This window comes from Petromyzon marinus, chromosome 42, assembly GCF_048934315.1.
Source record: "Petromyzon marinus isolate PM22_M1 ecotype Great Lakes invasive population chromosome 42, UKy_Petmar_22M1.pri1.0, whole genome shotgun sequence".
Taxonomy (NCBI): Eukaryota; Metazoa; Chordata; class Hyperoartia; order Petromyzontiformes; family Petromyzontidae; genus Petromyzon; species Petromyzon marinus.
Window position 1 is genome coordinate 7079057 of NC_133708.1, and position 144179 is coordinate 7223235.

At 51.4% G+C, this 144179-nt stretch overlaps 1 protein-coding gene and 1 long non-coding RNA gene across 4 annotated transcripts; one reads left to right on the forward strand and one right to left on the reverse strand.

The window, feature by feature from the left end:
• The first annotated feature begins 5370 nt into the window (after window positions 1-5370).
• LOC116951258 (uncharacterized) lies at window positions 5371-20658 on the forward strand. Of its 2 annotated transcripts, XR_004404160.2 has the most exons (4): window positions 5371-5458; window positions 8745-8889; window positions 19435-19592; window positions 20219-20658. It is a non-coding gene; the product is annotated as an uncharacterized LOC116951258 (long non-coding RNA). The 2 variants fall into 2 exon arrangements; XR_004404159.2 differs by lacking the exons at window positions 5371-5458; window positions 8745-8889 and adding an exon at window positions 17923-18127.
• A 3887-nt stretch (window positions 20659-24545) lies between these two features.
• On the reverse strand, window positions 24546-104215 carry LOC116951245 (GATA-binding factor 2-like). 2 transcript variants are annotated; one of them, XM_032969741.2, is made up of 6 exons: window positions 103844-104215; window positions 61646-61972; window positions 55061-55705; window positions 39282-39427; window positions 37878-38003; window positions 24546-36647 (listed from the first exon to the last, which is right to left on the reverse strand). In XM_032969741.2, exons 2-6 carry the CDS (start codon window positions 61935-61937, stop codon window positions 36342-36344), a joined length of 1515 nt encoding a protein of 504 aa, XP_032825632.1. In that variant the 5' UTR covers window positions 61938-61972; window positions 103844-104215; the 3' UTR covers window positions 24546-36341. The 2 variants fall into 2 exon arrangements, with proteins under 2 accessions (XP_032825632.1, XP_075929598.1); XM_076073483.1 differs by lacking the exons at window positions 24546-36647; window positions 37878-38003; window positions 39282-39427 and adding an exon at window positions 47517-49987.
• Window positions 104216-144179: the final 39964 nt, after the last annotated feature.

Consider the following 144179-nt stretch of genomic DNA (forward strand, 5'->3'; position numbering starts at 1 on the left):
CTCCTCGCCGTCGTCATCACGAGATTGCCAAGGAAACTACGGTGCTCCATGGACCGCTTCAGCAACAGCAACAACTCGCTGCGCTCACCTCCTACACGACTGGGGAATGAAAGACAACTCGCAGCGGAGCGACTGCCGCCACCCGAAGCAGACAATGGACCACATCGCGAACAACCGCATGCCACGCTCGCTCTCCGGCGGGACTGAGCAGCATCAGTCGCCCCGCTCCTGAAGCGATCGCGTGGCTCACAGACTCCCACTTGGACGTGTGGTTTGCTCAGACATGCCCATACGTTAGAGCAGTGGTTCTTAACCTGGGTTCGATCGAACCCCAGGGGTTCGGTGAGTCGATCTCAGGGGTTCGGCAGAGCCCCCGCCACGGAGGTCCGGACACACTTGAATTATTGTGTAAATTTGTGATGACACACACGGCCCGCTTGGCCATCACTGGCTGCAGATGATCATGCTACACTGCTTGGCCAATCAGCGCTGCGGGGAATTTAGTGCGTACACAGTAGTCAACGTGTGACTGTTGTTGTCGTACGTCGTGTGATTTCTTTAATATTTTATCCATACTAACTATGTCGGGCAAAAGAAGAAAGTGGTCGGACGAATATGTACAACATGGATTCTCATGTATCACGGAACGTGATGGGATTGAGCGTCCTATCTGCATGATTTGCAACGCCAAGTTGAGCAACTCTAGTCTTGCACCGGCAAAACTAAAGGAACACTTCTTGAAGCTGCATGGAGACGGGGAATACAAGAACACAACACTTGTTGAATTCAGGGTGAAGAGAGCCAGATTCGATGAAAGGGCCACTCTGCCTGCTCTTGGATTTGTACCTGTTAACAAACCGATCCTGACAGCATCGTACGAAGTTGCTTACCTGATCGCAAAGCAGGGCAAGCCACACACCATTGGTGAAACACTTGTGAAACCAGCTGCATTAAAGATGGCGAATCTGATACTCGGAGCAGCGGCCGAAGGTAAATTATCCCAAATTCCCCTTTCAAATGACACCGTCAGTGACAGAATAGAAGACATGAGTAAAGACATCTTGGCTCAAGTAGTCGCGGATCTGATTTCAAGCCCGGCAAAATTCAGCCTTCAACTCGACGAAACCACAGACGTTTCTGATCTAAGCCAGCTTGCTGTTTTTGTACGCTATGTGAAAGACGACATGATAAAAGAAGAGTTTTTATTTTGTAAGCCTCTTACAACAACAACGAAGGCAGCCGATGTGAAGAAGCTTGTGGATGACTTCTTCAGAGACAACAATATTTCATGGGATATGGTTTCTGCAGTTTGTACGGACGGAGCTCCAGTCATGCTGAGAAGAAAGTCTGGTTTTGGTGCGCTAGTAAAGGCCGATGCACCACACATCATTGTGACGCATTGTATTCTGCACAGGCATGCGTTGGCAACAAAAACCTTACCTCCAAAAATGGCAGAAGTATTAAAAACTGTGGTGGAATGTGTGAACTATGTGCGGAAAAGTGCTCTGAGGCACCGCATCTTCAGTGAGCTGTGTAAAGAAATGGGCTCTGAATTTGAGGTACTTCTGCTCCATTCTAATATTCGGTGGTTATCCCGGGGACAGGTGCTGAATCGTGTTTTTGCCATGCGTGTGGAATTAGCCCTGTTTTTGCAAGAGCACCAACACTGCCATGCAGATTGCTTCAAAAATCCTGAGTTCATTCTCATTTTAGCGTACATGGCTGATATATTCGCAGCTCTCAATCATCTCAATCAGCAGATGCAGGGTGGTGGAGTCAATATCATGGAAGCGGAAGAACACCTGAAGGCTTTTCAAAAAAAGCTACCGTTATGGAAACGACGAACAGAGAACAATAACTTCGCAAACTTCCCGCTTCTGGACGATTGTGCAAGTAAGATCGAAGATGTGTCTGGAATCGGAGATATTTCTGTATCCACGGAACTGAAGCAAACAATTGCCACGCACTTAGATGAGCTTGCAAAGTCTCTCGACGGATATTTCCCTACAAGAGAGTCATATCCAGCATGGGTGAGACAGCCGTTCACGTTTGCTGTTGAAACAGCAGATGTCAATGATGAATTCCTCGACGAAATCATTGAAATTCAGCAGAGCCAGGTTCAACAGCAACTCTTCAGAACAACAACGCTCTCAACGTTTTGGTGTCGACAAATGAATAAGTATCCAGTTATTGCTAAGAAAGCCCTGGATTTTTTTATACCATTTGTTACAACATATCTTTGTGAGCAATCCTTTTCGAGGATGCTGGACATAAAAACGAAGAAAAGGAACAGACTTTGCTGTGAAAATGACATGAGAGTGGCACTTGCCAAGGTGAAGCCACGCATATCTGAACTGATCTCTCAAAGGCAACAGCAGAAGTCACATTGATTTCCAGATATGTAATTTGTTGTGAGTTTATGCATTGTGTTGGTTTTATTCTTTGAACAAGGTAATGTTCATGCACGGCTCATTTTGTGTACCAGTAAAAAACATATCTATGTCTTGAATTTGAAAAAATAACATTTTATTTTTCACTAAAGAGGGGTTCGGTGAATGCGCATATGAAACTGGTGGGGTTCGGTACCTCCAACAAGGTTAAGAACCACTGCGTTAGAGAGAGATCGCGAAGTCGCGCAGACTGCGCCACTGCTCCAACTCCCACCCCCGCCACCTCTTGCCCGCTGGTCTGGAACTCCCCCCCCTCTCCCCCCTCCCCCTCTCCCCCCTCTCCCCCCTCTCCCCCTCCCCCCTCCTCCCCCCTCCCCCCCTCTCCCCCCCTCTCCCCCTCCCCAGATATCCGCGCTGTCGAGTCCCGGCGCCTGTTCAAGTCTCGACTCAGAGGCTTCATCTTCGCCACTGTCTATCACTTGGCTTTCCCCTTGTCTTCAGATGTGATCACCATGAGATGCCGTACAGATCAACGTTGTAGTGATTATACCGTAGGATCGCGTAGAAACACACAGACTCGCATGGAGACACATATATTCATATATAAACTCAGCACATTATGCAGAGACCCACAGACTCACAGAGACACCAAAAGGTTAATATAGAAACTCGTGGAATTATATAAATTATATAGATACTCATTGACTCATGGAGAGAGACTAACACGGAAAGCCATATAATTACATAGATACTTATTGATGATTGAACATAGAGACCCATATTACCGCATATGTGCGTGAGTGTGGTGGTGCGCGCTATGTTGGAGGTGTACCCACGCGTGCACGTGCGATATGCAGGCGGTCGAGTTCTGAATGTTGCTGCTGGTTCAACGGCCTTGCCGAAGACCCATACCAGGGGTGCCAAGATCGGCCTCTGTGGAGGAGGCAGAAAGTTGGCACGGTGGTGAGCACAGTTGGTTCATGTGGCAGTCATAGCCGGCTTTCACCACTCGCAACTCCCCTGCCGTGGCAAGGCTGTAAAGTGAACCATCTAAGAGTCGAGACATGGTTTATTATTGATTTACACGCACGTATAAATGTATTGACATTAACACGCGTACAACGAAACGGGAAGCAACAAGGTGTAATTACGCGGTGAGAATCACCACCATCGTCACCCAACCGCGACGCACCAACGACTCAAGCTTGGGACCCCCCTCCCCCCTTCCCCCTTGATCGATGATCATTTCTGCCACGAAACGTTTAACAGACGAGTCCTGGGTGACAGTCAGTTGTGTTTCGTCTGCAGGGGCGGTGGCGCAGTGGCTCGCTCACTCGGCTGCGTCGCAAGTTGACTGCCCACGTGGATTCATTCGTGCGGCGGTCTGCATTCGACCGCAACTCAAAGACGCTGTCCACGAACTTCGGAAGAGTTTTGTTTGTTGAAAAATATATATATATAGAGAGAGGGAGCTAGTCAGGCATAGACACTAGCACATGCGTGGAGGGGTGTAGAGTGAGATGAGAGGGGAGAGGTTGGAGAGTGCGTGGAGGGGAGTAGAGTGAGATGAGAGGTTAGAGAGTGCGTGGAGGGGAGTAGAGAGAGATGAGAGGGGAGTAGAGAGAGATGAGAGGTTAGAGAGAGTGTGGAGGGGAGTAAAGTGAGATGAGAGGGGAGTGAGATGAGAGGGGAAAGGTAGGATAGTGCGTGGAGGGGAGTAGAGAGAGAGATGAGAGGGGAGAGAGACGTGACACGCGAACAGTGTCGGGCCGAAAGCAAACCCCCCATTTGACCTTTTGGTGACCCCTAACGGTAATCTATGCAGGTCGCCACGGTCCCTGGAGCCAATTCTACTTCCGCGACTGCGGTGGTGGTGGTGGCGGTGGTGGCGGTGGCCCTCGTGATTCATGGGCGCGCGCTCCTCGCTCTGTTGTTGTTCTAAGCCGGAGCCCATCCCTGGCCGTGCCATTTCCTCCAACATCGAAATTGTTTGCCCAACTGAGGAAATTGGGCATTTAGCTTCCCGAGCAAACAACACGAAAAATATTTAAATAAGGGGGGGGGGGGGTGGGGGCTGGCCGCGGTGTCACCGGTTGGGCAACGCGCGGGGGGCGGGGGGGGGGGTCTACAGTGAGAGCTCTCACTGAAGATGCCAACGATGCGGGGGGTGCCGGTGGGGAAGGGCGGGGGGGGTCTGGGGGGGAGGGTACGGGGGGGGGCGTGGGGGGGGCAGTGGGGGAGGGGGGTACCGGTGGGGGGGGGTCTGGGGGGGAGGGTATGGGGGGGGGCGTGGGGGGGGTGGCAGTAGGGGAGGGGGGGGGGCGAGGGGACCGTTACACAATCATGATCTGTAGTCATACTGTAGTTATACTGTAGTTATACTGAAGGAATCCGATGAGCTATGAAGCTCTCCCCCCCACCCACAGAAAGCGAAGTGGTCACCTCCACACACCGTCTCTGTCCTCCGACTCGATTGTTAAAATCACAAAAATGTAAGTGCGAATGCAATTTTACAACACAATCGCATGTTGTTATTACTACGTTTTTGTTTATTTAAAATCTGTAATTGTGGGATGCTTTGATGATGTTGTCTGCCGACCGAGTCACCCTCGAAAAGAGCCTCTCAGCTCAACGGGCTCTCAGAATCAGAAAACGTAGACTGCAGGAAGAATCCGATGAGCCGTGAAGCTCTTTCGCACAGACGTCCAGTGTGGGTGGCCACGGGGTTCAAAACGTTAAAACAACAAACACAAGCAAAACAACAACAACAACAACGCGACAGGAGTGACACGTATCGGACAGGCAAACAAATCACTCAAACAAATACGCTAAGTACAAATAGTTCTACGCTAATTTTTTGTTGACTCTTACCAGGTGGAAAGCTCACCGACCTCGCTCGCTGACCCGCGGCAGCGGCCTCGACTCCGACTCCCACGGGTCTCTCGGTCCACCTCTAACAGAAGGTGGCCGGACGAACTTTGAAGAAGAGAGGAAGACGATGGTGGTGGTGGTCGTGGTGGTCGTGGGCGCCCCGTCACGCGACAGCTTGCCCATCGTGCTGCTCATTCGTAAGCGCCACCGTGCAGAGATGGTTAACTACCTCGCCTGGTACGCACCAGGTCGACATTTACCGACGCCGGTATATTTGGAGTGTGCGTGTCTCTCGAGTTTTCAGAGTAGGTGTGGCCCTGTGAGCCACGCGGCTCTTGAGTCGGGTGCAGCAGCAACAAACTAAATGTGAACAGAGAAACATCTTAAAGCGTCGACGTGCAACAGAAACATCCTGGGATGAACCAGCAAATCTTCCAGACTCTCCCCCCCCCCCACTCCTCCACCACGGTATTACAGCGCTGTGTGCAATAATCCCAGTGCGATGCAAGTCAAACAATAGCAACCATAAGACAATTTAGATTAAAGTTATCAGGCCGACTCCGCACTTCCGCAAGGAACATGGCTTAGCCATATGTTTTCGAAATCACCAAAAAGAAAGCTATAAAATTCAATGTAACAACAGTAATCATAGGAAGAGTACTGTTGTAACAACGGTAATATCATGAAGCGTTGCCAAGCTGCCAGTACAAACACAACTCATTGCTCTCTTCACGTGCAAATAAAAGTCTGTTTGAGTCCATCAAACCTCTTTATTAACTTTTCCACACCAATATCACACAGCGGCATCCGTCTAGGCAAGGGAGCGCAGGAGCGGGTTTCAATCCTTCTGAGACTCATCAGCAAGAGTCACGGTGGCTATGAGATGTTAACTCCCTCGCCTGGTATACAGGACGTCGTGGTTTCGATCCCGACCCTGACGCCTGCTGCTGCTGTATATTTGGAGTTTGCGGTGTCTCTCTCTCTCATCATCATCATCACGGTGGTTAGGAGATGTTAACTACTTCGCCTGGTCTACAGGAGGTCGTGGGTTCGATCCCGACCCTGACGCCTGCTGCTGCTGTATATTTGGAGTTTGCGGTGTCTCTCACTCTCCCCGTGGTCGCGTGGATTTTTCTCCGGGATCCTCCGGGTTTTCCCTCCCCATTTAGAATCAACATCACGCGTTTTAAAATATTTTGGCTGACATACATTTCCACGTGATGATGATGATGATGAGCCACTTCGTCATGGCCAGGTCGCTTCTGAAATATATCTACAACACTTCAAACGCGTGATGTTGATTCTAAATGCGCAGGGAAAACCCGGAGGACCCGGAGAAAAATCCACGCGACCACGTGGGGTCAGAAACAGAGCCACATCGCAAACTTCAAATATACAGCAGGCGTTAGGGTCGGGATCGAACCCACGACTTATTGCATACCGGGCGAGGTTGTTAACATCTCATAGCCACCGTGACGCCCTCTGCGAGAAGAGTAGCAGCAGCAGCAGCAATAATTGTTCCAGAAAACTTTGGAACGGAAAGGAAAAAAAATCAACTCTTTTGATGCCTCACACTCCCCCCCCCTGCTCCTGAGTGTGTTTCCTTACATTGGGGTGAACGGGTCGGGGAGGATGTTTCATTACAGCAGCAGCAGCAGTCTGTGCGGCCTGTAGATCCTGTCCCACGGAAACATCACTCACGGGCGGCTGCACACTGCGATTAAAAATAACGCGAGCGATCAAAACCGGATTAAACCAATGAGCTGACGTTGTTTATACGGAGGGTCCGTATCGCCCGCTCGGTGCGTAAGACAGGAAGCTGATGGGGGTCTCGACGAGGATGGGCCGGTCCCCGCGCCTTCGATTAGGACGGTTGGCTACGTACGGTGTGAAAGAAGTTCAACGCGCATGCAATCAGATCAGATGTTAACTACATCGCCAGGATTACAGGAGGATCGTGGGTTCGATCCCAATCCTGACGCCCGTTGTATATTTCGAGTTTGCGTGTCTCTCTCCCCGTGGTCGCTTCTGAATAATAGCGCCATAGCTCAGCGGAGCCTTACCTTGGTAAAATGAAAGAAAATAACATCGTAAAAAACAATCAGCTCGTGATCATCCGATCCAAGGACTCAAGGCCACAATTGGCTGATCTTCGACTCAAGGCTGTCGCACTATTTGTCAATCCACTGCTGGATGAATGACATAAGTCTCACACCATCTCTGTGCTGGTCATGATGGTTGACTTGCGATGCTTCACCACGCTCATCAGTGCGGGTTCGACATCAGTCCAGAGGTCGCCGGTTCAACCTCCCGTCGCTGGCAGTCGAAACGAGGGTGCAAGTTCCCTCGCTCACCTGCACCCCCTGTCCACCCAGCGGTATCAATGGGCACGCTGTGGTCTAATCGATCAGCAGGGTCGCTTGTGTTGGCAGGGGTAAAGCGCGGATCGTCTGACCTCTACCGAGACAAACCAGGCCTGCGTGGAAGAGTAGTCCGGCTACCCACGAGAGGGCTCCTCTATAGAACTAGCTCTCGTGGCATGCACTTCCTTCGGCAGTGGTGTGAGAAAGCAGTTGCAGGGCTGCGCCTTTACCCCGCCTGTCGGGACGCCAGCGCGCCTCAAGGCGTCGGTGCACCTTCTGCGATTTGAGTTCACTCCTTACGTGACGTGGGTGACCCCCTGTCGCTTGTTCTAGCCGAGGTCGGCTGCTCGACGCGGTGCAATGAGAGAGGCGCTCCGTTATTTGCCCTCCCAAAGAAGCTCATCCCACCCGCAGCCAGGACAAAAAGACTAAAGCATCCTTTATATTGTCGTGAGCACTCTCTTCACCAACACGCGGAGACAAGTGAAGGTTCCAGCCCTTTGAATCGACCTTCTCCATCACACACGGCTCTCTGTGTGTATGTATGTTTGTGTGTGTATATATGTTTGTGGGGATTGATAGTGTAGCGTTTAGCGCGCTAGTTACGCTAGTTCTGCTAGTTCCGCTAGTTACACTAGTTCTGCTAGTTACACTAGTTATGCTAGTTCCGCTGGTTATGCTAGTTCCGCTAGTTATGCTAGTTCTGCTTGTTATGCTAGTTCCGCTAGTTACACTAGTTACGCTAGTTATGCTAATTCCGCTGGTTATGCTAGTTATGCTAGTTACACTAGTTACGCTAGTTCCGCTAGTTCCGCTGGTTATGCTAGTTCCTCTAGTTCTGATAGTTACGTTAGTTATGCTAGTTCTGCTGGTTATGCTAGCTTCGCTGTTTATGCTAGTTACACTAGTTACGCTAGTTATGCTAGTTCCACTGTTTATGCTAGTTCCGCTAGTTCCGCTAGTTATGCTAGTTACGATACCGACTCCCTTGGCTTCCCATCCCTCGCCTGCAGCAGCGGGTTAGGAGCTGCACCTTTAATTATTTTTTCCTATTACCAAACCCCCCCCCCCCAAAAAAAAAAATTCTCTCTAACAAAAAAAACACCCCCACCCCTCCCAGCGAAAACAAAGCAGAGAGGAGGGAAGCGAGCGGACGAGAAACACAGAAGACGACACGGAGGGAGAGAGATGGAGGAGATGGAGGAGATGCAGCAACAGATGGGGCCAAATTGCGAGAACCTTGGCTCGAGTTGCTCCTTCCCACGGTTCGTAGTTTGCTGATGCTCAGTGCCGCCGTGACCATAGACGCCTCGGTGTGGATTATACATGTGTGTGTGTGTGTATGTGTGTGTATGTGTGTGTGTGTGTATTATACATGTGTGTGTATGTGTGTATTATACATGTGTGTGTGTATGTGTGTATGTGCGTGTGTATGTGTGTGTGTGTATGTGTGTGTGTATGTGTGTATGTGTGTGTATGTGTGTATGTGTGTGTGAGTGTGTATGTGTGTATGTGTGTGTGTGTGCATTATACATGTGTGTGTATGTATGTGTGTGTATTATACATGTGTGTATGTGTGTGTGTATGTGTGTGTGTATGTGTGTATGTGTGTGTGTATGTGTATGTATGTGTGTGTGGGGAGCGGTGGTGTGACGGTTAGCGCGCTGCGCTATGAACCTGGCGACCCGGGTTCGATTCCCGCTCACGGCCAACACCAGTGACGATTATCTGAACCGGTCCCGGGCCTCCCCTAGGTCGACTCAGCCTCAAATGAGTACCTGGTGCGGTGTGTAAACATTGCCTCTAGGGAGACAAAGGCGGTCGGGCGTGGTGCTGGCCACCCACCCCCTCGTGTACCGTTCCGGCCTTCATAGGTGCTCGCTAACAGCACTTGCCCCTACAGCTTGTTAAGGCTATATGGGGGATCTTTGTTTGATCTTTGTTGCTTTGTATGTATGTGTATGTGTGTGTATATGTGTGTGTGTATATGTGTGTGTGTATGTGTGTGTGTGTATAATACGTGTGTGTGTATGTGTGTGTGTACACCCAGGACCCCATTCCAACCTAAAGTGGCCTGGTTTCAGTTATCTGATGAAAGTTGCAAGCGAGAATTTCATCATCGCTTGCGGCTGGGATTGGCATCGTCCCCAACTCCTCCTGATGTCGAGGGTAAATGGGCGAGGTTTAGGACTGTGACTCATGCAGCTGCAATGGCTGCTTTGGGTACGCGGTCCAGACCTCCCCAGAGACCCTGGCTGACAGAGGAGGTGTTCAGGATGGTTGAGAAAAAGCGACAGGCCCACGGCCATCGGCTACAGAATCCCACGTCAGAGAATGAGGAGACTTACCGCAGCCTTCGCTCGGAGGTTCGGAGAGCCGTGAGGCGCTGCAAGGATGGGTGGTGGTCGCGGGTTGCTGAGGAGATGGAGTCTGCCTCAGTGGCCCGTGATCACAGATCTCTATTTAACTCCATCAAAAAAGTAACCTGCAGGGCCACACCTATTACCATCATTAGGGGAAAAAACGGTGATCCAATCTCCGACCCCCAGGAACAGGTTTGCAGATTTGCTGAGCATTTCTGTGAGGTCCTGGGTGAGGGAAAATCCCTCAGCCAGGAAAACATCGTGGCACAAAGTGAGGATGACCCTGCTGAGGCTGCGGTGCCTCAAATATTGGAATAAGTCACCCCCTGTGAGTGGCTGGCTGAGGTGCCATCTGTTGAGGAAGTACTGAAGGCGATCTGGAGTCTGAGACCAGGAAAGGCAGCGGGCAGAGATGATCTCCCAAGCGAAATGCTGAGGGAGAGTGGCGTTTGTGCACAGACTGCCCTATATGACATCATAACAACAGTCTGGACCACTGGACGGGTTCCGCAGGATTGGAAGGATGCCCTGGTGGTCCCCCTTTTTAAGAAGGGGGACCGCACAGACTGTAACAACTACAGGGGCCTCTAACTCCTCAGTGTGCCGGGAAAGGTCCTGGCAAGGATTATTCAGCATCGCCTTGCCAGGCACGCTGAGGAGAGGCTTGCGGAGCCCCAATGCGGTTTCAGGATAGGGTGGTCCTGCACAGATGCCATATTTTCTGTCCGTCTGCTACAGCAGAGGTGTAGGGAATTCCAACAAGACCTACATCTCTGCTTTATTGACCTGGTCAAGGCCTATGATACCATCAGTAGGCCTGGGCTCTGGGTCGTTCTTCGTGCTTTTGGAGTACCTGACCCTCTGCTCACGATCATTAAGGACCTTCATGATGGTGAGCGGGCCTGGGTAAAACTACGTGGCCGGGAGTCAGAGCCATTCCCTGTACACCTTGGGGTGCGACAGGGTTGTCCTCTGGCTCCCACATTATTTAACATCTATTTTGACCACGTAGTTCGTGAAGCCTTCAATAGCTGTACCGGGGGAATCTCCATATGGTACAGATATAATGGGAGGCTGATCGATGCCCGGGTGCGGTCAAGGGATGGCTCCCTATTGCTCAACCACGTTATGTATGCTGATGATTTGGTAATAGCTGCTCAGTCAGAGGAGGAGTTGGAGACGCTGCTGCTGAGACTGGAGCGTGCCACTAAGAGGTGGGGCCTTACCATCAGCCCCACCAAAACTAAGCACCTACCTGGGTATTTTGTACCATCGGACACTCCACCCCCACAACTCCCGATCGGTGATGGGGCAATTGTGGAGAGAGTGGAGAGTTTCCCATACCTGGGCAGTGTGCTTATGACTGGCTCCAGTTCAACAGCAGAGGTCTCACTCCGAATCAGTCGAGCGGCAATATCTTTTCATCGGTTGCGTAACGCTGTGTGGAAGCTACCTGGTCTGTCGCTCCGCACTAAGCTTCAGGTCTTCTCTGCCACGGTCATTCCCTCCCTTCTCTACGCTTGCGAAACGTGGACCCCCCTAATGGAACATCTTCGCCGGTTAGAAACATTTAGGCTGGCCTGCCTACGATCCATCCTGGGTTTAACCAGACTGGATTGTGTGAGGAGCTCACAAATCCTTGAAAGATCTGGGCAAGGTCCCATCGGTGAGCTCCTCCGGCGGGCAAGGCTGCGATGGCTGGGTCATGTAGCCCGCATGCCCAGCCACCGCATGCCGAAACAGCTTTTGTTCGGCCGGATTGAGGGGGCAAAGCGGGCGCGGCACGGGCTAGAGAAGAGATGGAGTGATGTGGTACAGGAGGACGTGGAGCTGAGTGGACTTGCCGATGACTGGTACCAGCGGTGTCAAGATCGGCCTCTGTGGAGGAGGCTCGTGAAGGATGCTACTGGGCAGTTGGAGGTAGTCGCCCTCCAACAACAACGGAGGGCGGAGGAGCGACGCTCACAACAACAAGCGGAGCGCCGGGTGGCTAAAGCACAGCAGGTTGGCACAGTAGGGGGCACAGGTGGTGCATCAGCCAGTCATCTCAGTCAGTCGACCCGTGGCACCTGGGTCTGCCCCGTGACCTCCTGCCAGCGGGCGTTCGACACTTCACGTGGCCTCACGGTGCACATAGCCTGGCACAAGCGTCGTGGTGACGTCACCGCCACTTAGTGGCGAATGGCGGTTGTTGTTGTTGTGTATGTGTGTATGTGTGTGTATGTGTGTGTGTATGTGTGTGTATGTGTGTGTGTATGTGTGTGTGTGTATGTGTGTGTGTATATGTGTATGTATGTGTATGTGTGGGTCGTCCCTTGGGGGGCATTCATCAGCGTCTAGGACCCCCGCCCCCCTCGCTAGCGCAGGCGGTGGCCGGGCCAGGTGTCTCATTGTGTCCTCCCAACAGCGAATTCATAAAACGTGCTCGCTGTAAAAACCACACACAACACACACAACACAACCGATTGACGACCAACCAAACCACACGAAGCCACTCACACACTTTCAACTTTTGATTCAGCATTCTCAGCACGTCGTAGTCCACGAGTTTGTCTTCGTTAACGCGGCCCCCCTTGTTGAATTTAGTTTAAAACCGAGTAGCCCCCCCGCCTGACCCAACGTGGTTCTGAGAAATCACCGCGTGAATAATGAACGTCAATATTTTAACCAATTGTCCACTTTGCGAGAGGTATATCCTAACAAGCTGCTAAGTAACCGCAAGCGAATTAAAACAAAATTCAGCGGTCGATCTGCACGCGAGACGTCATCATTCCACTGGCTCCTCTCGTAAACCCGCATTGTGCACCATCAGGGAGTTTACAAAGTGCTTTCATATCGGTCCAGGCTATACCACACGGATTGAAATTATTTTACATTGGCGGATTCACACGTGATTATTCACCAACGACTCATGTATGATGTAAATTTAAACGCGTACAAATAGCCTCATTTTACCCCCTGGGAGATTGTCACGTACCCCAGGGAGTCCTCCTACCCCCGGTTGAGACACCCTGGTGTATAATACTTCAATCACGAGACGCCACGGTGGCTAGGAGATGTTCACTACCTCGCCTGGTATGCGGGAGGTCGTGGGTTCATCCCAACTCTGACGCCTGCTGCTGCTGCTGTATATTTGGAGTTTGCGTGTCTCTCTCTCTCTCTCTTCCCGTGGTCGCGTGGATTTTTCTCCGGGTCCTCCGGTTTTTTCCCCCCTCCACATTTAGAATGAACATCACCATGACGCGTTTTGGAACATTTGGCCGCTATAAATGTCCAGCAAGATAAGCCACACTTCGTTGAGCTATCATTTGTGATCGGGTCGCTTCTGAAATAGAGCTACGTAACGGAGTGGTTCCTTCATTGATAAAAAAAAACAATATAAAAAATATAGTGGAATAGTTTGATTAATGATCGACGCGATGGGGCTGCCTCTCCCTCGCTCTGTCGGCCAAGGCAACCAGCTCCCTGTTGTTTGCGTCTCGCTACTCGGGCTGTCTCTCCTCTCTCCTCTCTCTCTCGTCTCTCTTTTTTTTACGATCAGAGGAAACAAGAAGATGCTCGGTGTAGTCGGCACTTTGTGCTTCGTTCATCATTTCGTTTTTTTCAATGCTTTGCTTTATGTGCCCCCTACCCCCCCCTTTCTCTATCTCCTAATCTCCCCTCTCGCTCTCTCTCTCTCTTATCCGCGGTCCTCTTTCTTGCTATGTGGGCAATAAACCCGCAACGCGCCGAGCGCGCGTGCGGGGAGCGGTGGCGCAGTGGTTAGCACCGATGCGTTGTGTGTACGCTGAACTTCTTTCGCACCGTATGTCGCCAACCGCTCTAATCGGAGGGGCGTGGCAAAGACAGCAAGCTAAACAAAAAGCAGTTTTAAAGAAATTAGTTCGTCAATCTAGAATCTAGATGATGATTTCAAAGCGCATAGCTCCAGTGGCTTCTTAATATATCGGAAGGAAGAGCGTTCCAGACGGCCGCAGAAGCGCATCCGAAAGTGACCACCTTTGTCCGATGGCTAGGCATACCCTGTAACTCTCATTGCAGTAGTGCCTTACATTGTTCAATTTTGAATAATCTAATGCCAGCCAATAGCAGTGTGTTCCAGAAACTATCGAGTGAAAAAAATGTATACTTTGTAAACGAGCCAGAGGATCTGTCCGCTCACAGAGTACCGCCCTTCACAGGTGCTCGCTAACAGCACTTGACCCAGCAGTCTGTTAAGGCTACACGGGTGGTCTTTGTCTTTGTTGTTGCTGCTGCTGCTGCGTGTGAATGGCAGTCGTGTACGAGTCTGGCTTGTGACTCCCTCCCTGCCTCGTTAGCCGCTCGACCCCGTGTGAGTGATGAGCCCCGATCCCAATCGAGTTCTGCCGCTTTCCTTGTCCGCTAAAACTGACACAAATTCGAGAGGGGCTTTTTCACGCATCGCTAGCACAAGTGTGTGAGTGTGTGTGAGAGTGAGTGTGTGTGTGTGTGAGAGTGAGTGTGTGTGAGTGTGTGTGAGTGAGTGAGTGTGTGAGTGTGTGTGTGAGAGTGTGAGTGTGTGTGTGAGAGTGAGTGTGTGTGTACGAGTGTGTGTGAGTGAGTGTGTGAGTGAGTGTGTGAGTGAGTGAGTGTGTGAGTGAGTGTGTGTGAGTGTGTGTGTGAGAGTGTGTGTGAGTGTGTGTGTGAGTGTGTGTGAGTGAGTGTGTGAGTGTGTGTGTGAGTGAGTGTGTGTATGAGTGAGTGTGTGTGAGTGTGTGAATGAGTGTGTGAGTGAATGAGTGTGTGAGTGAGTGAGTGTGTGAGTGAGTGTGTGAGTGAGTGTGTGTGTGAGTGTGTGAGTGAGTGTGTGTGAGTGTGGGGAGCGATAGTGTAGCGGTTAGCGCGCTCCGCTATGAACCTGGCGACCCGGGTTCGATTCCCGCTCACGGCCAACACCAGTGACGATTATCTGAACCGGTCCCGGGCCTCCCCTAGGTCGACTCAGCCTCAAATGAGTACCCTGGTGCGGTGGATAAAAACATTGCCACTGGGGAGACAAAGGCGGTCGGGCGTGGTGCTGGCCACCCACCCCCTCGTGCACCGTTCCGGCCTTCTTAGGTGCTCGCTAACAGCACTTGCCCCTACAGTCTGTTAAGGCTATACGGGGGATCTTTGTCTTTTTTGTGAGTGTGCGTGAGTGGGTGAGTGTGTGTTAAAGAGTGTGTGAGTATGTGATTGAGTATGTGTGTCAAAGAGTGTGTGAGTGAGTAATTGATGGAGTGTGTGAGTGAGTGTGTGAGTGAGTGATTGAGTGTGTGAGTGATTGAGTGTGTGGATGTGTTAACGATGACTGGTACCAGCGGTGTCGAGATCGGCCTCTCTGGAGGAGGCACGTGAAGGATGCTACTGGGCAGCTGGAGGCAGTCGCCCTCCAACAACAACGGAGGGCGGAGGAGCGACGCTCACAACAACGAGCGGAGCGCCGGGTGGCTAAAGCACAGCAGGTTGGCACAGGAGGGGATGCAGCTGATGCATCGGCCAGTCATCTTAGTCAGTCGACCCAAGGCACCTGGGTCTGTCCCGTGACCTCCTGCCAGCGAACCTTCGACACTTCACGTGGCCTCAAAGTGCACCTAGCCTGGCACAAGCGCCGTGGTGGCGTCACCGCCACTTAGTGTCGAAAGATTCCCGCTCATGGCCAACACCAGTGACGATTGTCCTGGGCCTCCTCCTCTTGGTCGACTCAGCCTCAAATGAGTACCCTGGTGCGGTGTTTAAACATCGCCACTGGGGGAGACAAAGGCGGCCGGGCGTGGCGCTGGCCACCCACCCCCTCGTGCGCCGTGCCAGTCTGCTTAGGTGCTGCTACTCGCTAGCAGCACTTCTCACAACAGTCTGTCAGGGCCTCTCCGGGGCGTTTCTGTTTCTATGAACGGAATAAAATAACAAGATCCCTTTTATATCTATGCAGGGGCGGAGCCGGGATTTCAGGCCGAGGTGACATTCAACAAATTTTAATTTCAAGAATGATTTAGAGAGAGTCAGGTTATTGAACTAGACGCCATCGGTTGGCGGACACACTCTGACAATGCAGTTGCACGGAGTTCGCGAGACCGAGTGTCGTACACTTACACGCAGAATGTCACCCCTGTCACCACCCCTCTGGCTCCGCCCCTGTATCTATAGGATATTTTTGCCAGTATCACAGTATGAAAAACTAATAGGTTGTACCATATTTTGCCAATGAAACATGTGTTAAGATCTTCAAACACCAAGTCGATACATTGTTTGCAAGGAATCAAATCTGCATTAACCACACAGCGAAAAGGCGCTCTCTGGTGTAGGCCAATAACTTTCAGTCTGTGTGGCTTCCTGCCGCTCTCTCTGTCTGTCCATGGGCCCTGTCCGTGTGTCTGTCTCTGTGTCTGTGTGTCTGTGTCTGTCTCTGTGTCTGTCTGTCTGTCTCTGTGTCTGTCTGTCTCTGTGTCTGTCTGTCTCTGAGTCTGTCTGTCTCTGTGTCTGTCCATGGGTCCTGTCTCTCTGTGTGTCTGTCTCTGTGTATGTCTGTCTCTGAGTCTGTCTGTCTCTGTGTCTGTCTGTTTCTGTGTCTGTCCATGGGTCCTGCCTGTGTGTCTGTCTGTGTGTTTGTCTGTCTGTCTCTGAGTCTGTCTGTCTCTGTGTCTGTCCATGGGTCCTGTCTGTCTGTGTGTCTGTCCATGGGTCCTGCCTGTCTGTGTGTCTGTCTCTGTGTCTGTGTCTGTCCATGGGTTCTGTCTCTGTGTCTGTCCATGAGTCCTGCCTGTGTGTCTGTCTGTGTGTCTGTCCATGGGTCCTGTCTGTTTGTGTGTCTGTTTGTCTGTGTGTCTGTCTGTCTCTGTGTGTCTCTGTGTCTGTGTGTCTGTGTCTGTCTCTGTGTCTGTGTGTCTCTGTGTCTCTCTGTCTCTGTGTCTGTCTGTCTCTGTGTCTCTCTCTGTGTCTGTGTGTTTCTGTGTCTGTCTGTCTGTGTGTGTGTCTGTCTGTCTCTCTGTCTGTCTGTCCATGGGTCCTGCCTGTGTGTCTGTCTGTCTCTGTGTGTGTCTGTCTGTCTGTCTCTGTGTCTGTCTGTCCATGGGTCCTGTCTGTGTGTCTGTCTGCCTCTGTGTGTGTGTGTCTGTCTGTCTGTCTCTGTGTCTCTCTCTGTGTCTGTGTGTTTCTGTGTCTGTCTGTCTGTGTGTGTGTCTGTCTGTCTCTCTGTCTGTCTGTCCATGGGCCCTGCCTGTGTGTCTGTCTGTCTCTGTGTGTGTCTGTCTGTCTGTCTCTGTGTCTGTCTGTCCGTGGGTCCTGTCTGTGTGTCTGTCTGTGTCTGTCTGTCCATGGGTCCTGTCTGTGTGTCTGTCTGCCTCTGTGTGTGTCTGTCTGTCTGTCTGTGTCTGTGTCTGTCTGTCCATGGGTCCTGTCTGTGTGTCTGTCTCTGTGTGTGTCTGTCCGCCCGTCCGGCTGTCTACGCTGTGGCTCATCGTCGGCGATGAGCCACAGCCGACTGAGCCGTTGAGCGAGGAGTAGCGCGGCTCTGCGTGAGTCGCCCGCGACTCATCGGAAAGCGGAATCCGCTTTGTCCGGAGGACGCGCAGAGGACGCGAAGCAGAGGGGGGAGGGAGACGCCCCCCCCCGCCATCCCCCCCCACCCCTATCCCACTCCCCCCCAGTGACCGATCCCCGTCGGCGTCTGCGCCGCTGACATCAAGAATGGAGAACGTTCGAGGACGAGCGCACGATTGGAAGGCGTTGCATGAGCCATGCGTATGCACGGTTTTTCTTGATTGTTTGTAGTTTTCTCCAAGTTTAAAAAAAAGTATTTTCTCCCTCCCCCCCCGTCCCTCCCCCTCTTCCCTCCCTCCCTCCCTCGTCTTCCTACCTCCTCCACCTCCTCCTACCTCATCCCCAATCCACCTCCCCCCCTCCTCCTCCTCCTCCTCCTCTTCCTCCGCACTTCTCTTCCCTCCCTGCGCCCCGAGTCGGCGGCGTCCTCCGCTCGCTCCTTGTGGTGTGCCGCGGCCTCGTAAAGCTGCCAGGGTGGCAGGGGCGCTTCACGGACACCGTCCCCAAGTGGACCCTTAAACTCCGCTGTCAACGGGGACCTCTCCGCTCTCCTCCCTCTCCTCTCTCTCTCTCTGTCTCTCTTCTCCTTCGCCTTTCAGAGGTTTGTTTTTGTTCTTTTGGGCACGAAACGGCGCTGAAGCCACCGCGCGCATCTCATTGCGGACAATAACAGCACGCACGCACGCGCACACACACTCACACACACACGCACGCGCTCACACACGCACGAACTCACGCACGCACTCACTCGCGTACTGACACACGTACTCACACGCACTCACACACGCACTCACACACGCACGCGCTCACACACGCGCACGCACTCACACACACACGCACTCACGCGCACGCACGCACACACACTCACGCACTCACACACGCGCACGCACTCACACACTCGCACACGCACTCTCACACACACGCACGCACTCACACACACACGCACTCACGCGCACGCACGCACGCACGCACACACGCACTCACACACGCGCACGCACTCACACACTCGCACACGCACTCTCACACACACGCACGCACTCACACACGCACGCACTCATACACGCACTCACGCGCACGCACTCACGCACACACACTCACGCACACACACTCACGCACACGCATTCACACACACGCACGTACACACACGCACTCACTCACACGCACTCACGCGAACTCTCACGCACGCACTGACGCACGCACCCACGCACCCACGCACGCACTCACACGCACGCACTCACGCACTCACTCTCACGCACGCACTGGTCGTGAGCGGGAATCGAACTCGTCGCAGCCGAGTCCGTCGTGCACGGCGCTAGGCACTGCAACGAGCTGGTGCGGTGTGTAGTAAACATCACCACTGGGGAGACAAAGGCGTCCGGGCGTAGTGCTGGCCACCCACCTCCTCGTATGTGTGTCTGTGTGTTACTCGCTAACATCACTTGCCCCAACAGCCTGTTAAGGCTATACTGGGGATCTTTGTCTTTGGAGGTCTCATAATGAAATTAAAGAGTTAAATGCCAGTTGAGCATTTTCCATTCGTTATTTGAACAATGGGTGCGGAGCGTGCGGTGTGCGGGTATGGGTGCCACTGAAGTGTGGTGGTGGTGGTGGTGACCCCCTGTCAACACGCCACTGCTGTAGCCAGGAGTGGAGAGGGGAGGGGGGTCTCGGACAGTCCCAGCTCGGGCTGGGGGGGGGGGGCGCGGTTGGGTTATTCATCTCTCGGGCAAACAGGAAATAAGTTTCCCGAAACCCTTTTTTATGGCCCTTAAAAATTGTAAACAGAATGTACGCGCGCGTGCTTCCACTTGGCGTGCGTATTTATAATGACGGATTAACGCGGGCTACTTTTCATCCATTAATGTTTTTTTTTGAAATTTCAATTTCTTCTTCCTCTGTCTTCAATAGGCAAGGTTTGGCCACGTACGGTGCGAAAGAAGTTCAACACGCGAGTCCATCGACGTGCGACGCGAGACGGTGGGGAGGGGCAGAGGAGCAGCCTCGCCTGCGGCTCCAGAGCCTCGTGCGGCTCTTTGAGTGGCTCCCGACACAACAATAATTGCAAAGTGAACAAACCCCACCACCACCACCCCACCAACATCCTAATTATGTTCGATAAACGGCGAACGTCTTCAAAATCCAACAACAGCGATTTGTAATGCGGCATTGCAAAGTCGCGTCTGCGTGTGCTGCTGTCCTTAGAACTTGTGACGACTTACAATGTGGTAAAACCTATTCCTATATCTTGTTTCTGGCAAAAGGAGGTCTCATAATGTAAATGCTCACCCCGAGCCCTCAATACTCTGATAGTGTGCTGTTTTTGAGTTGTACGCCTTTTGGCGTCTTCTGGTCCAACACCAATGGAGACTAGGCTCTAAGAAAAGCTGTCTCGGGTGTGGACCAATCAAATTCAAGGACAGTGCTTATTATTATTATCAGAGTTGTCTTTTTTTGTTTGCATTTTGACTGCTTGTGTTGTGGTTATTGCAAACATGATGCCTTGAATAAAGGTGTCAGTTTTTGTGCCAGTTAAAAGGGTAAAACCTATTCCTATGACTTACAATGTGGTTTCACGTTATTAATTAAATGTCGTCTTGTATTCACATCCATTGCGTCTCACGACATATTGAGTTGCTTTACCGAGTTCGAAGCAAACCGCTCTTGCGTGTTATTTTGGTTTGTCCTACCCCAGGTCTAGAAGAAGTTACTTGTGGCCGACTCACGTCTTGGAAGACGACGTGGGAGTACTCACACTTTACACCACCACCACCACCAAAGACAAAGATCACCCGTATAGCCTTTAACAGAATGTCGGGGCAAGCGCTGCTAGCGAGTAGCACCTATGAATGTCCGGCACCGAATGTCGACCCATCCCCACCCACCCCACCCCCCCCAAAAAAAAAAAGCAGCGGGTGAGGGTGGAGGAATAGAAACTTAGCAAGTGCCAAAGTGTACGAGTCGGTGGCGATGTTTAGGAAACGGGTGGAACGGCGTTGTGTATTCGCGCAGGATTCTGTGGCGACAAGGCACGGGATGCTCGAACGGCGTTCGCCCTCGGGGTCTTCCGCTCACATTTTACTGGCGCTCGGCGTTGGCCGGGCAAACATTTATGAATAAAAAAAAAAATGAGAATCATCATCAACGTTTGCCCCCGTCGGTTATTGCGCGAACTTGAAGCCGGACTCGGCTACGTACGGCGCGAAAGAAGTTCAACATAGGCGACATGATTTAAAGCTTTCGTGACTGCAAGGATCCATACTCTTTGGTTCTATTGGGTAAAGTCACGTAGGTAAAAAATAAAATAACAAAAATTACGACGTTTCGGCCACAACACAAGCGGCCTTCATCAGGTGAAGGGACGAGACTGTCGCTGTCCTCCAATAGAACCAAAGAGTGTAGGCCACATGCACACACACACACAGATTCTTCAATGCGTCCGCCTACAGGGGAGGGTTGCCGTGGGTGCAAGGGTCAAGCGCCAGTGGGTCGGTAACCTTTCAAGGAAGAGGAAGAAGACGAGGAAGAAGAGGAGGAAGAGGAGGAGGAGGAAGAAGAAGGAGGAGACATTATTTTGTTTGTTTTTGACTTTGACCGACAGAGTCGGAGAGCCGCGTCACACGCCGCAGAGGCATTTGAGCACAGACACAGCGGGTACACAACAGAGCGACAACAACAACAACAACAACCTGACTCAGACACAACGGCGGCTATCTAGTTTCCCTCCCCCCCCACCCCTAAGTTGAATCTTCAACAACACAGTTTGTGACCGTACTCTTTGGTTCTTTCGGTAAAGTCACGTGGTAGGTGTAAAATACAATACATTAAATCACGACGTTTCGGGCGCAACACAAGCGTCCGTCATCAGGTGGGACAACCACAGCAAGAAACTATTATTTTCTACCCACGTGACTTTACCGAAAGAACCATAGTTTATGGATCCCTGCAGTCACGAAAACTTCAAATCTAGAGAGTTTGCGACTGTTGTTCATTTTGTAGTCACCGAGATATTCTACAGTGACCCCATTCTCTGCCATATTTAACCAATTATCTGAATCTGAAATGACGTCTTTGATGATCTACGTTAACAATAAAAAAAAGACAACAAAAAGCCGCGGACTGCCGAACTCTGGGCATGTGGCACTACCAGGGCCGGGTTCAGGTTGCCGGGGGCCCAAAGACGAATAGAAGCGAAGGACTTAACGATGCATTATTACACATTGCTAAATTACTAATGAAGTTATCAAACATTTGCTTGTGATCTATCATTATTTGTTCTTACCTACGCGACAATTACCGAAATGACCAAAGAGTATGGATTACTGCAGTCGCGAAAGCTTCACATCAAGATCGAAACATGTATTTATCATTTCGCCGCACGCAAATCGCCCGCTTCACTCATCTCTTCGATCGAACGAAACAAACAAAAAACCTTCCCCCATCTTTAGCTGCTACGGAAAATATAAAAAAGTCCATGAATGATGTCGCCGTAAACCAAACACAACAGCACAATCACAAACACAACATAATTGCACGTACAATGATAATTCAAATAATTCGACAAATAATTGCCAACACAACAACAGCAGCAGCAGCAGCAGCCAGCAACGTTCGGGATGGCCGTGCTCCTGTTGCTCAGCGATTCCTTCACCAGCATAGTTGGCGCGGCACGGGGCAATTGCAGGGGCTGCGCCCTTCGCCGCTGTCGACCCTCCCGGCTGTGGTCTGGTGCGCGAATCGAGAGCCCCTTGACCCCCCTGCGAAAAGAAGCAAATCTCGGGTGAGGCTCGCGCGTGCGCTTGAAGCTCAGCGCCTGAAGTGCGCTCACGGCTGCCCAACGCAGCAAGACGATTTTTTTTTTCCTGGAGCGGCCCTGGGCCTCCTACCTGCCTCGAATGAGTACCTGATGCGATCTGCAAACAAAATTGGCACGAGGGAGACAAAGGCGAGCGGGCGTGCGGTCGTGCGTGCGTGCGTGCTGTTGGCCATCCACCACTCCCCCTCGTGTGCCGTGCCGGCCTGCGTCGGCTCTCGCTAGCAGCACTTGCCCCAACAGTCTGTATTGAGGCTATACCGGGGGGGGGGGCACCTTTTGCCTTTGTGTACATTCCGTGTGGTTTGTGTATTGTGGTATACAAATAATTTCGAAAAAATGAGTTTTAAATGAGTCGGTTAGTTCCTCACATTATGCAAATGCGCTGTGTTTATGCAGCGAAGGATGTTTAGCGCTGAAATTATTAAAGATGATTGCCGTGTTTACGCGACGGCTGTGTCGCGTGCCCCCCCCCCCCCAATCCCCCCCCCCCCCCCCCAACTGAGATGATTGCCCGGAATGAGGAGCCATCGTCCGCTGACCATGCAGGGAACTCACGCACGACATAAAGGTAGTGCCGCCGCCACCCCGTGTAGCCTCGACGGACTCTTAGGGGCAAGTGCTGTCTGCGAGCTGCACCTACGAGGGCCTCCACGGCTCGCGAAGCTGGCTGGGTGGCCAGCACCGCACCCAGGTACTAATTTGAGGCTGAGTCGACCCAGGGGAGGCCCAGGAACTATTTTGAACAACGGCTCCCAGGATGACGTTGACCCAACGTTGGCCGTGTCCTTGGAAGATGATTATCAACATTATCGTCAGCCATGATCTATCCACTGCTGTATGAATTACATTGTAACCACGGCCGTCGCCCGTTCTGACGGTCTTCAGATGTAACGATCAGCGCGGATTCTGCAACTCGTGCTGCTGTCGTGAATTCGTCTCCGCTGTGGACGCGTGGGTGGTTTGGTGAGTGGGTGGGTGGTATGGTGAGTGGGTGGATGCTTTGGTGAGTGGGTGGGTGCTTTGGTGAGTGGGTGGGTGCTTTGGTGAGTGGGTGGGTGGGTGAGTGGGTGGTTGGGTGAGTGGGTGGTTGGGTGAGTGGGTGGGCGGGCGGCGTGCCCGTGCCCGTCAGCTGAGAGGATTCTCGAGTCGCCACGAGGCGCGAGTTTCAGCCCCCGAGGCGCGCGGGGTCACGCGGGGTCACGCGGGGTCACGCGCAGGTAAAGGCGGCCTCCCTCCCATGTGCCGTGCGGGACGGGCCCGGCACCGTCTGCCTGTCTGTCGTTCTGTTCGTCTGTTCATCGGGCTATCTGTCTGTCCGTCCATCACGCCCATCGCTCTGTCTGTCCGTACACCCACTACGTTTGTCGATCGGTGTGGAGCTAACATAATTTCTGCTGCTAGGCTGGCTTGGCGTAGAGATGAACGGCGTAAGGCACTACCACTGGAGTACAGGGAACGCCTATCGTGAGGACAAAGCAAGGCGCAGTGCCAACATTATTCCCGGAACATCGGCGTTCCCGGAACAGCAGCGTTCCCGAACATCGGCGTTCCTGACTATTGCTGCCGAGGTTAAGCCTCGTGATTCGGGCCCCAAAGAGCAAACAGGAACAACGACGCAAAGACAAAGATGCCCCGTGTAGCCTGACACAGACTGTTGGGGCAAATGCTGTCAGCAAGCGCCAACGAAGGCTGACACGGCGCACGAGGTTGCGGGTGGCGAACACCACGCCCTTGCCGGACCGCCTTTGTCTCCCCAGTGGCGATGCTTACTACACATCGCACCAGGTACTCATTTGAGGCTGAGTCGACGTAGAGGAGGCCCAGAAACGGTTCAGATAATCGTCGTTGGTGTAGGCCGTGAGCGGGACACGAACTCGGGTCGCCGCTAACAGAACTGCACTCACAACGACAAAGATCCCCCGTGTAGCCTTCACGCACTTTGAGGGCAAGTGCTGTCAGCGAGCAGCTATGAAGGCCGGCACGCCACGCGAGGGGGTGGGTGGCCGGCACCACGTTTCTTTCGTCGCGCTTTGTGTGTCAAGGTTGTCCTCCTTCCCACCGCACCTCCCGATTAGCCACGGTTGGCTTATAACGTTCGGTGTCGAAAGAAGTTCAACATGCGTACGTGCCCGACCGCCTTTGTCTTCCCAGTGGCGATGCGCGCACACACACACACACAAACACGCAGACAAGCCAGAGTCGGGTGGATGGTCCGTAAATCCCTTTATTTAAGCAGGTTGCATCTGCGGTAGCAAGAATATCGATTTGCATGGGAGGGTGAGGGGTCGATTTGAATACTTCACAAATATATATTATAAACGAGAAAACTGACGACAATAACTTACCCACTACACAATTACGAGGGCACATTTAAACACGAACCGAACACTGCTCCGTCTACACGGTCCCCGCTTTGCGGATCGCACCAAGCGGTCCCAGAGTCATTGATGGAGGTGGGGGGGGGATCCCGGCACGAACGCTGCCTCTCGCCATCGCTCGCCAACCCTCCCTTCTTAGCGTGACCACCACCACCACCAACAACAACAAAACAAAACAGAATCACCACTGAACCTGCCGCCACCCGCACCTCATCGGATCGCAGACGTTCCAGCCAGTTCGCTACTCGAATGGGTGACAGCCACCACCAAAGACAAAGATCCCACCCCCAACTTGTAGCCTTCACGGGCTGTTGGGACAAGTGCTGTTAGCGAGCGCCTATGAAGGCCCGCACGGCACGCGACACACCGCGCCCGACCGCCTTTGTCTCCCCGGAGGCGATGATGCCGACTACACACCGCACCAGGTGCTCATTTGAGGCCGAGTTGACCTCGGGGAGGCCCAGGACCGGTTCAAGCGATCGTCACCGGTGTTGGCCGTGAGCGGGAATCGAACTCGGGTGGCCCGGGTTCGCTGGATTCGCAGCGCAGCGCTGCCCGCCACGCGGTGTGGCGGTGTTCTCTGTCTCCGTGGTGCTGCGGTGAGCCCCGTTCGCTCGCAACAGAACTGGCAAAGAAAATGAAAAAAAAAACTCCCCCCTCCCCCCCACCATCCCATCCCATCCCAATGTAGCGGAACTCTCTTGGACAAAAAATACCCCCACAGCGTCTCGAGATTCAGCGATCGATGGCTTTTTTTATGGGTAAATAATTCGCGTTGTTGTTGTTGTTGTCGCTTTTGCGTACTCGACACACCCGGCGCAACACGAACAGAATGGGACGTTCCATTCTGAAACTGATAGTGATCTCCCCCACCGGGCCCAGCTCAACAGAAATGGCACAATCCATGGATGGGTGTGGGGGTCTATGGCAGGGTTTCCAAAAATTACAGTCCTCGCGACCCACATTGCACGCGCCCGATGATTGTTAAACACGTGCCACGTGACGTGCTAAGCAAGTGACGCTGTCCGCGTTAATCGAGCCGATTAAAATTAAGATTCACACATCAGTGTGCGTGTCCGTGTATTCCGCGTGTGTGTACGCGTGCTACACACGTGCAGCACGCGTCCTTACGTGACGCAGACACCGTCAATTGCTTAACGTGTCACGTGGGACGTGTTTAATAATCATCGGGCGCGCGCAGCGCAGATCGAGTGAGTTTGCATTTGAATGGGGAGTCATTTTGGCCAACACGTGCCGGTGGGTGGCGGAGTGCGAGTCCTGGAGCTTGGGAACTCCCCCCTCCCCCCACGGACAGAGGTCAAATGTTTAACACGCAGGAGGCTTTCGCGACCAAAAAGCATTCATAGTAAAGGTTTTTGGGTTAGATCGCGTTATTTATAAACGTGTCGTAACCCTCCACGACCCGGGCGCATTGCCCGATGATGCTGGTTGTAATTAACCAGCGAAACGTCGTACTACTCAAACTGTAAATGTTGTGGATTCACCCTTCAACACACCGGTGGGCTAAAGTAGTGAACTATTTTGTCTTTTGTCAACGTGACACTTTTTTTTGCCGATTGGCCGTGTCGGGCGGTGGAGGATTACGACACATTTATAAATAACGCGATATAACCCAAAAACCTTTATTATCTTATGAAGAGGTCAATTGCATAAAATCACCTGCAGTGACGATTGTCCCCATTCGTTCGCGATGCCAATTGGCGTGAACTCAGCGGGGAGGGGGGGGACACAGGCGACGTTTGTCCCCATTAAAGACGGGGTGGGGAGCGAAATCCTGACCGCGAGCTGTCGGCGCTGCGGGTGATGCTGCTCACCGAAGCCCGCGAGCTCGAACCCGCCGACCGCTCTCCGTCCGACGCTGTGCCACATCCGAGGGGTTTTGCTGCACGTCGGCGTGAATCAAGAGCATCGGAGACTGGTCCACAGGCCGCGGAGGCCGCCGGCCCCATCCATCTCGGCGGGCCGTACAAAGCCAAAAAAACCGCGTGCGCGATCGAGCAGCGGCGCTGCGCTGCGCTTTCTCCACTGACGCCTTAAACCGAGATCGGACTCGGCGGCGAAATGATGATGGGAAAAAAAAAGAACGCCATCGAGTACGCCGAAGCGAAGGGAAAGGCGCAGCCCTGCAATGTCTTGCTCGCACCACTGCTGGTAAAATAAATAATATTTAATTTTATTTGACCGATATAAGGCCCCACCGAAGCTGCGTAGTTCTTTTTTAAGGAAGCGACCTGGCTATCACACGTGATAGCTGCTCAACTAAGTGACTTATCATCATCATCATCACCACGTGGAAATGTCTAGCAGCCAGATACTGATGTTGAAGTCTAATAATAAAGGTTTTTGGGTTAGATCGCGTTATTTATAAATTTGTCGGGATCGTAACCTACGACCTCCTGCGTACCGGGCGTGGTAGTTAACATCTCCTAGCCACCGTGATGATGTTGATGAGAGAGAGAGACACCACAAACTCCAAATATACAGCAGCAGCAGGCGTCAGGGGAAGGGCCTTCATCAGAGAGAGATATCGAGAGAGAAAGGCCCGCTCCAGGGTTTCCTCCAACACGTTCGACACAACCCAAAAGATTTTGGCTGCGAACATCTTAAACATGCGGGGTAACTGCCGAACTTTAGCTGGCCCCTCACCGCGGGGGCGCAGCGTTACAAGGTTGGCATTGTTCATATTATTATTATTGTATTTGGCCTCTTCTTCCCCGCTGGTCAGACGTCTTGGAAAGAAGAGTTGGGGAGTGCACACACTTCACCACACCGCACGCGACCTGCCATTCGACTGGACTGAGGTGGGACGCGTTTCTGCTGCTGGGCGAACAGCTGGTTTGGCGGAGGGTTTTCCGGCAGCTGTGGCCTTAAGCGAAGCAATTGCAGGGCTGCGCCTTTAGCTTCACGTTACGATGATGCACTTACATTTGAATGATTTGGCATCCGCTTTAATGTTTTTTTTGTCCACGGAATTGTGTTTGTATGAAAGCGATACAATTAAAAAATAATGTTGTTGTTTGACCCCAAGGTAGATTTGGTTTGTTGGTGGTGGATAGAGACAGAGAGAGAGACCCAGCGCCATCATCCGAACAAGATAACTCTAGAAAGTTCCCACCAAAGTGTCCAACTTATCTCTCATGTGCACACAAAATATATGTCCTTTTACGCTAAACATATTAACTTGAAAAATAAAAAACACCCAATCAAACGTAAAAAAACACAGAACGCCTGCAACTTAAACAAAAGCATCGCGAAACGTGACCCATTAAAAACTACGCGTAGCAAGGGCGACACATTCAACAGGCAATACGCCAGAGTTGTACAAAAAAAACAACACGCGAGATAAGATTAATCTCTTGAAACCAAACGTACAACATCGTCGCGTTTGGCTTCAAAAACCCTTCATTTATTTTCTATGTAACTAAGAGCAACTCGTCTCTGTGCGTGTCACATATTCATGGCTATTTTGGTCCTTAAAATGACTGCTCTGCATCCATCGCTTTAAAACGTACGGTGCGAAAGAAGTTCAACATCGTACATACAAACAAACCCTGCGGTGGGGGAGGGGGCGCCACACCCGAGCAATCAGTTGCGCGCAACTATTGAATTGCAAGCCGAGTTGCGAGCGGTTGCGCAACCCGATCATCTCGGCAGCGATCCGAGACTCAGCGAATCGGATTGATGCGCAACCGCCCGCAACCAAGGACGTGGACAAAGCAGTTGCAGGCGATTTAAGTTGCGGGCGATTTAAGTTGCGGGCGATCTCGAGAGCCTGTTCGGTTGCTCGTCGTTTGGCCCCCGAAGTTTCAACTGAAATGACGTACAACTTATTAGTTCGAGCGAACTAGCAACACAGCTTTTGGTTTAACACACCACGTCATGTACATATATGTGCGTGTCTACCGTATTCTCCTTATGATAAGATGCACCCCCTCCCCAACCCTACCCCCTAACTCCTTCATCCTCATCCCTCTGTTGAAAGCAAAAGTTTCGGCAGCGCGTCTTGTAATCAAGTGTGTGTGTGTCATGTAATAAAGTGTGTGTGTGTCTTGTCATCAAGTGTGTGTGTGTCATGTAATCTAGTGTGTGTGTGTCTTGTTATCAAGTGTGTGTGTGTGTCTTGTTATCAAGTGTGTGTGTGTGTGTCATGTAATCATGTGTGTGTGTGTCTTGTCATCAAGTGTGTGTGTGTGTCATGTAATCTAGTGTGTGTGTGTCTTGTTATCAAGTGTGTGTGTGTCTTGTTATCAAGTGTGTGTGTGTCTTGTTATCAAGTGTGTGTGTGTTGTAATCTGGGATATACGGTACACGCACGCACGACACACGTGCGCGTGTGTATATACATACAGGGTGGGGGATATGTATAGTTATGTACTGTATATATATACACATACACCGCATAGCATATCATCATATACCGTATATATACAGGGTGCTTCAACAATGTTTGTTAAACACTTATATGGGACTATCGTTTTCAATGGAAAAAGATCGGATACTACACTGTGACATGATACCAAATGTAATGGTAATAGCTTCAAAAAGTCAAAGAGTCTCCCACTTGTGCGCCATCGTTGTCAACGCGTGCCCTATAATCTTCTCCAGGTGATCTCCAGAGCCTGGAGGCAGCAGCACATTGATACTGTGTAGGAACCTCCTGGTTACTACACCAGCCCACAGGGGATTATTGTGTCCGTCCGTCCGTCGTGCATCCACAAATGGGAGGGGTGGGGCTGGGTGGAGAGGGGAGGGTGGGGAGGGGCTGGGTGGGGAGGGTGGGGAGGGGCTGGGTGGGGAGGGGAGGGTGGGGAGGGGCTGGGTGGGGAGGGTGGGGAGGGGCTGGGTGGGGTGTGGGAGGGGTGGGGCTGGGTGGGAAGGGGCTGGTCACCCCGTGGTGCCCTTATAAAACTCAACGTTTAACCTACTCACGTCCGGCTTGTGCCCGCCCTCACAGTCGGGCATATTTGCGGAATACACCACGTGGTGCCGCCGTTGATCCTGGCCATTGACCGAGCAACCCAACGTTCCTACCAGCTCCCTCCGCAGGAATGTGTTTGTGGTATAGTTGCAAATTCTCCCAAGTGTTCACATTTTTCTGAAGCACCCTGTATGTGCAGAATCAATTCGCGCCTTTGCGTGCATTTTCATTTACAATATCAGGTGTACAATTGGAGGCCGTAAAATCAGTGATGACATACTCAACCTTCAAGGAAACGTCGCCAGCAGCAGCTGATGTGTTATCGCCTCCCTATATCTTAATTACATTCATGCAAGTCGCCACATTTACATACTCGACAATTGGGTTTTTATTAGATTTATTCTTCTTGTATAAATGCCCCTGTGTTCCATCTACCCAACTCACCCACTACTCGCTGTCGTTGCAGATAGACAACTCCCGTACCGAACTTTACAAAAAACTTTCAAGGAGAACGACCGTGGATTCTAACCTGGGATTTCATTCCAGCCGGAAAGTACATTTGTCCGCCCAGGGCTAAGCTCCTGAAAATATTTCCACGCCACCCATTGGCTGGGCTGCCGGGGAGAAGGGGAATATTCGCGTGTGGGCGATGGGCAGCCAACCCCACCCTTCCCCTCCCCTACCCCACGGTTAATACTTAATGAGAAATTAATGCTGGATGCTCCCCTGTTTTTGTGTCAAACACATGTAATCAACAACAAATATCAACACATTCGTCAATAATTTATCACTGTGTGGTCCTAACAGGAAAAAAAGGTTGTAATATATAATATATGCGACGTTTCGGACGATGAGCCTTCTTTATAGGACGAACTACATGCATTGCATGTGCTATGAAAAAGGACCATTGCTCGATACGTCACACACATTTTTTTCTCTTTCAAGGCCACATACACACAGAGTCTTTTTAATATTATCGGCGAACCTGTCGATTCGTATTGCTGTTGTTACCTGTGCTTGTTCCACCACTGCCAACCCAGCAGCGTCAGCAGCAGTAGCAATCACCGACATAATTCATAGAATACGCGTCACGTGCGCGTCTGCAAGAGCTCGCCATCGATTTTTGCTTATTTTACAAAAGGCGAACGGAGAGCCGCAGCGATGTTTCCGATTGTTCCAGACGGATCCTCTTTGTAAATACGTCTCTAGAAAGACAAAGACCCCCCCCCCCCCCCACCCAACCACACCGTATAGCCTCCAAAGCCTGTTGGGACAAGTGCTGTTAGCGAGCACCCAGGTATATAAACACACGCGCACACGCGCGCACACGTGGGGCAATTGTTGCAACCATCACCCAGCCTTCACGCGACAGCTTCATCGCAGTCACCGCCTTCTCCGGATTATAAGACACGTTTGTATTCACCGGAGTGTAAGGCGCACCCGTATTTTAAAGCAAAACAAGTCTTATACAATTATAATCTTGGACGTGTGCGCGTGTGTATCTGCCAGTCATCTCAGACAGTCAAGCCATGGCACCTGCAGGGTCTGTCCCGTGACCTCCCGCCAGCGAGCCTTCGACACTTCACGTGGCCCTCAAAGTCTACCCGGCCTGTGTGTACGCGTGTTGGGGTGCTGTGGTGTTAGCGGTTAGCGCGCCGCGTTGCGAACCCGGCGACCCGAGTTCCATTCCGGCTCACGGCCACCAATACCAGTGACGGTTATCTGAACCGGTCCTAGGCCTCCCCCCCCCCTAGGTCGACTCGGCCTCAAATGAGTACCTGGGTGCGATGCGTAAACATCGGAGATAAAAGGAGGGGGGGGGGGGTCCGGCGTGGTGCTGGCCACCCCGCCCCTTCGTCCACCGTGCCGGCTTTCACAGGTGCTCGCGAACAGCACTCGCCCAAAAAAGGTCTGTCCAGGTTACACGGGGGATCTTTGCCCTTGTGTGTGTGTGATGCGTGATAACTCTACCGGCACCGAGGCACACGTTTTTTTTTGTGTGTGGGGGGGTGGGGAGGGGGGTGAGTCTTACTTTCGGGAGCGTCTTGTGATCGGGAGAATACGGTAACAACGTAGGCAGGCGCTCTGCCGAGTCGATACAAGGGTAGTCGGGGGAGACACGAGACTTGGTATGGGTGCCGAAACGAATAGAAACATCCCCTGCAACTCTCAAACGAACCGTGACACACACACACACGCACGCATACACGCGCGCGCGCACATTACAAGCTTAAAGTACATTGCCGTATTTTCCTAAAATCTTCGAAGTCGTCATCAGTCTCTGAATTTAATGTCGCAGCGACACTCCCGTCGCACTGGCACGCCAACGTGACCCACCGCGGCCCCACGCCTGAGCAATACATTTGACGCGCAACCGGTTGCGTGCAACCCGGTTTCGCGTGCAACTGAATCTCTCTGAAGGAGCGGACGTCTTTTGCGAGCAGTCGCGAGCGGTTGCCGCGACCGGGTTTCTCGAAGCGACGCGTTCTGCACCACGCTGCGATTGGGCATCGTGGGGCGCCACGGTGGCTCGGAGATGTGAACAACCTCGCCCGGTATGCAGGAGTGCGTGGGTTCGATCCCGACCCTGTCGCGGTGTCTCTCTCTCTCTCTTCCTGCATGTGGTCACGTGGATTTTCTTTCTGCGGGTCCTCCGGGATTTCCCTCCACATTTAAAATCAACAGCCACTGCTATACATGTCCATACTTAGCGGAGCACTCCGCTTTGGCGCTCACCCACCACGCTTCAATTGGCACCGCCGTTAAACACTCATTCTTGGACTCGACTCTAAGCCACGTATGTAGAAATACCATAATAATTATATTAAAATAAATCAATCACGACGTTTTTCTTAGGTTTGTTGAATTCTCGTCTCTCATCTTCTTGTTGTATTTACCTCCGTGCAGTTTAACGCTCTCTATGTGTTGCGTTGATGTCACCCTATGTGCTATTTGTTTTTTTTACACCCGATGAAGATCGCTTGTGTTGCGGTCGAAACGTCGTGATTTATTTTATTTTAATGTGATTTTATGGTATTTCTACATACGTGACTTTACCGAAAAAACCAATGAGTAATTTATGCAGTCACGAAAGCTTTAATTCTTTATTGACTCTAAAAACAACCCCTCTATAATTGTCAGTCTCCCCTCCTTCGTTCTATCATCATCGTCGCCAGATGATCAAATGGGTCACCCACGAATCAGTGTCGACCAGCCGCAGTGGAAGGAGCGCCTCGAGCTGGGTCAGCACCCGGGGAGCCATCGGTGATCAAACAACTCATCGCGAGAAACTCGGGTTGCCCGCGACTGCTTTGCCCACATCCGAGCGAGCGGTTGCGGCGGCAACAGGCCGAGTTCGACTATTAACTAAACTGCAAACTAAACTAGTTTGTATCTGAGCAGCTAAGACCCCCGAAGCTATGTAGCTCTTTTTACAGAAGCGACCCCGGCTATCACAAATGATGGCTCAACGAAGTGGGCTCATCGTCATCACGTGGAAGTTCAATGCAGACAAATACTCTAAAAGCACGTTGTTGATTCTCAAGGTGGAGGGAGGGGGGGGGGGACACCGGAGGACCCGGAGAAAAATCGACGCGACCATCGGGAGAGAGAGACACCACAAACTGCAAATATGCAGGGGTCAGAGTCGGGATCGAACACACGACCTCCTGCATACCAGGCGAGGTAGTTAACATCTCGCAACAGTGGCGCCGTGCCATCTCTCGCCCTCGCTGGGGCTTTAGAAATGTCTCCGCGTAAGTGGCCCGCTGACTGGAGTGTACAGAACTATACCGGAGGCAGATTTACTTTTTTTGTTGAGTTGGTGTCATTCAAATATATATTTTTCCCCCCCTCTCTTGACAGTAAGGCATTGTATCATCGTGACATTTTAAATGTACATTATATAACCAGAGTCACTGCCTGAGGGCTTGCAGTCATCAGAGTAAAATAAATAAAATAAAAGCTTGATGGGTTATTTAATTATATATATATATGCCGTATTCAGCTACATAAACTCCAGTGGGAGAAATCGAGCTTTTGACGAGCACGTGTGTGCGTTTGTGTTAACATGTGTTTCGATTCCCGCTCACGGCCAACACCGGTGCCGATTATCTGAACCGGTCATGGGCCTCCCCCTAGGTCGACTCAGCCTTAAATGAGTACCTGGTGCGGTGTGTAAACATCGCCACTAGGGAGACAAAGGCGGCCGGGCGTGGTGTTGGTCATCCACCCCTTCGTGTGCCGTGCCGGCCTTAATAGGTGCTCCCTAAACAGCACTTGCCCCAACAGTCTGTTCAGGCTATACGGGGGATATTTGTCTCTGTTAAAATGTGTGGGGAGCATTCGTGGAATGGTCAGAGCAGATCGATTCCTGCCCATGGCCAACATTGGTAATGAATATCTGAAGCAGTCCTGGGCACCCCCTAGGTCGACTCAGCCTCAAATGAGTACCTGGTCCAGTGTGTAAACATCGCCACTGGGGAGACAAAGGCGGGCAGACGTGGTGCAGTGCCGGCCTTAATAGGTGTTTGCTAACAGCATTTGCCCTAACAGCGTGTTCTGCCTATATCGGGGATCTTTCTCTTTGTATTCAAATATTGTTTTACTTATAAATATTGACCTATTTAAGAGGTCTACATCGTGTGACCGTGAGAGGTGACGGAGGATTGGGGAGGCCTTCATCCAGGAGTGGATTGACCATGACTGACAATGATGATGACCACGATGACGGTGACTGACAATGTCCCCAAAATTTAGTGCACGGCTTAAGTCGGTGTCCAGCACAGCCTCGTGAAATGTGCTCGTCCACTCACGCACGGTGACCCCCTGTGTAGCTAAACACGCCAAAGTCTCGTTTCCTGACACTTGACCTGAGTGCCTCTTGGGTGAATTTCAAAAAAGGCGTTATCTGCTCTTGCTCTCCTCTACCCATCTCTTTATCTTCTCTACCTGTCTTCCTATTGCTCTACTCGCTGTACCTATCTCTCATCCAATCCATCTTCTCTCTCCCACTTTGTCACAGCTCACTATATCCATCTCTCTATTTCTTTCTGTAGCCGTCTTACCCGTGCGTCACGTAAGATATTTTTTGTTTCCTGGCACTGGTTGCCCATATTGGCATCGTGTGCCATCTCGTCTTTGGTTGCCAGTCGAGCGGTCTCTACAAGTTTTTACAAAACGTTCGCCCTCATCCCGTGTCACGGGCACCCCATCGCAGCGTGGCCATACTTCACAGCGAGCTTCATCTCGAGCAGACTTCACGTCAAACCGTTTCAGGATGAACGCGGGTCGCATTTCAGTGGCCGTTCTTGTCCCTTGTAAACGTAAAAAAAAAACTAAAACGAATAACCCACCATTGGGAGGTAGATATAAAATTTAAATATTTCATTTGATAATTTTTAAGTGACAAAAGCCACGCCAGGATGCGACCCCTTGTTCGTGCGAACCTTGTAATGAATAGTCGTGTGACGAGTTTAATTTTTAAGCAAGTGTTATTGGAACAATAAAAAAAATACTAAGCAATGCGCTGGAGAAAAAAAAAAAACAGCCCAAAATTTTCCGCAGACAATAATTCTGAAACCGTCTCCACATATAATAGTGGCATGGCGATTTCAACCAAAACCCGGAGTGAACAACTGGCAAGGTTGGGGTGTGGGAGAGCGCTGGTGATGACATGAAGACCCACGGGCAGGTTGTGACACAGATTTACGGAGCAAACATACGTGAAAAAAACACCCCCCGAAAATGCCGAAGCAAAATGACAGTGACTTGAATGCGCAAATCACAGCAGCGTGGGCAGCCATTGGACACAAGAGCGGCACGACCCGGCTGCGTCGCCACGTTTAATGCCTTCCACGTCAGCTCCAAACTCTCCACCATTGATTGAACAAACTCACTCTTGTCTCTAAGACGCCAGCAACAGGCGAGCTTAGAGTGGCTCCTTCCAGGTCTTTATCTCACGAGAAGTCAGTGTCCACAGTCTGTTAGCTACAGTCCATTTAGACTTCACGAGCCTCTAACTTCGTGTCGACTTCATGAGACTCTGGCACATTAAGATTTCAGGAATCTTCAGTCCGTTTCAACGTATTGAGTCTCCTCTCCATTTAGACTTCACGAGACTTTGGTCCATTGAGATTTCACTAGACTCCAAATCCTAGGTTTCAATCTGGCAGATGGCAGCTGTGTGTGTATGGTATGGTCCACACCTTAAGTTTTTGACCGATAGCCCGAGAACACTTTGCAAATGATTGTGGTCATCCTCAAGCTGTGTTGGAGACAACTTGACAAGCCAGATGTCCTGTGGTCCGGTCACTTGGAGACTGAGATTGTCAATCTTTACAAAAACGATGCCACAAAGTGGGGATGTACATTCTTACACCATTATTTCATCACCCCCCTCCATCCCCTCCCCTCCCTACCTCCCCCTGCTGCATTACCGTGGTCATTCGCAACCAGCCTTCTTCTGTAATCAATTAAATCTTTAGAAACTTGAGCTTACAATTTTACCCTACCACTCCGAAAAGGGGGGCGGGGGTCAAAATAATAAAATAAAAATGTAAAAAGGGCGCATTAGCGAATCCTAAAAAAAACGATGACAACGACAGCAAAAAAATAAAAAAAATAAAACGGCTGTTACCCGAACGAGCCCCCAACGAAAGCGAAGCGGTTGCCCTCGCCCGGTGCCTTAGCACATGGCGGGCACCATGCTGGAATGGTGGGCCGAGCCGAAGGACAGGCTCGCGGGCGGGTGCATGGAGGAGTGCGACGGGATCACGTGGGCAGGATAAGGGCTGAGCGGGTGGTGCCCCAGAGTGCTGAGCGGTCCGATGAGTGCCGGCGCGCCGTAGTGGCCCTGCTTGTCGTGGAAGCTCTTGGCGTAGTCGTTCTCCAGTCCATCGCACACCACCTTGCGGTTCTTCTTGGACTTGCCCGTCATCTTGCGGTTGCGGGTCTGGATGCCCTCCTTCTTCATGGTTAACGGGCGGTTTATCTGTGGTGGTGGTGGTCGTGGTGGTGGCAGGGTAGTGGGGGAGAAGAAGAGAAATAAATTATAGAGGTCGTGAGCACCTGGAAATATGGTATACAGGAGGTTGTGGGTTCGATCCCGACCTTGACGCCTGTTGTCTATTTTGAGTTTGCATCTTCTCGTAGTTGCGTGGATTTCTTGAGGTCCTCCGGTTTTTCCTTCCACATATATAATCAATGTGCATTTAAAGTATTTGGCTGCAATACATTTCTCCATGATAAGGCACTTTGTTGAGCTATCATTTGTAACCAGGTAGCTTCTGAAAAAGTGCTATTTTGCTCAGTAGGCTTTACCTGGTAAAATAAAAATAGTTATAACTGAGGTCGATGCAGCACCTTCACGATCACGTGGGGGCAGGGATGCAACCACTGTGGGTGTTGTGGAGGCCCAAACACACCCAATATAAACTAAACTCAAAATTTTCTTTATTTTACCAGGTAAGGCTCACTGAGTTTCACAGCTTTTTTTCAGAAGCGACCTGGCCACAAATGATAGCTCAATGAAGTGGCTTGTCATGTGAAAATGTACAGTGGCCAAATACCCTCAACGCACGTTTCTAAATGTGTAGGGAAAAACCAGAGGACCCAGAGATAAATCCCCACGACCACGGGGAGAGAGACATACAAACTCCAGATATACAGGCGTCGCAGTTGGGATCGTACCCACAACGTCCTGTAATACTAGGTGAGGTAGTTAACATCTCACCACTGTGGCACCCTTGTTTAGATTAGGCCGTGCCCTGTTTTAGGCCATGTCGTTTATTAGGCTTTTCTCTGTATAGGCCGTGCCCTGTGTAGGCCTTGCCCTGTGTGGGCCGTGCCTTACATTAGGCCATACCCTATGTAGGCCATGCCTTGTATTAGGCTGTACCCTGTATTAGGCTGTGTCCTGTTTAGGCTGTGCCTTGTAGTAGGCTGTATCTTGTATAAGGCCTTGTGTTAGGCCGTGCCCTATGTAGGCCATGCCTTGTATCAGGCCATGCCTTGTATAAGGCCATGCCCAGTGTAGGCCGTGCCCTGTAATAGGCTGTATCTTGTATAAGGCCATGCCCTATGTAGGCTGTGCCCGTTATTAGGCCATGCCTCGTATAAGGCCTTGCCCTGTGTAGGCCGTGCCCTGTATTAGGCCATGCCCTGTGCTGTGCCATGGCGAATGCGGGGGGGGGCCCATGCCACGTCTGGGCGTGCAACGCACGTTGTGGAGTTTGTAGTAGAGGCCGCAGGCGTTGCACACGGGGTCCCCGCTCGCGTTGCGCCTCCACAGCGTCGTGATCGTTGTCTGGCAGTTGGCGCAGGAGGTCCCCGCCCGCCGCGCTGCGGACTTCATGCAGAAGTCAGGGAGGAAGCGGCAGGTAGACGATTAATTACTCAACTATTGTTTTATTTTACTGGATGAGGCCCACTTAGCCATGTAGCGCTTTTGTAGAAGCGACCTGGCCACAAACGATAGCTCAAAATGGATTATGTTGACGTTTGTAGCAGTAGCCAAATACTCTAAACGCATGTTTCTAAATGTTGAGGGGAAAACTGGAGGATCCGGAGAAAAATCTACGTGACCACGGAGAGAGACACGCCAACTCCAAATATACAGCAGGCTTCAGGGTAAGCAATAGAACCCACGACCTCCTAGCGTACCAGGCGAGGGAGATACCATCTCGTCACACCATGTCCCGCTCAGTGCTGAAGAATGCTCTCCGACTAATGGCGAAAGAGTTTAGGTTTTGGCTTCGTCTGTTTGCCCATAATGGAGGGGGGCACAACAACAACCACCGCAGAGATAAACGCAATAGAGATGAATCACTTGTTTTTCTGTTTACACGCAGGCAGAGGTGTGTGAAGGAAGAGGCGGACTGTATGCTCGTTCATTTTGTTACTTGTCTTCCTCCATAACGACGCTAATGACGTACAAGAGTCGGTCAAAATACCCTCCAGAGGGGCTCGCTGGAGCTCACTTCGAGTGGAAGCCCCTTCCGCTAGCAAGGGCGTGAGCCGAGCACTTGCAGGGTCGCACCCTCGCCAGCCTCCACCTCCCACCCCTATCCCTGGCCAATCACTCTTCAGTGCTTGTGTGTGTGTGTGCGTCATTGCACAATACGAACATTTCGCGGAATTTGCTAAACCCACGCTTTCCCATTACATTTCGTGGTAATGCACAGTGACTTACTGGTGTGATGTACGTATGTGTGTATTTTGAACCTCTTCCGCACCGTAGGGAGCCAACCGTGCAGTGTGGCAGTGCGGTGTGGCTTGGATGATGCGGTGTGTGATGGTGTGGCGTGGACGCATTTAAGCACGGTCGTGGTGTGGTGCGGGCCGGGTAGCATAGGTGTCGTGAGTCGCTGGCGTTGCACAGCGCGGTGTGGCAGTGTGGCATCGGGTGGCACACTCTGGTGTTGTGTAGTGTGGGTGCACTGTTGTGCGGTTGAGGCAGGTGGCATCGGTGAGTCGCTGGTTGCGCGAAAGAGCGGCGTGGCACGGGTAGGCACGGTGCGGCGTGGCACGGGTAGGCACGGTGCGGCGTGGCACGGGTAGGCACGGTGCGGCGTGGCAGTGTTGCGCGGGTGCAGCGCCGGGGGAGCGTGTGGGTGCTTGGCGCTACCAGGCGGCGCTTGGGCTTGATGAGGGGCCGGTTCTGGCCGTTCATCTTGTGGTAGAGGCCACACGCGTTGCACAGGTAGTGGCCCGTGCCGTCCCTGCGCCAGAGCGGCGTCGAGGTCGCGCCGCAGTTGACGCATTCGCGGCCCTCTGATGGTGCATCCGTGGGTGCCCGCACAGACGCGCACACACGCACACACACACACACGCGCACACAGACGCACACACACGCGCACAGACGCGCACACGCACACGCACGCGCACACAGACGCACACACACACGCGCACACAGACGCACACACACACACACGCGCACAGACGCACACACGCACAGACGCACGCACACACACACACACGCGCACAGACGCACACACACACGCAGAAATATAATGACACACATTGACACGCACACACCATGACAAAGACGCAGGCACACACAGGCACACACACACACACATAAACACACATACACCACATAGAAATATAATAATACACATTGACACACTCGCACCATAAGAAAGGCACACACACACAAAGACACAGGCACACACCGGCACACAAATATAGGTACACAGAAGGCACAGGCACACACACACACAGTGCACAGACAAACATGGGCACATATAGATGCACCCACACACAGACAAAGACACACACACACAGGCACAAAAGCGAACAACAAAGATGATTTTTGGAATGACCACGTGCACAACACAAACATCCACGTCACAAAGATTCTACGGGACACGGGGGGCGGGGGGCGGGGGCGGGGGGACTCCAGGCCATGAGAATAAAAAATCTTTCACGTGGCTCGATCTGGGCCAATCAAGAAGCGTGCGCTACGATCACTGGGAATCAACGCGCGGAGCAATAGGGGAGTGTACGGACGATGAGCGTCCTCACGAATGCCTAACCGCTCCTTTCGAGTTATAGGGAGTGGACTTGTTTGACCATACTTCACCATGCCGGTCGGTGCGGGTTGATGTCGGGGAGGGAGGGAGCCCCACGTTCAAATATCACTCGCCACTGATATCCTCCGGATTATAAGACGCGACGGAGTGTGTGATCCTTCCCAACCGCGTACCCAGTGTCAGTAAAGTTATACGATTCTGACCACGCACACTCACACTTGCCGGACTATAAGACGCACCCTCCCCCATCCCCCGCAACGTTTGCTTTAAAATACAAGGGGGGAGGGGGTGGGGGGGGCTGGAGGGGGAGTATGTCTAATACTCTGGGGTTCATGGTAGCCTTTGATCAGGGATCGAACTGAGGTTGCTGGGTTCATAGGTCGGCTTCCTAAACCACTGTGTGTGCCACTATTCGGTCGAGTAAGCGAGCGAGTTAAAATTCCGGTTTGGAGGGGCGATTGACTCGGCCAATCATCCCTCCCTTTAGGGGGGGGGGTCGATAAAAGAAGCACCACTTCGTGGTGGAAGTCACAACAGCGTTTGTTCGACGGGGATAAAACTTGGCCCCGCCATATGGATGTGGAATGGCTACCACTGGCTCAGCAGGCCTGGGAACGGGAGATGAGCACCAACGCCCCCTGGAAGCTGCCAATTTTGAGCCAGGAAATCTTACACGGCTACCCTCAGTGCGTTTCCGTGCAATTGAAGGATTACATTCGCAAACGCTTCACTCGGCTCACCCACTCACCCACCAACCCCAACCACCAACCCCTCGCCAAACACAAACCAAATGCTGCCACGTCTGTGACTTTCGACTATTTGGGGGCCCAGTCAAAATTGAATTACCACGAACCTCAAACTGCACTGAACGGAAAAAAAAGAAGCAGAGGAGGAAATCTCTCAGACTCGTGTACACGCATATTTATATATATTTCAAAGCTGGTAAAATTGTTAACAGATAAGGGTTTACCCCGCGATGCATTAGAGCGATTGGCTGAGAAGGAACCCTTTCACGGACCCTGCCACCTGTAGCCGTTTAGGGCAGCACAAAGGGGCATGCTGTGCGGAGCTGTAACACAATAGGGCGGCGCGCTAATATTGACAGGTGAGACGCGGTCGTCGAGCCGAAGGTTCTATTTTTTTTTTGTTGCACAAAAGGAACACGCGAAAAAAAGTTAAATGGGAATGCGAGGCCAAATGTCTGCGGATCGCCTACGGGGCGGGGGGGGGGGGATGTTGGAGAGGCGGTGGGTGGTGTAAGGATGCAGGGAGTAGGGGGAAGGGAGGGAGGGGGAGGGTTCCGAGGAAGGATTGGCAGGTTAAGCGTCAAGAGTTCATGCGAGCGTTGCGTACGAGATGCGGCCTGAGATGTGTCTCATCATTATTCCCCCATATTGTAGACGTAGACCCGCGAGTGGCGTCTCGCTAACCGTTAGGGTGGCAAACTGCTGGCAGTGATTTTCTCAAAGCGTGCAAATGTCTCGATCGCAGCAGTGTGCGATAGCAAGTTCTCTGTGGTAGCTGCGCTGTAATGAACAATGTCTGTAGGGGAGGGCACCGCAGTGGATATGAGAGGTAATATCGCTTCGGAAATATAAATGACGTCATTTTGAAATATATGTTAAAACTTTTAAACTATGAACTATTTTTTTATTCTACCAGGTAAGGCCCACTGAGCTGAACAGCTCTTATTCAGAAGCAACCTGGCCACAAATGATGACGAAGTGGCTTATCATGTGGAAATGTACAGCAGCCAAATACCCTAAAGGCGTGTTTCTAAATGTGGAGGGAAAATCCGGAGGACCCGGAAAAAAATCCACGTGACCATGGCGAGAGAGAGAGACGTCAGCTCCTAATATACAGCAGGTGTCAAGGGTGGGGATCGAACTCACGACCTCTTGTATACCACCACCGTGGCACCCCAGTATCTACTGACGACTTGGTGAGATTTCCATGAGTTAGCAGAGTGCATTATTATTACAACTATGCATTATTTCAACTATAGAGTGCTTCGCAAACGAAGCGAAAGCTTAGGGTCCCAAGGAGCTCAACGGACCAATGTGTTTTTTTATATATATAAAGAATATGGGTGAATAAAATATCATATAGAAATCAAATGTGAATGGACATCAGCGAGTTAATTAATATCCCTATCGAGTGTGCATCGCACGGCAGTGATCAGTCTCTGCCTGGTCACTCTTCTATCGCTAGAAGAGTATCAGAAATGACCACTCACCCACCCACTCACCTACTCACTCAACTACACACTCACTCACTCATTCACTCACTCACTAATTCATTTACTCACCCACCCACTCACTCACCCACTCACCCATTCTCCCACTCACCAACCCACTTACCCACCCACCCATCCACTCACCCACCCACTCACTCCCTCATTCACGCACCCACCAACTCACCCACTCACCCACCCACTCACCCACCCACTCACCCACCCACTCACTCCCTCATTCACGCACCCACCAACTCACCCACCCACCCATCCACTCACCCACCAACTCACCCACCCACTCACCTACTCACCCACCCACTCACCTACTCACCCACCCACTCCCTCACCCACTCACCTACCCACTCACCCACCCACCTACCCACTCACCCACCCACCCATTCACCCACCCACCCACTCACCCACCCACCCACTCACCCACTCACTCACTCACTCACCCACTCACCCACTCACCCACCAACTCACCCACCCACCCACTCACCCAATCACCCACCCACCCACAACACTTTACTGCTTCTTTCCTCGCCCTTCTACAACTTTGAGAATTTCCTCTTCCCATCATCGTCCGTCCTCCCCACACTGTTATAATAAAACAATAAATGACCTCGCTCATTTCAAGAGACGCTTAAACTCTCGTCTGGGAGTCAAAGTCGTTTCCCGGCACTCAAATCAGCAGCGTCGGAGCACATCTCCTGCAGAGATCAGTGGTGGAAATTCCACATTCCCATGACGGGGGCCAGTCCCGTTGAAGCCTCTACGGTGGGGTCCCGTTTTGCTGAGCACAGGCCCAGAGAACCCAAACAACGCCAAGCGTTCAGCAACAAGCAGCACTGGTCCCACCAGTCTGTCGAAGGCCACGCGTGGGTTCACGGTGCCTTGTTTCTGTCGTCTGCCGTCAAACGGCTGCTGGACGTCTTGACGCTGATCGCATTGTCGCTCTTTACGAGCTCATAATGTTATTGGGTTTATTTTTATGACGTGAAAAGCAGGGCTGGCACCCCCCCCGCCCCCACCACACCGCCTGATCCTCCGACCTCGGTCAGTAAGCGGCGTCGCATCTGGGTTTGTGCAGAACTCTCAAAAACACGCCCGGACTGCCAATCAACGGCACACATCGATAGGCAAAGGCGCAGGCCTTGAAAGTGGCTGCACGGGTCCGTGTGTCTCTCTCTATCTCCGTGCTTAGAGCAGGGGTCGGCAAGCCTACGGCTTCCGAGCCGCATGCGGGCCTCTTCAAGGGCTGACGGCTATTCACCACGCGGTGCTCGTTACACCAGTTTAAAGGCGAGTGCTGCCATGGGTCTTGCACTATGGGACTTGCAGCACGCCAGAGGCTCGCCGGAGATCTCACCTCCCGGCGCGGCAGTTGAAGCAATGGAGAACACCACCCCACCCCACTCCACTCCGCCACACCCCGCCCCACCCCACCCCACCCCACTCCACCCCACCCCACTCCACCCCGCCACACCCCGCCCCACCCCACCCCACTCCACCCCACCCCACTCCACCCCACCCCACTCCACCCCACCCCACTCCACCCCACCCCACCCCACTCCACCCTACCCCACCCCACACCACCCCGCTCCACACCATCCCACACCACCCTACCCCACCCCACCCCACCCCGCCCCACACCACCCTACCCCACCCCACCCCACCCCGCCCCACACCACCCTACCCCACCCTACCCCACCCCACCCCACCCCACCACACCCCGCCCCACCCAGTCCCACCCCACCACGCCCCGCCTCCCCGGTCCTGGCCACCACAGTTCGTCGATTTGAGGGTGGGGTGAAGTGAGGGTACCGCCACCTCTTCCAAGATGGAAGGTTGTAACTTCAAATTTAGGGTTGGGGTTACGGGAGGGTGGGGGTTGGTTTAACTCATCATCTCTCCCTGGTAATTACAGACGAGGACCACTCTACGGGACTACTAACTGTGGTTCTACGATGGATAGACTCGGTCCCTGGCATAGCAATGTGACATTTCCACCACTGGCTCAGCAGGGCTGTAAAGAGAGATAGAGAGATGAACACCATTGCCTCAATCGAGCGGGAACTTACTCTCGACTTTAATAACCCAAAAAACTTGTCCAATGCAGTGCGCTAACCACTGCGCCACCACTCTCCGCCAATGGGCGCCGCGGTGGCCTGGCTAACAGGAGGTTCATGACTTTGATCCCGACCCTGACGCCTGCTGCTGTATATTTGGAGTGTGCGTGTCTCTCTCTCATCATCATGGTGGCTAGGAAATGTTAACTCCCTCGCCTGGTTAACAGGACGTTCATGGCTTTGATCCCGACCCTGACGCCTGCTGCTGTATATTTGGAGTGTGCGTGTCTCTCTCTCTCATCATCATGGTGGCTAGGAGATGTTAACTCCCTCGCCTGGTTAACAGGACGTCCATGGCTTTGATCCCGACCCTGACGCCTGCTGCTATATATTTGGAGTGTGCGTGTCTCTCTCTCTCTCCCCGTGATATTTCTCCGGGTCCTCCGGTTTTCCCCTCCACATTTAGAATCAACGGCACGCGTTTAGAGTCATTTGGCTGCTATAAATGTCCGCGTGATGACGATGATAAGCCGCACTTGGTTGGGCTCAGTGGGGCGTGAACTGGGTCAAGTAAAAACACGTTTTTAAATCGCCTCTCTCGATCCCTTTGGATTCCAGCAATTGGGTTGTAGCCGTAGCCAAACGCGCCCTTCCAGGTGTGTGCGTGTGTCGAAGGGACCGTCCATAAATGACGTCACGCGATTTTGGACGTTTTTTGACCCCTCCCCCCCCTCGTCACACGGCGTCACAAAAAGTCAGACCCCCACCCCCTCAAATGACGTCACAAAGCTCTGCCCCCCCCCCCAAACCATATTTGCATTTTGAAAATAAAACATGCTTCAAATCGCTTTAAACTATTGTCATTGTATCTTTCGGTAAAGTCACGTAGAATGCGAATAAAATAATAACATAACACAATATAATTCTCACGACGTTTCGGCCACAACACAAGTGGCCTCGAATCGAAATATTGTCATTGTAGTGCGTATTTAATGTGGCGCTGCACTCTGATGTTGTAGGAGTGTCGCTACAACAATTAGTGTTGTTATAACAATTCTATATTTATTTAAAGTTGCGCATCTTGATGTGACGTCACATTTATCACCCCCCCCTCCTCCTCCCTCGTCACACATCGTCACAAAAATCTGACTCCCACCCACTCCCCCTAGGTGCGTGACGTCATTTATGGACGGCCGCCAATGAGTAACCTGGTGCGGGTTCTCAGCGCAGCGCGCTAACCGCTCCACCACCGCTCACCACCCCCTCCCCCCGCCCACACAACAACAACATTATCCGCCGTCCACCACGAAGTGGCGGTCACCTCTCCAAAGCGCTTGTGCCACGCTAGGTGCACTTTGAGGCCATCGCGCGAAGTTGTCGAGGGAGAGACTGCTTCGAACACGAGACGAGCGGAGTGGATGAAGGGGGGTCGACGCAGGGAGAGGTGATGCGGGCGACAAAGACGAAGATAGCGGGCACGTTTCAGATGAGGTCGCGTTCATGAACACATCAATTAAAATATTTTTTTTTATTAAAGTAAATTAACGTGTATTGCCGGGTGGGGGGGATGGGGGGGGATTGGGGGGGGGATTTGGGGGGGGGGACGTCAGGGGCCGCACTAAAGGCCACCAGGACGCACCAGTGGCCCCCTTGCGATGAATTCCGCTCTGCCCTGGGCCCTCCTCGCCCTCACCTCGACCCCCCACCCCACCCCCCCCCCCTAAACTCTTGACCACCTGCCCCCTCCCCCCCTTGTGGGAATGGCGAGGTTCATTGAAAGTTCATTGCAGGTAAAGTGTGGTCAGGCTCGCAGATACACGTCGGTACACAGCGGCACGTGCACGCCGTGTACAGACAAAGCTCCCCCGTGTAGCCTATAGGGGCGCGGTCAAGTGCTGTTAGTGAGCGTGACAGCATCTTAAAGACTGGGGCGGCAGACGCATAGAGGTGAAGGGGTGGACACAGACAGACATACACACAGACAAACATACAGACAGACAAACACACATACAGACAGACATACAGACAGAGAGACACACATACAGACAGACATACATACAGACAGACATACAGACAGACAAACACACATACAGACAGATATACAGACATACAGACCGACATACATAGACACACATATAGTCAGACAAACAGACAGACATACAGACAGACAAACATACATACATACAGATATACATATAAACAGACAGACATACACACATACATACATACAGACAAACATACAGACCGTCATACATACAGACATACAGACAGAGATACACACATACATACAGACACGCAGATACACACATTTAGACACGTACGTGCACACACAATGATCGCCCCGCATAGCACACATGCACGTACACATGCACGTACACATGCACGTACACATGCACGTACACATGCACGTACACATGCACGTACACATGCACGTACACATGCACGTACACATGCACGTACACATGCACGTACACATGCACGTACACATGCACGTACACATGCACGTACACATGCACGTACACATGCACGTACACATGCACGTACACATGCACGTACACATGCACGTACACATGCACGTACACATGCACGTACACATGCACGTACACATGCACGTACACATGCACGTACACATGCACGTACACATGCACGTACACATGCACGTACACATGCACGTACACATGCACGTACACATGCACGTACACATGCACGTACACATGCACGTACACATGCACGTACACATGCACGTACACATGCACGTACACATGCACGTACACATGCACGTACACATGCACGTACACATGCACGTACACATGCACGTACACATGCACGTACACATGCACGTACACATGCACGTACACATGCACGTACACATGCACGTACACATGCACGTACACATGCACGTACACATGCACGTACACATGCACGTACACATGCACGTACACATGCACGTACACATGCACGTACACATGCACGTACACATGCACGTACACATGCACGTACACATGCACGTACACATACACGTACGCACATAAAGACACAGACACACACCGCACACGCACACATAGCATAAAGACCCCCGTGTAGCCTTAACAGACTGTTGGGGCAAGTGCTGTTTGCGAGCACCTATGAAGGCCGGCACGGCACACGAGGGGGTGGGTGGCCAGCACAATTCCAGAGCGTCGTTATCTCCCCAGTGGCGATATTTACACACCGCACCAGGTACACATTTCAGGCTGAGTCAACCCAGGGGAGGCCCGGGACCGGTTCAGATTATCGTCATTGGTGTTGGCCGTGAGCGGGAATCGAACCCGGTTCGCCGGGTTCGTAGCGCCGCACGCTGACCGCTACACTACCGCTCCCCACACACACACACAGACACACACATACACAGACATACATACAGACAGACACACACACATACAGACAGACACACACACATACAGACAGACAAACGTACAGACATACATACATACATACAGACATACAGACAGACATACATACAGACAGACAAACATACAGACAGACAGACATACACACAGACAGACAGACACACACACACATGCAGACAGACATACAGACACACACACATACAGACAGACACACACACATACAGACACACACATACACAGACATACATACAGACAGACACACACACATACAGACAGACAAACATACAGACAGACATACAGACAGACACACACATGCAGACAGACATACAGACACACACACATACAGACAGACACACACACATACAGACACACACATACACAGACATACATACAGACAGACACACACACATACAGACAGACACACACACATACAGACAGACAAACGTACAGACAGACATACATACATACAGACATACAGACAGACATACATACAGACAGACAAACATACAGACAGACAGACATACACACAGACAGACACACACACATGCAGACAGACATACAGACACACACACATACAGACAGACACACACACATACAGACACACACGTACACAGACATACATACAGACAGACACACACACATACAGACAGACAAACATACAGACAGACAGACATACAGACAGACACACACACATGCAGACAGACATACAGACACACACACATACAGACAGACACACACACATACAGACACACACATACACAGACATACATACAGACAGACACACACACATACAGACAGACAAACATACAGACATACATACATACATACAGAAATACAGACATACATACATACAGACATACATACATACAGACATACAGACAGACAGACACACACACAGACAGACACACACACATACAGACAGACAAACAAACAGACAGACATACATACATACATACAGACATACAGACAGACAAACATACAGACAGACAGACATACAGACGTACATAAATACAGCCATACATACATACAGACATGCAGACAGACAAACATATAGACATACATACAGACATACATACAGACAGACATACAGACAAACATACATTCATACAGACATACAGACAGACATACATACATACAAACATACATACAGACAAACATACATACAGACCGTCATACATACAGACAAACATACATACAGACATACATACAGACCGTCATACATACAGACAAACGTACATACATACAGACAGTCAGACAGACATACAGACAGATATACATACAGACACGTATGTGCACACACAAAGATCCCCCGCATAGCACACATGCACGTACACATGCACGTACACATGCACATACACATGCACGTACACATGCACGTACACATGCACATACACATGCACGTACACATGCACATACACATGCACGTACACATGCACGTACACATGCACCTACAAATGCACGTACGCACATAAAGACACAGGCACACACCACACACGCACACATAGCATCAAAACCCCCCGTGTAGCCTTAACAGACTGTTGGGGCAAGTGCTGTTAGCGAGCACCTATGAAGGCCGGCACGGCACACGAGGGGGTGGGTGGCCAGCACAATTCCAGAGCGTCATTATCTCCCCAGTGGCGATGTTTACACACCGCACCAGGTACTCATTTCAGGCTGAGTCGACCTAGGGGAGGCCCAGGACCGGTTCAGATTATCGTCATTGGTGTTGGCCGTGAGCAGGAATCGAACCCGGTTCGCTGACCGCTACGCTACCGCTTCCCCGCACACACACGGACACACACACAAAGATAAAGATCCCCGGTATAGCCTTAACAGACTGTTGGGGCAAGTGCTGTTAGCGAGCACACACACACACGTACACACGTGCACACACACTCGTGCGCGTGCGCGCACACACACACACACACGTACACACGTGCACACACACTCGTGCGCACACACACACACACGTACACACGTGCACACACACACACAAAGAAATGTCTCGTTAGTGCTATTAGCCGTGCCTCCGTATGGTGCTGGGCGCCACGTGGAGTAGAACTCTTGGCTGGTCATGCCTTCGCTCATCTCAGAGGGGATGCCTTCACCTGCTTTGCAAAAGCTGGCCGTCAGGATATGCAGTGATGATAATGACGATTAATGATAATGATGATGATAATAAGACAACAACGCCCTTACTGCTTCTGCCCTCTTCATGCAGTGTCTGCTGCACGCGACCGCATCTCGCTTGAGACGATGCACACAAACAGTGGGGGATTGGGGGGGGGGGGCTTTGCACAGGGAGGCAGCCAAAGTGTTTCTCCGTGTGAGTCTACTTGGTCGACATGTGAGTCGACAGGTGTCCGCATGGGTCTTTCGGGCTATTTGTGAGTCTATGGGTCCACATGCGAGTCTAGAAGTGTCTATGCGGGTCTGTGGTTCGACATGTAAGTCTATGCGTCGACACGTGAGTCTGGAAGGTGTCTATGCCGATCTATAGGTCTCAGCGTGAGTCTTTGGGTCGCCATGTGGTGCTACAGGTGTCTATGCGGGTCTATGGGTTTCCGTGTTAACCTACTGGTCCGATCGGTCTCAGTGTGAGCCCATGGATCTTTTGGTGACTCCGTGTGTCTCTACGTGACGAGTTGGGCTCAGTGTTGCTTCGTGCAGCGGCTAAATGCGGACACATCTCAAGACGATGGGCAGAAACAGTGGCAATGTTAATTGACATGAAGACAGAGCGAGAGAGAGAGAGGGAGAGAGCGAGCGAGCGAGCGAGGCAGTCATACATAGGCAGGGAAGCAGAGGAAGGTCTTGAGCCTGGACCTGAACAGAGGCAGGGAAGTCGACAGCACGACGAACAGCACGAGGGAGGTGGGGGGGGGGGCGGAGTTCCGGGCTATGGAGAGGGCATCAGAGGAGAAGCTAAAAACAAAAATATGTTTTGAATAAAATTTTACCAGGTAAGACCCCCACTGAGCTATATATCTCTCTTGACCAGAAGCGACCTGGCTACCACAAATGATACCGCAACGAAGTGGCTTGTCATCACGTGTACATTTATCGCAGCCACGTACTGTAAACGTGCGTCGATTCTAAACGTGGAGAGAGAGACACACACACACCACAAACTCCAAATATACAGCAGCAGCAGGCGTCAGGGTCGGGATGGAACCCACGACCTCCTGCACACCAGGCGAGGTAGTTAACATTTCCTAGCCACCGTGATGATGTTGATGAGAGAGAGAGACACCACAAACTCCAAATATACAGCAGCAGCAGGCGTCAGGGTCGGGATGGAACCCACGATCTCCTGCATACCAGGCGAGGTAGTTAACATCTCCTAACCACCGTGATGATGACGATGATGAGAGAGATCGAACCCACGACCGCCTGCACACCAGGCGAGGGAGTTAACATCTCCTAGCCACTGTGATGATGTTGATGAGAGAGAGAGAGACATGCAAACTCCAAATATACAACAGCAGCAGGCGTCAGGGTAGGGATGGAACCCACGACCTCCTGCATACCTGGCGAGGGAGTTAACATCTCCTAGCCACTGTGGTGATGTTGATAAGAGAGAGAGACATGCAAACTCCAAATATACAGCAGCAGCAGGCGTCAGGGTCGGGATGGAACCCACGACCTCCTGCACACCAGGCGAGGTAGTTAACATCTCCTAGCCACTGTGATGATGTTGATGAGAGAGAGAGACACCGCAAACTCCAAATATACAGCAACAGCAGCAGGCGTCAGGGTCGGGATGGAACCCACGATCTCCTGCATACCAGGCGAGGTAGTTAACATCTCCTAACCACCGTGATGATGACGATGATGAGAGAGATCGAACCCACGACCGCCTGCACACTAGGCGAGGGAGTTAACATCTCCTATCCACTGTGATGATGTTGATGAGAGAGAGAGAGATATGCAAACTCCAAATATACAGCAGCAGCAGGCGTCAGGGTCGGGATGGAACCCACGACCTCCTGCATACCAGCCGAGGTAGTTAACATCTCATAGCCACCGTGATGATGATGAGAGAGAAAGAGACACCGCAAACTCCAAATATACAGCAGCAGCAGGCGTCAGGGTCGGGATGGAACCCACGACCTCCTGCACACCAGGCGAGGTAGTTAACATCTCCTAGCCACTGTGATGATGTTGATGAGAGAGAGAGACACCGCAAACTCCAAATATACAGCAGCAGCAGGCGTCAGGGTCGGGATGGAACCCACGACCTCCTGCACACCACGCGAGGTAGTTAACATCTCATAGCCACCGTGATGATGTTGATGAGAGAGAGAGAGAGAGACACCGCAAACTCCAAATATACAGCAGCAGCAGGCGTCAGGGTCGGGATGGAACCCACGACCTCCTGCATACCAGGCGAGGGAGTTAACATCTCCTAGCCACCGTGGCGGAGGCACCAACCAGATGGGAAGTCACAACGCTGCAAACAAACACTGCTCCCGCCCTTTCAATTAACAATTCGAATCGTGGATGTCGACTACGACTGCGTGTGGAACAAGGAGGTCCCCGCATCTGCTCAGACAGGGTTCTTTTGCCTGCAAGACGAGCAGGTCCACCAGCATTAATTCGAGGCAAGCCTGACTCCGTTAACACTCTGCGTGTCGAAACTGGTCCAGACTTTTGCTCGTCTTGAAACACTGGCGGATGGGGTTGGGTATGAAATGTATTTCATATATATATTTTTGAATGCCCAGAGGTGGATGGATACGTGGAGAGAGGAAACATCGCCCCTGTTCGTCGATTTACGCTCTCCCGCGCGGTGAAGAGGTTCCCGTCCACGGTTTGATCGAACCGCTTGGGGGGAGCATTCAGACAAACGACGACGAGGAGGGCGAGGTGGATTGTGGCGGGATAAGCCATCCCCGTGTGGATTGTCCAGGGTCAGGGCCAAGCGGAGTCTCAGCGAGCGAGAATTCCTCTCTCGTTAAAAAAAAAACAACAACCACAAGAAGCATCATTCGGCGATCGCCGCTGCTGCCGCTGCTGATGATGCTGCACGAGCAATCGTGCCCTCTCCGCTCGGTCGCAAACTTCAGCTGCTGCTGCTGCTGCTCCGATGGCTCTCCAAGCCCGCGTGCTCGCTAGGAGGGTTGCCACATCCCTCCTTCCCCAGATTGACCCGCGAGTTTCCGCCGGAATTTGCCATCGATCCTCTCCCGGTGACTATTTAAAGCAATCCCGGGGGATTTTAATAATGGAGGATATTTAAAAGAAACGAATTTAGTCATGATAATACTCAGAGTAAAAAAAAAACCAAACATCTCCCGGAAAAGATGTTCAGTCAGAGTTTGGCAACAACGCACGCTTAGGCACATGGCTGGTTTGTAAGCGGTCACAGCCAAGTAGTGCGTTGGGGAAAGCTCAAGAGACTGTGACGTGGCAGGCCCAACCTGCAGACCCACACTGGAGCTATGCCGCGGTTAAATCGATGGGCAGATGCGGGTTGCGATTTAGCCTCAGACGATCCCACGGTGGTGACCCGTGCGTGCGCGTGACACGTGCGTGCGCGTGTGTGTGCGCGTGACACGTGCGTGTGCGTGCTGTGACACTGCGAAAACAAGCCCGCGTGTTGGTGGTACGGGACGTGCATTCGTGAGGAACCGCGTCGCACGGAGTCACCCCACGACCAAAATCAAAACGGCAGAAAGCTAAGCAAGCGCTGAGACTGGGAAGTCACGTGGAGCTGTGGCCACTGATACACAAGCAGGTTTCCACAATAGGGCAGTGTGTGGGTTTGACCCCATGTTAGATATGCAGAGGGTTCGTGCAGGGGACATGCTTGATGGATTCACCAACCCGCACTGACCAGCATGGTAAAGTATGGGTCAAATAACCCCCTGCTCCTACGACCGATATGGGACTGGGAGGTCCTTCATCCAGCAGCGGATTGACAAAAGAGTTTTGCATGTACAATGTGGGAAGTGAACAGAGGTCGTTCTGTTTAACACGGAGGCTTTTGCGACCAATATCATCCATAATTAGAGGTTTTCTGGGTTAGTTCGCATAAATGTGCAGGATCTTATCCAAAAAAACCTCTTTCATGAGTGGTCGTTCTGTTGACTCACCCCCTAGCCATAGGAATGTGGAACTTCCAACCACTGGTTCAGGCCTGGAGTAGGATTTTGAGCACTGCCCCCTCCGCCCCATCGCAGCACCCCTCCCCCTCCACTGTCTCATTTCCATAAACAAATGTTGACCTATACACTTCGAGACACCGTATTCTCCAGACTCTTGATTATCCAAGGAGCACGGTAATTGTGTCCGCCTCGTGTGGAACACAGTGCAAACAGTTGTGATGCAGCTCTGCTGTAGCACGCAGGGCCATTGACACACCGCCAGCAGGCGATGGCACGGTGTGCCGCGGTGGTGCATTCTGGGACGAGTGTGAAGCGGTGGCAGCACTTCCGCTTTTGCCACCACAGAAGCCGAGCCATGGCCACCTTGCGTCGTGCGTCAATGGACGCGTCGGGATAGGCTAAACGTATGTTGAACTTCTTTCGCACCGTACATTGCCAACCGTGCTAATCGGACGCGTGTAAGGCGACGACGTGGCGACGCTACGTCGTCCACAGTGCTCGCTTGACTTGCGTCACAGGGCAATGGTAGCCCCCTGCCCCCCGGCCCCCTGGTCCTGCTTTGCCCCAAGCCAAAATTATTTTGGACAACGTATTGAGCTTTTCGTTCTGGATCGGCTCGGCGAACTAGACAGTGGGGAATGGGAGGCGTGGTCACGTGACACCACGGCCAGAGGCTCTGGCCGCTAGACCAACGAGGCGATTACATCGCGGTAGCCGTAGCTGAACCAAAACTATTTAAATAATTTTTCATGTTACCAGGTAAGGCTCCACTGAGCTGCAGCAAAACTTTTTGTTCAGAAGAGACAACGGCCATCACAAATCGAAGCGCAACGTAGTGGCGCATCATCACGTGGACATTTATAGCGGCCAAACACTCTAAACGCGTGGTGTTGATTTTAAACGTTGAGGGAAACGGAGGACCTGGATAAAAATCCACGCAAACACCACGGGGAGAGAGAAAATTCAAACTTCAAATATACAGGCATCATCAGAGTCAGGATCGAACCCACGACCTCCTGTATACATGGCAAGTTAGTCAACATCTCGCAAACCGTGGCGCGCCCTGTGTACCTGTGGCCGTGCGGGCCTTGTTCTTGTGCTTGGGCGTGAAGCTGGAGTTGGAGCTGCCAAGGAGGCCGGCGTGCGAGTAGAGAGCCGGGCCGTAATCCTGCCCGCCAGCACCCAGGTACGGCGGGTACATGGGGATGGGGTGGTGCGTCGTGGTGGCTGGCACGCCACCGCCTCCACCGCCTCCACCGCCGCTCTGCTCCCCTCCCCGCGACGGGCTGCAGTTCTCCATCTTCATTCCCTGCTGCTCGGCAGCCGTCATGAGGCCAAAGTGGACGCCCTTCTGGCCGCCACCGCCGCTACCGGCGCCACCGCCGCCGCCGCCGCCGCCGTCCTTCTCCTGCCCCGGCGCCGCTTCCGGCGTTCCGGGGTCCTTGGGCGGCGTGGGCGGGAAGCCGAAGAGGTGGTGGTGGGCCGCGGGGCTTGCCGCGTGGTACGGCGCGCTGACCGGTCCGCCGGGATGGTGGTGGTGGTGCTGGTGGTGGTGGGCCTGGTGGGCCGCGTGGGCCGCGTGGGCCGCTTGGGCCGCGTGGTGGAGGGCCCACGCCGGCGGGCCGTGAGAGGCGTGGCCGCCCAGAGCCTTGCCGCTCTCGAGCCAGGGCAGCGCCGGGTGGCTAGCGAGAAGGTGCGGACGGCACACCTGGGCACCTGCAGGAAGGGTGGGGCGGGGCAGTGGTGAGAATTTCCGCCGGTAAAGGTCCCCACAACATTGGTGTTCCTTACCCCCCCCTAACCCCCCCCCCACCCCGTACTTTACACACTGATGTCAATCCCCGTGCACCTACTTTACTGGAAGAAACTGCGCCGTATCAGAATTGGAATATTTATTTATACTGCAGGAGGAATCCGATTAGGTACTAAGCTGTTTTTCGCAGATGTCCGATAGGGGCACGGGGTCAAAACATTACAACAACAAACAATAAAAAAACCACAATAGCAGTGCAAAGTATAGGAAAGTTAAACAAATCACTTTAAAATATATACAAATAAAACTAACCTACTTTTTTTTATCTAACCAGGTAATGCGCGAGATATGATGGGAGGCTGGAGATGAGAAGACATGGTCCGAGATATGGCGATGTGTGATTGGTGGCTGGGAATGAGGTGAAAGAGATGAGGGGAGGAGGAGGAAATGGGAGAGGGGACCGTGCGGATAAGGGGGACGTCGGAGGGGGAAGGACGAGAGGAGAGGGCTGTGGATGAAGGAGGGAGCTGTGGATGGAGGAGGGAGCTGTGGATGGAGGGACCTGTGAATGAAGGAGGGAGCTGTGGATGGAGGGACCTGTGAATGAAGGAGGGAGCTGTGGATGGAGGGACCTGTGAATGAAGGAGGGAGCTGTGGATGGAGGGAGCTGTGAATGAAGGAGGGAGCTGTGGATGGAGGGACCTGTGAATGAAGGAGGGGGCTGTGGATGGAGGGAGCTGTGGATGGAGGGACCTGTGAATGAAGGAGGGGGCTGTGGATGGAGGGAGCTGTGAATGAAGGAGGGAGCTGTGGATGGAGGGACCTGTGAATGAAGGAGGGAGCTGTGGATGGAGGGAGCTGTGAATGAAGGAGGGAGCTGTGGATGGAGGGACCTGTGAATGAAGGAGGGGGCTGTGGATGGAGGGAGCTGTGGATGGAGGGACCTGTGAAGGAAGGAGGGGGCTGTGGATGGAGGGAGCTGTGAATGAAGGAGCAAACTGTGAATGAAGGAGGGAGCTGTGAATGAAGGAGGGAGCTGTGAATGAAGGAGGGAGTTGTGGATGGAGGGAGCTGTGGATGGAGGGAGCTGTGGATGAAGGGGGAAAGCTGTGGACAAAGGAGGGAGCTGTGGATGAAGGAGAGAGCTGTGGATGAAGGAGCAGTATGGGTAGTGCTCGGGGGTAGTAATGGGTAGTGATACGGCTAGTGCCAGGGGTAGTGACAGTGATAGGGGTAAGGGTAGGCCTGGTCATAGCTGGGGGGGCAGGGCAGAGAGTAGCAGCAGGATGGACTAGCCCAAGGGTCGACAACCTGCGGTTCCGAAGCTGCATGCGGTGGCTCTTTAAGGACTGTTGCTTCGTGACTATATTCATTAAGGACCACCGTCTTCGTATTCACCACAGCGCATTGCGACCACTTTGCCCGAATTCGAAAAAAAAATGCCTCTTCTTGTTACTTTCCGCACATATGTGTCGGGTACACAGTGGGGGCGGAGGGTGGACGTGTGGGCGGGGGGAGGTGTGGATGGTGACATCACCACATGACGTCACTTGCCCACCCGCTCGCCCACTCAAAATTTTTTATTTTACCAGGTAAGGCGCCACTGAGCTGTATAGCTGTTTTTCAGAAATGACCTGGCCACAAATGATAGCTCAACGAAGTGGCTTATCACCCAATACAGCCAATTAGCAAGGGTTGGCATGGAAACAGAACGTGCCAATTCGTTACGAGTAGAGTGTGTTGGAGAGCCAAGCCACAACATTTACAATCCCTCTACACGTTTAAATTTTTTTCTAAATGTGCAGGGAAAAAGCGGAGGACCCAGAGAAAAACATCCATGCTACCATGAGGAGAGAGACAAACTCCAAATGTACAGTTGAACACGTAGGCTTTTGCGACAAATATCCATAATACAGGTTTTCTGGGGTTAGATTGCATACATATATGTGTCGTTAAACCCACCACCACCCGACACAGCCAATTAGTAAGGTTTGTCATGTAAACAGAACGTGCCAATTCGTTACTAGTAAATATATACAGGCGTCAGGGTCGGGATCGAGCGCATGACCTCCTGTATACCAGGCGAGGTAGTTAACATTTCACCACCATGGCGCCCCCCTCCTCCCCCACGACACGACATGCCGGCCAGCCAGAAACTTTTATCCTAACATAGTACGATGACAATTTAGCCAGGAAAACTAGTCGTTTTCTTTCAGGAGGATCCAGCTGGCTGCTACTTTGGGATGTTTTAGCCGATATCAGTTACAATGTTGTTGTTGTTGTTTGTTTTTAGCTCGAGGAGGACACCGGAGAACACAGAGACAACGCAGGCAGAGCAGGTGCAGAACCAAACAAACTCCGCACTGCAAGGCGACCGAGAGTAAAAAAACAATTATCAGATTTTGTTACTGGCAACTGAGGATTCCAATGGTGTAAATGCTTAACCCCGAGCTCTCATACTCTGATGGTGCATTGTCTTTGAGTTGTGCGCCTTTTGGCGTCTTCTGGTCCAACACCAACGTGAGACGAGGCTCTCAAGAAAGCTGTCTCGGGTGTGGACCAATCAATTTCAAGGACAGTGCCACATACATTATCAGAGTTGTTGTTTTTTTGTTTGCGTTCCGACCGCAGGTATTGTGGTCAATGTAAACATGACTCCTTGTAAAAAAGGTGTCAGTTTTGTTGCCAGATAAAAGGGTAAAAATACCAATGATCATATTTTGTTACTGGCAAATGAGGTTTCCAATGGTGTAGATGCCAACTACCTCGTCTGGCGAGATGTTAACTACCTCGTCTGGAGAAATGTTAACTACCTCGCCGGGGTTCAATCTCCTTACTGATGCTTGCAAATTTGGAGTTCGGACATCTCTCTCCCTGTTTGGTGCATGGGTGCCGTGTCCTACAGGTTTTCCCTCGACATTTAGAATCAAAGTGCGTTTAGGATATTTGGCTACTGCTATACATTTCCACGTGATGATATTGATGATGAGCCACTTCATACATTTCGATTTAAAGCTTTCGTGACTGCAGGGATTCATCCTCTGGTAAAGTCACGTAGAATGGAAATAAAATAATGAAATAAAATAATGAAATTCTCACGACGTTTCGGCCACAACACAAGTGCCCTTCTTCAGGTGAAGAAGCAGGTCTATCCTATCAAGAAGACAGAACTTGAATGAAACGCTGTCAAACAAGGACCGCGTCTTTTGAAACTGTGTGGGCGGAGTTGAATTAGCATGTTACCAGCCCCACCTCCGGAGCAGGGGAGGGAGGGGGGCTAATTCAACTCCGCCCGACAAAGTTTCAAAAGGCGCGGTCCTTGCTTGACAGCGTTTCATTCAAGTTCTGTCTTCTTGATAGACCTGCTTCTTCACCTGAAGAAGGCCACTTGTGTTGTGGCCGAAACGTCGTGAGAATTTTAGTATTTTATTTCATTATTTTATTATTTCCCTTCTACGTGACTTTACCGAAAGAACCAAGAAGACACTTCATACATGTTCGTGGTTATTTCGGTAAAGTCACGTAGAAGGGAAATGATAAAATAATAAAAATAAAAACAATAAAATTCTCACGACGTTTCGATTGCAACACAAGCAATCATCATCAGGTGATGATGCTGTGGTTTTCACACCTGATGATGATTGCTTGTGTTGCAATCGAAACATCTTGAGAATTGTATTTTTTATTTTTATCATTTCATTATTTCCCTTCTACGTGGTGACTTTACCGGAAGAACCAAGAATATGAATCCCTGCAGTCACGAAAGCTTTAAAACAAGGAAAAAAAAATGATCCACTTCGTTGACTTAGAATTAGTGAGATTCAGGTCGCTTCTGAAAAAGTCACATAGCAGCTCACAGTGGGGCCTTACCTGGTGGAATAAAAAAAATAGTTTAAATTAATTAGTCCTTGCCTACCTCCACCTTCTCACTCTTCGCTTGCCCCTGTTCCATTCACAGCTTGGGGCGCTCGCTGTTCGTCTTCGCCGGGAGTTCGGACTCCGCGTGTGCCCGTGGCTCTGCGCCATTCAGCTCCGGTTCTCAGACTTTGTCGGCTACTGTAGTGCCCCCCCCCCCCCCCCACTTTGTTGAATTTTGTCTCAAACCGAGTAGCTCCCTTGCCTGACCCAACGTGGTTCTGAGTAATCACCGTGTGAACAATGAACGTCAATATCCTAACCAATCGCCCGCTTCGTGAGTTATCCTAACCAGCTGCTAAGTAACCGCAAGCGAATTAAAACAAAATTCAGCGGACGCTCTGCACGCGAGACGTCATCAGCCCCCCGGCTCCTCTCGTAAACCCGCATTGTGCACCATCAGGGAGTTTGCAAAGTGCTTTCATATCGTTCCAGGCTACCATATGGATTTCAATTATATCGTACATTATTTTACATCGGCGGATTCACACGTTTAGAACCACGACTGCACGGTGCTGCTTCCGTTGCAGCTCAGTCATCGACAGACGAACTCGCGCATCCGTCAACGACGGCGCGTGCATTTTCTTTTCACCGTTAACTTTAGTCACAGCAATGGCCCTGCCATAAAGTAGTGCCATTGCCCGAAACGTCACCCAAATGTACACACACGCGTTTCGTCCTCTAAAGTGGGTTGGGTAATAATCTTGACTTAAGGCTTTCGTTACTGCAGGAATTCATATTCTTTGGGTCTCTCGGTAAAGTCACGTAGATAGGTTCCAAGAAAAACAAAAAACGTCTATGAACCTATCTACGTGACTGTACCGAAAGACCCAAAGAAGATGAGGGTGGGGTAGTTATTGTTGTTGGGGGTGGTGGTGGTGGTGGGGGGGGTGCAGTCGAACTTGCGGAACGCGTCGATTATTTTTGTCCCACGCGACACAAGAGCTCGCGCGGGATGATCCGACGCGCAGCCGCGCGGGACGTCCGCAGACGCAGACGCAGACGCCGAGCACGCTCTCGGCGTCTGAGCACATTTCACGCCGACGATCTCTCCCGGAGCCTCATCCCTCCCTGAAACGCCCGGGGCTGCGTGACTGTCAGCCGGCGTGAATGCCACCCCAAGCTCCGTCCGTGCGCGCATTATTGAACAGCGCGCACGCACGCTCCCTCCGATACGAGAGGCGGCGAGAGAGAGAGAGAGAGAGACGGGGATGGGATCATGATCCAGGAGGTGACGGTGTCACGTGGGAAGAACATACAGAGAAGGTATCACGACTATTCATTTCTATTTTACCAGGTTAAGGCCCCACTGAGCAATTTAGCTCTTTTTGAGAAGCGACCTGGCTATCACTAATTATTGCTCAACGAAGTGGCGGTTTGTCATCAAGTATACATTTATAGCAGCCAAATGCCCTGAGCGGTTGTTGCCGATTCTAACTGTGGATAGAAAAAACCGGAGGACCACGGAGAAAAATCCACGCGACCACGGGGAGAGAGAGAGAGAGACACCGCCACTTCCAAATATAAAGCAGGCGTCAGGGTCGGATTCGAACCCACGGCCTCCTGCATACCAGGCGAGGTAGTTAACATCTCCTAGCCACCGTGATGATGATGAGAGAGAGAGACACCGCCACCTCCAAATATAAAGCAGGCGTCAGGGTCGGATTCGAACCGACGGCCTCCTGTATACCAGGCGAGGTAGTTAACATCTCCTAGCCACCGTGATGATGATGAGAGAGAGAGAGACACCGCCACCTCCAAATATAGAGCAGGCGTCAGGGTTGGGATCGAACCCACGACCTCCTGTATACCAGGCGAGGTAGTTAACATCTCCTAGCCACCGTGATGATGATGAGAGAGAGAGAGAGAGACACCGCCACCTCCAAATATAGAGCAGGCGTCAGGGTCGGGATCGAACCCACGACCTCCTGCATACCAGGCGAGGTAGTTAACATCTCATAGCCACAGTGGCTCGCCCACAAGCGTACCGTGGGCCTGCCGGTAGCCGTGGAGGCGAGCGCCGGGCGCTGCGGCGTAGTAGGGCCCGTGCACGGGGGCCCCCGGACCGTCCAGGTGGTTGAGGAAGGCGTCCAGCTCGTCGGCCGGCATGAGCTGCCCGGCCGCCCCGGACTCGGCCCCGTAGCCGCCGTGGCCTAGGTTGGACTCCACGCCGTGGTGGCCGTGGTGGTGGTGGTGGTGGTGCTGCCCCGGGGCGAGCGACGCAGAGGGCCCGTGGGGGTGTCCGAGCCACCGGCCGCCCTGCTCGACGCTCCCTTCCATCGCTACGGCGGTGGAGGAGGGCTATGCCAGCGCTTCTGCAAGGAGGAGGGTGGAGGTGGTGGAGGTGACGGGGACGATGGTGATTTTGGCGATGGTGGTTGTGGTGTCAGCACGTGTCCATGGTGGTGGTGGTGTTGATAGCGGTGGTGGTGGTGTTGATAGCGGTGGTCGTATTGATGGTAGTGTGGTGGTGGTGGTGGTGGTAGTCGTGGTGGCATCGGGGAAGATAGGGAATGAGGGAATGGGAAGTGAGAGAGAGAACAACACAGAAATAAGAATATAACACTTTAATTATTCCACGATCACTTTGTCAATCCACTGCTGGGTGAAGGTCTCCCCACGACGCATCAGTCATGTGGGCTGTTTGACCATACTTCACCCTGCCGGTTAAGTGCGGGTCCGTGAAGAAGCTGAATAGAGGGGTGCTCAGGGGTTGCCCGATATCACTCGCCACTGATGTTAGCCGTGGCCGAAAATCGAACTGAAGCTGGGCAGGTTGACAGCATACTCCCTGGGAGTATAGGGTTTCTATCCGCGTGAGTTTACGGGTCGCTATGTGAGTATATGGGTCTCTATGTGGGAGTCTATGGGTCTCTATGTGTGAGTATATGAGTCTCTATGTAAGTCGATGGGTCTCTATGTGTGAGTATATGGGCATCTTTGTAACTATATGGGTATCTATGTAAGTATATGGGTCTCTATGTGTGTGTATGAGTCTCTTTGCGTGAGTCTATGCGTCTCTATGTTTGAGTATACGAGTCTCTATGAAAGTCTATGGGTGTCTTTGTGCGAGTCGATGGGCCTCTTTGCGTGAGTCTATGGGTCTCTATGTTTGAGTATACGAGTCTCTATGAAAGTCTATGGGTCTCTTTGTGCGAGTCGATGGGCCTCTATGCGTGAGTCTATGGGTCTCTATGTTTGAGTATACGAGTCTCTATGAAAGTCTATGGGTCTCTTTGTGCGAGTCGATGGGCCTCTTTGCGCGAGTCTATGGGTCTCTATGTTTGAGTATACGAGTCTCTATGAAAGTCTATGGGTGTCTTTGTGCGAGTCGATGGGCCTTTTTGCGTGAGTCTATGGGTCTCTATGTTTGAGTATACGAGTCTCTATGCAAGTCTATGGGTCTCTTTGTGCGAGTCGATGGGCCTCTATGCGTGAGTCTATGGGTCTCCGTGGTGTCAGCACGGTTGGCATTGAGCCACCCTTTGCCCGGGGTGTCCTCTCGACCCTGGGCCCCCTGCATCTTGTGGTGGGCAACCGGCGCAGTTGCACCGCCTGCGCACTCCGTGGCGGGGCCGCGCCACCGGGTGGGCTTCTTTCATTTGGAACGCGTCGCATTTTTGTACCCTTGCCAGAAGTTCTCCAGAGACTGCGGGGATTTTGTGAGTGTGGGCGGGGAGGAGGAGCGGTGGCGATGTGGTTAGGGCACTGCGCTACGAACCAGACGACCCAGGTTTGACCCCAGCTCACGACGCGGCACCACACTGGTGCGGAATATCTGAACCGGTCCGACGTCTCGCACGCATTTAACGAGTTACCAGGGTGCGGTGTGTAAGCAACAGCAGTGGGGAGATAAAGACGGCCGGGTGTGGTGTTTAACACACCACACCCACGTGTGCCGTGCCGGCCTTCATAGGTGCTACTCGAGAACAGCACTTGCCCCAGCAGTCTGTTAGAGGCTATACGGGGGATCTTTGTTTTGTCCCTGTCTCTGGCAGATTAATAACCATGATTCCTTCCAGTTCCCTTTATTAAAAATAAACGTTTCATCGACCATAATTGCTGTCAAACGTTCTGCCCGTCGCGCAGTCAGTGTCACACACACGCGCGTACAAAAGACAAAGATCCCCCGTATAGCCTGAACAGATTGTTGGGGAAAGTGCTGTTAGCGAACACCTGTGTAGGCCGGAACGGCACACGAGGGGGTGGGTGGCCAGCACCACGCCCGGCCGCCTTTGTCTCCCGCATCAGGTACTCATTTCAGGCTGAGTCGACCTAGGGGAGGCCCACGACCGTTTCAGATAATCGTCACTGGGTGTTGCCCGTGAGCGGGAATCGAACTTGGGAGGCCGGGCTCGTAGCGCAGCGCGCTAACCACTACACTACCGCTCCACGCTAACCACTACACTACCGCTCAACGCAAACACGTACACACACACACGTGCGTACACACACAGGCGTACACACACACGAGTACACACACATACACACGCGTACACACACACATGCTCGAGTGTACGTGTGTGTATGCAGTAGCGGTTAGCGCTACGAACCCGCCAATACGAGCTCAATCCCTGGCCACGGCCAACACCGGTGACGATTATCTGAACTAGTCCTGGGCCTTCCCTTGGTCGACTCAGCCTCAATTGAGTTGCGGGGTTGACAAAAGCGGCCGGGTGTGGTGCTGGCCACCCACCCGCTCGTGTGCCGTTCCGTCCTTCATAGGTGCTCGCTAACAGCACTTGCCCTAAAAGCCAGTCCAAGGCTATACGGTGGTTCTTTGTCTTATACGATAATAAAGTATATACCGGAGATCCCCGTTTTACGACACAATAAATCCATGGAACTCCCGTCGTATAACGAGCCCGTTTTCCCATAGTACAAACAGGAGAAACGCCACTTGACGATGTTGTTGCGTTTTTTTTTCTCTTTCCATAGGTCGTGTTTAACAGGGGTGGGGGGGGGGGTTCGGCAAGAGAAAAACAACGCGAAAAAAACCCCCTTGAGAAGAGCAAAAGCGCCGAAGCCACATCGGAAACCTTCAGAGTCGTGTCGGAAGCTGCGACGTAAATCGAGTTTTGACGGCATGAATAGAACCAGTGACATTTAAACGTCGTGAATCATGTACACGCTGTAAAATATACAATAACCTGGATCCGTCCTACTGTACGTGTATATGTATATTTATATGTGTATACGTCCCTTTCTATGTGTGTGTCTGTGTGTATGTACGTGTATATATCTCTTTCTATATGTATGTATGTGTATATGTCGTTTTGTGTGTGTCTCTGTGTGTATGTCTTTCTCTACGTGTGTGTGTGTCTCTAGTCGGGCAAAACAACCCCCTACTTCCTCGTGGTGCCGGACGGGCAACGCTGTTGTGGGCATTGCTGTGGGGGGAGGACCAATTCCGATTGGCCTTTCCCCTCATGGCATTTGTGACCACCCCAGCGGCCAAAAGGGGGCTAAGGATGGGTGTGAGGGACTGGTCACCCCTCCACCTTCAATTAATTACCGCTAAACCATGACGGAAAATTTTAATTAATAAGCTTGTGCCGGAGGCCCCGGGGGACAGACGTCTATGACGTCTCCTGACCAAACCCCATTTGGCAGAGCCAGGAGACTGAATCCTTACCCTCGGGGCTACTCCAGAAACAACAAAAAGCCTCTACGGATGGCCACGTGGAATGTTCGAATGCTCACTGTGGAGGAGAGGCTGCCACTCCTCTGTCGGGAGCTGGACCGGTACCGCCTGGATCTCTGTGGCATTCAGGAGGTCCGGCCGACTGGCTCTGGCTCCTGCCACCATGAGGGGTGGACAGTCCTCTTCTCGGAGCAGGAGACTCCCAAACAACAGGGAGTGGTTCTTCTTCTGAACAAAAGAATGAAGGGGGAGTGGGAGCATGGCAGTGAGGTGTTGGAAGCTGTAAGCCCCAGGCTACTTTGGGTTCGCAGATTTGCTGAGCATTTCTGTGAGGTCCTGGGGGAGGGGACATCCCTCAGCCTGAATAACAACATGGGACAAAGTGAGGATGACCCTGCCGAGGCTGCGGTGCCTCAAATATTGGAAGAAGTCACCCCCTGTGAGTGCCTGGCTAAGGTGCCATCTGTTGAGGAAGTACTGAAGGCGATCCAGAGTCTGAGAAAACGAAAGGCACCGGGCAGAGATGATCTCCCAAGCGAAATGCTGAGGGAGGGTGGCGTTTGTGCACAGACTGCCCTACATGACATCATAACAAGAGTCTGGACCACTAGATGGGTTCTGCAGGACTGGACGGATGCCCTGGTGGCCTCCCTATTTAAGAAGGGGGACGGCACAGACTGTAACAACTGCGGGGCATCTCACTCCTCAGTGTGCCGAGAAAGGTCCTGGCAAGGATTATTCAACATCGCCTTGCTAGGCACGCTGAGGAAAGGCTTGCAGAGCCCCAATGTGGTTTCAGGAAAGGGCAGTCCTGCACAGATGCCATATTTTCTGTCCGTCTGCTACAGCAAAGGTGTAGGGAATTCCAACAAGACCTACATCTCTGCTTTATTGACCTGATCAAGGCCTATGATACCATCAGTAGGCCTGGGCTCTGGGTAGTTCTTTGTGCTTTCCGAGTTCCTGACCCTCTGGTCACAATCATTAAGGACCTTCATGATGGTGAGCGGGCCCCGGTAAAACTACGTGGCCGGGAGTCAGAGCCATTCCCTGTACACCTTGGGGTGCGACAGGGATGTCCTCTGGCTCCCACATTATTTAACATCTATTCCGACCACGTTGTTTGTGAAACCTTCAATAGCTGTACCGGAGGAATTTATAACTGGTACAGATACAATGGGAGGCTGATCGATGCCTGGGTGTGGTCAAGGGATAGCTCCCTATTGCTCAACTATGTTATGTATGCCGATGATCTGGTAATTGCTGGTCACTCAGAGGAGGAGTTGGAGGTGCTGCTGCTGAACCTGGAGTTTGCCACTAAGAGGTGGGGCCTTATCATCAGCCCCACCAAAACTAAGCACCTGCCTGAGTATTTTGTACCATCGGACACTCCACCCCCACAACTCCCAATTGGTGATAGGGCAGTTGTGGAGAGTGGAGAGTTTCCCGTACCTGGGCAGTGTGCTCATGACCGGCTCCGGTTTAACAGCAGAGGTCTTACTCCGAATCAGTTGAGCGGCATTATCTTTTCATCAGTTGCGTAATGCTGTGTGGAAGCTACCTGGTCTGTCGCTCCGCATGAAGCTTCAGGTCTTCTCTCCCTTCTCTACGCTTGCGAAACGTGGACCCCACTATTGGAAGATCTTCCTCGGTTAGAAACATTTAGGCTGACCTGCCTACTATCCATCCTGAGTTTAACCAGGCTGGATTGTGTGAGGAGCTCACAAATCCTTGAAAGATCTGGACAAAGTCCCATCAATGAGCTCCTCCGGCAGGAAAGGCTGCGTTGGCTGGACCATGTAGCCCGCATGCCGAGCCACCGCATGCCTCAACAGCTTTTATTCGGCTGGATCGAGGGGGCTCAATGGGCATGGCACAGGCTAGAGAAGAGATGGAGTGATGTGGTACAGGAGGATGTGGAGCTGAGTGGACTTGCCAATGACTGGTACCAGCGGTGTCAAGATCGGCCTCTGTGGAGGAGGCTCATGAAGGACGCTACTGGGCAGTTGGAGGTAGTCACACTCCAACAACAACGGAGGGCGGAGGAGTGACGCTTACAACAATGAGCGACGCTTACAACAATGAGTGGAGCGCCAGGTGGCTAAAGCACAGCAAGTTGGCACATTAGGGGTGCACAGGTGGTGCATCAGCCAGTCATCTCAGTCAGTCTCCCTGTGGCATCTGGGTCTGCCCTGTGACCTCCTGCCAGCGGGCGTTCGACTCTTCACGTGGCTTCAAGGTGCACATAACCTGGCACAAGCGCCGTGGTGATGTTACCGCCACTTAGTGGCGAATGGTGGTTGTTGTTTTTATTGTGTGTCTCTGTGTGTTACCGGGTATGTCTAGCCATAGACTCGCGCACTGCATCGCGTGCGTTCGGATGCGCTTCGGCGGCCCGTCTGGAACGCTCTTCTTTTCGATATTAGGAAGCCAATGGAGCTACGCACTTCTAAATCATCTAGATTGGAAACTTTTATTTAGACACTGCTTTTTTGTGTTTAGCTTGTTGTCCTTCCCCCGCACCTCCTATTAGTACGGTTGGCTACACACACACACACGAACAGTACACGTGTGTGTGTGTGTGTATATGTAGTGGAGTAACGGGCGTGGGGTTTTGCAAACAGTGTGCATGCACGTGTGAGCCGCGGGCAGTGACGTCACGTCAGGGGCAAATAGGTGCAGTGAGAGAGCAATCCAGAGAGAGAGAGACGAACAATTAGAATGCATAGCGGTGATTGGCTGGCTGCAAATGCAGACACGGTGTAGGCGCCTCGGAGTCTGCAAGTCGAGGCGATAGCGGGAGAAGTCACGTGCGAGAGGCGACGGGAGGGCGTCAGCTTAATTAGGGCTTTTAATGAGGAGCAGGATGAATACGGCAACGTGCGAGGCAGGGAGTTTAGTTGGTTGGAGTGAAGAGAAGAGTGAACACAAGAGGAGTCCAAGGCCCCGCTCGCCACCCCGCGTCCTCTCCAGCGGTGATGGCTGATCCCCCACTTGAGGCAAGGGCGAGGTTGGAGAGGCGAGGGTAGACAGCCTAGCAGTAGAGAAGCTAGCGGTAGAAAAGCTAGCGGAATCCTAAGTGTGAGTGCGCGCAAGGCTAGCAGTGGAGGAGCTAGCAGAGCATATAGTGAGAGGCTAGCAGAGTATAGTAATAGGCTAGCAGTGGAGAGGCTAGCAGAGTGTATATAGTAAGAGGCTAGCAGAGTGAGAAAGAGAGAGAGAGCGGAGTGAGCCGAGTGTGGCAGACAGGCTAGCAGAGTGAGAGAGAGTCGGCTAGCAGTGCTAAGAGAGAGTAGGCTAGCAGTGGAGAGGCTAAGAGAGAGAGCAGGCTAGCAGTGGACAGGCTAAGAGAGAGAGCAGGCTAGCAGTGGACAGGCTAAGAGAGTGAAAGAGAGAACAGGCTAGCAGTGGAGAGGCTAGGAGAGTGAGTGAGAGAACAGGCTAGCAGTGGACAGGCTAAGAGAGTGAGTGAGAGAGAGGGAGCAGGCTAGCAGTGGAGAGACTAGGAGAGTGAGTGAGAGAGAGAGCAGGCTAGCAGTGGAGAGGCTAGGAGAGTGAGAGAGAGAACAGGCTAGCAGCGGAGAGGCTAGGAGGGTGAGAGAGCAGGCTAGCAGTGGAGAGGCTAGGAGAGTGAGAGAACAGGCTAGCAGTGGAAAGGCTAGGAGTGTGAGGGAGAGCGGGCTAGCAGTGGAGAGGCTAGGAGAGTGAGGGAGAGAACAGGCTAGCAGTGGAGAGGCTAGGAGAGTGAGAGAGAGAGAACAGGCTAGCAGTAGAGAGGCTAGGAGTGAGAGCGAGACAGGCTAGCAGTAGAGAGACTAGGAGAGTGAGAGAGAACAGGCTAGCAGTGGAGAGGCTAGGAGAGTGAGAGAGAGAACAGGCTAGCAGTAGAGAGGCTAGGAGAGTGAGAGTGAGAACAGGCTAGCAGTGGAGAGGCTAGGAGAGTGAGAGAGAGAGAGAACACGCTAGCAGTAGAGAGGCTAGGAGAGTGAGAGAGAGAACAGGCTAGCAGTGGAGAGGCTAGGAGAGTGAGTGAGAGACAGGCTAGCAGTGGAGAGGCTAGGAGAGTGAGAGAGTAGGCTAGCAGTGGAGAGGTTAGGAGTGTGAGGGAGAGAACAGGCTAGCAGTGGAGAGGCTAGGAGAGTGAGAACAGGCTAGCAGTGGAGAGGCTAGGAGAGTGAGAGATCAGGCTAGCAGTGGAGAGGCTAGGGGAGTGAGAGAACAGGCTAGCAGTGGAGAGGCTAGGAGAGTGAGAGAGTAGGCTAGCAGTGGAGAGGCTAGGGGAGTGAGAGCACAGGCTAGCAGTGGAGAGGCTAGGAGAGTGAGAGAGAGTTGCGATGGAGTCACGTGACGTTGAACGCGAGGAGTTCTGTTCGAATAAAAGTGACACAGGAGAAAAATAAAGTTGTTCGCGTGAAATAACACCACGTGGTGTTACACCGCGTGGTGTTACACCACGACACAGATATTAGTGGGGAGCAGTAGTGTAGTGGTTAGCGCGCTGCGCTACGAACCTGGCGACCCGGATTCGATTACCGCTCACGGCCATCACCGGTGACGATTATCTGAACCGGTCCTGGGCCTCCCCTAGGTCGGCTCAGCCTCAAATGAGTACCTGGTGCGGTGTGTAAACATCGTCACTTGGGAGACAAAGGCGGTCGGGCCTGGTGTTGGCCACTCGCCCCCTCGTGTGCCGTGCCGGCCTTTATAGGTGCTCGCTAACAGCACTTGCCCCTACAGTCTGTTAAGGCGATATGGGGGATCTTTGTCTTTGTTTGTCTCTGTGTGTATGTCTTTATGCGTGTGTCTATGTGTGTATGTGTGTGTGTCTCTGTGTGTATGTCTTTATGTGTGTATGTGTGTGTATGTATGTGTGTGTATGCGTGTGTCTCTGTGTGCATTTCTGTGTTTCTCGGTTTATTTAGACACGCGTCTGAGGCTGGATTTTTGATACTTGTTGATTCGTATGTAAGCAGTGTTTATTTTGTGTTTGTTCTGTTTGTAGTAAGCGCTGGCATGGCTTTTGTGTCAATAATCTGTCGCTTTTGCCACTTATTCATTTGCGCATTCTCGCCCCGCAATGGCCTGGGACTGCCACCACCGCCGCCGCCGATCTTGGGCTGTGGGGTCTCTGAGTCTCTTTCTAACTCTATGGATCTCTTTCCAACCCCATGGGTCTCCATGCAACTCTATAGATCTTTATGTCATTCTCTGGGTCTCGTTGTAACGCTGTGGATCTATGTCACTTGACGAGACTATATGCAGCCATTTGGGTATCTACGATGAATATCTGCATCAATCTATGAGTATATGTACCTCTATGGGTCTCTATGTTACTCGATGGATCTCTGCGTCATCCTACGAGTCTCCATGTAACTCTATGGGTCGCTATGTAACTCTATGGATCTCTATGTAACTTTATGGATCTCTATGTAACTCTATGGATCTCTATGTAACTCTATGGGTCTCTATGTAACTCTATGGATCTCTGCGTCATCCTACGAGTCTCCATGTAACTCTATGGATGTCTATGTAACTCAGTGTAGTTGCTGTAACTGCTGTCCTAGCAGAGCTGCTTAGCTCGATGGGACTTTCCAGCTTAAATAAAGAGGCAATCTGTTTCTGTGTGTGTGTCTGGGTGTTTCTAATCTGCGTGATTCCTGGCGATGTTTACACACCATTCAGGCTGGCCTGCCTACGATCCATCCTGGGTTTAACCAGGCTGGATTGTGTGATGAGCTCACAAATCCTTGAAAGATCTGGACAAAGTCCCATCCGTGAGATCCTCCGGCAGGCAAGGCTGCATTGGCTGGGTCATGTAGCCTGCATACCCAGCCACCGCATGCCGAAACAGCTTTTGGTTTTCCCACCTGATGTCCCACCTGATGACGATTGCTCGTGTTGCGATCGAAACGCCGTGATCTATTATTATGTTTCTACCCACGTGACTTTAGCGAAATAACCAAAGAGTATGGATTCCTGCAGTCACGAAAGCTTCAAATCAAGATTAAACAGCTTTTGTTCGGCCGGATCGAGGGGGCTAAACGGGCGTGGGACCGGCTGGAGAGGAGATGGAGTGATGTGGTACAGGAGGACGTGGAGCTGAGTGGACTTGCCGATGGCTGGTACCAGCGGTGTCAAGATCGGCCTCTGTGGAGGAGGCTCGTGAATGACGCTGCTCACCAGGCAGCAACAACGGAGGGCGGAGGAGCGACGCTCACAGCAACGAGTGAAGCTCCGGGCAGCTAAAACGCAGCAAAAGTTGGCACGGTAGAGGGGGCACAGGTGGTGCATCGGCCACTCATCTCATCTCAGTCAGTCGACGACCCGTGGCACCTGCTGGGTCTGTCCCGTGACCTCCTGCCAGCGAGCGTTCGACACTTCACGTGGCCTCAAAGTGCACCTAGCCCGGCACAAGCGTCGTGGTTACGTCTCCGCCACTTAGTGACGATTGGCGGTGTGTCTGAGTGTGTTTGTATCTTTGTGTCTGTCTCGCGGTAAGTGGAGCGGTTAGCGCGCTGTGTGCTACGAACCCGGCAACCCGAGTTCGATTCCCGCTCGCGGCCAACGCCAGTGACCCCCCCCCCCTCCCACCACATACAAATATAAAGATCCCCCGAGAGGCTTCGTGGCAAGTGCTGTTGGCGAGAACACGCATCCAAAGTTCCCCCGTATATCCTTTAACAGAATGTTAGGGCAAGTGCTGTTAGCGAGCATCGATGAAGGCCGGCACGGCACACAAATTGGTGGGCGGACAACACCCACGCCCGACCGCCTTTGTCTCCCCCGTCGCGATGTTTACACACCGCACCAGGTACTCATTTGAGGCTGAGTCTACCTAGGGGGGTGGGGGGGAGGCCCAGAACCGCTTCAAGTTGTCGTCACTGGCGTGGGTGGCCGTGAGCGGGCACTCCAACTCGGGTCAGCCGGGTTCGTAGCGCACAGCGCGTTAACCCACTGCACCACCGCTCCCCAAACGCACGCGCACGCACACGCAGACTCAAGATTCGGTGCGATTCAGCAGCAGCAGCAGCGGCGGCTGTTCCCCTGTTGGGCCTTCGCGCTTGATCCACGTTGGGAATGCATAAAAACATAGGCGGCATAAACATGCCTCCGGCAAAGGGCATATCCTTGTTATTTTTCCCACCCACCCCCACCCCGCCCGCCCGCCCCTCTCTCCCTCCTCATCGCGAACCATGCGTGCTAAAATGTGCAGGGGTTCTAAACAGACATCGATCAAGTTCCAGGGTCAGTGAATGTAACGCGAGAGAGTTCCGTGTTTGCCACGTCGCAGGCAGGGCCCGTCCCTCGACGAGGGCGGCGTCTTCCCACCTCCTCCAGATTAGCGCGGTTGGCTAACGTACGGTGCGAAGGAAGTTCAACGTGCAGAGCGATACGTAGAGACGCACGGAGACAAATTAAAGACGCGGGTCACAGCAGTGCGCGACTGCGGACGAGCAATCCAAATTATGGACCGTCTAGTAACGCCCATAGAGATACATAGAGATACATAGAGATGCATAGAGATGCATAGAGATACATAGCGATACATAGCGATGCATAGAGAGGCATAGCGATACATAGAGATACATAGCGATACATAGAGACATAGAAATACATAGCGATACATAGAGACATAGAAATGCATAGCGATACATAGAGACGCACAGAGATACATTGCGATACAGAGAGGCATAGAAATACATAGCGATACATAGAGACATAGAAATACATAGCGATACATAGAGACGCACAGAGATACATTGCGATACAGAGAGACATAGAAATACATAGCGATACACAGAGACGCGGTTCGAGGTGCTGGGTGGGTGGGTGGTGGGTGGGTCGTGGGTAGGTGGTGGATGGTGGGTGGTGGGTGGGTGGATGGTGGGTGGGTGGATGTTGGGTGGTTGGATGGTGGGTGGGTGGTGGGTGGATGATGGGTGGGTGGTGGGTGGGTGGTGAGTGGCTGATGGATGGCGGTGGGTGGGTGGTGAGTGGGTGGTGGATGGTGGGTGGGTAGTGGGTGGGTGGTGGATGGTGGGTGGGTAGTGGGTGGGTGGTGGGTGGAGAAGCGTTGCGCATTGTTGCACTCCCCGCATCGGGAGTTCGAGCCGGCGAGCTGTGGGCCGCGAGTCGGGTGCGCGATCTATTGGGCCACTTGCGGCAGCAGTCGTTGTAAATGAAATGAAGTAAATAAGATTAATCATTTAACCATCATCATCGTCGTCGTCTTCGTGATTGTTTGCCTTCTAACTCGGAATTGCCACTCACTGGGGGGTGGAGCCGAGGCGCCTGTGGTGAGCGCTTCGCGATACGAACCCGGCGGCATGGCAGTTCAACTCCCGGCCACGGCTGGCGAAGTAAATAACTCGGACGGCCTCCTGCACACCCACCTTGACCAGCGTGGTGAAGTATGGTCAAACACCCCGACCGCACCCCCCAGCAGCATAGTTGGAGACTCTCTCCCAGCGGTGGATTGACAAAGGGCTCAAAGTAAAGTGTTTTTAAGTATTTGCTCTCTCTCCTCCGTTGAACCACTGCGATCACAGCCGCAACACGGGTTGGACTCTCTCATCACGCAATGTGTATGTATGCATATGTAAACTTACCCGTGCACTCGACTTCAATCCCGCCGGTCGTGACACTTTAAAGCTTAAAAAAAAAAGTCTCGAGATAGATAGACCAGGAGGGCTGGCAAAATAACAACAACAACAACAAACAAAAAGAACCAAATTATTTTATTATGTTTAAATCGAATTCGGTAAAAAAAAAATAACCCTCCCTCCTCAATATTTCAATGGACGGCAACAGTGCGGTGGGCCCTTAATGGAGTTCGTCATCACACAGCAGTCCTCTCGAAGAGCCGAGACGCGGCTCCCAAGTCGACACACTTGGACGACGAGCGAACGTCTCGCGCGCGCGACCCCCTACCTCGCTTACTGCGAAGCGCGTCACGGTGGTACCAAACACACACATGCGCACGCACACACGCACGCGCACACACACACACATATATAATGTACTGCAATGTTCTTACAAAAATGCTGCGGCTCTCGCTATCTGTACCGGTCAAACGAGCCGGCGCAAGTCACCCGTTGCCTACTGCAGAACCGCCCTGTGGTATGTCCCAGAGTGCAGGAGGCATGTGCGGGCGCGTGTTTTGAGATAGCGGATGAGGGCTCGCTCTCGTCCTCTGATGTCTCTGCCGGGTCACTGTGCCTCATCATAGGCGCAGGCCACAGGCGACTTTGTCGCTTGCTTTGTTGGAAAGTCTCAAAGACTCGGATTTCTTTCAGCAGGGTCCTGCCACGTATTCTGCTCTGCCTGCTTGCTTGCTTGCCGCCGCCGCCGCCGCTGCTGCTGTTTGTGTGTGTGTGTGCGCGCGCGAGACTCTATTTGAGTAAGATTCGGAGTAATTAATGTGGCATTGGAATGTTGTGGCTAATATCGGTGACATTGTGTGCGCGTGCGTGTTTTGTTGCGTTTACTCTGCGAGGAAATCGGAGAAGAGTGAAAACCCCGACGGAGAACAGGGAGAGACGCAAACTCCACACGGATATGCGCCCGAGTCGGGAATCGAACCTAGGCCCTTCCTGTCAGCATCTTCCACACACACTGCGCTACACTTAACGCACGTGTACAGCAGTGTCATCGTAGGCCGGTCACACGTCATCATCATTGTCATCAATTTCTTAATCATCATCATCATTGTAATCAATATCTTAATCATAATCTTGGTTCTTTCGGTAAAGTCACGTTGAAGGCAAACAATAGAATTATTTTTTTATTTTTTATTTTTATTTTTATTGTTTCCCTTCAACGTGACTTTACCGAAAGAACCAAGAATATGAATCACTGCAGTCACGAAAGCTTTAAATAAAAAAAAATATCATCATCATTATCATCATTGTAATCAATATCTTAATCATCATCAGGGACATAATGCGATTGATTTATCAAATGTCTCATCGCGCTTACAACTCTAGAATTGGAAGTGTAAATACGGGGCTGTGGAGTATTAGTAAACAGGTAAAGGTACAAGACCTGCACATTCTTTCTCAAGCCACTACCAAACGCCATGAACGATGATGATTACTTATTTATCCAGGAAAAAGCTAAACTAAATTAGGAACTAAATTTTGATTTAAAGCTTCCGTGACTGCAGTAATTCATATTCTTAGTTCTTTCGGTAAAGTCACGTTGAAGGGAAACAACACCTGAAGACGACCGTTTGTGTTATGGTCGAAACGTCGTGAGAATTTTTATTGTTTTTATATATTTTATTATTTTGTTGTTTCCATTCAACGTGACTTTACCGAAAGAACTAAGAATATAAATTAGGAACTATTTTTTATTTCACCAGGCAGGGCCCACTGAGCTATGGAGCTCTTTGTCAGAAGCAACCTGGCCACAAATGATAGCTCAACGAAGTGTGGCTCATCAGCATCATCATCATCATCACCACCACGTGGAGACGTATCGCAGCCGAATACTCTAAACGCGTGATGTTGATTCTTAATGTGGGGGGCAAAACCGGAGGACCCGGAGAAAAATGAAAGCGACAACGGAGAGCGAGAGAGAGAAAGAGAGACGCAAACTCCAAATATACAGCAGCAGCAGGCGTCAGGGTCGGGATCGAACCCACGACGTCCTGCATGCCAGGCGAAGTAGTTAACATCTCCTAGCCACCGTGATGATGATGAGAGAGAGACACGCAAACTCCAAATATACAGCAGCAGCAGGCGTCAGGGTCGGGATCGAACCCACGACGTCCTGCATGTCAGGCGAGGTAGTTAACATCTCATAGCCACCGTGATGATGTTGATGAGAGAGACACGCAAACTCCAAATATACAGCAGCAGGCGTCAGGGTCGGGATCAAACCCACGACGTCCTGCATGCCAGGCGAGGTAGTTAACATCTCCTAGCCACCGTGATGATGATGATGATGAGAGACACGCAAACTCCAAATATACAGCAGCAGGCGTCAGGGTCTGGATCTAACCCACGACCTCCTGCATACCAGGCGAGGTTGTTAACATCTCATAGCCACCTTGGCGCCCATGTCACATTTTGAGTCCAAGGACTCCTTTTCAGGAGGGCCGTGCCATTGGGGGTGTTTTTCCAGACGTTTTCAGTCGACCAAGAAGGAGAATTGGGGGGGGGGGGGCAGACCTGGAGGGGAGGGGGGGGCGGAGTTGGGCTACAGAGAGGGTCGGGGGATTGGACCAGCGGACCCATGGCAACAGTGCTACAGCACTAAGACCCATAGACTCACATAGAGACCCATAGACTCACATAGAGACCCATAGACTCGCATAGAGACCCATAGACTCGCATAGAGACCCATAGACTCGCATAGAGACCCATAGACTCACATAGAGACCCTTAGACTCACATAGAGACCCGTAGACTCACATAGAGACCCTTAGACTCACATAGAGACCCGTAGACTCACATAGAGACCCTTAGACTCGCATAGAGACCCTAGACTCACATAGAGACCCTTAGACTCACATAGAGACCCTTAGACTCACATAGAGACCCGTAGACCCACATAGAGACCCTTAGACTCACATAGAGACCCATAGACTCGCATAGAGACCCATAGACTCGCATAGAGACCCATAGGCTCACATAGAAACCCATAGACTCACATAGAGACCCATAGACTCACATAGAGACCCATAGACTCGCATAGAGACGCATAGACTCGCATAGAGACCCATAGACTCGCATAGAGACCCATAGACTCACATAGAGACCCATAGACTCGCATAGAGACCCATAGACTCGCATAGAGACCCATAGACTCGCATAGAGACCCACAGACTCACATAGAGACCCATAGACTCACATAGAGACCCATAGACTGAGATATCCATAGACGAACATATAGACTCACAGAGACCCATCAAGTATTTATTTTGAACTCTTAAATACACCCTGCGCTGGGGATCAGCTGTGGTCATGCAGCAGGCAGGGGACGAGAGAGGAACACGCGATTTGGGGGGCGACGCGTTGGCTATGAGATGTTAACTACCTCTCCTGGTATGCAGGAGGTCGTGGGTTGAATCCTCACCCTGACGCCTGCTGCTGCTGTATATTTGGAGTTTGCGGTGTTTCTCTCCCCTGGGTCGCGTGGATTTTTCTCCGGGTTTCCCCTCCGCATTTAGAATGAATCATCGTCACGCGTTCAGAGTATTTGGCTGCTGCAAACGTCCCACGTGATCGTAAGCCACTGCACTGAGCTGTCATTTGTGATGGCCAGGTAGCTTCTTAAAAAAAAGAGCTGCATCGCTCAGTGGAGGCCTCACCTGGTAAAGTAAAATAAAAAAAAACAACATAGCTTTAAAAAAGGAGAACGCAGAAGCCGTCTCAGTTGCCTTGGTTCTCCTGCAGCACGGTGAGGTGGGAGATCAAAACCGGTTCCGGTATCACTCGCCGCCGATGCTGGCCGTGGCCGGGAATAGAACTCTGGTGACGTTGGGTTAACGGCACAGCGCGCTAACCACTGCGCCACCGCTCCACGTGCCCCCGCCCCCCCCCCTCTGTTTTTATATACAGTGATGTTTTGGCGTGCAGGATAAATGTTTGCTATGTGTATGTGTTCGTGCGTGTGTGTGTGTGTGTTCGATTCTCGCTCACGGCCAACATCAGTGACGATTATCTAAACCGATCGTGGGCGTTCCCTAGGTCGACTCAGCCTCAAATGAGTACCTGGTGCGGTGTGTAGTCAAAATCGCCACTGGGGAGACAAAGGCGGCCGGGCGTGGTGCTGGCCACCCACCCTTTCGTGCGCCGACCGGCACTGCATTGGTACTTGCTAACATCACCTGCCCCAAACGTCTATTAAGGCTATATGGGGGATCTTTGTTTTTGTGTAAATGTGTGGAGCGGTGGTGATACGGTTAGCACGCTGCTCTACGAACTAGGTGACCCTATGTGTTAGAATACGGGTCTCTATGTCAGTATATACGGGTCTCTGTGTGTGATTATACAGGTCTCTATGTGTTAGTATATACGGGTCTCTATGTGAGTCTATGGGTCTCTATGTCAGTATATACGGGTCTCTGTGTGTGATTATACGGGTCTCTATGTGTTAGTATATACGGGTCTCTATGTGAGTCTATGGGTCTCTATGTTAGTATACGGGTCTCTATGTGTGATTATACGGGTCTCTGTGTGTGATTATACGGGTCTCTATGTGTTAGTATATACGGGTCTCTATGTGAGTCTATGGGTCTCTATGTGTGATTATACGGGTCTCTGTGTGTGATTATACGGGTCTCTGTGTGAGTCTATGGGGTCTCTGTGTGTGATTATACGGGTCTCTATGTGTGATTATACGGGACTCTGTGTGTTAGTATACGGGTCTCTATGTGTGATTATATACGGGTCTCTGTGTGTGATTATACGGGTCTCTATGTGTGATTATACGGGTCTCTATGTGTGATTATATACGGGTCTCTATGTGTGATTATACGGGTCTCTGTGTGTGATTATATGGGTCTCTATGTGAGTATACGGGTCTCTATGTGTGATTATATGGGTCTCTATGTGTGATTATACGGGTCTCTATGTGTGATTATACGGGTCTCTGTGTGTGATTATACGGGTCTCTGTGTCTGATTATACGGGTCTCTGTGTGTGATTATACGGGTCTCTATGTGTGATTATACGGGTCTCTATGTGTGATTATACGGGTCTCTATGTGTTAGTATATACGGGTCTCTATGTGTGATTATACGGGTCTCTGTGTGAGTCTATGGGGTCTCTATGCGAGTCAATGAGTCCTTATGTGAGTCTATGGGTCTCTATGTGAGTCTATGGGTCTCTATGTGAGTCTATGGGTCTCTATGTGAGTCTATGGGTCTCTATGTGTATCTATGAGTCTATGTGAGTCGGTGGATCTCTATGTAAGTCTGTGAGTACCTATGTGAGTCTATGGGTCTCTGTGTGTTTATATGAGTCTATGTGAGTCGGTGAATCTCTATGTAAATCTATGAGTACCTATGTGAGTCTATGGGTCTCTGTGTGTATCTATGAGTCTATGTGAGTCGGTGGATTTCTGTCTGAGTCTATGAGTACCTATGTGAGTCTATGGGTCTCTATGAGTTTATGTGAGTCGGTGGATCTTTATGTGAGTCGGTGGATCTCTATGTGAGTCTGAGCCCCTATGTGAGTCTATGGGTCTCTATGTGTATCTATGAGTCTATGTGAGTCGGTGGATCTCTATGCGAGTCTATGAGTCCCTATGTGAGTCTATGGGTCTCTATGTGTTTCTATGAGTCTATGTGAGTCGGTGGATCTCTATCTGAGTCCATGAGTACCTATGTGAGTCTATGGGTCTCTATGTGCATCTATGAGTTTATGTGAGTCGGTGGATCTCTATGTGAGTTTACGGGTCTCTATGTGTATATACATGAGTCTCTATGCGAGTCTATAAGTCTATGTGAGACTATGCGTCCCTATGCGAGTCTATGAGTCTCTATGCGAGTCTATGAGTCTCTATGCGAGTCACTGGTGACCAGGTTTAGACGGTCAACTCGCGAGACTCGAGAACCCGGTTTGATCACCGTGATTGCGGGGGGGGGGCGGGTGGCTTAAACCCAAATGTGAGCCCAGGATTCTCAGTGGGGTGCGTCTCACCGCCTCTTGACCCCGTGGCCCGCACAATGTTTTACCTCTTTAACCCTTCATGCACCGATGACATATTGAGGAGGTTGAGCTTAAGCAGGAGCAGAGGAGAGACGCGGGGGAAGAGAGGGGGGGAGGGGGAGACACAGGGAGAGAGGGAGAGAGGGGGAGATACGGGGAGAGAGGGGAGACACGGGGAGACACGGAGAGAGGAGAGGCACAGGGAGAGAGCGAGAGACACGAGGAGAGAGGGAGAGACACGAGGAGAGAGGGAGAGACACAGGGAGAGACACAGGGAGAGAGGGGGAGACACAGGGAGAGAGGGAGAGACACAGGGAGAGAGGGGGAGACACAGGGAGAGAGGGGGAGAGGGGGAGACACAGGGAGAGAGGGGGAGAGGGGGAGGGTGCCACGATTAGAGCCGTTAAGTTTTACTGAAGCTCTCTCGTGGCCACGGTTAAGAGGATGTCGTGGGTTAGGCGTGTGCCGCTCGACCCTCAGATCGGTTCGCCCACTCGTTCTGTTCACTATTTATCGTCAGCAGTGGAGTTTGTTTGTTGTTGTTGTAGCTTAGTCGTCGCATTTTTGACCCGCCCTGGCTAGACATCTGTGAAATAAAAGAGCTTCATAGCTCATCGGATTCCAACCGCAGTCTAAACAAACGTTCTGATGCCGATTCTTCTTCTTGCGTATGATGAGGAACGCGTTCAGGAGCCCGGATGCCAATGTCTGCTGCTGCTGGCCACGATGCAGAGCGAGAGTTCGTGTCGTGTCGCTGTTCCTTTATCGGCGCTCCTCGCTAACTAATCGAAACTTTTTTGTTATTGTACCCAGGTAAGGCCCACTTAGCTGTGGGCTAAGTGGGCCTTACCTGGGTACAAGAGGAGCGACGACCTGGCCACAAATGATTGCCCATTCAAGGGGCTTATCACGTGGAAATGTATAGCAGCCAAATACTCGAAGCACGTGTTTCTAAACGAGGAGGGCAAAACCGGGGGAACCCGGAGAAAAATCCACGCGACCACGTTGAGAGAGAGAGACACGCAAACTCCAAATATACAGCAGGAGGCTTCGGGGTCGAAATATAACCCACGAACCTCCTGTATAGCAGGCGAAGGAGTTAACACAGTGTTTGCACCGGTAATATATCTTCGTACTGAGTCACATAATTAGATTATATATATTTTTTTACCTTCCCCCCATGAATTGCAGACGAGCCATTTGCAAACTGGCGCCGCACTATTTTAACGCTAAAGCGACTTAAAGTCAGACAGAGTTGGCACAGAATGTTTGCGTGACTTTTTGATGACTGCGCGCCGATAATACGCGGACCGGAATGTATTCGGACCATCAAAGCCACCACCACCAGCAGCAGCACTACCAAACAAAAGACAAAGATCCCCGTATAGCCTTAACGGGCTGTTGGGGCAAGTTGCTGCTAGCGAGTAGCACCTAGCATGCAGGCAGGACACGGCACACGAGGGGGTTGGGGTGGCGAGCACCACGCTCGACCGCCTTTGTCTCCCCACCGGTGATGTTTTTACCGCACCCAGGTACTCGGGAAGCCCCAGGACCGGTTCAGATAATGGTCATCAGTGTTCGCCGCGAGCGGGAATCAAACTCGGGGTCGCCGGTTTCGTAGCGCGCTAACCGCTACACTACCGCTCCCCTCCAGCACAACCACCACCACCACGACCGATTTGTACGATTTGTTTTTATTTTACCAGCTAATGCCCCGACTGAGCTGTGTAGCTCTTTGCCGAGGCGACCTGGTAAATCACAAATGAAAGCTCAACGGAGTGGCTCATCAACATCAACATCGCGTGGAGATGTACAGCAGCCAAATAACTCTAAAAAGGCATGGGTTTTTTTAAAAATTGGTTTTGTAAGATGGCGAAGTCAAGTCGAAGGTTGTCCCTCCCATGTCATTCCGTTAGCACCGCCGCGCAAGAATAACCGAGCATCGCGACACCCATTACAGAGGCAGCGGCTATCTCGTTCGGAACATCGAAAAGCCCGAGGGGATCGAGGATTCGCGGTTTAATTACAGACGGAGGAGGGGGCGAGATGGGGTAAGTTGGGGGAAAAACAAGAACAATAATAATGCTCTCCTTTGATGGCACGAGCGATAAGCCACAGGGCTCGCGGTCGTGGCTATTGCGGGGTGTGGGGAGGGCGGGTGATGTGTCCCGCGGTGGCTAGGAGATGTTAACCACCTCGCCTGGTTTGCAGGAGGTCGTGGGTTCGATCACGACCCTCAAAGATGCCTGCTGTATATTATGAGTTTGCTTCTGTCTCATCATCATCATCATCACGGTGGCTAGGAGATGTTAACTACCTCGCCTGGTATACAGGAGGTCGTGGGTTCGATCACGACCCTCAAAGATGCCTGCTGTATATTATGAGTCTGCTTCTGTCTCATCATCATCATCATCATCACGGAGGCTAGGAGATGATAACCACTTCGCCTGGTTTGCAGGAGGTCGTGGGTTCGATCACGACCCTCAAAGATGCCTGCTGTATATTATGAGTCTGCTTCTGTCTCATCATCATCATCACCACGGTGGCTAGGAGATGTTAACCACCTCGCCTGGTATACAGGAGGTTGCCTGGTATACAGGAGGTCGCCTGGTATACAGGAGGTCGTGGGTTCGATCACGACCCTCAAAGATGCCTGCTGTATATTATGAGTCTGCTTCTGTCTCATCATCATCATCATCACGGAGGCTAGGAGATGATAACCACCTCGCCTGGTTTGCAGGAGGTCGTGGGTTCGATCACGACCCTCAAAGATGCCTGCTGTATATTATGAGTCTGCTTCTGTCTCATCATCATCATCATCACCACGGTGGCTAGGAGATGTTAACCACCTCGCCTGGTATACAGGAGGTCGCCTGGTATACAGGAGGTCGCCTGGTATACAGGAGGTCGTGGGTTCGATCACGACCCTCAAAGATGCCTGCTGTATATTATGAGTCTGCTTCTGTCTCATCATCATCATCATCACGGAGGCTAGGAGATGTTAACCACCTCGCCTGGTATACAGGAGGTCGTGGGTTCGATCACGACCCTCAAAGATACCTGCTGTATATTATGAGTTTGCTTCTGTCTCATCATCATCACGGTGGCTAGGAGATGTTAACTACCTCGCCTGGTTTATAAGAGGTCGTGGGTTCAATCCCGACCCTGACGCCTGTTCTGATATTTGGAGTTTGCGGTGTCTCTTTTTCTCCTCGTGATCTATTATTTGTGATAGTCAGGTCGCTTCTGAAAAGAGCTACATAACTCAGTGGGGCCTTACCTGATAAAATAACAAATAAACGTTTCAGTTAATAGTTAAATAACTATCGCTGAGAACAAGTTCTCAACGCTGCACCACCCCTACTTGGAGTGAATATGTGAGCAGAGATGGGTGAGTGAGCGAGTGGCTGAGAGTGAATCTGTGAGTAGAGATGGGTGAGTGAGCGAGTGGCTGAGAGTGAATATGTGAGCAGAGATGGGTGAGTGAGCGAGTTGCTGAGAGTGAATCTGCGAGTAGAGATGGGCGAGTGAGCGAGTGGTTGGGAGTGAATCTGTGAGTGGAGATGGGTGAGTGAACGAGTGGTTGAGAGTGAATCTGTGAGTAGAGATGGGTGAGTGAGCGAGTGGTTAAGAGTGAATCTATGAGTAGAGATGGGCGAGCGAGCGAGTGGCTGAGAGTGAATCTGTGAGAAGAAATGGGCGAGTGAGCGAGTGGCTGAGAGTGAATCTGTGAGTTTAGATGGGCGAGTGAACGAGTGATTGAGAGTGAATCTGTGACTAGAGATTGGTGAGTGAACGAGTGGCTGAGAGTGAATCTGAGTAGAGATGGGTGAGTGAGCGAGTGGTTGGGAGTGAATCTGTGAGTTTAGATGGGCGAGTGAACGAGTGATTGAGAGTGAATCTGTGAGTAGAGATGGGTGAGTGAGCGAGTGGTTGGGAGTGAATCTGTGAGTAGAGATGGGTGAGTGGTTGGGAGTGAATCTGTGAGTAGAGGTGGGTGAGTGAGCGAGTGGCTGAGAGTGAATCTGTGAGTAGAGGTGGGTGAGTGAGCGAGTTGCTGGGAGTGAATCTGTGAGTAGAGGTGGGTGAGTGAGCGAGTGGCTGAGAGTGAATCTGTGAGTAGATATGGGTGAGTGAGCGAGTGGTTGGGAGTGAATCTGTGAGTGGAGATGGGTGAGTGAACGAGTGGCTGAGAGTGAATCTGTGAGTAGAGATGGGTGAGTGAGCGAGTGGTTGGGAGTGAATCTGTGAGTAGAGATGGGTGAGTGGTTGGGAGTGAATCTGTGAGTAGAGGTGGGTGAGTGAGCGAGTGGCTGAGAGTGAATCTGTGAGTAGAGGTGGGTGAGTGAGCGAGTTGCTGGGAGTGAATCTGTGAGTAGAGGTGGGTGAGTGAGCGAGTGGCTGAGAGTGAATCTGTGAGTAGATATGGGTGAGTGAGCGAGTGGTTGGGAGTGAATCTGTGAGTGGAGATGGGTGAGTGAACGAGTGGCTGAGAGTGAATCTGTGAGTAGAGATGGGTGAGTGAGCGAGTGGTTAAGAGTGAATCTATGAGTAGAGATGGGCGAGCGAGCGAGTGGCTGCGAGTGAATCTGTGAGTAGAGATGGGCGAGTGAGCGAGTAGCTGCGAGTGAATCTGTAAGTAGAGATGGGCGAGTGGCTGGGAGTGAATCTGTGAGTAGAGGTGGGTGAGTGAGCGAGTAGCTGAGAGTGAATCTGTGAGTAGAGATGGGTGAGTGAGCGAGTGGTTGGGAGTGAATCTGTGAGTAGAGATGGGTGAGTGAGCGAGTGGCTGAGAGTGAATCTGTGAGTAGAGATGGGTGAGTGAGCGAGTGGGTGGGAGTGAATCTGTGAGTAGAGATGGGTGAGTGAGCGAGTGGGTGAGAGTGAATCTGTGAGTAGAGATGGGCGAGTGAGCGAGTGGTTGGGAGTGAATCTGTGAGTAGAGATGGGTGAGTGAGCGAGTGGGTGAGAGTGAATCTGTGAGTAGAGATGGGTGAGTGAGCGAGTGGTTGGGAGTGAATCTGTGAGTAGAGATGGGTGAGTGAGCGAGTGGCTGAGAGTGAATCTGTGAGTAGAGATGGGTGAGTGAGCGAGTGGGTGGGAGTGAATCTGTGAGTAGAGATGGGTGAGTGAGCGAGTGGGTGAGAGTGAATCTGTGAGTAGAGATGGGTGAGTGAGCGAGTGGTTGGGAGTGAATCTGTGAGTAGAGATGGGCGAGTGAGCGAGTGGTTGGGAGTGAATCTGTGAGTAGAGATGGGTGAGTGAGCGAGTGGGTGAGAGTGAATCTGTGAGTAGAGATGGGCGAGTGAGCGAGTGGTTGGGAGTGAATCTGTGAGTAGAGATGGGCGAGTGGTTGGGAGTGAATCTCTGAGGGGTGGACCATCAGTCAATCCGACTTGTCCTTTGTGTGGCTGTCGAGGTAGCGACTCAATGTCCCACCGCAGGTGTAGCAGCAGAAGAAATCCAAATTCATGCGTTGGATACCGGCCATTAGAGAGGAAGGCAGTTCAATAATTTCCTCCATAATTTATTCTATTTTTAACATATGAGCTAAACTATCTTTTTTTATTTTGCCAGGTAAGACCCTACTGAGATATGTAGTTATTTTTCAGAAGCGACCTGGATATCACTCGTGATAGCTCTACGTAGTCGCTCGTCATCACGTAGACATTTATATCAGCCATATCATCTGCAAGCGTTATGTCGATTCTAAACGCGGAGGGAGAAATTGGAAGAATCCGAAGAAAAATCCACGGGACCACGGGGAGAATATGCACACTCCAAACATACAGCCGGCGTCAGCAGGGTCGATGTATCGGTCCACAGTTTGGTTTGCGTCACCGCAATACCACTCCTGTGGCTCGTGCCCTTTAATTTTACATTCATGAAGAAGATGCAACGCATAGGCCTGGTGTTGACGTGAAGAAGGAGGAAAGTCAAAGCCAAGACGAGGCGCGATGATGATGATGTGATGATGATGTTTGGGTCTCGAATGAAGAGGACTTTTATTCTGGACGGCAGCGTTGTTCTGCTCTGTTCGCATAACAGCAGCAGCAGCGCCATCCCAGAAGGGAGGATAATAAGTTGATATATATTATATCCCCAGGGTCATTCATAAGTTCGCATGAATGACGCCGGAGTATGAGTTGCAAGGTGGCGATGTTGCGAATGGAAATTCACCAGAGATATATCAATACATATGGACACCGACTACAAGTGGAACTTAATGACTCATCAATAATTGTGATGGATGCATGCGGGCAGTGGGAGTGGTGGTGCAAAGGACATGCCCCTCGGCTATGGACCCGGTGATCCGAGACCGATTCCCAGCCACGGAGAACGAACACCAGTGGTGAGGGATATCTGAGACTCGGACTCACACCCAGCCTCGAGCTCAGCTGTTCAGGCCCCATTGAGCAAACTTTTAGAACAAGGATGAGCCCATCCCAAGATTGTCCGGAGAGATCCGTAGAGATACATTGAGATTCGTAGAGATTCAGAGATCCGTAGCGATTCATAGAGATCCGTAGACACACAGAGACCCGTAGAGATACATAAAGATCCATAGAGTTACATAGAGACCCGTAGAGATACATAGAGATCCATAGAGTTACATAGCGATCCATAGAGTTACATAGAGATACACAGAGTTACATAGAGACGCGTAGAGAAACATAGGGATCCATAGCGTTACATAGAGATCCATGGAGCTACATAGAGATTCGTGGAGTTACATAGAGATCCATAGAGTTGCACAGAGAGCCATAGAGAACCATAGAGTTGTGCGACAGAGTGCTGTCTCATAGGGTGCAGTCTCTCGCTCCACGTGCGGTGTTCACACGCAACGCGCAGTCGCTGGACGCGAGCGTGCTTCTTCATTCACTCATTCACTAATTCACTCATTCACTCAGTCACTCATTCACTCATTCACTCAGTCACTCAGTCACTCATTTACTCAGTCACTCAGTCACTCATTCAATCACTCGTGTAAACGAGGCTACGCCTGATCAGTTTATCTCTCAGCCGTTTACACAAATTACACGTGCAACCTGCCAGACTCATCCCCATCGATCTTGTCTGAACGGGATAGAGCGTTGTACCCTCCCACACACGTAATAATAAACTAAGCAGGCTTGAGGGAGGGGGGGGGGGTACGTGGTGGGGTGCAGCAGCACGCCACGCAGTGAAAAGTCTCTGCTGTACTGTCAACACGTCCATTGCCACTAACAAGTATGGTGAAGTATGGTCAAATAGCTCGCCCCCCTCCCCCATGACTTGCACGAGATTGCGAAGCCCCTTCTCATCCAGCAGTGGATTAACAAGTTGTCTGCGACACTGTGAGGTTGCATTAATAATATATCAATAGTTATAACTGCACAGTACATTAATCTCTCATGTTGATGTATATTGAAATATCTCATACACAGATTTGTTTTGTGAATATTCGGACCCCCCACCCCTCCCCCCCTTACACATCACGGTGGTACATTCCACATCTGTATGCCGGCCCTGTGCCACATTTGATGCACGGGCAGCCCCAAAGGAAAGAGTCACACAGAGGGCAGGAGTGTTGATTTGTAGGCTATCACGGGCCGTACCAAGTCTTTTACAGGGTAAAGAATCACGCCTATACATCTACCTACACCCCACCCAGTTTGCAGCGCACATGGTATCGTCCATCGATACGCATAGTTGCTATTGATATCGAATGCAATATTTGTCTATGGTTTTATGATTATAAAAACGAAACCCCACGGTATTGAATATTTACCATGAAAAAAAAAAGCAATGGCAATTGATGCAAGCCACGGATTGAGTGTAAAAACCCCATAGTACATTGTGTTTGTATCATGGTAAAACGAATATGTCCCAAAATTGTAACAACAGCAACACAATCATATGATGCGTAATATTCACCATCTATTATTTACGGGTTGTAGGAATCACGGAAAAACCGTTTCACCCACCCCACCCCCCGTTTTTCTTTATAGGACACATGGTAGCGTCCACCTACACGTTTGCAAAAAAAAAACCGATGGGCTGATGATCTTCATTTGAAACTTTGCCAAACTAACATCGTCCTCGAGTGGAATTTCTTTTAAACGCCTGCCTTCCGCTTTTTCGCCGATAACACACGGTCGCATTGTCTCCAAGCCCAGATCTCCCGCGAAGAACACAACATGAGCAGCAGAAGTCCATTTCTCTGCCTCCACATTATAAATGAAACAAATGCGGAATGTTATAGTCCATCGGCATAGTTTAGCTTTCTGGGCCAAATTTGTAAAAAAACACAAAAAAAACTCCGACAAGTATGAAACCCGTCCCCGGAGTAGCGAAGCAAGGACGCGGTAAGATTCGTCATGGTGAATTGTTTCACGGTTTTATTTTTCGATGATATTTCTTTAAAGGAGTAATTTTGAAAACAAAAAACAATTCCATTTTTTGTAAAAAAAAAAATATCCTGGAAGACAACGAAAATACCACTGGGGACTCACCGCTGACCGAGCCATTGATGCGTTGGAGTTTCAAAACATAAAACTAAAATAATTTTTTTTATTCCCCCCCCCCCCACAAACAAGCGGACACAATCAAGTGGCTTAGAGGGTTGTTTCGCAACCAGTGATTTCCTGTAATCGGGGCTTTGGTACTCGTCTCTCGTGAACTTTAGCTATCACCAGGCAGACGCGGCGTGTAAACAAACAGCCCACCGACGCTATTTTTGTATTTTACCAGGTTAGGCCCACTGAACGATGTAGCACTTTTTCAGACTTGACCTGGCCACAAATTGATAGCTCAACGAAGTGGCTTATCGCGTGGAAATGTGTAGCAGCCAAAATTCTCTCAACGCATGCTTCTAAATGTGGAGGGAAAGACCGGAAGACCCGGAGAAAAATCCACACGACCACGAAGAGAGACGCAGACTCCAAATATACAACAGACGTCAGAATCGGGATCGAACCCACGACCTCCTGCACAACAGGCGAGGTAGTTAACATCTCATAGCCACCGCGACACCAATGCAAACAGTACAGCGGTTTCGTTCTCGTGGGAACTCATCGGCGCATATCAGCATCGCCATCATCGTGGAACAGTGGGGCCGAGTTGGTGAGTGGGGCCGAGTCAGTGAGTGTGGCCGAGTCAGTGAGTGAGTGGGGCCGAGTCAGTGAGTGAGTGTGGCCGAGTTGGTGAGTGAGTGGGGCCGAGTCAGTGGGTGTGGCCGAGTCAGTGAGTGAGTGTGGCCGAGTCAGTGAGTGGGGCCGAGTCGGTGAGTGAGTGGGGCCCAGTCAGTGAGTGAGTGGGGCCGAGTCAGTGAGTGAGTGTGGCCGAGTCGGCGAGTGAGTGGGGCCCAGTCAGTGAGTGGGTGGGGCCGAGTCAGTGGGTGTGGCCGAGTCAGTGAGTGAGTGTGGCCGAGTCAGTGAGTGGGGCCCAGTCAGTGAGTGAGTGGGGCCGAGTCAGTGAGTGAGTGTGGCCGAGTCGGCGAGTGTGCCTGTTGGTGTCAGCTTGACGCGGCGGGAGATCGAACCGGGCACGCTGTTGCCAGTGAGAGTGTTGTTGTTGTTGTTGTGCTGCTCATCGCGACACCACGGCCGAGTGTGTCGGTGCCTATGGTGGTCGACAGCAGATTGCGAATCGTTTCTAAGTCATCGATATATTACTTATCGTTTCTATGTCATCGATATATTACTTATCGTTTCTAAGTCATCGATATATTACCTATCGTTTCTAAGTCATCGATATATTACCTATCGTTTCTAAGTCATCGATAAATTACCTATCGTTTCTATGTCATCGATATATTACCTATCGTTTCTAAGTCATCGATATATTACCTATCGTTTCTAAGTCATCGATAAATTACCTATCGTTTCTAAGTCCTCGATATATTACCTATCGTTTCTATGTCATCGATATATTACCTATCGTTTCTATAATATCAATGTATTACGTTTCGTTTCTATGATATCAATATTTACCTATCGTTTCTATAACATCAATGTATCACGTATCGTTTCTAAATTATCAATATATTACGTTTCGTTTGTATAATATCAATATTTTACGTATCGTTTCTACAATATTAATATTTTACCTTTCGTTTTCATATTATCAATATACTACGCATCGTTTCTATAATATCAATACATAACGTATCCTTTCTATAATATTAATTTTATTACGTATCGGTTCTAAAATATCAATATATCACGTATCGTTTCTATAATATCAAATAATAACATAACGTTTCTGAATCATCAATATATTATGTATCGTTTCTACATTATCAATATATTACGTATCGTTTCTACATTATCAATATATTATGTAACATTTCCGCAAAAATTCACACGAGTTAAACATTCCTCGGTACATTTTAGTTCTCCAGTTAATACAAAAAATATAAAGCTGATTCATAGGTGCTATATATATTAATAGAGTTGTATACATTAAATAAATGCGTGGTGAGCGGTCAGAATGTTTGTTGTGATGATTTAGAAACGTTACGTTATATTATTGATAATTTAGAATATTAATTTAAAAAAATGTATGTATGGTGAACCTCTTTCCTACCGTACGTAGCCAACCGTGCTACTAATTTTTGTTCCAACACGATCTACGCTACAGCACGTCCACTCAAGGGAGATGGGGCGATTAAATTTGTCCCAGGGTTGCAGGCACGCGTGCTACGAGGATCACAACGTGTACAATAATTATCATTCATGCGTTGGCAGGATTTTGAGTGAGTGAGGATTATGAAGAATTAAAGGGAGGGGGAGGAGGAGGCGGGGATTGGGGACATTCATCCAGCAGTGGAGAGAGTCCACGGCGAACGACGATGCTGATGATGAAGGTGCCGCCCAAAAAAATATAGACAATTTGATTTGGAGGTAAGCGATAAATTGAGTTATTTCGTGTGTTCCTGTCGACGAGCCAGCATTTCACATCACATTTGAGCTATTTGGAAACATACATTTCCTTAAAAAAAAAAAATTCAATCACCCCCCCCCCCCATCCCGCCCAAAAAAAATATTGGCAAAACATTTTGCACGTATTCATCTACGAGCCTCTTGGTCACAATGTTTTTGCTAAATATAAGGACTTGCATTTTGCACCTGCGACTAGCACGATACTTGTTTGACATGCGTACATCGTCGCCCATGCTTACAGGGCTTCAGAAACTCAGAGCTGACATCTCAACCACTGCACAGCCCCGCCACAGTCAGGCACAGGGGACCCCCCACCCCTACAGCGGCAGCTGCCTCTGTGCGGCAGCACCGGCCTGCACATGAGAAGCCGCGGCATCAAATTTGACCATTCAGCGAACGGCGTACAAAGGCGCAGCCCTGCAATTGCTTCCCTGACTCCACTGCTGGCGGAATATAACTCCAGGAGAGAGTGCCTCCAGCCGCTAAGAGGGCCATTGGCCTACTCTTCCACGCTGGCAAACACGTTTCGGAAGAGGTGGGAGCACCTGCACTTTACCCCACCGCACGCGGACACACTGAAGCGAAGTGCCCATTGCGAATCGGGCGTGCCGTGTATAGATGACGCACAGCCACATCACATGTATACGATGGGAAGACAATATACTTAACACACACACACACTCGGCCCCCGTTGTGCACGAAAAGACATACGCTGGTGTATATACATCGATAGTACTCCACAGTAAGACAAACATCCCCCCCCTCCCCGTATAGCCTTTGACAGATTAGGAGGCAAGTGCTGTTTGCGAGCACCTATTAAGGCCGCAAAGGTGGCCAGCACCACGGCCACGGCTGTCTTAGTCTCCCCAGCGCTGATCTTTAACGCACCGCACCAGCTACTCATTTTGAGGCTGAGCAGACCTAGATGAGACCCGGTACTGGTTTATATATTCGTCGCTGGTGTTGGCCTCGAGCGGGAATCGAACTCGGGTCGCCGGGGTTCGTAGCGCAGTGCGCTAACCACTGCACCACCGCTCCACCACGGAGTCGATGCTTCGCTACTTACGGCGGCTATAAAACTCCGAATTTACACCTCATGTGATCTTTGATGTGTGTGTGTGTGGTTTTTATTGTTGTTAATCTAACCATGCAAAAGCTTTTGTTTTTTTATCATTATCAGGAGGTTTGGGCGGGTGCTGATGATCAATCATCATCATCAGCCATGGTCAATCCACTGCAGGATGAAGGCATTCCCAAATCCGCCACCACCTCTCCTGACCGTGCGATGACATCACCACTCCATCAGATTTCCGATCACGCGATGTTGAGAGTATGACGGTAAAGCCAATAAAAAGCGTGCGCATATCGCCACCAAATACATCTCCTGTACGCGAATTAACCATACCGTGGACTCTAGACACACACGTTTATACAACAAAGACCCCCCCCCCCCCCCCCCCGTAAAGAGCTTAACAGACTTCTGTTGTCAGCGAGCAGCCAATGAAGGCCAACACGGCACACGCGTGATGCGATGGATGGCAAAGACCGCGCCCGCCCGGCCGCCTTTGTCTCCCCGTTGCCGACATGTGTATATACACCGTGCTCGTTGAAGGCTCAGAACAGCTCGAGGCTGGCCCACGACCGATGCACATAATCGTCACCGATGTTGGCCGCGAGCGGGAGTCGAACTCTGATGGCCCACGTTCCTAAGCGCGATGCGCTAACCACTGCGCCACCGCTCCGAGTAGAGAAATATAAAAAAAAACTAGATCGTACATATTTAGGACGAAAGTATTTGGCTTTAAGGCACGAATTTCAGTTTCACATCGCCAAAATAAAATAATTACCTCTGTAATTATTTTCGCTCAACAAAAGACAAAGGTTGCCGGTGTAGCCCACACAGCCCCTTGGGGCAAGTGCGGCTCTTTAGCGAAGCAGCGCCTAGGGCGCACGAGGCAGTGACGTGGCGAGAACCCCACTCCCGGCCGTCTTTGTATCCCTCCCCCTCCGCCCCAGTGGTTGATTTTGACACACCGCACCAGGTCTAACGGTATACAAAGCACCCATCATTCTTTCGCAAAACGCACACACACACACACACTTTGATGATACACACTAAAGTGAATATAATTCATGCACCGACATACAGGGGCTGCTTCCTTGTTGCTAACATGAATGCGCATCGCAGCAATACACAATTAGCATGTATTTCATTGATCAACATCAATATATCGACCAGTTTACATACGATCGATGTTCATCATCCTGACGATCATTATCATCGTGAGTAGTAGCTGTGATCAATCCACTATTTACGAGGTAACTAATGCAGTCTATATCCCCCTTAAATACAGTATATATACACACTGCATCGTATCTACCTGTGTGTGTGTGTTGCCCTAACAGTCTGTTAAAGGCTATATGGGGGATCTTTGTCATTGTCCGTGGCGGTAGAGTTCGTGGTTAACGCACCACACTACGAACCTGGCGAACCGAGTTCGATTCCCGTTCACGGCCACCTTCTGTGACGATTATCTGAATCAGTCCTGGACCTCCCCTGGGTCGACTCAGCCTTAAATGAGTGCCTGGTGCGGTGTGTACATTCATCGCCACTGGGGAGACAAAGGCGGCCGGGCGTGGTGCTGGCCACCCACCCCCTGGCGTGCCGTGCCGGCTTTCAGAGGGCCTTCGCTATATTATAAAAACTAACAACGGAAATCCGTAATGTGTATACATTTGCAAGATAAACAGATTGGCAGATTTTAAAACACTATATTTATGCTGTGTACATACGTATCAAATTATACTGTTATGCTAATAATAATAATGACAATTATATATTATAGGAAGGCATTTACCGACTCTCAAGACTGTATCAAGTAGGGTCCTGCGACATTTGGTTGAATGGCAAAAGCCAACGTTCGATATAACGAAGCGATGTATTTATAACAAACAGCAGCACCAATGCCAATCATAATAACGATACATAAACCCATCGACCAGATTGCGTTAAATAATGTAACCAACTCACGAAAGATTCGTCTATAATTAAATGACGAAGAGCAATCGGCCAAATCATAACCCTCTTCACAATGAGTCTTGAGACTCACCCGAAGCTTGCCTCGCATAGACTCAGACGATGACAGTGCGCTTGCGAATATAATCGTCTGCAGACTGTGCACGTGTACAAAGCTCCCCCGTATAGCCTGAACAGACTGTTGGGGCAAGTGCCGTTAGCGGGTAGCACCTATGAAGGCCGGCACGGCACACGGCCGGCGTTTTACACATCACACCAGGTACTCATTTGAGGTCGAATCGACCTAGGTGACCATACTTCACCACGCTGGTCAGTGCGGTGGGTCGGTGAATGACAATCGGCGGAAGGGGTAACCGGAGCGGTGGCGCAGCAGTTAGCGCAGTGCGATACGAAACCCGCCCAACCTCAATCCGATGCCCGGCACGCGAGCGACATTCGCATGGGGCGGGGGGGGGGGTCCTTATAGGAAAATTCCACTCCACAACCACCACCACCATCACCACCACCGTCACCACCACCGTCACCACCACCGTCACCACCACCGTCACCGTCACCACCACCGTCACCATCACCACCACCATCATCACCACCACCATCACCACCATCATCACCACTAGGCACTGTCACAGGGCAGTCGCGGTAGAAGAATGACCAGGGCACACAGCACAATCCTTCCTGCGAGCCTCCCGTAGGTCGGCTCAGCCTTAAGTGACGACTGTATGAGCCGTTGTGGGGTTTGGAACATCATCAGCAGGGGGGGGGGGGAGAGACAAAGGCGGACGGGCGTGCGGTGTTGGTTCACAGCCAGGAGGTAAATCCCCTCGTGTGCGCTGCCAGCCTTCCTTCAAAGGTGCTGGCTAACATGGCTTGTCGTTATACAGTCTACAAAGGGGATATGTTAACGTTCTAAAAATAACATTGAACTTTATTTAGCATTGTTTCAGACGCCAATGCGATGGGAGTTGTGTTGTTTTTTTTTGTATGGATAAATGACCCGTATAAAAATGCTCACAATTACACAACACACCTTGCAATAAATCTCGTCTGTTTATTTTGTACTGTGGCGTGTGAATGGGCGATCGAGGGACACAATTGCATTGCGTAATAGGCGCTGGCCGGGTTCGTCCAGACTAGCACAAATCCATGTTTGTATTATCGATCTCAGAAATGTTTACATATCTACTCCTACCCGAATAACCCAGCCGATTTTACAGGTAGTCCTTGTTTAAGCGCGGCAGATGCGTTCCTGAAAAGTGCCGCGATAAAAAGCAAAAAAAAAACAAAACCGCGTTAATTGAAATAATGCAACGATAACATTTGGCGATATACGATGGACTACATCTACCGCGCACAACGCAGAGAGAAGGCGGGACAAATACCTGCGATTGTGCCTCCACGTCACGGCATCATTCCACGTGCCTGTGTCACTCCGCTCGGCCACGCAACTCAAGAAAGCAGTTCTCGTGTTTCTACCCGATCAAAAACAGCGTTGGAACCGTACGCGTTCCTCGCAACGACGTACGCGTTCCTCGCAACGACGGGCGCGTTGTTCGAAAATTTTCCCGGATGGGAAGAACCGCGTTGTAGCGAAAACGAATTCATGTAGAACTTATTTCGCACCCTACATAGCCAACGGTGCTAATCGAAAACGTGTTGCGTGAACGCCAGGCGTTAAACGAGGACTTGCCCGTACGAGTGCACGTCGCTAGAATAGAAGAGACGATGCCTCGGTGGTCACGGCTCTACGAAAATGTTGAGCTCGCGTGCCTTGTGCTCTGCGGATTTTATTTTTGTTTTACGTCGCACGGACGTCCGAGATGACGTGGAGCGCGGAGAAGGAGCAACGGGATCGGCTCGAGTTCAGGACCGCGAGAGAACATGGCGATGCGCTTGGGGAAGGAGGTCTTCATCCAGCAAGTGGATGGATTATGGCTGCTGCCGCTGCCGAGGATGATGATGATGGGAGACGGTGTCACACCCATTGTAAATTATCCATGCGCCGTGCACATGAGACTCACACGCGTCCTTTACTTAACCAACGCTCTCGCACAGATCCGGAAGAACGTCGCTGCTACTGCTGCTGCTGTGCGAACAGAGTGGAACAGACTCGGACGTCCGGAATAAACACCTCCTCGTTCGAGACCCAAACATCATCATCATCATCACAGGACCTCCTGGCTCTGACATTCGTCCTCCTCCTCCTCCTGACCATCGACCGCATCACGACATCAGCGGGTTGCTGGGCGCATCTCCTTCACGAATGGAGAATTAAAGACACGGCCACAGGAGTGAGATTGTGGCCATGCAACCCAAACTATGGACCACAGAGGAAACCCACAGAGATGCATAGAGATACATAGAGACCCATAGAGATACATAAAGATACATATAGATACATAGAGACACATATAAACACAGAGGTACATAGAGACCCATGGAAATACATTAAAATACATGGAAACACATGGAGATGCACAGAGATACACAGATGAACAGAGATAAATAAAGAAACATAGAGATGCATAGAGATACATAGAGACCCATATAGATATATAGAGATACATAAAAACACAGAGGTACATAGCGACTCATATACACCCTTAGAGATACATTAAAGACAAGCCACATTAATGCGACTGTGGCCATGCAAACCAAACTATGGACCATATAGTCAACCCATAGACATGTGTATATATGGACCCATAGAGATCCAGAGACACAGAGAGACTTCTAGCGGTGCATTAAAGACGAGTAGTCACAGCGGTGCGAATGCGGACATGCAACCCACAACACTATTGACCACACAGTGAACCCACTGTGAGATCTGCGCGCTCCTTCAACGGAGGAGGAGGAACAGCGACACGAACTCTCTCTCTCTGCTAAAGCCCTCTCGTCGTGGCCAGTAGCAGCAGCTAATCTCGACGTTGGCATCGAGCTCCTGAAAGCGTCCTGCCGCCACCGTTGCCATCACACTCAAGAATACCATTTCATTTCGGCGTAGAGTCGATTAAGAGGTGGCTTGATTCGTTTGATTATTGAGATCTGGTATCACGTGGCTTGCGCGTACAGAATCGCTTTCCAAATGCTGCTCCTTTTAATCAGTGGGGTTAGTCGCGACACTATCAGGTCGGTGGGTGCGGCTCGAATGTTTGATTTGCATCTCTGCACGGCGATCGCACCCAGGAGGTTCTTGCATATCGCGACTCCGATTGCCTAATCACATCGATACATTTAGACCGCGTTCAGAACAAAGTTGCTTGTCGTTCTATATGACACCGTTGTTGAAAACAAACCTCGTGGTGCTTCTCAAGGTTGGGCCCCAACTCGTGGCATTGGCCATGGGGGGGGGCATCGGGGGGGGCATCGGGGGGGGGCACCGGGGGGGCACCGGGGGGGGGCACCGGGGGTGTGGGGTAGGGGGGGCACCCCCCCCGCCCCATGCTCGTTACGCGACTGTTTTAATTATTTGTGTGCGCGCGCTATGACGCAGGCCCGACGTTAATTACCTCCCCCCTTCATATTGATGAGATGCCAAGCACGCGTACGCAAGCATCACCGGTGTCAATCCACTGCTGGATTGCAGTGGATTGATATACACACGCACACACACGTGGAACACGTGTACACACGCACACACACGTGGAACACGTGTACACACGCACACACACGTGGAACACGTGTACACACGCACACACACGTGGAACACGTGTACACACGCACACACACGTGGAACACGTGTACACACACACGTGGAACACGTGTACACACACACGTGGAACACGTGTACACACACACGTGGAACACGTGTACACACACACGTGGAACACGTGTACACACACACGTGGAACACGTGTACACACACACGTGGAACACGTGTACACACGTGGAACACGTGTACACACGTGGAACACGTATACACACACACACGTGGAACACGTGTACACAACAACACGTGTTCCACGTGTACATACACGTGGAACACGTGTACACACACACGTGGAACACGTGTACACACACACGTGGAACACGTGTACACACGCACACGTGGAACACGTGTACACACACACACGTGAAACACGTGTACACACACACACACGAACACGTGTACACACACACGTGGAACACGTGTACACACACACACACGAACACGTGTACACACACACGTGGAACACGTGTACACACACACACGTGGAACACGTGTACACACACACACGTGAAACACGTGTACACACACACGTGGAACACGTGTACACACACACACACACGAAAACGTGTACACACACACGTGGAACACGTGTACACACACACACGTGGAACACGTGTACACACACACACGTGAAACACGTGTACACACACACGTGAAACACGTGTACACACACACACGTGGAACACTGAGATGTCAATCTTAAAGTTGAATCGGCTCGATAGACGCGGACAGCGCCAACTGTTTAAGCGCGTCGGGTGGGGCGTGTTTAACAATCATCAGGCGCGTGCAGCGTGGAACGAATTCATTTGTATTTTAATGGGGGGGGGGGTCTACTGGTAAACGCGGAAAAGACGGAGCGTGGTGGTGGGTGGCGAGGACTGGCGTTTGGGAGGCCCTGGCATACGACCTGCGATGGCACGCGGGCGTCCAGATACATCCAGAAGAATACAAAACAAATCAATAAACTGCAGTGCGCTAAGAAGCATGGAGATAAACACAGAGAGAGGGAGATGCACCCATGGAATTACCACACGAGAGACTGAAACGGGTACCACGTGGATTGAGCGAAGAGGCGCGTGGGTTGACGACATCTGTCAACGTGTCAAGTAAGTGGGGCTTGGGGCAGGCCTCGTCACGGTCAACCACAAATTAACTCGTTTCACGCTGCACGCGCCCGATGATTGTTAAACGCGGTGCACGTGGCGCGCTCAGCAATAATTGACGACGATGGACGCTGGGCGAGAATAATAATAATGATGTGGCAGTCAAAGACGAAAGTCAAGTATCCCTGTTTTTATTTTATTTTACCAGGCGAGGCCCACTGAGCTACGTGCTTCTTTTCAGAAGCGACCTGACCACAAATGACATCTGAACGAAGTGGCTAATCGCCGCGTGGCAATGTAGAGCGGTCAAATACTCTAAACGCGTTGATGTTGATTCTAAATGTGGAGGTGGAAAAACCGGAGGACCTGGAGAAAAATCCACGCGACCACGGGGACAGAGAGACACGCAAACTCCAAGTATACAGCAGCAGGCGTCAAGGGTGGGGATCGAACCCACGACCTCCTGTATACCAAGCGAGGCAGTTAACATCTCACCACCGCCGTATGGAGGAGGAAAATTCCTCCCGCGTGGAGGTGGAGCGATGAAATCCTCTCGCGCGCAGCTGCTGCCGGACAGATCGTGACATCGCAGGATCGCGAGCCGGTGACGATGACGACGAGGATGGCCATGCCGATGATGTCGTCGATTTTCAAACCCGTCCAGAGGCCAGGAGGCAGTAATTATTACGCAGCACGGCACCGATGCGTACAATATACAGAGACTGTCGTGAGGATTTGGAATGGCGCGTGGAGGGATTAATAAAAGGATCACGTGCATTTATTTCATAGACAAATTCGACAAATATAAACCCCAAGTGTAAAATGAATGGTCGTTAACCACTGCGCCACAGCTCCCCACGTAAATACGAACACAGACGTACAAATACATAGAAAGATAAAGACACCCCGGTATAGCCTGTAACAGACTGTTGGGGCAAGTGCTTTTAGCGAGCACCTATGAAGGCCAGAACGGCACACGAGGGGGTGGGTGGCCAGCACCACGCCCGGCCGCCTTTGTCTCCCTACTGGTGATGTTGTTACGCACCGCATCAGGCATTCGTTTGAGGCTGAGTCGCCGTAGGGGATGCCCAGAACCGGTTCAGAAAATCGTCACGGGTGTCGGTCGTGAGCGGGAATCGAACCCGGATGGGCGGGTTCGTAACGCAGCGCGTTACCCGCTACACTACCGCTCCCCACACAACAAAACATCACACGCACAGATACACAAACACACGCACACAACACGTGATACGTGTAAACACACCTAACGTACCCTACATTCATTATCCGTACTGGCGTATTGGGATCTACGGATGAAATGCGCCATAGAAAAAAAACGTCAATCATTATAATAAACGTAAACATAAGACACGTAATACATCGAGTATGCTGTACATAAAATGCACTTGCGCACGCACATACGTACATCCATAAAAAGACAAAGATCTTCCGTATAGCCTTAACGGACTGTTGGGGCAAGTGCTGTTAGCAAGCAGCTTCTATGAAGGCTGGCACGGCACACGAGAGGGCGAGTGGCCGGCACCACGCTGGGCCGCCTTTGTCTCCCTCGTGGTGATGTTAACGCCACCGCACTCGGTACAGCACTCATTTGAATCGACATACACACACGTACACAAATACACAAACAACACAAACCATAAACGCATCATTTTACAGAGTTTTCGACGATTGTTGACTGGGTGATTTGCGTGGCTTCTATCCCGACCCTGACGCCTGCTGTATAGTTTGAGGTTCCACCGATCTCTCTGTCTCTCTCTCTCTCTCCCCGTGGTCGCGTGGATTTGTCTCCGGGTCTTTCGGCTTTTCCCCCCTTCCACGTTTAGAGTCAACACCACGCGTTTAGAGTATTTGTCTGCTCGACATTCCCACGTGGTGGTGATGATGATGATGATGATAAGCCCACTTCGTTGAGCGATCATTTGTGACGGCCAGGTCTCTTCTGAAAAAGAGCAGCTCAGTGGGGCCTTACCTGGTTTAAACAAAAAAAAATAAACTAAATAGCTTAAACGTTTATATAGTTTCGTAATTTAAATTTCCTAAACGCAATCTCGGTTATTCACACAAATCGCTGGCTGCTTGAGTAGGCGAACAGGGAGAGACCGACTCACGCTTAGCCATGCGTACTCGTATGTAAACAAAGACAGAGGTCACCCACATCAGCCTCGGCAGACTGTTGGGGCAAGTGCCGTGAGCGAGCAGCGCTTAGTGGGAGACTCCCAACACGGCGCCCGCGTCTGCGGTGGTCAACGCCACGCCCAGCCGCCTTTGTCTCCCCGGTGTAGGTGGTGTTTACGCACCGTGCCAGGCACTCGTATTCGGGGCCGAGTCGATGTAGAGAAGGCACGACACCGGCACGGACATCGCGCGACACTGACGTTAGCCGGGAATCAAACCAAAAGGAGAGTCGCGGGTTCCATAAGCGAGCAGTGCGCTAACCACTGCGCCCACCGCTCCCCCAAATTACGAGGTTCTGAAGCGAGCGGAGCGGTCATCATCGAGCGCTTAATTCAATAGTAACAGGACTCGCATGTACACGCGTGTGTGTATGTGTACACGCGTGTGTGTGTACGTACGCGTGTGTGTGTGTGTACACACGCGTGTGTGTGTGTGTACACGCGTGTGTGTGTACGTACGCGCGTGTGTGTTGTGTGTCATGCGTGTGCAGTGTGTGTGTGTGCACGCGCGTGTGTGGTGTGTGTCATGCGTGTGCAGTGTGTGTACATAGCTATGCTGAAATACACCTCAAGGTGCACCTAGCCTGGCACAAGCGTCGTGGTAACGTCACCGCCACTTAGTGGCGAAAGGCGGTTGTTGTCGTACGGTCAAATATCTCAAGAGATTGCACAACCAGCATGCCTAGACAAATATACAAATCCCCCCGATCGGCCGCACAGACTGTTGGGGCTAAGTGCTGTTCGCGAGCAGCATCTAAGAAGGCCGGCACGGCACACGAGGGGGTGGGTGGCCAGCACCACGCCCGGCCGCCTTTGTCTCCCCAGTGGCGATGTTGACACACCGCACCAGCTACTCATTTGAGGCAGAGTCGACCTACATACAGTGACAAACATTCATATGTACACACATACGTATATATGTAAACAAAATAAGGACACATACCGCGTGTAACCGTTTATATATATAAGATGTTGGGGCAAGTGCTGTTTGCGAGCACCTATTAAGGTCTACACGCCCACATCAGTGCCGAGCGATAAATACACACGTCCAAAGACACATATACACACGTACAAAGACATATACACACGTACAAAGACACATACACACACACGTACAAAGACACATACACACACGTACAAAGACACACACATGTACAAAGACACACACACATGTACAAAGACACACACGCGTACAAAGACACATATACACACACGTACAAAGACACACACACACACACACGTACAAACACATACACACACGTCCAAAGAAACATACACACATGTACAAAGACACACACGTACAAAGACACATACACACACGTACAAAGACACACACACGTACAAAGACACACACACGTACAAAGACATACTGTACACACACACACGTACATAGATACATACACGTTCATAGATACATATATACACACACACGTACATAGACACATATACAAACACCTACAAAGACACACACACGTACAAAGACACATATACACACACACGGACATAGACACATATACACACACACGTACATAGACACATATACACCCACACGTACAAAGACATACACACACGTATAAAGACACATATATACACACACGTACATAGACACATATATACACACGTACATAGCCACATATACACACACACGTACAAAGACACTTATACACACACACGTACAAATACACATACACACACATGTACAAAGACACATACACACACACGTACAAAGGCACATACACACACGTACAAAGACACATACACACACGTACAAAGACACATATACACGTACAAAGACACACACGTACAAATACACACACACGTACAAAGACACATACACACATGTACAAAGACACACACGTACAAAGACACACACACGTACAAAGACACACACACACCTACATATACATGCGTGCATGTACACATTGCGCACAGACAGAGACACAAATGCATACAACACACTGCAAACACACAGACACACTTATAAACATGTGTGTGTATGTTGAGCTTCTTTCGCACCGTACGTAGGCAACCGCGCTAATTGGAGGTGCGGGGGAAGGACAGGAAACTACCATCAACAAAAGCCGTTCGAAAGAAATTAATGTTTAACATAGATTTAAAAGTGCGTAGCTCTAGTGGCTTCCCAAATATCGGAAGGAAGAGAACGTTCCAGACGGCCGCAGAAGCGCATCTGAAAGCGCCGCTGCGACGATGACGATACGGTGGCCCACCGCCGTCTTTGTTCGACGGTTCAGCCACGAGCCGCTGCCTCTGGATCTCACGTGACGGTGGGTTTATAACTCCTTGACGAGATCAGCGACGTTAGTTGTGCTTCGTTTGAGCCAAGCGCTTTGTGCGTGCAAATCGGCAAAAAATATTCCCGTAGACTGTGGAGGGGGGGGAGGTGTATCGCACGGAGAGAGATCCGAGGACTCATCCACCCCCCCGTGTAGCCTTGAGCACTCTGTTGGGGCAAGTGCTGTTAGCGAGTCGCAGCACCTGTGAAGGTCGGCACTGCACACGAAGTTTGGCAAGCACCGCAACCGACCGACTTTGTCTACCCCCCCACCCACCACCCCGGACCCGATGCTTAACGCAACGCACCGGGTACTCAATTAAGGCTGAGTCGACCCAGCGGGAGACCCAGCACCGGTTCAAATATCGAAACGGACTGTCGGTAGGTTCGTAACGCAGCACGCGCTAACCACTACGCCCACCGCTCCATGCGCCCACAAAGACAAAGGCCCCCCCCCCGAAGTAGCCCCCCAACACACTGTCGGGGCAAGTGCCGCGAGCGTGCAAACAGAGACCTTACAACAACAACAACAGACGCAACAGAATCAACCGCTTCTACCGGGCACAACAACAACAACAACACCACTTTTGCCTTTGCAAAGAGATAAAATATAACTCGTTTACCTTGGCAGTTGCAATCTCGCATCCACACGCAGCCTCCACGGGACGATACAACAGTCCGCACTCGGGGATACAATGTGTCCCCGTGCGTGTCCCCACGTGTCCCCACGTGTCTCCACGTGTCTCCTCTCGATCCCCGCCAGAAGTCTCCCTGTCTCCCTGTCCACGCTCCTATTCGTTCTACCCCCCCCCCCCCCCGTGTAGCACTACCTCGTGCGTGATGCCCCTGCTCCCTCTCGGAGTCTCCACCCTGCACAGCGTCTCCGAGTGAACCGCTCCTCTGCGGCGGCGTCTCTCTGTGTGGGTACCTCTGGGTACCTCCCCCGTGTGTATCTCCCCCGTGTGTATCTCCCCCGTGTGTATCTCCCCCGTGTGTATCTCTCCCCCGTGTGTATCTCCCCCGTGTGTATCTCCCCCGTGTGTGTATCTCCCCCGTGTATATCTCCCCCGTGTATATCTCCCCCGTGTATATCTCCCCCGTGTGTATATCTCCCCCGTGTGTATATCTCCCCCGTGTGTATCTCCCGTATGGCCCGTACGGAGACACCCACACCCACACTACCCCTCGCTCTGCGCGTTGCCTGCACACGCGGGCATCGCCTCGCTTTGGGACTGCACGCCGATTGGCTGATCCCTCGAACGCTGTCAAACACTACACATGGCCTTTCTTGTTATTCCTCCTCCTCCTCTCTCCCTCCCTCTTTGGCTTCACGTCTCTCTGTGTGTGTGTGAGAGTGGGGGGGGTTCTTTTCCATTCCGGTAGATTTGGGTGTGTGTTTGGCGCGCTCTGTGTGTGTCTCTGTGTGTGTCTCTGTGTGTGTCTCTGTGTGTGTCTCTGTGTGTCTCTGTGTGTGTCTCTGTGTGTGTCTCTGTGTGTGTGTGTCTGTGTGTGTCTCTGTGTGTGTCTCTGTGTGTGTATACTGAGCGGGAGGCGGTGAGCGCTACGCTGCAGCTACGATTCCGGCGTTTCGCGAGTTCCATTCCCAGCTCACGGCCAACACCGACGACGATTATCCAAACCGGTCCTGCGCCTCCCACGAGGTAGACTCGGCATCAAAGGAGTACCTGGCGGGGTGTTGCAGTAAACGTCGCCACCCAGGGGAGACAAAGGCGGCCGGGCGTGGTTGGAGGCCACCCGCCCCTTGTGTGCCGTGCTAACAGCACATAACCCGACAGTTTTGAGGCTAAACGGGGGTAACTTGTATTTGTCTCTGTGTGTGTGTGTACACACACACAGAGACAAATCCACATAGGTATATATATACACACACATGCACACAGATCGCACGCACATAGACACTCTCCCAGAAATATACAGCAAAGGCAAAGACCCCCCGTGTAGCCTTGATGGACGTTTGGGGCAAGTGCTGTTAACGAGCAGCACCTATGAAGGCCGGCACGGCGCACGAGGGGGTGGGTGGCCAGCAGCACGCTCGGCCGCCTTTGTCTCCCCGGTGGCGATGTTCACACACATCGCACACGGTACTCGTTTGAGGCTGAGTGGATCGCTACCACTGGTGTCGATGGCCGTGAGCTGAAGTGGAACTCTGGGCTGTCGGGTCCGTAGCGCAGCGCGCTAACCATTGCGCCACCGCTCCCCACACATATACATACATTCACGAACGCAACGTACGTACGCTGTGCCGAATGCTGTGCACGATAGCGCTCGTGTCGCGTGGTCTATCCACTGATGGATGAAGGCCTCCCATGCCGTGTTGATCGTGAGCGTTGTTTGACCATACTTCGCCACACGGGTGCGTGCTTTGTCGGGTGAAGGGGGTGTAACTCCGGCAATTGGTTCGACTATCACTCGCCACTGCCGTTAGCCGTGGCCGCGGAGGCGAGCTAACCACTGCGCCACCGCTCCTTTACTAGAATATAAAAAAAACGTCTCAAAGTAATAACCTCTAATATTAATAACTTCTAATATTAATAATTTCTAATATTAATAACTTCTAATATTAATAACTTATAATATTAATAACTTATAATATTTGTCGTAATCCAGGGTCGCGACTCTACTGTTAAATCCATTTAAAATATACTGTATATAACAGTAGCAGCAAAAAAAAAGAGAACAGCAGTAGCAGTAATTCCACATTCCCTCGGCGGGACACGTTCATCCACAGCACCGCAACATCCCCACAACGCGAATTGTGGGGATGCTCGTTTTTGTCTTTGTCGAGAGACAGATTCATTGACATTGAGGTCGTGGGATGCGCAGAAAACGCCTTAAAGGTGCGCGCAGAAGCGTTGGGGGGAGATGCGTGCGTGGGATCCATAATAACGCCGTTTGCTGTTTTGGGTTAGATCGCCTAAATGCAACCGTGTCGTTAAACCCGCCACCACCCGACACAGCCAATTACAGAACGTGCCAATGAGTTACTACTTCAGCACACCGGTTATGCGCTGGCGAGTGAACCCACGATGTTTACAATTTGAATGCCGTGACGTGTCGCTGGTGATTACAACAACAACAACAACCAGCTTCGTCAGGCGATAGCCAGAAGAGTGATGAAGTCTTCCTCCCGTTTCCGGTCTTGAATAGAGGAGTACAGGTGACGTCATCACTGTGAACCTATCAGCTGCGAAGGCCAGAGGGAGGGTTAATGTCGTCACAATGGATCAAGTTACAATGGATCGCGTTAACCTGAGAATATGGTCGCGAAATTAATAATGATACGAATGATACGTGTTGGTCGCGAAAGCCCACGTGTTAAACGGGTGTCGGATCGCGTGGATTAAGAGAACACGCGCGCGGGAATGAATGACTTCGATTCCCTGCCGATGATCCAGAATGCCGCTGGGGTGGTAGCCAAGGATATGGAAGGCGAAGTCATTGGGCGTCCACTGACGTTGAGGAGGAGGTGGTGGTGGAGGAGAAGGTGGAGGAGGTGGTGGAGGTGGTGGTGGTGGAGGAGGTGGTGGAGAAGGTGGTGGAGGAGGAGGTGGAGGAGGTGGAGGAGGTAAAGGAGGTGGTGGAGGAGGAGGTGGAGGAGGTAAAGGAGGTGGTGGAGGAGGTGGAGGTGGTGGAGGTGGTGGTGGAGGAGGTGGTGGAGGAGGTGGTGGATGAGAAGGTGGAGGAGGAGATGGAGGAGGTGGAGTGCTGAATCAACCCACGTGCAAGATGCTCGCTCGGTGGATGATGACTATGATTGATGATGATCGATGATCGATGATGATGATTAGTAATATAATCTCGGGATCGTGAAATGGTAGCGGCGGCCCGGCGGCCTTTGGGGGTGGGGGGATGCACTGACCCAGCCGTGGATGGCCCATGAATCACGTGGGTGGCAAGGCGTGTGGGTGGAGAGGAGTGTGGGTGGAGAGGAGTGTGGGTGGAGAGGAGTGTGGGTGGAGAGGCGTGTGGGTGGATAGGAGTGTGGGTGGAGAGGCGTGTGGGTGGAGAGGCGTGTGGGTGGATAGGAGTGTGGGTGGAGAGGAGGTGGGTGGAGAGGCGTGTGGGTGGAGAGGCGTGTGGGTGGAGAGGCGTGTGGGTGGAGAGGCGTGTGGGTGGAGAGGAGTGTGGGTGGAGAGGAGTGTGGGTGGAGAGGCGTGTGGGTGGAGAGGCGTGTGGGTGGCGAGGCGTGTGGGTGGCGAGGAGTGTGCGTGGAGAGGAGTGTGGGTGGTGAGGCGTGTGGGTGGAGAGGCGTGTGGGTGGAGAGGAGTGTGGGTGGAGAGGCGTGTGGGTGGAGAGGAGTGTGGGTGGAGAGGAGTGTGGGTGGAGAGGAGTGTGGGTGGAGAGGCGTGTGGGTGGCGAGGAGTGTGGGTAGATAGGAGTGTGGGTGGAGAGGAGTGTGGGTGGAGAGGCGTGTGGGTGGAGAGGAGTGTGGGTGGAGAGGAGTGTGGGTGGAGAGGCGTGTGGGTGGCGAGGAGTGTGGGTGGAGAGGAGTGTGGGTGGAGAGGCGTGTGGGTGGCGAGGAGTGTGGGTGGAGAGGAGTGTGGGTGGAGAGGCGTGTGGGTGGCGAGGAGTGTGGGTGGAGAGGAGTGTGGGTGGAGAGGCGTGTGGGTGGCGAGGAGTGCGGGTAGATAGGAGTGTGGGTGGAGAGGAGTGTGGGTGGAGAGGAGTGTGGGTGGCGAGGCGTGTGGGTGGCGAGGAGTGTGCGTGGAGAGGAGTGTGGGTGGTGAGGCGTGTGGGTGGAGAGGCGTGTGGGTGGAGAGGAGTGTGGGTGGAGAGGCGTGTGGGTGGAGAGGAGTGTGGGTGGAGAGGAGTGTGGGTGGAGAGGCGTGTGGGTGGAGAGGCGTGTGGGTGGCGAGGAGTGTGGGTGGAGAGGAGTGTGGGTGGTGAGGCGTGTGGGTGGAGAGGCGTGTGGGTGGAGAGGAGTGTGGGTGGAGAGGCGTGTGGGTGGAGAGGAGTGTGGGTGGAGAGGAGTGTGGGTGGAGAGGCGTGTGGGTGGAGAGGCGTGTGGGTGGCGAGGAGTGTGGGTGGAGAGGAGTGTGGGTGGAGAGGCGTGTGGGTGGAGAGGAGTGTGGGTGGAGAGGCGTGTGGGTGGAGAGGAGTGTGGGTGGAGAGGAGTGTGGGTGGAGAGGCGTGTGGGTGGCGAGGAGTGTGGGTGGAGAGGAGTGTGGGTGGAGAGGAGTGTGGGTGGAGTGGAGTGTGGGTGGAGAGGCGTGTGGGTGGCAAGGCGTGTGGGTGGAGAGGAGTGTGGGTGGAGAGGCGTGTGGGTGGAGAGGAGTGTGGGTGGAGAGGAGTGTGGGTGGAGAGGCGTGTGGGTGGCGAGGAGTGTGGGTGGAGAGGAGTGTGGGTGGAGAGGAGTGTGGGTGGAGAGGCGTGTGGGTGGATAGGAGTGTGGGTGGAGAGGAGTGTGGGTGGAGAGGAGTGTGGGTGGAGAGGCGTGTGGGTGGCGAGGAGTGTGGGTAGATAGGAGTGTGGGTGGAGAGGAGTGTGGGTGGAGAGGCGTGTGGGTGGAGAGGAGTGTGGGTGGAGAGGAGTGTGGGTGGAGAGGCGTGTGGGTGGCGAGGAGTGTGGGTGGAGAGGAGTGTGGGTGGAGAGGCGTGTGGGTGGCGAGGAGTGTGGGTGGAGAGGAGTGTGGGTGGAGAGGAGTGTGGGTGGAGAGGAGTGTGGGTGGAGAGGCGTGTGGGTGGCGAGGAGTGTGGGTGGAGAGGAGTGTGGGTGGAGAGGCGTGTGGGTGGCGAGGAGTGTGGGTAGATAGGAGTGTGGGTGGAGAGGAGTGTGGGTGGAGAGGAGTGTGGGTGGCGAGGCGTGTGGGTGGCGAGGAGTGTGGGTAGATAGGAGTGTGGGTGGAGAGGAGTGTGGGTGGAGAGGAGTGTGGGTGGCGAGGCGTGTGGGTGGCGAGGAGTGTGCGTGGAGAGGAGTGTGGGTGGAGAGGCGTGTGGGTGGAGAGGAGTGTGGGTGGAGAGGAGTGTGGGTGGAGAGGCGTGTGGGTGGCGAGGAGTGTGGGTGGAGAGGAGTGTGGGTGGTGAGGCGTGTGGGTGGAGAGGCGTGTGGGTGGCGAGGCGTGTGGGTGGCGAGGAGTGTGCGTGGAGAGGAGTGTGGGTGGAGAGGCGTGTGGGTAGATAGGAGTGTGGGTGGAGAGGAGTGTGCGTGGAGAGGCGTGTGGGTGGCGAGGAGTGTGGGTGGAGAGGAGTGTGGGTGGTGAGGCGTGTGGGTGGATAGGAGTGTGGGTGGAGAGGCGTGTGGGTGGCGAGGCGTGTGGGTGGCGAGGCGTGTGGGTGGCGAGGCGTGTGGGTGGCGAGGCGTGTGGGTGGAGAGGCGTCTGGGTGGCGAGGCGTGTGGGTGGTAGCTCAAAGTCTACCATGCATCTGTCAGCAAGGTAATTGTGGCGCGTCTATTGGCTCCATTGTATTCTACAAGTGGCCCTTTAGAGGGGCATAAGCCGCTATTACAAGTGGCGGATAAAACATAAAAAAACAGGGCCTTGTGAGAGAACGTGTCGGTTATTATGATTATCATCATCATCATCTCGGATCATTTTTTTGTCGATTTGTTTTGTCCGTTTTACTTTGCCGTGTCCAACGCTGTGGTCAACAATCCATCCAGCAGTAGATTGCCTAGAGGGATGGACGTTATTGCATTTACGGTACGTGCATCATCCAGCAGTGGATCGGGAGTCAAAAGGGCTGTACGAGAAGCAAAACGTGTCCCCGGTGCCACCACTTTTATAGCGGTACACATCTAGACAAAGGTAAAACTCCCCCCGTATAGTCTGAACAGACTGTTGGGGCAAGTGCAGTTAGCGAGCCCGTGTGGATACACACACGAGGGGGTTGGGTGACCAGCACGACGCCCGGCCCAGCGGCGATGTATACACACCGCACCAGGTACTTATTTTAGGCCGAGTCGACCTAGGGGAGGCCCAGAACCAATTTAGATAACCCTCGCTGGTGTTGGCCGTGAGCGCGAATCGAACCCGCGCTGTCTGGGGTTTGTGGCGCAGCGCGCTAACCCGCTGCACCACCGCTCTCCACAGGTAGGCATCTCGACACGCACATCATGAGAGACGCACCCCCGCATTTAGATCCACGGCATATAAGAGCGTCTTGTGATCCGGTGAATACGGCAACACACGAGCAGTACGGAGTATGCGTCGGCGTTTGTGAAAGCACAGCAGCACGTGGGGGGCACGGTGCGATGCGTACGGAGAGTCGGGAGTGGTGACGCAGTGGGGTCGGGACACTTACACCAGCTCTGCGAGTCCCGTCGTCAGCTTGGGGTGGGGCATTAATCCAGCAGTGGATCGACAAAGCGCAGTCAATGAATTCGATGCATTAATTCGCGAGTGACACTGCGTGCCCTCCAAACGCATGGTCATCCGCAGCGCGCTTGTAGTAAATGAGCACGCATATCGATCTATTCACACACAGTGTGTTATCGTACATTTGTGGGTAACAAAAACATAAAGTGCGTCTTATAATCCAGACATTACGATAGTTGTAATGCACACTGCCCTGCGTTATGTGGACGGCAAGTGTATGAGATATGCGAGTGTCTGTTGAACTTCTTTCGCACCGTACGTAGTAAACCGTGCTGTGTGGGGGGTGGGGGGGGGGAGGCACATTTAGAGTCAACATCATCACGCGTTTAGAGTAATTTTGGCTGCTAGACATTTCCACACGATGATGATGATGATGAAAAGTCCACTCCGTTGAGCTATCAGTTGTGATTGCCAGATCGCTTCTGAAAAAAGAGCGAAATAGCTCCGTGTGGGGGTTGTCTGCTAAAATATAAAAATAGATCGGTTTTTAGTACCCGGTGCGGTTGGTCGTAAACACCAGCAATTGGGTGACAAAGGCGGCCGGGCGTGGTGCTGGCCACCCACATAACCCCATCGTGCCGGCCTGCATAGGGCCTACTCGCTAACAGCACTTGCCCCAACAGTCCGCTAAAGGCTATACCGGTTATCTTTGTCTTTGCGGCTAAATAAGTATTATCATCGTGTACGATGCATATGCATTAGAGCATCGATATACACGATGACATGAACACATATACATATACAACACAAGCGGCACATACAAAGATCCCCCGTATAGCCTGCTACGGACTGTCGGAGCAAGTGCTGTTAGCGAGCACCGATGAAGAAGGCCAGCATCACGCCCGGCCGCCTTTGTTTCCCTCGTGGCGATGTTTACACATCGCACCAGCTACGCATTTGAGGTTGAGTCGACCTACATAATATATAAACTGTACACAAACACACGTGTGCACGGTGTACAGAACACACACACACGCACACGTATGCATACACCCATGCACACACAATTCACACCCATATTTACGCACACAACACACGGGCAGTTCGGACACACACACACATGTATACACACAGCGACACATTTACACACACATACCCTGTACCAAGTATAGAGATACACATCTAGACAAATATAAAACTCTGCCTGTATAACAGACTGTCGGGGTAAGTACCAATGAATGCCGACACGGTACACGAGGGGGGTGTGTGGCCAACACCACGCCCGGCCGCCTTTGTCTCCCGAGTGGCGATATTTACACACCACACCAGGTACTCATTTGAGGCTGAGTCGACCTAGTGGACGCCCAGGATCAATTCGGATATTGGCCGCTGATGTTGGGTCACGAGCGGCAATCGAACGCGGACTTGGTAGCGCAGTGCCCCAACCGATCCGCCACCGCTCCACCAAACACACATACACACACGCACACACATAACACACACATAACACACGCATACACATAACACACACAGATAACACACACAGACAACACACACAGACAACACACACACATATAACACACACACATTAACACACACACATATAACACACACACACACAGATAACACACACATAACACACACAGACAACACAAACACATATAACACACACACATAACACACACACACAGACAACACACACACATATAACACACACACATAACACACACACATATATAACACACACATAACACACACACAGACAACACACACACATATAACACACACACATTAACACACACACACATAACACACACACAGACAACACACACACATATAACACACACACACATTAACACACACACACACATATAACACACACACAGACAACACACGCACTATGTCGTTCAGGTATGTCGTGCAATGCGTGCGTAGATCGTCTGAGCACGAGACGCTTGCACACCCAGTCAACGCATTGGCTTGTCGATGATCGAGACTGGAGCCGAGTTGATAAGCAGACAGTGTTTATATCTTCACCACACCCAATCGCTGTCCCTTCACGTAAACAAAAAAATCAAACGTACATTTTACACATGCCATCAGCCACGCGACGCGGACCGTTTTCGACATTTAGTGTATCATCAGCATAAGCGGGAGTCGGATTCAAAGCATTCGCGTCGATTTGACTCGGCAGTAAATCGGCTCCGTTTGTTCGGTGAATGTCATTCACCTCGAATGGCCGCTCACCATGAATTGTGTAAACAACGTGCATATGTCCAAAGATTGTGGATGATTGTGTGATGTGTATAGGCTGCGTAGTCAATCTGTCTCGGAATGCCTGCATGTATATACGTACATATATATGATCGCTATGATGCAAGAGCATTCATATGTTTGTGTTATATTTGTATTTGTATATGTCTATGTATGTCGGTACTAAATGTGCACGTGTTTATGTAAATCTCCTTACGTTTATACGCATACATGCATAATGTACGCATACAGAGGGGAGCGGTGGCGCAGTTGTTAGCGCACTTCGTAACGAACCCAGGGTCCCGAGTTTAATTGCCGCTCTCGGTCAGCAACAGTGGCGAATATTTGAACCGGTCCTGGGGCTCCCCTCGGTCGACTCAGCCTTAAATAAGTACCTGATGTGTAACCACCAGGACTGGGAAGACAAAGGCGGCCGGGTGAGGTGCTTAGCCATCTTGTGTGTGCGTGTGTGCCGTGCCAGCCTTCATAGGTTTTCTCGCTGAGAGCACTTGCCCCAAAAGTCAGTAAGGCTATACGGGGGATCTTTGACTTTGTTACGTACAGTATAACAACAACAGCCACCATTCGCCACTAAGTGGCGATGATGTCACTACGACGCTTGTGCCAGGCTAGGTGCACTTTGAGGCCACGTGAAGTGTCGAAGGCTTGCTGACAAAAGGTCACGGAACAGACCCCGGTGCTATGGGTTAACTGAGATGACTGGCAGATGTTACCACCTGTGCCCCCTACTGTGCCAACTTGCTATATTTTAATAGCCCGGCGCTCCGCTCGTTGTTGTGAGCGTCGCTCCTCTGCCCTCCGTTGTTGTTGGAGGGCGATTGCCTCCAACTGCCCAGTCGCGTCCATCACGAGCATCCTCCACAGAGGCCGATCTTGACACCGCTGGTACCGGTCATCGGCAAGTCCACTCAGCTCCACGTCCTCCTGTACCACGTCACTCCATCTCTTCTCTAGCCCGTCCCGTGCCAGTTTAGCCACCTCAATCCGGCCGAACAAAAGCTGTTGAGGCATGCGATGGCTGGGCATGCGGGCTACATGACCCAGCCATCGCAGCCTTGCCTGCCGGAGGAGCTCACCGATGGGACTGCGTCCTGATTTGTACAGTACACGTGAACAGTATATCTTTCAAGTGCCGCGCAGGGAGATCGAACCAGCGGCTTACTCCACTCAACAATACTGCCGTGGAATGTCTAAACATTAAATACAAAAAATACAAATTGTAAGCTGCTGTTGCTTTTGTTTTTCCCCCCTCCAAACGCCATGCGACAGATGATAAATACGTAATAATTTGCTTGTAATTTTTGTTTATATCTCTCTCTCTCTTCATGAGAATGCTGAATGATGTAGACCACCGTGTACAGCCAACGCGCAACATGATCGAGCAGAGGGAGGGAAGGGAGACGTCTGCCTGGCTACGTTCAACGGACGTTGCAAGGCGAGTGGTGAGCGCCCCCATCCGCTGGCTCGCGTGCATTATTGGTAACGAGGTTGTCACCAATGTCAACTATTACAACGATTTCATTATTTTATTTTACCAGGTGAGGCCCCGCTGAGCTACGTAGCTCGGTTTTCGGAAGCGACCTTCCCTTAACAAATAATAGCTCAACGAAGTGGCTTATCATCATGTGGACATTTATAGGCGCCAAATACTCTAAACGCGTGATTCTCAACCGGAGGAGCTGGAGAAAATCCACGTGACCACGCGGAGAGAAAACACGCAAACTCCAAATATACAGCAGCAGCAGGCGTCAGGGTCGGGATTGAACCCACGACCTCCTGTATACCAGGCGAGGTAGTTAACATCTCATAGCCACCGTGATGATGTTGATGAGAGAGAGAAACACGCAAACTCCAAATATACAGCAGCAGGCGTCAGGGTCGGGATTGAACCCACGACCTCCTGTATACCACGCGAGGTAGTTAACATCTCATAGCCACCGTGATGATGTTGATGAGAGAGAGAGAGACACGCAAACTCCAAATATACAGCAGCAGGCGTCAGGGTCGGGATTGAACCCACGACTTCCTGTAGACCAGGCGAGGTAGTTAACATCTCGCCACCGCTGGTGAACTAAATCAATGGTGGCGAACTGCCAGATGTTATCGGCAACGACTGACACTCTCTGTAATCACACAGAACCTCTGGCTCGTTTACAAATGATACATTTTCTCACTTAATAGTTTCTGGAACGCTGCTATAGGCTGGCTTGGGACGAATAAGAATTCAGTGGCGTAAGGCACTACCACGAGAGTGACAGGGTATGTCTGCATCGCGTGCGTTCGGATGCACTTTGTGCGGCCCGTCTGGAACGCTCTTTTTTCCGATATTAGGAAGCCAATGGAGCTACGCACTTTGAAGTCATCTAGATTGGAAACTTTTATTTAGACACTGCTTTTTGTGTTTAGCTTGTTGTCCTTCCCCCGCACCTCCTATTAGTACGGTTGGCTATTCACACACACACACGAACAGTACACGTGTGTGTACATATATTAGTGGGGAGCGGTAGTGTAGTGGTTAGCGCGCTGTGCTACGGACCTGGCGACCGGAGTTTGATTCCCGCTTGCAGCCAACACCAGTGACGATTATCTGAAACGGTCCTGGGCCTCGCCTAGGTCGACCCAACCTCAAATGAGTACCTGGTGCGGTGTGTAAACATCGCCACTAGGGAGACAAAGGCGTCCGGGCGTGGTTCTGGCCACCCACCCTCTCCGTGTGCCGTGCCGGCCTTCATAGGTGCTACTCGCTGACAGCACTTTTCCCAACAGTCTGTTAAGGCTATACGGGGGGATCTTTGTCTTTGCATTCATTAGTCGATTTCCTTACGAACTCAACAATTACCTTCCGAAGAATCGAAACGTTCACAATTTTTGGACCCGCGCACAAATGACGAAGAGGCGGTTGATCGTTTGACTCGCGAAAGGAGAGGCGATTGAAAATCACAATTCGAACTGTAAAATGTCATCTCACAAAGTCTCGATTCGTCAGCGAACCGAGCGAATTCGCCTGCCCTCCCCCCCCCCGGAGCGCGACAGCAATGCCGAAAGCAAGCGGCGGAACATTCGCCCCGCCCGCCGACAGCTCTCGACGCAGTAGCGGTAACTAGCGCAACTAGCATAACTAGCGTGAACTAGCATAACTAGCGTGAACTAGCGTGGGGCGATGGGGGGGGGGGGGGGAGGGCAGGAGGTGCCTGGGCCCTCACCCATGGTGGCCAAAGCTACGAGTCGAGGCCCCCTCTTGGCAACCACCGTGAGGTTTGTTTTCGACGTCAGTGTAAAATAAACACGGCACTTATTTTAAAAAAAAAAACGGTTTACATTTTTTTTTCTTCGCGAAAACGTTTTCTTTGAAAAGCATTTGATTTCGAGTGTGAGAATAACGCGAGTAAAGAGGAACATTGGATGTAGATCTTTGTTTATGGGACACATTTCATTAGACACGCGCTAAAACGGAGCGCCGCGACAACGTTAAATGTTCGAGACCGTGAGCGGAACGAGAAACATCAAATATTGAGCTGATAATGTCGCCACTACGCCGCTACGCGCACCACGTGCAGTGAGCCTCCATTTTATCTGATTGTGACGTCACTGGGTTTAGCCCCTCACGTGACCCGTGCTTTGTGTGGAGAGCGGTGGTTACGTAGCACTGCGGTTAGAACCCGGCCGGCCCCAGTGCGATTCCAGCTCACGGCCAACACCACCGGCGGAGACATCCCAATGGGTTCTGCACCTCCCCATCGGCAGGTAAGGGGCCGTCCATAAATGACGTCACGCACCTAAGGGGGGTGTCAGACATTTGTGACGATGTGTGACGAGGGGGGGGGCGGTTGAGAAATGTGACGTCACTTCAAAATGCGCAACTTTAAATACATATAGACAACACGTTCTACTTATAGTCTTGGTTCTTTCGGTAAAGTCACGTAGAAGGGAAACAATAAAATAATAAAAATATAAAACAATAAAATTCATTTTTTTCAAATGTTCTTGTTGTGGTTTTCACACCTGATGATGATTGCTTGTGTTGCAGTTGAAACGTCGTGAGAATTTTGTTGTTTTATATTTTTATCATTTTATTGTTTCCCTTCTACGTGACTTTACCTAAAGAACCAAGAATATGAATCCATGCAGTCACGAAAGCTTTAAACCAAAACGTTCTACTTAATTAAATAGACTTTTTGAGAAATGTTTTCTCCTACAACATCAGAATGCAGCGCCACATTAAATTCGCACTACAATGTGACAATAGTTTAAAGCGATTTGAAGCATGTTTTATATTTTTTTTGGTGGGGGGGGGGAGAGGGGGGGGGCAGAGCTTTGTGACGTCATATTTGAGGGGGGGGGGTCTGACTTTTTGTGACGCCGTGTGACGAGGAGGGGGGTGGTCAAGAATCGTACAAAATCGCGTGACGTCATTTATGGACGGCCCCTAAGTGGGCAAATCAGCTCACAGTACCCTGCGCCACGTGTAGTATGATCGTCAGGTAGTGGGGGAGACAAAGGCGGCCGGGCGTGGGTCTGGCCACACTACCACCCTGTTAGCCTTAATGATAGATGCTCGCTAACAGCGATATCCTGTAAGAGTATTTTTTTTTAGTTAGATCGCGTAAATATATAAATATTGCGTCGTTCAACCCGCCACCACCCGACACAGCCAACTAGGAAGGGTTGTCACGTAAACAGAACGTGCGATCTAACCCAAAAAAACAACTCTATTATGGATGATATTGGTCGCGAAAGCCTACGTGTTAAGCGATAGCCCAACGTTCTGTAATGCGTGTTTGTCTTTGTACGTCGATAGATTGTGTGTACGTATATATGTATCAAATGGACGCTATGTTAATGATTGTGTGCGAGATAGAGGCTGGCGTCTGTTTTTTCTCCACTGGCAAGCACGTGGCGCCACCCGCCGTGGACCAATCAGCAGCCGCGGCCCTATCGCCGTCACGAGCACCGGGATTTTGACGGTGAAAAATCGAACGCATAAACGTAGAATGTTTAAACATAGTTTAGTGTCGCGCTGTACACTGTATACCACTCCAATTTAAACGAGGGACTATAGGTTGTTGTTGTTATTGTCTCGCTGTGGTCTGGGACAGCTGTTGTAGTTATTTTGGCTGCCTTGCCCCAAGCTTGCATTTGGAACAACAATAACAATGATATTCTTTGGGTCTTTCGGTAAAGCCACGTAGATAGAAACAATAATAACAATTTTTTTTCACCTGATGACGATTGCTTGTGTTGCGATCGAAATGTCGTGATATTGTTATTTTTTAAAATTATTATTATTTTTATTATTATTTTCTATCGACGTAGCTTTACCGAAATACCCAAAGAATATGAATTCCTGCAGTCGCGAAAGCTTTACGTCAATAAATAACAATGATGTTGATCATTTGTAACAACACACAATCTTCACTCGCCCGAATGCAGCGACCCTGAGGCGTGGAGCCCAGCTCAGAGAGATCCTCTCAAATAAAAGGCGAAATATGAAAAAAAAGACCGTGTTGTGTTTTGAGATAAAGAGTCAGCGCTGATAATGTAGGGGGCGGGGCGGGGGGGGGGGTGGGGTGGCGTTCCAGGTGGTGGAGGGGCCGACAAAACAGAGAAACGACCGGTGACTATCTCGGTGTGGAGAGTAACTGCTGGGCAGAGCTGTGGAGAGTTCTTCGGGCAGCGGGAGCGTCGCGAGATTCGAGAGGTTGCGTAGGGCACCCGGTCCTGTAGGCAGTGAATGTACGCAACTTGTGCTATTTGCACTGCTATATTTCATCTAACATTGTGTCTATATATATGTTCGCGACTTGCTTACCGTGTCTCTATCTTGCACCCACGTGGTTTCTTGTAACTCGCTGAGCCCCCAGTGTCCCCCGACTTGGACATCCGCGAAAAAAAGCTTCATAGCTCATCGGATTTCTCCAGTCTAAATAAAGATTATAATCGTGACTTTGACTCGTAATATTTATCCGCAAACGACAACAACCACGCACTGCGCGTGGTTGTTATTGGTTGTGTGTGTATAGTTGTGTGTAGTGGTGTGTGTGTGGTGTGTGTTTGTGGTGGTGTGTGTGTATGGTGTGTGTTTGTGGCGGTGTGTGTGTGTATTGTGTGTGGGGTGGTGTGTGTGTGTGTGTGCGGTGTGTGTGGTGGTGTGTGTGGTGGTGTGTGTGGTGCTGTGTGTGTGGTGCTGTGTGTGGTGGTGGTGTGTGTGGTGGTGTGTGTGTGGTGTGTGTGGTGTGTGTTTGTGGTGGTGTGTGTTTGTGGTGGTGTGTGTGTGGTGGTGTGTGTGTGTGGTGTGTGTGGTGTGTGTGGTGTGTGGTGTGTGTGTGGTGGTGTGTGTCTGTGTGTGGTGGTGTGTGTGTGTGTGGTGCTGTGTGTGTGGTGTGTCATGTGAGGAGCGGCAGTGTAGAGGTTAACGCGCTGCGTTACGAACCCGGACACCCGAGTTCGATTCCCGCTCACGACCCAACCGACGCCGGTGAGGATTATCATCTGAACCCTGTGTTGAACCTCCCCAAAAATGAAGTTCCCTGCGCGTAAACAACATCGCCAGTTGGGAGACAAAGGCGGGTCCGGGGTGTGGTGTTGGCCACCCACGCCGTTCCCGTGTGCCGCGCCGTGCCAGCCTTCATTCGGGCTCTAACTCGCTCCGCATGGAGCTACCGCGCGGTTGGCTCCGTGCTCATCGGAGGCGCGTCGGGAGAAGGACAAGCAGGCGACACACAGCAAGCAGCTGTAAAGCAAACGAAGTCGTCAATGTTAAGAGCACTTGCTCCGAAAGGTCCGCTCGACGGGAGCGAGGCGAATTGGGTGGGGGGGGGAGATCCTTTGTCTTTGTGAGCGGGTGCCGGCGTGACCTGCTGCGTGGTGGTAGTGGTGGTGGTTGGTGGTGGTGGTGGTTGGTGGTTGGTGGTGGTTGGTGGTTGGTGGTGGTGTCTTAGTGGTCAGTGGCGCGTGGGTGCGTGGCGGGGCGAGAGCAAGCGTGACTCGGACACGCAACCCTCAGACTCCGCAGGGTCGATAGTGACCCGCGGGGCGGTTATCTAACGGGCGCAGCAGTGGCCTTTCCCTTGGGCAAGGTTGTGCTTGCTCGTGGTGGTGGTGGTGATGGTGGTGGCGATGGTGGTGGCTGGTGGCGGATCCGGGGTGGGGGGGGGGTAGGGGGGTAGGGAGCGGTGGCGCAGCGGTTAGCGCGCTGCGTTACGAACCAGCGGACCCGAGTTCGATTCCTTCTCACGGCCACCACCGGTGACGATTATCGGAACCTGTCTGGGGCCTCCCCATAGGTCGACTCAGCCTCAAGTGAGTACCTGGTGCGGTGTGTAAAAACATCGCCACTGGGGAGACAAAGGCGGCCCGGCGTGGTGCTGGCCACCGGCCCCTCCGTGTGCCGTGCCAGCCTCAATAGGCGCTCAAAAGGTTTGTCGAGGCTACACGGGGGATCTTTGTCTTTTGGTGGTGGCCAGTAGCGGGTCGGGGTGGGGGGGGGGGGCACTGGGGGTGGGTGGCCTGGTGGGGGATGTGGAGCCATGCAAGAAATCGCTTCCGACCCGACAGAGTTACATTTTCGTCACACACCACATTGTTTTTCATGTCTGTTAAACTGCGTTTTGTGTTTAGTTTGCTGGCCAACTCCACGTCCCGCCGCGCATCTCCGATTAGCACAGTAAGCTACGCACGGTGCGAAATAAGTTCAACATACACACACACCAGCTAATAAATGAGCACATTTACGCGAATACCTGTGATCTTGGATTTGTTATATATATATTTTTTATAATAATAGTCACACCAACTCTTAACACTCACGGCATCCCCCGGATGAGAATGGTTGGCTACGTAGGTAAGGTGCGAAAGAAGTTCAATATATATAAACAAACAACCCCCCCCCCCTCCCCCGTATAGCATTCACGGACTGTTGGGGCAAGTGCTGTTAGCGAGCACCTTTGAAGGCCGGAACGGCACACGAGGGGGTGGGTGCCAGCACCACGCCCGGCCGCCTTTGATTCTCTAGTGGCGATGTTTACACACCGCACCAGGTACTTATTTGAGGCTAAGTCGACCTAGGGTGAGGCCCAGGACCGGTTCAGATAATCGTCCTACCGGTGTTGGCCATGAGCGGAAATCGAACATGGCGTCGCCGGGTTCGTTGTGCAGCGTCTGGGCATCCCCTAGGTCGACTCAGCCACAAATGAGTACCTGATGGGGCGTGTAGCATCGCTACTGGGAAGGCAAAGGCGATCGGGTGCGGTTCGGTTTTGGCGATCCACTGCCTCGTGTACGGTTCTGGCCTTCATAGGTGCTCACCAACAACACTTGCCCCAACAGTCTGTTAAAGGCTGTACGGGGGTTATATTGTCTTTATTTTGAGCGTGAGTGCTACTTTTACTCGTGAGTAAGTCAGTGATGAATGAGCAAGGGAGTTGATGTGTGGGCGAGTGAGTGCATTCACGGGGCCAGCGAACGAGTGGCTGCGTTTGTGGTGGGTGAATGTTCATTTGCCATTGTGTGAGTGAGTGGGCTTTCTGGTAATGGGTGAGTGAGTGAGCGTATTTTCCCGTGGATTCGCGAAGTTGTATTTCTGCTGGGCGAGTGGCCGATCATCTCGGCTTGTAGCTTGGTGATCGAGTGAGTGAGTGAGTGTGAGCTAATCTGGGTGTTGGGTGACCGTGTTATTTGTTGATTGGCAGACAGATGAGTGACTGGGTTGATTTGTGGATGAGTGTGTCAGTTGGTGTTCTGTCGAATATGTAAGGTCATATTCCGTTTATTCAGTGAGTGATCTGCTCGTATGTGCGTGAGCGAGTTAGCTACTAAATGTATTGGCTAGTGAGTTGATCTTCCTGTGAGCGAGTGGACATGTTGCTGAGTGAGTTGACTCTTCTGGCGGGTCGGTGAATTCATTAATTGTCGAGTGGCTTTGTGGGTGAGTGAGTCGTTCTCCTAGCGAGACAATGAATGTGTTAATTTATTGGTGAATGGGTGAGCTTATCAACTGGTGAGTGATATTCTGGTGAGTGCGTTACTTTGCTGGTGAGCGAGCGAGTGAGCCAGTGTGATATTCTGGTGAATGAGTTGCTTTGCTGGTGAGAGAGTGAGTGAGTGGAGGGGGGTGGGGGAAATGGCTGATTGAGTGACTGACCCCACAGTCTCGCCACCCCGGTTCGACACCCACATCGTTATGCGGGTTCCAAGGGTTAAAAGCAGCACTTGCGGCTGTCTTGGCGTGCCACACTCCCTCTTATCTACACTCGCATTGCACAACCATTGACACAACACTCACACCACCACCACCAACAACAACAACCGGCCGCTCAGTGGCGGTAACGTGACCACGGCGCCTGTGCCAGGCTGTGTGCACTTGAAGGCCACACGTGAAGTGTCGGCAGGAGGTCACGGGGACAGGGCCCGGGTGCCGTGAGTCGACTGAGACGGCGACTGCCCGATGCACCCAGTTGTCTGCGTCGCCTACGCACTCACCACAGGTATCAGGAGCTACCACAGCCCCCCCCCCCCCAGCCCCCCCAAGTAGCTCACACGCACACTCCCCCACCTACCCCAGATTTATCAAACAAAATAAAAAAAATCCCACCAACTATCAGCTGAAATTCAAATCGTGATCAGCGTAAACCGTCAAATGAACGCGAAAAGAGAATTCGTTTCTTTCTCATCTATCTCGGTCTTAGATTCTTGGGTGGCGATCGAAACGTCGTAGCTTTTTGTTATTTTCTTTGAACCTATCTACGTGACATTACCGAAAGACCCAAGAATATGAATTCCTGCAGTCACGAAAGCTTTCAGTCAAGTTTGATCTCGATCTTGTCTGCAGCTCGCTTCTTATTCCATCTCACTACATCTCTCGTGCCTACATCTCTCTCATTTCTTACTACATCTATGTTATTTATATCGTTCCATCTCTGTTATTTCCCACGACATTTCTTACTACATCTCACTACATCTCTGCTCGCTTGTCGACATCCCTCTAATTTCACCACATCTCCCTTTCATCTGGTACCCCTCTCCTCTCATCTCAATCTTTCCCCCCTCGCATTCCTAACAATCTCCCTGCATCTCCCTCTCTCTCTCATGTCTATATCTTCTTCTGTCATCTCACTGGGTAATTTATGAATTGGAATGTGCCCCTCCCCCCACCCACCACCCCTCTCCCAGAAAAATAATAAAATTTGCTCGAGGCCTCCACTGAGCCAGGGCCACTACTGATGCCCCCCAATGATGGGTGTCACGGTGGCTAGGAGATGTTAACTCCATCGCCCGGTATACAGGAGGTTGTGGGTTCGATCCCGACCCTGACGCCTGCTGTATATTTGGAGTTTGAGTCTCTCTCTCCCATTATCATCATCACGGTGGCGAGGAGATGTTAACTCCCTCGCCTGGTGTACATGAGGTCGTGGGTTCGATCCCGACCCTGACGCCTGTTGCTGTATATTTGGAGTTTGAGTCTCTCTCTCCCATCATCATCATCACGGTGGCGAGATGTTAACACCTCGCCTGGTATGCAGGAGGTCGTGGGTTCGATCCGGACCCTGACGCCTGCTGCTGTATATTTGGAGTCCGCGTGTTCTCTCCCTCTCCCCGTGGTCGCGTGGATTTTTCTCCGGGTTCTCCGAGTTTTTCCCTGCACATTTAGATTCAACATCACGCGTTTACAGTATTGGGCTGCTGATATAAAATGTCTACATGATGATAAACCACTACGTGGAGCTATGATTTGTGGCCAGTTCGCTTGTGAAAAAGACCTAAATCGCTCAGTGGGCCTTACGTGATAAAATGTAAAAAAAAAATGTTTAGATAAATAGCTTAGTATACAATGGAATTGCCCAAACAACCACATCATTTAGCAGGACTCTCCCGGAAACAGGCCCGCCTGCAGATGAAATCCAAAATAATAAAATCCAGGCCATATTTTCTTCACGTTTTCTTGTTAAAATGTAATTGAACAAAATAAGCAGAATCCAGGGACGTATTTTCTTCCCTTATTCTTCTTAAGAATCAATTTAAAAAGCTAAATCCAGGCCATATTGTCTTTCCTTCTTCTTAAGAGTTAATAAAACAAACAAACAAACAAAAAAGCAGACATTACGCATGCGTTTCAAAAATTGTCTCTCCACGTATATAAACAACAAAAGTGAACATGCAGAGTGACATTTCAGCAGCATCGCTTCAGCCCGAACAAAACTCTTGAGCCGGGCCTGGTTTCGAACATTTTAGACTGCTCATCGGCAGAGTCGGGCTCGCTTTGAATCAACGCTAGACCAGCTGCCAGATGTTACGGGCAAGGGGCCCTCTCTCTTCAACAGTTCAACAGAACGTTACACTGTGTAGCAGCGTACCACAACGTTACCCGCTCGTGTAATTTCTGACACTTTATAATTGATTGGTGAGCACCTAACCGGTGAAGTGCAGCGCACAGAATCGAATTAAATAGCCTCAATAATAATAATAATCAGGGGCACACACACGCGCGCGCGCGTGTAAGAGTGGGGGTGTTTGTGTGCACGCGTATTTGCGTATATGTATTGAGTACGGAAACGCTTATTGTATGTACGTGATTGCGACTCTATACATATTTGTATATGTGTGCACTATGTATTGAGTATAATGCGTATACATTTATGTATATGTAAGTAAATGTGTGTGTATATATACGCGTATACTGTTTCTATATGGGTATATGTGAGGTGCTTATTGTGTGTATGTATATCTGTATTTGTGTTTGCGAGTGTACATGTTTCTGCGTCTGTATGTATACATATAAGCCAGCGCGCCGCGCTACGAACCTGGCGAACCGAGTTCGATTCCCGCTCACGGCCAACGCCAGTGACGATTATCTGAACTGGTACCCGGGCCTCCCCTAGGTTGACTCAGCCTCAAACGGGTACCTGGGTGCCATGTGTACATGTCGCCTACGAGGAAGACAAAGGCGGCCGGGGGTGGTGCCGGTCTACCCACCAGCTCGCGTGCAGTGTCGCTCTTCATAGGTGCTGCTCGCTAACAGCACTTGCACCAACAGCCTGTGACGGCTACACGGGGGGTCTTTGTATTTTGTACCACGTGGAGGACGGTGGCGCAGTGGTTAGCGCACTGCGCTACGAACACGACGACACGCGTGCGTTTCCCCATCGGCGGCTATCAACTGAACCGGTCCATACCCTAAGTCCACTCAGCCTTAAAACGAACACGTGACGCGCGGCACTAGAGAGACAAAGACGGCGCGGTGGTAAGCGCTGTGCCGGGCCTTCACAGGTGCTCGTCAACAGCACTTGGCCCATCCCCGACCTTCATGCCTATACGGGGGACCTTTGTCTTTGTACCAACGCTGCAATGCAACAATCCCTGAGCTTTAATTTGCATATCGCTCAGAGGATTCCTTCTCGCCGTTTGTCACGGCGGGGAGCGAGGGTGCGAATCTGCCCTGGTGATGATGACTGTGATAGTGTGGTGGTGATAGCTGGGGTAGTGATGGTGTCCTGGTGATGATGATGACTGTGATAGTGTGGTGGTGATGGCTAGGGTAGTGATGGTGCTCTGGTGATGATGATGACTGTGATAGTGTGGTGGTGATAGCTAGGGTAGTGATGGTGACCTGGTGATGATGATGACTGTGATAGTGTGGTGGTGATGGCTAGGGTAGTGATGGTGCTCTGGTGATGATGATGACTGTGATAGTGTGGTGGTGATAGCTAGGGTAGTGATGGTACCCTGGTGATGATGATGACTGTGATAGTGTGGTGGTGATAGCTAGGGTAGTGATGGTGCTCTGGTGATGATGACTGTGATAGTGTGGTGGTGATGGCTGGGGTAGTGATGGTGTCCTGGTGATGATGATGACTGTGATAGTGTGGTGGTGATGTCTGGGGTAGTGATGGTGCCCTGGTGATGATGATGATGACTGTGATAGTGTGGTGGTGATGGCTGGGGTAGTGATGGTGTCCTGGTGATGATGATGACTGTGATAGTGTGGTGGTGATGGCTAGGGTAGTGATGGTGCTCTGGTGATGATGACTGTGATAGTGTGGTGGTGATGTCTGGGGTAGTGATGGTGCCCTGGTGATGATGATAATGATGACTGTGATAGTGTGGTGGTGATGGCTGGGGTAGTGATGGTGCCCTTGTGATGATGATGACTGTGATAGTGTGGTGGTGATGGCTGGGGTAGTGATGTTGCCCTGGTGATGATGACTGTGATAGTGTGGTGGTGATGGCTAGGGTAGTGATGGTGCTCTGGTGATGATGATGACTGTGATAGTGTGGTGGTGATAGCTAGGGTAGTGATGGTACCCTGGTGATGATGATGACTGTGATAGTGTGGTGGTGATAGCTAGGGTAGTGATGGTGCTCTGGTGATGATGACTGTGATAGTGTGGTGGTGATGGCTGGGGTAGTGATGGTGTCCTGGTGATGATGATGACTGTGATAGTGTGGTGGTGATGTCTGGGGTAGTGATGGTGCCCTGGTGATGATGATGATGATGACTGTGATAGTGTGGTGGTGATGGCTGGGGTAGTGATGGTGTCCTGGTGATGATGATGACTGTGATAGTGTGGTGGTGATGGCTAGGGTAGTGATGGTGCTCTGGTGATGATGACTGTGATAGTGTGGTGGTGATGTCTGGGGTAGTGATGGTGCCCTGGTGATGATGATAATGATGACTGTGATAGTGTGGTGGTGATGGCTGGGGTAGTGATGGTGCCCTTGTGATGATGATGACTGTGATAGTGTGGTGGTGATGGCTGGGGTAGTGATGTTGCCCTGGTGATGATGACTGTGATAGTGTGGTGGTGATGGCTAGGGTAGTGATGGTGCTCTGGTGATGATGATGATGACTGTGATAGTGTGGTGGTGATGGCTAGGGTAGTGATGGTGTCCTGGTGATGATGATGACTGAGATAGTGTGGTGGTGATAGCTAGGGTAGTGATGGTGCCCTGGTGATATTGATGACTGTGATAGTGTGGTGGTGATGGCTAGGGTAGTGATGGTGTCCTGGTGATGATGACTGTGATAGTGTGGTGGTGACTAGGTACCTGGTGATAAAGATAACTAAACGACAGTGTTAACGATGGTGATGATTGAATGGAGGTGCAGATGATGAATCCATGTTGATGGTGATGATTGAATGGTGGTGTAGATGGCGATAATTATAGGATGGTGATAATTGAATGGTGATTGCGATGATGATTGAATGATGGTGTTGATGGCGATGACGGTGATAATGATTCAATGGTAATGGCTATGATTCAATGGTATTGTTTATGGTGATGATGATGGTAATTAAATAGCGATGGTGATGACGGTAATGATGGTTAAACGGTAGTGTTGTTGGTGGCGGTGATGATAATTGAATAGTGATGGTGATGATGATGATGGTGATACTGATTGAATGGTGTTGATGACGGTGTTGATGGTGATGAAGATGACGATTTAATGAATGGTGGTTGTGCTGGGTGGTGGCGATGGGGCGGGGTAGGTGATGGGAGTGGTGGTGGTGGCGATGGGGGTGGTGGTGGTGGTGGCGATGGGGTGGTTGTAGTGGGGGTGGTTGAGGCAGCAGCAGCAGCAGCGATAATCTGCGGGGAAGAGATAAGGGTCCCGCTTCTCGCCAGCCAATTTTTCAGGGGCCTCGCTCTTCTTTGTTAATCGCCTCTGAGCGAGTGCTAGGCCCGTGCGCCGCTAAGATAAGGGCTCCAATTCATTACACGCACCAGCCCGCCTCTCACACTCCCCGCTCGCTCGCTCGCTCCCTCCCTCCCTTCCTCCCCACATCTCTCCCGCTCGCTCTCTCTTTCTCTCTCCCACTCATCTCTCGCGCTCTCTTCCTTTCTCGCATCTATCCCACTCATTCTCTCTCTCCTCCATCTCTCCTATATCTCCCGCTCTCTCTTTCTCTCTCACATACCTCTCCCCCACCTCTCTCTCTCTCCCTCTCCATCATCTCTCTCCCACGTCTCTCTCTCTCTCTCTTCCGCTCTCTCTCCCCAATCTCTCAATAATAATTTCCCCCCTCCCCCCCCATCTCTCCTGCTCTCCCTGTACGTGTGTACGTGCGCGTTTCACGCTCCTTACCACCTATCCCACCCACTCTCTCTCTCTCTCCATCTAGATTCCACCCCCCTCTCTCTCCTTTAGCTCTCTCTTTCTCTCGCCATCTCTCTCCCCTGTCTCCCTCCCCCCTCTATCCAACTACTGTCCGCTCGCGATGCTATCTGGAGCTCCCAAGGAAAAGCAATATATGGTGTCAGCCGGAGAATAATGGAACAGCTATTTTTTTTTTACAGCCGATACATTTTATACACGCGAACAAAAAAACATTTGAATTTTTTTTCTCTCTCCTCCCTCCGTCTGTCTCTCTCTGTCTGTCTCTCTGTCTGTCTCTCTCTCCGTCTGTCTCTCTCCGTCTGTCTCTCTCTCTGTCTGTCTCTCTCTCTCTCTGTCTCTCTCTGTCTGTCTCTCTCTCTGTCTGTCTCTCTCCGTCTGTCTCTCTCCGTCTGTCTCTCTCTCTGTCTGTCTCTCTCTGTCTGTCTCTCTCTCTGTCTGTCTCTCTCTGTCTGTCTCTCTCTCCGTCTGTCTCTCTCCGTCTGTCTCTCTCTGTCTGTCTCTCTCCGTCTGTCTGTCTCTCTGTCTGTCTCTCTCTGTCTGTCTCTCTCCGTGTGCCTCTCTCTGTCTGTCTCTCTCTGTCTGTCTCTCTCTCCGTCTGTCTCTCTCTCTGTCTGTCTCTCTCTGTCTGTCTCTCTCTCCGTCTGTCTCTCTCCGTCTGTCTCTCTCTGTCTGTCTCTCTCCGTCTGTCTGTCTCTCTGTCTGTCTCTCTCTGTCTGTCTCTCTCCGTGTGCCTCTCTCTGTCTGTCTCTCTCTGTCTGTCTCTCTCTCCGTCTGTCTCTCTCTCTGTCTGTCTCTCTCTGTATGTCTCTCTCCGTGTGTCTCTCTCTGTCTGTCTCTCTCTGTCTGTCTCTCTCTGTCTGTTTCTCTCTCTCCGTCTGTCTCTCTCTGTCTGTCTCTGTCTCTCTCTGTCTGTCTCTCTCTGTCTGTCTCTCTTTGTCTCTCTCTACGTCTGTCTCTCTCTCCGTCTGTCTCTCTCCGTCTGTCTCTCTCTGTTTCTCTCTGTCTGTCTCTCTCCGTCTGTCTCTCTCCGTCTGTCTCTCTCTCCGTCTGTCTCTCTCCGTCTGTCTCTCTCTGTCTGTTTCTCTCTGTCTGTCTCTCTCCGTCTGTCTCTCTCCGTCTGTCTCTCTCTCCGTCTGTCTCTCTCTGTCTGTCTCTCTCTGTCTGTCTCTCTCTCTGTCTGTCTCTCTCTGTCTGTCTCTCTCTCCGTTTGTCTGTCTCTCTCTGTCTCTCTCTCTCTGTCTGTCTCTCTCCGTCTGTCTCTCTCTCCGTCTGTCTGTCTCTCTCTGTCTCTCTCTCTGTCTGTCTCTCTCTGTCTGTCTCTCTCTCCGTCTGTCTTTCTCTGTCTGTCTCTCTCTGTCTGTCTCTCTCTGTCTGTCTCTCTCTCCGTCTGTCTCTCTCTGTCTGTCTCTCTCCGTCTGTCTCTCTCCGTCTGTCTCTCTCTCTGTCTCTCTCTCTCTGTCTCTCTCTCTCCGCCTGTGATCTGTGTCTCACCCCACCCCTACACCCCCGAGTGTGTTGTGGCCAGCGCAGTCCAACCCGCCAAGTTCGATTCCCATTCACTGCCCAAACACGAAGTGGCCAAATGATATTTAAAACCGGTCTTGGAGCGTCTTCCCCTACCCCTCCCCCCTCTAAGTCGACTCAGCCTTAAATAAGCATCTGGTGCGGTTGTGTCTTAATAAACAACAGAACTGGGGAGACAAAAGCGGCCGGGCGTGGTTCCGGCCGCATCACCACGTTATCGTGCGCCGTATCGGCCTCACCACGTGCTGGCTAACAGCACTCGCCCCAAAAGTCTGGCCGGGCTACACGGGGAATCTTTGTCTTTGTGTCTCCGATCGCGGCGGTCAGCGCACCGAGCTAACGAACCCAGCGGACCCGAGTTCGACTCCAGACCACCAGCCAACGAAGATCCAGTGGGGAATTGATATGTACCATCGGGCGTGGCTGTCCCCTAGGTCGACTACGTTCAGGACGTGGTCCTGACTGACCCCGCCGTGCCGGCCTTAATAGGTGCTCGCTAAGACCACTCTCCCAGAGGTACAGCTTTAATCGTTCTCTCGCCCCCGCATCTCTCTCTCTCTGTGTGTCACCTACGGTGGTGGGAAGGAGAACGTGGAATGAAAAATGGAACGACAATAGCATTCACATCTCATCCGTACAATACAGCAAGGCAAAAATCCTGCACCACCACGTGGACTTAACGGACTGCTGGGGCAAGTGCTGTGAGCGAGCACCTGCGAAGGCCGGAACGGCACACGAGGGGGTGGGTGGACAGGACCACGCCCGGCCGCCTTTGTCTCCCCTAGTGCTGATGATTCGCACGCCGCACCGGGTACTCGTGTGAGGCTGAGTGCACCTAAAGGTGAGGCCCCTATAATCGGATGAAATAATCTCCGTTTGTTGTTGTCGTTCGTGAGCGGGAATCGCGGAATTGGGGTGGGCCGGGTTCGTAGGGCAGCGCGCTAAGCATTGCACCACCGCTCCAGAGACAAAGCTCCCCCGTGTAGCCTGGAACGGACTGTTGGGGCAAGTGCTGTTAACGAGCACTTGCGAAGGCCGGAACGGCACACGAGGGGGTGGGTGGCCAACACCACACCCGGCCGCCTTTGTCTCCCCCCCCCCCACACACACACACACACACTCGCACACACGCGCATCATCGGGACCCCGGTATTAATAATGTAAGATTAGGCAAAGTGAGTTAGCCGGAGTCGACCTCGCCGAATGGCCCTTTCGATACATCACCATCATCACCACCACCACTGTTATTAGCACTAATGTCATGACAACTCAAGGTCACATTTTGTGTTTGAATACACGGGGAAATGATAATACCGGAGATGATTTTTGTAACGGGCAAAACGCCGCGCGTGGTTTTTATGCCCCAAATTGTCGAGCGGCTCGCCGCGTGATTATTTTGCTCCGCGATCGTCGAGCGCGCGGAGACTGGCGGCCGACGATCTCCCGGTGCGGCAGTGGACACGACCATCGCGTTCCATGGCTCCAATGGAACCCCGCGACTCCACCGGACCCCCTGACGCGTGTCCACACAGCGGTGGCAAGCTACGAGGTGGGGAGCACCACAGCGAGTCGATAGGCAAGAGAGACAGTGGTGTTGACCAGCAAGAGAGACAGTGGTGTTCACCAGCAAGAGAGACAGTGGTGTTGACCAGCAAGAGAGACAGTGGTGTTCACCAGCACGAGAGACAGTGGTGTTCATCAGCAAGAGAGACAGTGGTGTTCATCAGCAAGAGAGACAGTGGTGTTCACCAGCAGGAGACAGTGGTGTTCACCAGCAAGAGAGACAGTGGTGTTCATCAGCAAGAGACAGTGGTGTTCACCAGCAAGAGAGACAGTGGTGTTCACCAGTAAGAGAGAGTGGTGTTCACCAGCAAGAGAGACAGTGGTGTTCACCAGCAGGAGAGACAGTGGTGTTCACCAGCAGGAGAGCGAGTGGTGTTCATCAGCAAGAGAGAGAGTGGTGTTCATCAGCAAGAGAGAGTGGTGTTCACCAGCAAGAGAGACAGTGGTGTTCACCAGTAAGAGAGACAGTGGTGTTCACCAGTAAGAGACAGTGGTGTTCACCAGCAAGAGACAGTGGTGTTCACCAGCAAGAGAGACGGTGGTGTTCACCAGCAGGAGACAGTGGTGTTCATCAGCAAGAGAGACAGTGGTGTTCACCAGCAAGAGAGACAGTGGTGTTCACCAGCACGAGACAGTGGTGTTCATCAGCAAGAGAGACAGTGGTGTTCACCAGCAAGAGAGACAGTGGTGTTCATCAGCAAGAGAGACAGTGGTGTTCACCAGCAAGAGAGACAGTGGTGTTCATCAGCAAGAGACAGTGGTGTTCACCAACACGAGACAGTGGTGTTCATCAGCAAGGGACAGTGGTGTTCACCAGCAAGAGAGACAGTGGTGTTCATCAGCAAGGGACAGTGGTGTTCACCAGCACGAGACAGTGGTGTTCATCAGCAAGAGACAGTGGTGTTCACCAGCAAGAGAGACAGTGGTGTTCATCAGCAAGAGACAGCGGTGTTCACCAGCACGAGACAGTGGTGTTCACCAGCAAGAGACAGCGGTGTTCATCAGCAAGAGACAGCGGTGTTCATCAGCAAGAGAGACAGTGGTGTTCACCAGCACGAGACAGTGGTGTTCATCAGCACGAGACGGTGGTGTTCATCAGCAAGAGAGACAGTGGTGTTCACCAGCACGAGACAGTGGTGTTCACCAGCAAGAGACTGTGGTGTTCACCAGTAAGAGACAGTGGTGTTCACCAGCACGAGACAGTGGTGTTCACCAGCAAGAGACAGTGGTGTTCACCAGTAAGAGACAGTCGTGTTCACCAGCACGAGAGAGAGTGGTGTTCATCAGCAAGAGACGATTGTGTTCACCAGCACTGGATGACGTTATCCTCCAGCATTGTTGGAGGCGGCAGCAGCAGTAGCAGCGTGGGGTTGGTGGATCACCGCACAGATGGTTGTGCCCCCCCCCCCACCCTCTACCAGTGGGTGTCAAGGAGGTACCGTGCCCGGGATCGCCAGGAGTCGGCGGCACGGCAATTGGACTCATCGCCATCAGTTACCATCCGTACGGAGATCGAGTGTTGCCCCCTCGCGCAACGCGTGGGTTTATCTCCGGGTGTTCGGGTTTCCTGTGAATAATGGGATCCCAACTCAGTGCGCTAACCGCTGCGCCACCGCTCCCCGCGGGTACACACCGCGCACACACCGCCAGTACACCGCATTCGTACTGAGACAGCGATGGCTTCGGTAACCTTCAACAGACTGCTGCAGCAGGTGCTGTTAGCGAGCGACTATTGGTCAGCAAGACCCACGAGGGTAGTTTCCCGGCACTGCGCCCTGCCGCATCTCCACTCTGACACCCCCCCCCGACCCCCAATTGCTGATGTTTGCACACCGCACCAGGTACTGATTTGAGGCTGATAGAGGCCCAGGACCCGTTTAGATATTCGTCACTGGTGTTGGCCGCGAGCAGGATTCGAACTCTGGCCGCCTCGTCCATAGCTCAGCCGACTAACCACTGCGCCACCGCTCCCCGCGTACACTCGCAAAGACATGCATACGTAAAGACACACACGCATTTTCTATGACCGTACTTCACCGCTACCCAGGGTCACTCCTGCTTAGCCCCGCGCGACCTGGTCATAGGCAGTGGTAATGAACTCGAGTTTGAACATTCTCACCGCCCAAACGTACAGTCCACAAACTCACGCCGACAAACCTACACTCGTTCACTCGCAGTCACTGGGTCATCGGCGGTCAGTCGCCCCCTTATCACTCTCATATCGCTACTGCTGCTACCGTGGATACCATTCCCGTAAGCTTCACTCATTGATTCCTCCAGCCATGCTGAGAATTCGGCCTGAGCAGACTGACTGTGTCGTCTGGTCCACGCCGAGTTCAACCACCACACACTGCAGGTCACAACAACACACCCGTTCACTCACCCATTCACTCACCCACTCACTCGCACACCCAATCACTCATTCATCCACTCACACACGGAATCACTCACCCATTCACTCACCCACCCACTCACTCGCACACCCAATCACTCACTCACCCACTCACACACGGAATCACTCACCCACCCACTCACTCACTCGCACACCCAATCACTCACTCACCCACTCACCCATTCTCTCACCCACTCACGCATACACAGAATCACTCACTCACCCAATCACTCACCCAGTCACACACCGAATCGCTCACCCATTCACTGGCCCACTCACTCGCACACCCAATCACTCACTCACCCACTCACCCATTCTCTCACCCACTCACACACCGAATCACTCACCCATTCACTCACTCACCCATTCGCCCACCCACTCACTCACTCACCCACTCGCCCACCCACTCACTCACCCACTCGCCCACTCCTTACGTGTGTGTTTGTGTTTCGGTTGGTGTGGGGAGCGGTGGCACTGTGGTTAACGCGCTCCGCTATAAACCCAGCCTCCTGGGTTAAATTCCGTCCACAAACATTAGTCCGAGCGGTATCAGAATCTGATCTAGGTGGACTCAGCGTTAAATTAGTAACGGGTACTGTATATTAATAAAACATTCGCACTGACCGGGCAAAAAATCCGCAGCGGGAAGACAAAGGCAGTCACGCGTTTCTGGTCACACCACCCATTTGCCCACCGTGCCAACTTACATAGGTGCTCGCTAACAGCACTTGGGCAACAGAACTTTCCCCCAACAGTTGACATGACTATGCGGGGGAGCTGTGTCTTAACGTATTTGTTTTCATGGTGGTCGAGACTAAAGACGGAGAGTCAGCCAAAGGAGGGAGTGAACACGTCTCACACACACCAGAGCACGTTCCCTGCGGAGAGATGGAGCAATGGAATCAGTTCGCGTGCAAGGTACTCCATGGATCTCAAGACCGTGATGGCGAGGGGTTGGGGAGGCCTTCATCCAGCAGTGGAACAGTTAATAAACGAATTGCACGTGAAATGTACTATGACTGTATGCGCTCTGAAGGAGGTATCATTGCCCGAAACGTTGCCTGTAATTGTTAAGGCAGCGTCAGAAGGTGATTAAAATGCGTCTTTCTTTAAGAGGAAGTATTGTATAGATTGTAAGACGCGCCAGATAAAAGTATGACCTCCCACGCCCCCACAATAGTGGAGGAAATAACTTGTTGACATTCGTTCAAATGGTGATGCAAGCACCACAAAATCGTTACTTAATAAGCAACAACAACAAAACCCTTATGCGTAAGTCGACTAAGTATACAAAAAATGGCCGCCACTAAAATCCGGCGGCCATCTTGGTAAAAATGACGGCCATCTTTGATATCTCGGGGGCTAACATTCTGTTAAGTGCAGCAAGTTTCGTGATGGAATTCACAATTTAAAGGATTCCTGTAAAAAAAAATATGACAAATGTTACTGACTTATCTACTCCACTAAAAAAAAAAAACATATACCCGCTGTCAAATTTGATTATAAAGACAAACCTCCCCCCGTATAGCCTGAACACAACTTTTGGGGCAAGTGTCGTTACAAGATTAGTAAGCGCCTATGAAGGCCGACACGGCATACCAATGCCAATTGTAAAGTGCATTGGAAAGGGCGTGACATACATCCTAAGTAGAATAGAATCAAAATTTCGATTTAAAGCTTTCGTGACTGCAAGGATTCATCTTCTTTGGTTCTTTCGGTAAAGTCACGTAGAATGAGAATAAAATAACAAAATTGATCAAATAAAATAACACAATAAAATTCTCACGACGTTTCGGCCACAACACAAGCGGCCTTCATCAGGTGAAGGGACGAGACTGTCTGGAGGACAGCGCTGGGGCGCTGGAGCGCTCTCCTCCAGACAGTCTCGTCCCTTCACCTGATGAAGGCCGCTTGTGCTGTGGCCGAAACGTCGTGAGAATTTTATCGTGTTATTTTATTTGATCAATTTAGAATAGAATTCTCGCTCGTTCGTCACGAATCGACGGCACCACGGCGCCTGTGCCGAGCCACGTGCACTTCGAGGCCACGTGGTGCTGGTGTCGAAGGCTCAACGACAGGGAGGTGACGGCCCAGACCCCGCAGGTATCGTGGCATGGGCCTCATGGAGACGAGCGGTCCGATGCACCAGCACCAGCCGCGCGCCCCCTACTGTGCACGCGCCCACACGCACGCGCGCGTTACCGGATGCTAAGACGACACTCGACCGCCACCCCTTCCCCACCCCCCCGCCCCCCAACTTTTGCTTGACAGCTACCGGAGTAGGGGAGGGTGGTGGAAACAAACAAACAAAAAAGCATCTAAAGCGCGTCTTAAAATGTGCAGAATACGGTGACGAATACGCCCGCATCACGACGGTTCGTGCTCACGTGACGCAGCAGCAGCAGCGGTGGGTGGGTGAGTGAGTGAGAGTGGTGGCGGTGGAGCGAGCGTGGAGATTGGATCTCGCGTTTTAAACGCAAGAAGGGAAGCGGCGATAACGGAGACGCGGGGGGGTGCGAGCGGCGAGCGGCAATTCGCTGGGGGGAGCGAACAAAAACCGGCGACAGCCGCGCGAGTATCCCGACGGCCGATGCGGCGCCGAAAACGGTCCGGCGTGCGAACGTCCAATGCTGTTTTGAAAATGGCAGTCACATCCCCGTGCCGAACGAAATCGAGAACAAGGCGAACAAAAATGAGAAAGAAAAAAAAAGATATCCAGCCCGTATTGTTGTGTACGTTGAATTTCTTTCGCACCGTACGTAGCCAACCGTGCTTAACCGAAGCCGAGCATTTGGTGGGGAGCGGTGGTGTAGCGGTTAGCGCGCTGCCCTACGAACCCGGCCATCCGGTGATGTCACCACGACGCTTGTGCCAGGCTATGTGCACATTGAGGCCACACGCGCACACACACACGTAGGTTTGGAGATGGTCAGCGTGCTAGATCTACACTTAGGGCAAGAGGCTCGTGGGAAATAAAGACAAAGACCCCCCGTATAGCCATAACATACTGTTGGGGCAAGAGTTGTTAGCGAGCACCTTTGAAGGCCGTTCACGAGAAGGCGGGTTGGCCAGCACCTCGCCCGACCGCCTTTGTCTCCCCAGTGGCGATGTTTACACACCGCACCAGGTACTCATTTGAGGCTGAGTCGACCTAGGGGGGAGGCCCAGAACCGGTTCAGATGATCGTCATTGGTGTTGGCTGTGAGCGGGAATCGAACCCGGGTCGCGAGGTTCATAGCGCAGCGTAGCGCTAACCGCTACACTACCGCTCCCCACACACAAAGACAAAGACAAGACAAAGATCCCCCATATAGCATTAACAGACTGTAGGGGCAAGTGCTGTTAGCGAGCACCTATGAAGGCCGGAACGGTACACGAGGGGGTGGGTGGCCAGCACCACGCCTGACCGCCTTTTCACAAAGACACGCACGTATACACACACACACAACTACCACGTGGGGGCATTTCTTTTTACTTTCTTGTTTTGGTGGAAAACTTCCGACCTCACCTTTTGCAGAGAAGACGATAAAACCACGCTACACACACACACACAACACGCCACGCGCGTACACTGAGTTAACCTCTCGTAAGGGCTTCATGTTGTCTCTTGTGGTTGTACCACGTTTCGTTTGTTGAACTTGTTTCGCATCGCACGTGGCCAACCGTGCTCATCAGAGCTGCGGTTGTGCCATTGTCTCCGATTATCGGCGTGTCTGCCGCCGTGGCGACGTCACAATGGTGTTTGCGGAGTCCACCATTGTGACGTCACGAGGCGCGATCAGTCTCACCGTGCACAGCACGGGTCGGTCGCCGGTTCGATGCGAATGTTTCGGCGCCGCAGTTAAAGTGACGGCGAAAGTTGACGGACATTCCCCTCTTCCCGCTCGCCATCGGTGTTGTGGGCTTCTCGCGAGGCGTCGTGGTCTCGGGCAGCGCCAGCGAATCGCTGTGCCCGCACCTCGACGCGCCTCGAATCAGCACGTGGCGTGGTGTGTATTAAACGTGAGCACCTGGGGAGACAAAGGCGGCAGGGGAGTGGTGCTGGCACCCCCCCCCACCCCACCCCTTCGTGTGCCCTGGCTACTTCCGTAAAAGCTCGCAGAACATCCAACAGTCTGTCAATGGTGAAACGGGGGATCTTTGTCATAGCTGCAGTGAACACCCGGGGGAGCACGTCGTTTCAGTTGACTTCGTAATCTAGAGAATACGGTAAAACGAAATAGTACCATTCGCTTGACCAATTTTTCCAACCGGTGAGCTTCTTGTGTGCCGTGAAAATGTGAGATAAACAGCAAAACTAAATAAAATATATTTCGTTTTTCCTCCTGGACTCGTGGAATTAGCGGCATCAGCAAGTGCGGCAGGTGAGGCGTGAAGGCAACGGTCTTATCATCAGCATCGTCATCATAACCACCACCACCACCACCTTCACCACCACCACCACCGTCGTCTGGGCCAGGACCTGAAGCCCTATCGCTCGCCACAATCGCGGCCACAAAGGCCAAAACCAAAAGCGTCGCTCGCATCGACACTCCTTGTCCCCAGTATAAGCTGAGGACGAGGCCCTGTTGTTGAACTTAGCCATGGCTGCAGATTTATACTTGGTTATAAAAAAAACTGTAAATCAGCCAATCTCATCGCTCCATCTCCACGGTGGGCACACGCTCTCGTACGCATTATTGTTTTGCTACAATATTTTTACTCTGATTTTTTTTATATTACCAGGTAAGGCCCCACTGAGCCATATAGCTCGTTTTCAGAAGTGACCTTGCCACTAATGATAGCCCAACGAAGTGTCTTATCACGTGGACAATTATAGCAGCCAAATACTCGAAACGTGTGTTGCTAAATATGGATGGAGAAAACAGAGGGCCCAGGGAAAAGATCCACGCGACCACGGGAAGAGAGACACTCAAACTCCAAATATACAGCAGCAGGCGTCAGGGTCGGGATCAAATCCACGACCTCCCGCATACCAGGCGAGGTAGTTAACATCAATTGCCCAAGCTCTGCGCGTCTCTATATATTAAGGTGTTATCGGCCAATCAATGAGTGTTTATACAACGCTTCGATTTACATCGTTTCGATATTCGTCGTCGCACATTTCAGGAACGCGTCCCCGACGTAAATCGGGGTATTACCATAAGTGTATATTTGATTTAAGGGCCACAGTGTTATTGACGAATGCGTAAGTTTATGTTGACTCGGTATGCGCGTAGTACCGCGCGTGTCCATGATGCGGAGACAGAGTCCGCTAATCATCGAACACAGAGCCCTAAAACTTTTCTCACTCTCACCTTGCCAGATCTGAGGGTTTACCTCCGTCTGGAGGTTTCACCTCTGGAACTGAAGGGTTGATATTGACCTGGGAGAGTTCGGATTGAGAATATTTATTTATACCGGAGGAAATCGATGAGCTATGAAGCTCTATCGCCACAGATGTACAAATAATACCGAAAACACTAAAAAAGTGCAAAGTATAGCGAAGTACATTATAGGTAAGTATATATATGGGGCCGACGTTTCGGGCACTGACCCAGGAATGACACTGCGATTGACTTGGCTGTTTTACGGGATGACACGTTGAGCTAAGTGAGATTTTCATCGCGCTTGTCGCTCCACTGCTGGATGAAGGCTCCATTCAACGACGCGTTGGTCGCGTGGGTGGTTTGACCATACTTCACCGAATGCTGCTCAGTGCGGGTTAATCAAGGGCAGCCCAATAACTGGTTCATATGTACGTTGCATGCATCAACTCGCAACTGATGTGAGCCATGGCCGCGATATCGAAACCCTGGTCGACAAACATCTTGTGCTTCCGAGACCACTGCCAATGCAGTCCCTTCGCAGTAAACGTGGAACGTTGGGGCAACGTTGGCTCAACGTTTCCAACCACACACTAACGTTGGGGCAAGGTTCGCTCAACAAAACATGTGTTAAGATCTTCTTGGTTCTTTCGGTAAAGTCACCACGTAGAAGGGAAACAATAAAATAATAAAGATATAAAACAATACAATTCTCACGACGTTTCGACTGCAACACAAGCAATCATCATCAGGTGTGAAAAACACAGCAAGAAAATATGAAAAAAGTGGCGGGTTTTTTTTTAAACGGTGGCACCACGGAGAGCGATTTGACAGTTTGTTTAGATGGACGAGTCCATCTATGTTCGGAAAAGAGGAGGGGGGAGACGAAAATCATGGATGCGGTCTGAAAGCCACCGTAAGCGTGATCAATCAATTAAGACCCGAAATGGTTTATCAAATCATTCCAATGATTGCTAAGCCAGAATCCATCTTCTCGGTTGAAATTGTTTCTGTGTTTCTATATGTATATAGCCTCATGAACGAATCTCTCATGGTAGCCAGATGGCTTGCAAAGAACCTCTGTCTTGGAGAAGTCAATGTCATGTGAGCCTACTGAATTATAACAGTGATCTTCCACGGCCGAGGTGTTGGTCCTACCGTGTTTTAGGTATGCTTTGTGTTCACGAATGCGGTCCGAGACATGTCGTTTGGTTTCTGCAATGTAACTACTACCACAGAGGCAACTTAGTTTGTAGACGCCGGAATCACATCTTAAGATGTTAAAACACCAAACTGAATCCTTTTACAAGGAATCATGTCTGCATTAACCACAGTGCTTGTGGTCAGAATGCATACAAAAATCATACCCTGACAATATATTGGCATTGTCCTTGAAACTGATAGGTGACCTTATGGCGTCCTCTGGTCTAACACCGTTTGAGACGAGGCTCAAAAGAAAGCTGTCTCTGGTGTCGACCAATCAGTTTCGAGGACAATGCAGATATTATCAGTGTGTTTTTTTTTGTTTGCACTCTGACCACAAGTATTGTGGTTTAATGCAGACATGATTCCTCGTGAAAGGTTTCAGTTTGGTGTTTTAACATCTTAACACAGCTGTTTTGTTGCTAGCGAAAAGGGGGAAAACCCATGATCATATTTTGGTACTGGCGAAGGAGGTCCCATGATGTTAGCTCAACGGTTCCAACCACATGCCAACGCTGGCCCGTCGTAGGCCCAACTTTGGCATGTTTACTGGGTTAATCAGAATAACGTTTTTTGGGTTAGATCGCGTTTATTTATAAATGTGTCGTAACCCTCCACCACCCGACACGTCCAATCAGTAAAAAAGTGTCACGTTTACAAAAGACAAATAATTCACTACTTTAGCCCACCGGTGTGTTGAAGAGTGAATCCACATTTACAGTTTGAGTACGACGTTTCGCTGGTAAATACATCCAGCATCATCGGGCAATTCGCCAGAATGGTAAAGCCCTCGCTTGCTCCCGGTTTTATATAGAGCAGCAGGGTGACGTCATCACTCTTGGTCGCGAAAGCCTACGTGTTTTTACTGGGTTAATATTTTACTACGAAATAATGATGTGGGCCACACTGTTGTGCGCCACGTTTCATGAAATTTCACGTTTTTGTTCAATGTTTTTTTGTTCTTCACATCTGTGTGGGATTTGTCAAATAAAATTGAACAACTCACCGGCTAATCAATCCTCGTGACGGACACGCCATGATGAGGCCATCATGCGTTGATATTATTTGTGCTCATACAAATGTCCACATTTTGATCATCCATTTTGTGGAGCTGGAATTTGTGGCCAGGTCGCTTTCGTTAAAGATGCTAATACCTCAGCGGGCTATACCTGGTGATAGATATGAAAAAAAAATAGTTTATTTTTTCAAAGTGATGTGTTTACCTTTCGTGTTTTCGTGTTGTTGTTTTGTGTTTGTTGTTGTTGTCACGTTCTGACCCCGTGCTCCGACTGGATGTCTGTGAAAAAGAGCTTTAGAGCTCATCGGATTCCTCCTCCAGTTCGAATAAAGACTGAGATTCCGATTCAGTAAAGGCGCAGCCATGCAAGTCATCACCCACGTCACTGCTACGGGTTCGATCCCGACCCTTGACACCTGCTGTATATTGGAGTTTGCGGTGTCTCTCTCTCTCTCTCATAATCACGGTGGCTAGGAGATGTTAACTACCTCGCCTGGTGTACAGGAGGGCGTGGGTTCGATCCCGACCCTTGACACCTGCTGCTGTATATTTGGAGTTTGCGTGTCTCTCTCTTTCTCTCTCCCCCGTGGTCGCGTGGAATTTTTTTGCCAGGGTCCTTCGGTTTTTCGCTCCACATTTAGAAACACGCGTTTAGAGTATTTGTCCGCCATACATTTCCACGCTTAAAGCCACTTTCGTTGTGCTACCATTTGTGATAGTCAGGTCGCTTCTCAAAAAGAGCTACCTGGTAAAAAAAAAATAGTTTAATGGTGTAATAGTATGAAATGTGTTCCACTGCCTTGGCTATGCTGTGTGTACTGGTTGTACCGTGATTTTCCTGGACTGCTTTGCCATTTGGAACTTGTCCGGGAAACACCGCTGCGGTTCGGATTGTTTTTGTCCTGGGTTGTTGTTGCTGCTGCTGCTGTAGTCACCAGCGTGTAACCAGGTCCCCGTCGACAATGGCCAATGGTCTTTACCTGTGGCCAAATTGATGCAAAACTGGGGGTTTGGTGGTGGAGTGGAGGGAAGAGGGGGAGCGGGGGATAGAGGGGTAGAGGGGGAGGGGGGTAAAGGGGGAGGAGGTAGAGGGGGGTAGAGGGGGAGGGCGGTAGAGGGGGATAGAGGGGGAGGGGTAGAGGGGGAGGGGGATATAGGGGGAGGGCGGTAGTGGGGGATAGAGGGTGAGGGGTAGAGGGGGGGTAGAGGGGGAGGAGGTAGAGGGGGATAGAGGAGGAGGGGGATAGAGGGGGAGAGGGTAGAGGGGGAGGGGGATAGAGGAGGAGGGGGGTAGAGGGGGATAGAGGGGGTGGGGGTAGAGGGGATGAGAGGGGAGGAGGGTGGATGAAGGGGGAGGGGGGAAGGAGGGGAAGGGGGTGAATGAGGGTGGGAGGGGGCGACGGGGGAGGGGGGATGACGTGTGGAGGGAAATGAGTGGCTGCTGAGGAGGAGGGGAGGAGGGGAGGGAGGAGGTGGGGTGTGGGGGAATGAACTGTGGGGGGTGGGGGTTAGAGTGGGTGGGGGTCTCTGGCGGGCTGTCGGTCCCAGCCCGTGAGTACAATGTGTTATTTGCGATGGTGATGATGATGATGATGGTTTGACGTACGTGATTTTAACGCCTAATGACATTTGACTGCAGGTGATCCAAATCGGTTATCGCTGGGCGCGTGCAAGCGAGGAGCTTCGCCGCGTGGTGCAGAAAAAAATTGTAGATAGCGCCCCATCTCAGTTATATTCCCAATATATTTGATTAACAAAAAAAACCTTTACACATACTGCACCTCCACGTCCTGTACATCAAGGGGCTCTCAACGCGGGGGCACGCGGACTCCCTGGGGGGCTACGTGGCGATGTCCCAGAGGGGTTAAGCGAGGTGATTTATAAACGTGTGAAGTTATCGCGTGCGTGAGAGTCGTCGGTGGAGTAATCTGCGTGCGAATCCGCCAATGTAAAAGAACTTACGATGCAATGTAAATCCGCGTGGTATAGCCTGTAACGATATGAAAGCACTTTGTAAACTCCCTGATGGTGCACAATGCGGGTTTACGAGAGGAGCCAGTGGACTGATGACGTCTCGCGTGCAGAGCGACCGCTGAATTTTGTTTTAATTCGCTTGCGGTTACTTAGCAGCTGGTTAGGATTTACCTCTCGAAGTGGGAAATTGGTAAAAAAAATATTGATCCACAATAGAGGTGTCTTTGGGTTAGATCGCGTAAATATGTGTCGTTAAACCCGCCACCACCCGACACAGCCAATGTGTGTTGGAGAGAAAAAAACACAACATTTACAATCTGAGTATGATGTAATTACAACTATCCAGTTGTAATTACTATCCAGTTGTAATTACTGGCGAAACGTCTCTCCAACACACCGGTTAGTGCTGTACTAGTGACGAATTGGCACGTTCTGTTTACGTGACAACCCAACACTAGTTGGCTGTGTCGGTTTTAACGACACAACATTTATATATTTACACGATCTAACCCAAAACACCTCTATTATGGATAATATTGGCCGCGAAAGCCTGCTACGTTCTAGATTTAAAGCTTTCGTGACTGCTAGGATCCATACTCTTTGGTTCTGTTGGGTAAAGTCACGTAGGTGAAAATAAAATAACAAAAAATCACGACGTTTCGGCCACAACACAAGCGGCCTTCATCAGGCGAAGGGACGAGACTGTCTGGAGGACAGCGCTGTGGCCGAAACGTCGTGATTTTTTGTTATTTTATTTTCACCTACGTGACTTTACCCAATAGAACCAAAGAGTATGGAGCCTGCTACGTGTCCAACTAAAATATTGATGTTCATTATTCATACATGTATTGCTCAGAACCATGTTGGGCCACGCAAAGGGGGTTCAGTAGCTTAACAAAGTCGAGAATTAGCTGGTGAACATGAAACAGTGACAAAGATTCCCCACAAAGCCTCCAACAGACTTGGGGCAAGTGCTGTTTTGCAAGCACCTATGAAGGCCGGAACGGTGCACGAGGGGGTGGGTGGCCAGCACCACGCCCGGCCGCCTTTGTCTCCGCGCTCCATCCAGTTACTGAGGGGTTGCGCAATCAGAGGGGAGGCTGAGCTCGTCGCTGCCTCACCTCTCGTCTCTTCCTCTATTTGCAGCGGAGCTCCGCAAATTTTGGCGATTTTGACTTTAAAAATGATTGGAATCGTACAGAAATAACATTTATAACACGGTGGAAAAATCTTAATGTTTATTTTATGTGATTCTTATATTTGTTTTATTTTTCGTAACAGCTATTTTCACTGGAGTATGACGGGTGAGGCTCTGCC

Bases quoted from the DNA above. Each gene is read 5' to 3' on its own strand.
- LOC116951245 (XM_032969741.2), bottom strand. From the start codon at position 61,937: ATGGAAGGGAGCGTCGAGCAGGGCGGCCGGTGGCTCGGACACCCCCAC. The intron at 55,706-61,645 runs GTACGCTTGTGG...CCCTTCCTGCAG, and splicing joins CGGCTACCGGCAGGCCCACG to GTGCCCAGGTGTGCCGTCCG. The intron at 38,004-39,281 runs GTAGCGCCAAGC...TTCTGCATGAAG, and splicing joins TCAAGCCCAAGCGCCGCCTG to TCCGCAGCGCGGCGGGCGGG.